At 52.6% G+C, this 136,661-nt stretch overlaps 2 protein-coding genes and 1 long non-coding RNA gene across 7 annotated transcripts; 2 read left to right on the top strand and 1 right to left on the bottom strand.

Moving 5' to 3' along the window:
• Nucleotides 1-30,964: 30,964 nt before the first annotated feature.
• IDH2 (isocitrate dehydrogenase (NADP(+)) 2) lies at nt 30,965-45,341 on the top strand. Its single transcript, XM_004468896.5, has 11 exons — nt 30,965-31,137; nt 38,627-38,718; nt 39,545-39,710; nt 41,237-41,397; nt 41,479-41,622; nt 42,367-42,503; nt 42,657-42,808; nt 44,099-44,211; nt 44,317-44,414; nt 44,496-44,588; nt 44,969-45,341. The coding sequence occupies exons 1-11, from the start codon at nt 31,023-31,025 to the stop codon at nt 45,054-45,056; spliced, it is 1,359 nt and encodes a 452-aa protein (XP_004468953.1). The 5' UTR covers nt 30,965-31,022; the 3' UTR covers nt 45,057-45,341.
• A 1,111-nt stretch (nt 45,342-46,452) lies between these two features.
• On the bottom strand, nt 46,453-112,796 carry ZNF710 (zinc finger protein 710). 4 transcript variants are annotated; one of them, XM_023591848.3, is made up of 6 exons: nt 59,735-60,820; nt 57,989-58,089; nt 55,923-57,414; nt 53,301-53,492; nt 52,739-52,913; nt 46,453-49,010 (listed from the first exon to the last, which is right to left on the bottom strand). In XM_023591848.3, exons 3-6 carry the CDS (start codon nt 57,384-57,386, stop codon nt 48,841-48,843), a joined length of 2,001 nt encoding a protein of 666 aa, XP_023447616.1. In that variant the 5' UTR covers nt 57,387-57,414; nt 57,989-58,089; nt 59,735-60,820; the 3' UTR covers nt 46,453-48,840. The 4 variants fall into 4 exon arrangements, with proteins under 4 accessions (XP_023447616.1, XP_071070472.1, XP_023447618.1 ...); XM_071214371.1 differs by having other exon boundaries at nt 57,989-59,857; nt 60,512-60,820; XM_023591850.2 differs by lacking the exons at nt 57,989-58,089; nt 59,735-60,820 and adding an exon at nt 111,651-112,796.
• LOC105747140 (uncharacterized) lies at nt 61,356-68,994 on the top strand. Of its 2 annotated transcripts, none has more exons than XR_009185218.1 (3): nt 61,356-61,966; nt 67,135-67,238; nt 68,517-68,994. It is a non-coding gene; the product is annotated as an uncharacterized lncRNA (long non-coding RNA). The 2 variants fall into 2 exon arrangements; XR_009185219.1 differs by lacking the exon at nt 61,356-61,966 and adding an exon at nt 66,077-67,048.
• Nucleotides 112,797-136,661: the final 23,865 nt, after the last annotated feature.

Here is a 136,661-nt window from a genome sequence, read left to right as displayed (position 1 = left end):
ACTCCAGGAAGATACCATTTTTCAAAAAATGCCCTCTTCGCTTTCCATCAAAATCAACCAAGACACACAAATAGAAAGACCAGTCTGAGAACCATTCACCGCTGGAGACAAAAAGCCAGTATTACTCACACTGCAGGAGGAGGAGGATTTTCTCAGAAGAGATGGGTCAAGTCAAAACATGGCCACGCTTGTTCTCTCCAGTTCTACACCTTAGGCGACACGAGGGACCCCGGTGCCAGCAGCAGGGAGGTGGATAAGAGTCTGTCCGTATAAAACCTCGGGCCTGCCTCCTTGGCACAGCAGGTGGCACGTCCGTCACATAGCCCGAAGGTCCTGGCTTCGGAGCTCAGAGAGGGTCATTTGCCTCTCTCCTTTGTAGCATAAATCTACCTGCAACAACGGGCCCTTGGGCCTGATGTATGTGGTCGGAGAGAGAAAGTCTAGGGAAGAGCCACCAGGAATTTCAGCCAGAAAAAAAATGCCGTTTTCTATAAGCCAGCTGATATTTAAGTTCTTATCAGCAAAGCCTCAACGGGCCTGTATGTTCCCTGTCCCCACTAACAGGGCGTCACCACGGCGACATAAACACCACCCCGGTTAGAGAGAGGATACGCGGGGGCTGGCGCTCACCACTTTTTCCCAGTGGCTGTGCCTGTTCCTGTCATCCACCTTCGGGGAATGTTTTCGTTTGCTAAAGGCTGCCTGAGAAATATACCAGAAATGGGGTGACTTTTATCACGGGAATTTATTAGGTGAAAAGCTTAGAGGGCTGAGGCTGTGAAAATGTCCAAGTCAAGGCATCGTCAGAGACGCTGTCTCCCCAAAAGCCGGCTGCGGGATCCCGGACTCCTGCCACGCGGCAGGGCGCAATGGCGGGCGGTCTCTGCCTTCTCCTCCAGGCTCACTTTCTCCCTGAGCCCAGCTGTGGGCGATCAGGCACATGGTTCATCTCTCTCTTGTCCTCTGGGCCTCATTGCTTCAGCCTTGGGCTAAAATGGCTTCTTCTGTTCTGTCGAGCCCAGCTTCTGGGGTCCTCTCTGTCTCTGCCTCTTCTTTGGGTCTGCTGCTCCTGGGTTTATAAAGGACTCCAGTAAGAGGATTACAACTCACCCTGGGTCCTGCGATCTAATCAAAGGCCATTAACCAAAACGATCTAATCAAAAGGTCCCTTAACTGAATCTAACCAAAAGGGCCCACATACAATAGACTTACATGAACAGGAATGGGTTAGCTTATGAAAAGAATTTTCTGGGGTCCACAAAAGACTCAAACCAGCACAGGGGATCCACGGTTCCTTCTCTAGCTCAACTCTGCCATTCAAGTAGGGGTTGCCATTCATCCTATATCACCTCCTGTGGCCACAGGGATTGCTCCAAGGAGAGAGAAGGTGACTCAGAAGAGCCAGGCTCCTCAGAGCTCTAACTAGGGTTTTAAGATTGGAGCTGGAGGGGAAAATCCTATTCATGGATTGCTGAGCGGGAAGGATATGAATCTGGAGTAGCTGATGGCCATTTTCTCCCACTGGGTGGGAAAAGCCTGTTTGCAATAGCTGGGAGTGAAGACATCAAAGGGAGAAGCCCAGATGGGTGTCCGAGTGTACCAACAGCATTATAATCCCAGATGCCTGTTGACTTTATGGCAACTCAACCCTTCCTGCCCTTCCTGCAGCGTGGCAAAATGAGCCCGTAAATTCCTGTCTGACCCTTGCAACTCAAGAGTCCTGCCTAATCCTGAGTAACCAGCTAACACTGAGTAGTACCAAACACAACCGTTCCGCAGGTGCCATGTCATAGGTGGACTCTGAGTCACCAAGTGAAAGTTTTAGACAGTTGGGGCTGTGCAGCCGAGGCCCACAAGAGCGCCTCCTTGGTTCAGTCAACAAATCTTCCCTGAGTTCCTCTCCATGCCAGTCACAGTAGGTGGCAGGGAGAGTTTTCCATGAAGGGACGATCATGAATGAAGATATGGAGGTGTCAGACTGCAGTGTCCAGGGAGGCCCAGAGAATGCCTTGTGCTTCCAGCATCTACTAGAAGGTACTCAATAGGAATTCACTGCGTGCATGAAGACGTGGATGGATGGATGGATGGGTGGGTGGATGGATGGATGGATAGATGGATGGATGGATGGATAGATGGATGGATTCAGAAAAGCCCAAGTCCCTTTGGGCATGCGGGTCACTCAGCTGAGATGGAGAAGAGCTACTTTTCCAGAAGGTCATGCTGAGAAAGGGAGATTAGAGCCAGACCACAGTGCACTTCAATGAGAAGGATGGACTTTGCGGGGCCACACCACACGATCCCCATCCCAGCAGGGCTGGCAGTGGCTGGCAGGGCACAGTGGATCCCACAGGCCCTGCGTGGATGCTCCTGTGTTGTGGTTGCCACGCCCATGTGCTCTGGGCCTTGCCAACCAAGCTCCACCCCACACCCCGGCCAGCACCACAGCCACCAGGGTCATGCCCCAGACTCCACCCAGCCCTCGTGGCTCAGGGGCCAAGCTGCCAGCGCAGCACTCCTGCCCAGCCTGTAATTTCCACATGGTCTCCTCCCCAGCCTGCCCGCTGCTGCCCTTCTGCACCCGACATACAGCCGCTGCGGTTGCCAGAACCAGAGACGAGGTCTGGAGTTGACTGGAACACTGGACCTGGGAGGCAGGGAGGAGGGCGAAGTCTCTGCTGGGCCCAGGCTGAGCCGCACGTAGGCTCCTTAGCCCGGGACTGGGGAGACCCCGCCCCCTCGTGGCCAGCCGCCACCTAGCACCTAGGCCTTCTAGGAGCCCAAGGACTTGCACCTTTACGTTAATTTTTTAAAGATTTTTTTTCTCTCTCTCCTTCCCTCCCCCTCTCCCCCCCAGTGTCTGCTCTCTGTGTCCATTCACTGTCTGCTCTTCTGTGACTGCTTCTGTCCTCATCAGCGGCACCAGGAATCTGTGTCTCTTTTTTTTGTTGTGTCATCTTGCTGTGTCAGCTCTCCGTGTGTGCGGTGCCACTCCTGGGCAGGCTGCACTTTCTTTCATGCTGGGCAGCTCTCCTTACTGGGCGCACTCCTTGCGCGTGGGGCTCCCCTACGCAGGGGACACCCTTGCGTGGCAGGGCCCTCCTTGCGCGCATCAGCGCTGCGCATGGGCCAGCTCCACACGGGTCAGGAGGCCCGGGGTTTGAACCCTGGACCTCCCATGTGGTAGGCGGACGCCCTATCCATTGAGCCAAATCCACTTCCCTTAAATGTTTTATAAGGAAAATACGTTTCTGAAAAGCTGAGAACGCAAACAATCATCTACATTATGCAAGGGGAGGTCTATATCGCAAGGAATCTCGTGGTAAGACTTTTGAAAAAACCTTATATTTTCTAAAGCCGAAGCAATATTTTTCTGACTCTAGGTCGGGAGGACGTGACATCTGAGAAGTGTGGTATTAGGTATTTGCTAGCTCTCTGAAGAGAATTCCTAGTTAAATAGGTACCCTGCTCTTTTGTGATTCTAACAGCCCTTTCAGGACAAACATATCTGAAGTCCCTTCCATGGAACAAGTCAGGGGCGCCTCTCACAGAAGCAGCTCAGATCTTCACCTCTGCGGGGTTTGTTTACGTGGTGGCACCTCGAGGCGTCTGTGATGGTCACTCAGGAACAAGCAATTTTGTCTGTGAAGTAACGCCCTGTTTTCCCTGGTAGTTTGGATGTGGAGGAGGACAGCAGTGATTCCAAACACTGGAAGGCAGATCCTGGGCTCCGACAGCTCCCCCAGGCCTTTTAACCACCTGTGGCCACACCTTAGACACAACAGACACTGATGACACAACCTGCAGACAAGGACAAAACAACAGCAGAGAACAACGTAGACACACGTGCGCTGCCAGGGTCATGAGAGCGCGAGCGAGGCTGGCCGCAGACACCTTGGGGGCAGTCTTGTCCGAGTGGAGGCGAAGAGTGCCAGGTCCACAGAGGGAGGCCCTCTGGAGCTGGACCGATGTCAAGGAGGAGGCCAGCAGCTAAACGTCTTCGGAGATACAGCCGTTTACGTCCACCCCTGCGGCCGCCGCCCCCCAGACACCATGGCCTGCCCGGCCCCTCCTCTCTGTCCTCTTCACCGTCCTGCTGGTGGGCGGCCAAAGGGCAGCACACGTGATCAGACGTGGGCGACGTGGCCCACCTGTCCATCTCCTCCTGCCCTAGCAGGCCTCGGGCTGCCGTCAGAGGGCCCTTGAGCAGCATGGCCTCAGTGAGGTCCTACGGGTTACGGCATCTTAGAAGGGACCTAGCCCAGTCCTCTGGATCCCAGAGCCCAGGGGTTCCCAGTCTCCCTGGGGCAGGGTTGGGGCAGGCCCTACTTGGACAGGCTCCAGCTCACGGCCAGCGGCAGCTGTCCACCCTGACGCGGCTGGCCCGGAAGTCCGGCCCGGGCATTGGGTTCAGAGGTACAGAGGACGGGGATCACACAACGGGAAATAGGAAGCAGTGTTGCTTGAGGGCAGGAGTCACCTGGTTTTCTTTTACCACATCTCAGACCAAGAAGGTCCTGAGGGAGAAATGTTGGGTGTGGGCACTGAGGGACTTCCCTGGGCTAGTACTTTGGTCACTAAGAATTTTTTATTTATTTATTTTATTTTATTTTAGGAGGTACCTGGGCTTGAACCCGGGACCTCATACATGGGAAACAGGTGCTCAACCACTGAGCCACACCCGCTCCCCCAGCAATGTTTCAAAAGACAAATAGAATGCCAAGTTACTAATTTACAATGGGGCAGACGGTTGCCACAGGGTTTGGGAGTTCTCAGGAGCTAGAACTTTGCTTAAGAATAAGAAGCTTGACAAACAAATCCACCAGATAGCAAAGACAGCAGGTCAAGAAAGCCTGAGACAGCTGCCCTTCACCCTGAATTCCAATTCTTTAGAATCATCTTTACGTTCAGATTCCACCAGGACTCTTAACCACTCAAGAGGCATCCTCCTCCCATGACCCCAAGGGTCAGTCTAAGCCCAGGCAGATGCCCATTCTCTGCTTTGGGAGCGATTCCCGGCCCACGTTCCAGGAGGGCCTCAGCCGTCAACAATGACCTCACCTCTTTGGACCTGACCTGTTTGGACTTGGCCAGTCGCTGGACGGCCCACTTCGACTGGGTGACGTAGCTTCTGCACAGCACAGAGGGGAAGGGGGCAGGAGCTCCGCTGGGGTTTCTGCGGTTCTAAATTACAGAAATTTTACTTACACTGGCTCAGTCAGTGAGGACATCTATTGCATTGTTTAATGGGAAATCCTGTGGGAGGAGAGAATCCAGTCCATACCCAGTCGCTAGCTCTCACAAGGAGGATACAAAAACCCCATTTCATTGTTCACATGTTCATGCTTGGTCCTCCAGAGGAGGTTATGTCACTTGGCTGTTCAGGTACTGAGGTACCTGTTTCCCCACAGCCTTACCAACAGAATGTATTGCCAAAAATTTGGAATTTTGTGTGAAAAGAGACATTGCAGTATTGTTTCTATTTTAATTTCTCTTATTATGAGTGGGAAAGAGCATCTTGTCCTATGCTTGAGTGCTACCTGTTTTTCCTGTTTTGGGAACTTGGTCTTTCATATACTCTGCCCACTTTTCATTTTGGTGGCTTGTCCTTGGTGCAGGCTCTTTCTACTCGCTGGTCTTCTCAGTGCTTGCTTCATCCAAGGGCTGGAACCATGGTGGTGGGAGCAGACGTTCAAGCCACTGAGACGTCCAGAATTAGGAGGGTCTCTTCCTGTGTGTAGCTCACCTGGCCGTAGTTTCATCCCTTTTCTCCCTTTCCTGCCTCTTTTATAGGTAAGAACTCATTTTCCCAGCCTCCCTTGCAGCTAGGGGTAGCCATGTGACACAGCCCCGGCCAATGAGATGTAAGTGGAAGAGTGCTAGGGGATTTCTAGGAAAGCTTTGGTTAGAAAAGGGACAGGTGTTACTGGCACGCCCCCTTTCTTCCAGCCTTAATGTGGACAAAATGACTGGAGCGGCAGCCCCTTGGTATCATGAATGAAAGACTAGGAGAATCACAGAGATACTGATCTTAATATGGATTTTTCCCTGTGTTTCCATCTAGAAGGTTTTTTTAAGAAATGCATTTTCCCCTCCCCCACCCTGCCCTGCTGTTTTTTGCTATCGGTGTCCATTTGCTGTGTGACTTTCTGTATCCATTTCTCTTTTTGTCTTCTCTTCTCATCTTTCTCCTCTGGGATTCACAGGGATTCGATCCTGCAGACCTCTGATGCGGAGAGAGTTTCCCTGTCATTTGTGCCACCTTAGTTCCTGGTCTCTGCTGTGCCTCACCTTGACTCTCTCCTTTGTCTCTCTTTCGTTGCATCATCATCTTGCTGCCTGACTCACTTGCGCGGGCACTGGCTCCCTATACGGGCACTTGGGCGGGCACTTGGCTCACCGTATGAGCTCTGGCATCTAGAAGTTTTGTACTTTTAGATTTTACACTTACGTCTATGATCCATTTGGAGTTGATTTTTTAAAGTTTTTTTTGTAATTTGATACTGTGTTAACTTTAAAAAAAATTTTATTGTGGTACCGTATATACGTAACGTATTTCCTATTTTATTATTATTTTTTAAAGATTTATTTTATTTGTTTCTCCCCCCATTGTCTGCTCTCTGTGTCTATTCGCTGTGTTCTTCTGTGTCTGCTTCTATTCTCATTAGGCGGCTCTGGGAACTGATCCTGGGACTTCTGGAGTGGAAGAGAGGAGATTACTCTCTTGCGCCTCCTCAGCTCCCCTGTTCTGCTACTTCTTATTTTCTCTCCTCTGTGTCTCTTGTTGTGTCATCTTGCTGCACTAGCTCTCTGTATCGGCCAGCACTCCTGCTCTGGGCAGCTTTCCCGCATGAGGCAACATTCCCACGCAGGGGGCACTCCTGCGCAGGGCTGCGTTCCCGAGTGGGTGGCACTCTGCGTGGGCCAACTCGCCGCATGGTCCGGCTTGCCCTCACCAGGAGGCCCTGGGCATCGAACCCTGGACTTTCTGAGTAGTAGACGGGAGCGCAATTGGCTGAGCCACATCTGTTTCCCCCATATTTCCCATTTTACCCACTTTCAAGTACACAGTCCAGTGGTGGTAATGACATTCACAAGGCTGTGCTACCATCACTGGAGGCCACTGTTCCCTGCACTCTGGTATTTCAGTCTGCTACCATGTGACCTGTATTTCTTCATATCTTGACTACAGGAATTTAGCAGGCCTGTTAGGTGACCTGCTGTAGGCAGGGTGTCCGCCCCTAGGGTCACGTCCTTCTTGGGATCAGTGATCCCCCTGGAAGGAGCCAAGCTTGGTCTGGAGTGGTGGCTGGTGCACTCACTCTGGCTCCCAGGAATCGTCTTCCTCCTCTGGAGAGGGGGGTCTCTAATCTCCCCTTTACTCTTACTCAGCTCCCTGGCCTGATGTGTGAAATCTCCAGCTTCTTCCCTTTCAACACAGAATGGCCTTTTTTTCTTTTTTTTCTAAGATTTAAAAATTTATGACACCCCCTGTCCCCCCGTTGTCTGCTCTCTGTGTCCATTCGCTGTGTGTTCTTCTGTGTCCGCTCATATTCTCATCAGGCAGTGCTGGGGATCTGTGTCTCTTTGTTGCATGATCTTGCTGCGTCGGCTCTCCACGTGTGTGGCACCACTCCTGGGCGGGCTGCGGTTTCGCGCGGGGCGGCTCTCCTTGCGCAGGGGGCACCCTTACGGGGGGGCATCCCTGCGTGGGCCGGCGCTCCCTGTGCACAGCAGCACTCTGTGTGGGTCAGCTCGCCACACGAGCCAGCAGGCCCTGGGTATTGAACCCTGGACCTCCTATATGGTATCAGTGGAGCCACATCCACTTCCTCAGAATGGCCTTTTGCGCCTCTCCAACCTCCCAACTCCACTGTCATCTTCCATTGTCATTTTTCCCAGCCTGCTGGCAGGACTCAGGATCCTATTACTCAGTAGGATATACCTGATATACCTAATCCCGGCCAAACCTACGCTGGTTTCAGGCAGCCAGGCACTGGTTTACAAACTCTCCAACCCACCTTGGACTAGCTAGGAGCAGTGCCCACCCAGGCAACTCTCTCCCAGGTCCGAGGGCAGAGGTCCCACAGCCTGTGGGCCTCCCCCCGCCCGCTTCTCTCCTGGCCTCCAACAGCATTCCTTCCGCGGCTCCTAGCAGCAGGCCTGTTGTTCCTTTCATCTTCTTGCTCTGAACAGAACTAAAAGTTCCTTTTAATTGTCCTCCCCGGCAGTATTTTATTACAGTTGTTTATTTCCCCCTTTACAAAAGGCATTATAAGCTCATTTTTAAAATGTAGACAGTCCAGCTAAGTAGGAAGACGGAATAAGGAAAAACAATTTATTGCCCTGTTACCTAAACGTTAAGCCCAGTTAGTATTTCGGTGTTTGACGGAGGCAGTTCTAACAGGCTCTGCTTCACTTTGTGTGCATTCTCACTGGAATTTTTTAAAGAACCCAAGCCCTGATCATTACTATTTTTGTATACCCTTTCACAAAACAGTTCCACTTCTATGGAATAATTGTGAATGTCCAAAAAGAGTCAATTCACCAGCAAGCTCACCACTGGACGAGTTTCTTCTCCAGCGACACTGGCATGGAGGGGTGTGGATAAAGACATTTCTGGAAGCAGCTTTTACAAGCACAGAAAAGCGCTGAAAGGACACGCCCCTCCGTTTCACAAGGCGTTCTCTTGGAGGAGGGAGTAGCACATGAGACAAGACGCTTCAGAAATCGAGAAAAAGAATTACTTCTGCAGAGATTTAGCCATCAGATTTTTCCATTTCTCACGTTCCCAGATTTTTAAAAGGGGGAACCTATGTTACGTTTGTAATCACAAAAATGCAACATATAATTTAAAAAAAGAAGGGGCAAGCAGTCGAGCAGGCCCTTGGCATTCTCAGTTTGAACACTGAAGGCCTTTAAAAAAAAATCAACCTTGTTGATACATATCAATAAAGCTTACAATCCATCTGAAGTGTCCAATCAATGGTATTTGGTGAAAGCTTTTTTTTCCAAATAAAATTTTATTGAAGTTTATCATTCATACATTGTAGCAGTTTGGCATTGTTTATGAATTCTAAAAATAGTGATTGGATTATGTTTGTAAACTGTCAGAAGAATTACTTTTGTTTTTTAAAGATTTATTTTATTTATTCTCCCCAGCCCCCACCCCCCATTGTCTGCTCTCTGTGTCCATTCGCTCTGCATTCTTCTGTGTCTGCTTGTATTCTCCTTAGGCAACTCCGGAAACCGATCCTGGGACCTCCCCACATGGGAGAGAGGCGCTCAATCTCTTGCGCCACCTCAGCTCCCTGGTCTGCTGTGCCTCTTACTGTCTTTCCTCTGTGTCTCTTTTTGTTACATCGTCTTGCTGCGCCAGCTCTCCTGTGCAGGCAGCTCTCTGCACCAGGCAGCACTCCTGAGTGGGGCAGCACTCTGCGTGGGCCAGCTCGCTGCGTGGGCCTGCTTGCCTTCACCAGGAGTATCGAACCCCGGCCCTCTCATATGGTAGACAGGAGCCCAATTGCTTGAACCACATCTGCTTCCTGGGGTATTACTTGTAATTGATTAGATTATGATTAGGGCTTTGCTTGGGCCATGTCAGTAGGGTTTTGAGTCCCTACTCCTTGAGGGGTGGGGACTCACAGAAAAAAGACATGGCAAAGGACTAGAATTGGGAATTTTGAGCTGGAGCCGAGGAAGTGAACACACAGGTGAAGGACACAGAGGAATAGAGATGGCTCCTTAGACACAGTGGAAGCCCCAGGAGATAGGAAGAGCCATTCTCCTGATAGTCGACAGCTGGCCTTGTGGAGTGAGCACAGCAGCTGAGCCTGGAGAAAAACAGAGCCTCCGGAAGGGAGGAGCCCAGGAAGCCTGAACCCTCGCCGACGTCGGCAGCTATCTTGCCCCAACACATGGCAATAGACTTTGGTGAGGGAAGTAAGTTATGCTTTATGGCCTGGTAACTGTAAGCTTCTACCCCAAATAAATACTATTTATGAAAGTCAGCAGATTTCGGGTATTTTGCATCAGCACCCCTTTGGCTGAGTAATACAGAATTTGGTACCAGAGAGTGAGGTCGTGTTTTTGCAATTGCCAAAATGCTAGAATGGTTTTATAAATGGGTAAGGGGGGCCGTGGACTTGGCCCAGTGGTTAGGGCGTCCGTCTACCGCAGTTCAAACCCTGGGCCTCCTTGACCAGTGTGGAGCTGGCCCATGCGCAGTGCTGATGCGTACAAGGAGTGCCCTGCCACGCAGGGGTGTCCCCCGCGTAGGGGAGCCCCACGCACAAGGAGTGCGCCCCGTAAGGAGAGCCGCCCAGTGCAAAAGAAAGTGCAGCCTGCCCAGGAATGGCGCCACAAATACGGAGAACTGACACAACAAGATGATGCAACGAAAAAAAGAAACACAGATTCCCGTGCCGCTGACAACAATGGAAGTGGACAAAGACGATGCAACAAATAGACACAGAGAACAGAGAACCGGGGTGGGGCGGGGGAAGGGGAGAGAAATAAATAAATAAATCTTTAAAAATAAATAAATAAACAAATGGGTAAGGGGGATTTCTTGGAGGAATTGTGAGACACTTGATAGAAAAGACCTATAGTGTTTTGCAGACTGTTGATAACAATATGGATGCTAACGAGACTTTTTAGGATGCCTTAGAAGTAAACAACGAAATTTTTATTGGAAACTGGAGGAAAGGCGATCCGTGTTTTAAAGTTGCAGAGAACTTAGCAAGATTAACTCCTGGTGTTTTATGGAAAACAGAATTTGAAAACAGAGAGGCTGGGCATTTAGCTGAAGAAATTTCCAAAGTAAACTCAGAGTTGCCACCACCCACCACTTAGGCACACCACGGCTCAGAGCACCCCAAGAGCCTGTCTCCTTGAGACTGATGACTGGCCCTGGATGGAAAGCCTACCCCTAACATTGGTGGGTGGAGAAGAGAGAGGGGGCAGTCAGGAAAGCAGTAGTTCTTGGCAGAGAAGCCTTCAGAAGAGCAGAGCACTGGGCCCACCACCCACTCCAGGCGTGGTTCTGGCCATCTGGTGGGGCCCAGACCCCTTGGGAAATGGAATGAAAGTAAGGACACCCCCCTTAGAAAGATGCACACACATTAAGACTTTGCACACTGATTCGGGGGGTTGTGTTTCCCCTGAAACATTCACACACCCTTGCTCTCATTGAAAACATGAAAATACAGTTCATGGAACCGTTTCAAGTCAGGGCTCCCCGCCAAACCGGTGCAGAAACTGCCCACTGAGTAAGAGATAAACTGGACTGCAAGAGTGCTCAGAGGCCACCTGGGAGGGAGCCAAGAGCCTGCACAAATACTTCCACGAAGCAGGAATGGGAAGGCTCCACGTGGCTGCTGAATGCAACCTTCCTGGAGCAGAGGCTGAGTGGAGGCCCCAAAGAAGTAGCTTTCTTGCCCAATGTCCCAACAGGCGAGACGGCCCCGGCTTATCCTGTGGCCTGTGGAAAGGTTTCCTCTTGAGCCAAAGCTCATCAGAGAGAAGACAGAGGCGCTGAATCCAATGTTCTAGATGACAAGGAAGTGCGGTTGTGACTATGTACAAGCCAGCACCAGGGCTTAGGTGGCCAGGTGCAGGGGCTCTGTCATGGCGGGGGACAGGTCAGGGGTGGGGTCACTCTTCCATTCTTTGTACACCAGACAACTAAGTAGTGGAGAATTAAAACATCCTGCCCATCCATTGGATTAAGGGGAAAAAATAACTACAGGAATGTTCATCGCAGGGCTGTTTATATTAGTGAAGATTGCCCCCGAATAGGAGATGGCTTTAAAAAAAAAGATGGCGCATGGTTGGATAGGACATTAGGCTGTCACCTAAAATGACGGGGAAGAAAAGATCCGTCAAACTCTGCATAAAGCCACTGCCCCCCAACCTTCATCTCTCTCCTCTCCCTCAATTTCAAGCCATGGGTCATTTTTTCTTTGAACTTTTCAGAGCCGCCTTCTTTAAGTCTGGGACATGGGTGGCCCAGCCAGCCTCTCCTTCCCTGGCTGTCATAGAACCTATGGATGACTCAGGTGTGATCGCCCAGATTTCCACTCTGCGTAAGTTCAATTACCTGTTGGGGGGGCGATAGAGAGCAAGGCTCTTTAGCCTCTTAGCCTGAGTGCTTCCTCTCTAAAACACAGATGATAATAGCAAGCAGCCTTTAAAAAATTAATGTACACAATGTAACATTTCCTATTTTAAACACTTCCAAGCATAAAATTCAGTGGGATTAATCCCATTTACAATGTTGTGCTACCATCATCACCATTCATTACCAAAACTTTTCCATCTCCCCAAAGAGAAACTCTCTATCCATTAAGCAACAACTCCCCATTCCCCATCTCACCCCCACCCCTGTAATCTGCTTTGTTTTCTGAGGTCCTGGGACCCTCGTATGTGGGAAGCCAGCACTCAACCACTGAGCCACATGTGCTCCCCTGAGTTGGTTTTTTCCTTTGTTTGTTGTTGTTGTTTTTAAATTTATTTTTAAAAGATGCAGAGATCATACAAAATGCTACATTAAAAAATATAGGGGGGAAGCAGACTTGTCTTAACAGATAGAGTGTCCGCCTACCACATGGGAGGTCCGTGGTTCAAACCCTGGTCCTCCCCTTGACCCGTGTGGAGCTGGCCCATGCGCAGTGCTGATGTGTGCAAGGAGTGCTGTGCCACGCAGGGGTCCCGGCGTAGGTGAGCCCCACGCGCAAGGAGTGCGCCCGTAAGGAGAGCCACCCAGCGTGAAAGAAAGTGCAGCCTGCCCAGGAGTGGCACTGCACACACAGAGAGTTGATGCAGCAAGATGACACAACAAAAAGAGACACAGATTCCCGGGCGCTGACAAGAATGGAAGCGGACACAGAAGAACACACAGCCAATGGACTCAGAGAGCAGACAACTGGGGGGCGCGCAGTGAAGGGAAGAGAAATAAATAAAAAAAATATAGGGGTTTCTGTATGCCCCACTCCCTACACCCCCAACTTTTCCCACATCAACAAATTCTTTCATTAGTGTGGTACATTTATTGCATTTGATGGATACATTTTGGAGCACTGCTACACCGCATGGATTATAGTTTACGTTGTAGTTTACACTCTCTCCCAGTGCATTCAGTGGTTATGGCAGGATATATAATGTCCCGCATCTGTCCCTGCAATATCATTCATGACAACTCCAAGCCCCGAAAATGCCCCCACATCACGCCTCTTCTTCCCTCTCCCTGCCCTCAGCAACTACATGGCCACTGTCTCCACATCCATGATACAATTTCTTCCATTGCTAGAATCACAGTAAGTCTGTAGTAGACTACCAGGAAGTCCAGTCTAGTCCATATTTTATTCCCCAATCCTGAGGACTCTAGGATGGTGATGCCCACTCCACCTCTTAATTGAGAGGGGGCTTAGATCCCCAGGGGATGACACATGGGACTCTCCAGCTTCCCGTTGCAGACTCTCTCAGTTCCTTGGTGTGGTGGTTGCTTGTTGGTTTTTGTTTTTTTTTTTAGGAGGAGGCACTGGGAACTGAACCTGGGACCTCCCACGTGGGAGCCACATCTGCTCCCCTGTAATCTACTTTTTGTCTCTATGAATTAGCCTAGTCTAGGTACTTCGTGTAAGTGGAATCAAACAATTACACTCCACATGACGTTTTCAAGGTTTACCTACGTTGCAATATGTTTCAGAATTTCATTCCCTTTTATGGCTTATATCCCATTGTGTATTTATCACATTTTGTTTATCCATTCATCTGTTGAGGGACCCTTGACTTTCTTCCATCTTTTGGCTATTGTGAATAATGCCACTATGAATATTGGTGCCAGGATGCATCTGCCTGAGCCCCTTCTTTCAGTTCTTTGGGGTATATACCTAGAAGTGGGATTGCAGGGTCACATGGTAATTCTATGCTTAACTAAACTGTTTTCCAGTGGCTGCCCATTTTACATTCCCTCCAGCAATGCCTGAGGGTGTCTACTTCCCTGCATGCTGGTCAACACTTGCTATTTTCCATTAAAAAAACAAAACAAAAACAACAGCCATCCTACTGGATGTGGGGGGGGGACTCTGGTTGTGGTCCCCCCCCCAGGGTCTCCCCTCCCTGAGATGGCTCCCTCCTCTGATTGCTCATTGTTATTGCTCGTTGTTCATACTCATTGTCTTCTTGTTTTCTGTTTTGTTTTTTCTTCTGGAGGCCCTGGGAACGAACTCAGGATCTTCCATGTGGGTGGGTGCTCATCCGCTCGAGCCATACCTGCTCCCTAATTGTGGTTTTGATTTGCATTTCCCTAATGAGGCAGCCTTTTTTTTTTAAGCCCTAAGGGAGATGAGATTTGCAATGGTGAGAGCATAGCATGGTTAACAGAGCAGATTTGGTTCAGATTCAGAGAAGCCCTTCCCTTGCTAGGTGACCTTGGTATTTAAGCTGGCCTTGTTTCAGTTTTCTCATCTATAAAGTGGGAATAATGAAAACATACTGCAAGGACTCAGTGAATTCATGTATCTAAAGTGCAGTTGTTGAAAGCTTAAAATGTGGCTCATCTCAACTGAGACACCCACTAAGGGTAAAATCACATTGGATTTTGAAGACTTCATACAAAAAAGAGAGTAAGAGAGGAATGGATGGGGCTCAAGCAGTTGGGCGCCCGCCTCCCACGTGGGAGGTCCTGGTTTCAGTTCCTGGTGCCTCCTAAAGAAGACAGCAGTCGAGTGGACACAACAAGCAGACAGATGAGGGCGCCATCTCAGAGGGGGAATATTATATATATATAAAAAGAAAGTCAACTACTTCTCTCATCTCTTGATTATATGTTGAAATGATAATATTTGGCATCTATTGGGTTAAATAGGATAGAGTAGTGTAATTAATTTCACCTGATTATTGATTCCTGTTTGACTTTTTAAATGTGGCCACCAGAAAATTCAAAATGACTTAGGTGGCTCACACTGTATTTTGATCGGGCAGCGCTGGGTGAGAACACTGCCTGGTGTGGGCGAGTCTGAGGAATCGTTGGCTCTCAGGCAGCGCTGGGTGCGGGCACATGCCAAGGCTTATTAAGCAGCAGCCTGCGTCCTGCCCACCGTGCCCGGGGCCCAAGCCTGGGGGGCACCGTTTGCTCGCCTGGCTTGTCACACCCGGCCACCCTCATCTTTGGTTGGTCTTGCCGTTTATCTTCCGCACCCGAGCCCTCTCCAGGGGCGTCCCCCTTAGCTTCCTTCTCCAGGGCAGTCCTCCACCCCGCACCCCCACCCTGGCTGGGTCCCTTTCACCCCCCAGCATCCTGGGTTCTTCCTCACGCCCTGTGCTTCTGGGGTCCCAACCCCGATGCTCAGGCAGAGGTGACATTGCCAGAAGAGGCCGTGGGCCGGCTGCCAAGAGGGGGGGCAGTGTCCGGTGAGAAATTCCCAGCGGGCTCCCCAACATTCCGCTTTCAATGCTCTGCTCGCCGGGCAGCTGGCGGGGAGGAGGCTCAGCTGCGGGCGTGGATGAATGAATCAGTTTCTCAGGAGACCGGGGCACGCGGCAGATGGGCAGCTCTCGCCGCGGTCACCAGGGTGACAGCAGTTTTTGTTGAGGAAAATATCTTGATCAGCCACTTGGGTCGAGGAGGGGGAGGTGCCAAGGACGTGCCTTGGACGCGGGCACCCAAAGGAGGCGCTACAACAGCTTGGGAGAGCTCCATGAAGCAGGGCTTGCCAGCCGGGGACCCCGATAAGAGAGGAGGCGGCAGGGGAGAGGGGGAGAGAAAGGAAGGGGCAGAGTCTGGGGGGGAATGTGCCTGGTGGGAAATTCCCAGTGGCAGGGGGCCGAAGGACTCTCGAAGACCAGGATCTGCACTAGTCCCTTTTATTTCATTTTATTTTATTTATTTTATTTTATTTTATTTTATTTTTTTGGGGGTGGAAATATTAAACCTTGTTTATTTTTTAAATCAAACTGCAGCCAACAGATGGCTATTACGATCACTGTAAGTAGTAAGTTGGTAGAAAGACAAGGTCCTTGTCAAGATGACAAGGTGCCAGTGCTGGGGAAGGACACTGGCATGTCGTAGAGGCCCCAGGCTGGACGTGGCATGTGGCAGTGGGGGCTGTCCTCCTTTGCCCTAAGGGAGTCACAGCTCACCCAGGCCCCTGAGTCGTTTACTTTTTCTCCCTTGACTTCCCTGTTGCCAGGGGCTTGTCTCTAGAAGCCTCTATGGTTTTTATTTTAGAGGGCTGAGCAGGCAATGCTGGGTTGAGGCTTTCACTCCATTCAGTTCAATGAAAAACCAGGTCTCTCCAAGTCCAGTTATTGACGACTCTTTTAAACAGCTGACAGCTCCTCTTTCACCGTTTATTCCCAGATGCTGGTATATATAACACTATCAAAACACCCTTGCCCTTCAAGGGGACAGGGTCACTGCAAGGTCGTCCTCTTGCTGTCTGGAGACAGTCCCAGGGGCCGCTATTCCACTTTAAGGAGCTCACGGCCCCACTCTGCCCAGCGCCCTGGTGCCCAGGCTGGGGCAGGCCCGGAGCAGGGGCCAGAGCAGCGCAGGGGCGATGGCGAGGGAGGGGCGCAGGACGCTGGCCCGGGGGCCTGGAAACCTTGCGGAGGCCGCCGGGGTGCCCACCCCGCGCGGGGCGGGAGGTGGCGGAGATTCTGTTTGGGTCTCAAAGGCCAGGGTGACCCCCGCAGGCACGTGGGTCCCTGCTGGACAGTTGTCAGGCTTGGGCGCTCTGTCCCTGCATGGCCTGGCCAAAGGGTCTGGCAGGCCTGGCTCCCTGCAGGGCCATCTGCGGCCGCCCTGGCCGAGGGGGGAGAGGCTCATTCCAGGGGCTCCGGGTTCCAGGGGCCCTGCCTGCTGCCCCTCCCCGGCCAGACACTGCCACCTTCTGGTCCCTTGTTGACCAACCGTTCCCTCCCCACCCCCACAGCTCCCCAACGGACTTTCTCCAGACCCACAAACAGCAGAGCTGATGATCTGCTGACAGGCCTGAGCAGCCACCCTGGTCCTGGAGCCTGGGCGACCCCACCCTCCTCAGTCCCTCCACAATCTTCGGGTCTCCTCCCCCTGCTGGGTGACCACGGCTGTCGCCCTTAGAGCTAACCAAAGACGTCTTCAGTGGCTGTCGTTTTCCGTGGGTGGGGGCAGGCCTCACGCGGCTGCCGCCCCCACTCTGGTGTAGCGGTATCCGAAGCCCCAACCCCCGTTCCCAGGACCCCCTGCCTTTTTATCGGGGCGCCTCCCCCGCTCTTGTTCTCCCTCCCATCAGGCTCGCCCAGATCCCTCTCACCAGCTCCCTGGGTTTATCAAGGTGTGTTTCTCCCTCCCCTTCCACAGGTGAACTTGAACTTTCTCCCCCGCCCCCTCTGGTCCCGCTCTCTCTCTCAAGTTACCTGGACTGTGGACAAACGCTTTCCTGTCTGCTCTCCCAGGACTCACTCTGGCCTGGCCAAGGAGCCCTTTGCTTTGGTGTCTCAAACTCGGCCTGAAACCCAGGTCCCCTCCGTCTGCAGGGAGGAAAAAACAGCCCCTCACCTTCCAGGCTCCCGTCCCCAAGTCCCCACTCAGCGGCCACCCTCCTGAGCTCTCCCCGCGTCCTTTCCGGAAAGCGCCTTTCCCCCTTTGCACGGCGCAGCCCCAGCTCCACAGCTCCTCCTTTCTCTGCCCGGCTGGCACTCGGGGCCTCCACCGTTCCCAAGGAGGTCTCGGTGTTTGGGAGGCCACGGCTGCCGCAGCCTGAAGAGAGAGGAATCCTGGTCAGATCCAGCACGGTGCCCAAGAGTCCTTCCCATACGCCCCCAACGCGGGTGCCCACCTCCGGGGTCCTGGGGCGTTGCCAGGGGCAGCTTGGGAGAGTGTCTCTCCCACCAGTCTCAGCCCTGACTTGGAAAGCTGCCTGGAGCCTGCGCTCCAGCAGGACACCTGCAGGGGAGACCTTTGTTGCCAAAACTCTTGTGAGTCAGCAGGAGAATGGACGGAGGTGTATCCGAGGGAGCCCTGGGAAGCAGGCGGCATCGGCCCTCTGGCCTGGAGACTGTGTCCCCTGGTTATCAGACCTGCTAACACAACCCCGCCCTGCACGTGCCACTCTCTTTTTGGAATTGAATGCAATTCATTCTTTGGACACAGCCATGAGGTCCTTTCCACACTTAGCTCATGTCTTGGCCTCTGTGGCTTCCCATGGGCTCTGGAATTGGGCCCAGGGCCTTCCAGGTCCCACATGATCCGGCCCCAGCCTGTTCCTCTGATCTGGAGACCCCCCCTCTCCCCTGGCTCACTGTGCTCTGCGCACACTGGTCCTCTCCTGGTTCTGCCTAGCCCACTTCAGCCTCAGGGCCTTTGCACTTGCTGTTCCTTCTGTGCAGAATGCTCTTCCACAGGTGTCCCACGACCAGCTCTTTCCTGTCGTTGCTTTGCAGCTCAGACGTGGGCCCATGAGGCCTTCTCTGACGCCCAGCCTCGAGCAGCCTCCCCTTTCCTTTATGCTCCATCCCCTCACCCTGTTTTATTTGCCCCTTGCATCTCCCTCCTGAAGCTTAAGCTTCTGGGCTTCTCACTTGCTTGGTCTTTGCAAGGCTCAGTAACTAATTTTGCTTCCCGCCCCCCACTTGAAAGGATCCCCCAACACCAACGGTGGAAGCTTCTGGCCCCGCGGAATCTAAATCCATCTGCACCGAACGCCAGGCCCCGGCTGCGTCTGGGACGTCCTGTGCCTGCCTCTGGCAGGAAGACACGGGCACCGTTCTTCCTGCCAGGCCAGTCTGACAGGCCCTTGGCCTCCCCGTCGCTTCAGTACCCGGTGCCAAGGGGCAGACTCTCGTCCAGGAGTCTGGGTAACTGCCCGGCTCGTGGAGCCTGGATTCGGGATGGGGGTGGGTGGGCGGTATCCAAACTCCATGAGCTGCTGTTTGTGCTTCTCCTTCCTGGATGACCTTGACTCCCCCAAAGAGACACAGACATTTTCAGGCACAGCCACCCCACCTCAAACTACCCAGCAAGAGCTGGAAAACCCTATCAAACTTCTATAGAGGGAAGCAGCTGTGGCTCCATCAGTCAGGCTCCTGTCTACCCTATGGGAGGCCCTGGGTTCACATCCCGGGGCCTCCTTGTGAAGGCAGGCTCGCCCGCACGCTGCAGAGAGCTGCCAGCCCGCAAGTGCCACTAAGAGCCAACTCAGCAAGGTGACGCAACGAGAAGGGAGACAAGTAAAAACACAGAAGAGCACGCAGCGAATGGACACAGAGAGCAGACAGCAAGCAAGCCCGATGGGGGGAGGGACTTCTATAGACTCATTCATCTCGCCCTTTCCAGTCTCTTCTGCAAAGCTAATCCTGAGGTGCACCCCCCAGCCCCCTGCAACCCCCCTGTGCAAATCCCCTTTAGCACCTGGGTCTAACTCCCCTTTGCTCTTGGCAGATGAAACTTACTGAGCACAGCGCTCTTTCCAGGTGGGCTCCCATGAAGCCACTAAGGATAGATCAGGGAGGAAAACGATTGGCCTGCCAATGAGGCCCTGGTCTAAATGAGGCAGAGGCAACAAATTGGGTTCAAGGGGAAGGGCTGGCAATAATTCCCACGCCTAGCCCGAGTATAGAGAGGCCATCCCAAGGATGCATTTTTGATCCGATGAAGTAAGGGGAGGTCTCGGGGGACCGCTGTACATCTTACAGCGCAGTGGAAAGCTCGCTGACCTGGAACTGGATGCCAGCTCTAGACATGCAGTTCCTGTGCATATTCAAAAATCCAGGTAAGAGGGAAGCAGACGTGGCTCAGCTGATAGAGCATCTGCCTACCATATTGAGGGTCCAGGGTTCAATCCCCAGGGCCTCCTGACCTGAGTGGTGAGCTGGCCCACGCGCAGTACTGCAGCACTCAAGGAGTGCGCTGCCATGCAGGGGTGCCCCTGCCTAGGGGAGCCTCACGTGCAAGGAGTGCGCCCCGCAAGGAGAGCCACCCTACATGAAAAAAGTGCAGCCCGCCCAGGAGTGGCGCTGCACACATGAAGAGCTGACACAGCAAGATGACACAATGAAAGGAGACGCAGTTTCCTGGTGCTGCCGGATAATGCAAGCAGGACACAGAAGAACACACAGTGAATGGACAGAGAGAGCAGATAATGGGGGTGGGGAGGACAAATAAATAAAAAATAAATCTTAAAAAAAAAAGCACCATTCACGAGTAAGGAAAGATAGAAATCAGAGGCAACTGCACGTGGTTCTTAGGATAAGCTGCCCTAAGACCTGGAGATGGTGCATGACTCGGGGATGAAGGCGGTAGAAGAGGAGACACGGCAACCCAGCCTGGTGACTGCACCCGGAAGCAGCACCCACTGAGAAATCGGACTCTGGCTGCGGGGCAGTCACACCTGCTGGGAACCGTCTCACTGCAAACGCGGTATTTCCTCCTTCAGCCAGCACCCTGCTTCTCGTGGCAACCCTTCTACTCTTCTCCACAATTGGTTGTCACAAACATCTGCCACTCTCCTCCGTCACCCAAGCTCTTCATCCCCCTCCCTCTCTGCTTTCAATTTATCAGAGGAAATTGAGGCAGGAACCACAGCAGCTCTGTCCCCACCCTTCCCGCCTCCCCAGGAAGAGAGGTGGGTATTCTCGGTGGGAGGCCGGGACCCCTCAGCTTCTGTCACCATCACTATCCAGTCGCTGGCATCTTCAACCTCCCCTCCGCCAGCTCCTCTTCCTTAGCATACAGATGTGCTGAGGCTGGTTCCCACTTAAAACACACACACACAGGGAAGTGGATGTGGCTCAACGGATAGAGTGTCCGCCTACCACATAGGAGGTCCCGGGTTCAAACCCCGGGCCTCCTTGACCCGTGTGGAGCTGGCTCATGCGCAGTGCTGATGTGCGCAAGGAGTGCCATACCACGCAGGGGTGTCCCCCGCGTAGGGGAGCCCCACGCACAAGGAGTGCACCCCATAAGGAGAGCCGCCCCAAGCAAAAAACGTGCAGCCTGCCCAGGAGTGGCGCCACACACGGAGAGCTGATGCAGCAAGATGACGCAACAACAAACAAACAAACGAAAAAGAGACACAGATTTCTGGTGCTGCTGACAAGAATGCAAGCGGACACAGAATAACACACAGCGAATGGACACAGAGAGCAGACAACGGGCTGGGGGGTGGGGAAGGGGAGAGAAATACATTAAAAAATAAACGAGTCTTAAAAAAAAAAAGAAACAAAACACACACACACTCACACACGCACAAATCTAAAACCCAATCCCCCAAAAGCTCTCCTTCCACCCAGCAGCTCCCGCCAGCTTTCCCCTTCTTGGGAGAGACGTCTATACCCGCCGAGTCTACTTCGTGACCTCCCTGCCTTTTCAGCCTTCTCTCCACTGCCTGCTTTTGGGCTTCTGCATTTCCTGCCCTGGCCCCCGCCAAGGTCACGGCGGCCTCTTGCTTGCTGAATCCAGGGGCCACTTTGCGCTGCTCGCTTGCTCGTCCACTGCGTGGCTTTCCCGCCGCGGGCCGTCCCCTGGAAGCCCCTCTCCGGGACTGGCGTGCTCTCTGCAGTAGCTTTCTGTCCCCTCCTCCCCAGGGGCCTTTAGGTGCCCCGCAGGGTCTCGCCAGTGAGCCCTCTTCCCCTCTCTCCTTCTCCCTGCCCACAGCGTATCCTCTGCTGGGACAGTCATTTCTGACCCACGGCTGACTCCGTGCGTGACCGTTTAGGAGTGAGCGGTGTGTTAAAGGATGCAAAACAGGGAAGCGGACTTGGCCCAGTGGTTAGGGCGTCCGTCTACCACATGGGAGGTCCACGGTTCAAACCCCAGGCCTCCTTGACCCGTGTGCAGCTGGCCCATGGGCAGTGCTGATGCGCGCAAGGAGTGCCCTGCCACGCAGGGATGTCCCCTGCGTAGGGGAGCCCCACGCGCAAGGAGTGCGCCCCGTAAGGAGAACCACCCAGCATGAGAGTAAGTGCAGCCTGCCCAGGAATGACGCCGCCCATATGGAGACCTGATGCAGCAAGATGACGCAACAAAAAGAAACACAGATTCCTGATGCCGCTGACAAGAATACAAGTGGACACAGAAGAACACACAGCAAATGGACACAGAGAGCAGACATGGGGGGGGAGAAATAAAAAATAAATCTTAAAAAAAAAAGAAAAAGAACTTACAAGGTTGACCACATATTGGACCACAAAAGATGGATCAGTAAGGGCCAAAGAAGACATATCATACAGATCTAGTGCAATGAAATATAAAATCACTGACAAAAAAAGTCCTCAAACCCTGTGCTAGTACAGTGGTACCTTAGTACTCATCATTAATTGGTTCCTGGGAGGCATGACGAGTACCAAAAATGATGAGTACCAAACAAAGTTTTCCCATAAGGAATAATGTAATAAATTTAATGCGTTTCCAAACCAAAGACAATGCACATTTTTAAGGCAATATGTAAAAAGATAGGGTTGTATATCATTGCATTACATGAGAAATAAACCTGAAACTTAATAAATACTTAGATGAAATAGAGTAAAACTTCATGGCCTAAGGGGTGGTGGGAGGAGAGTGGTGAGGAGGAGAGGTTACGTGGAGCGTGGCTTGGAAGGAGAGTCCCTGCCCATAGAACATCGGGCACTTGCACTTCAGGTGTTCTTTCTCGTTTCTGCCTTTTTTCAACTTGCACCACAGGCTCTGACACACTCTTTGTCACCCTCACTAAAAACTTATCCAATGAGGACTGCTTCTTTCCAGAATTCCTTGGAAGTGTGAAATGGTTTGGTCATTCAATAAATTCATGTTTCTGCTGCTCAGAGTTTTGTCCAGATGGTACTTCTCCACAGTTTTGAGCATCTGCCCATTTTGCACACATCTTTTATCCCTTCTCTCCTCCTCCTGATGAAATCTCTTCAGCCACCTCCTGTTGCTGCTCCTGCTGGAGTTCCTGCAGCTCCTCAGTGCTGAGCTCTTCACAACGTTCCTCCACCAATTCCTCGGCACCAGCAGCATCCACCTCCAGACCCACGGGTTGGCCCAAAGATCCAATATCCCGCACAGCTGCACCCTTTGGGCCTGCAGGCTTGGGGTCAGCTCAAACCCTTCAAAGTCTCACTGAGTCACAGCTTCTGGCCGCAAATTCTTCCATGCCGAATTCATGCCCATCCTCTTTTCAAAATTATCAAACCAGCTGTGACTGGCCTTAAAAACTTCAATGCTCTCCGCATTCGGTTCCAGTGTGTTTCTCAAAAGATCGGCATACAACACTTTTGCTTTTTCACATATCATGGCTTCCGATACACGTTGCCCACCAACTGCTTCTTGTTTACCCAAATTTAGAACAGCTTTTCATAGAAGCTAAGAGTGCAATGGGATGTACACAAGGTAAGAGCTACTGCGCGGCTACTCCATGACCCTCTGTTTCCACCAGAAAGGGTAGCAAATTACGAGGCAACCGACACTGACAAGTTCTAGCTTGTGTGTTGAGTACCGAACAACGACAAAAATTTTTGCATCAAAATGTGTCGAGTACCAAATTCGATGAGTTTCCAAGCAGCTGAGTACCAAGGTATGACTATAATTTAAAACACGCTTCCATGCCACCTTAGGTAAGTGATCAATTTAGTCATAACCAGTAATAAGGTAAACACACCGGGACCTTGCTGACGTGATATGACGGGAAGCACACACCACCTGTGTAATATTCCTGTTAAAAGTGTTTATCCTAGAGAAGCCCTGGGGAGCAGCCAGGAGTCAATGGAAGCTGGAAGAGAAAGGAGAAGACTCCGCTATCTTTATTGCCATGTGATGGAAAAGCCAAGGACCAGAGACCTTCAACCGCCAGCCCCAGAATGCCACAGAAAGCATCGCTTTGCTGAAACCTCACTTCTGCACTTCTCCTAGCCTCAAAATCATAAGCCAACAAATTCCCCGTTTAAGGAAAGAAAAAAAGTTTACCCTGAATCTAATGACAAAGAAGCCACCAGACAAATCCAAATGTTAGGAGAGTCTGCAAAACAGCTGCCCTGACCTGAACTCTTCAAAAATAGCAATGTTATACCCTCTATACCAAAAATAAATAAAAAGAAGCAGGGTTCTGCTTTAGAGGAAAGAAAACCAATGAGACATGAAAACTGAACGCAAGGCATGATGCTTGATTAGGTTCTAGAAAAAAGTCATAAAGGAATAATTGAGACAATTTGGGAAAAATTAATATGGACTATTATTAGATAGTATTATGTACATGCCAATTAAAAAAATTCAAATCAATTTCATCGATCCATATTAATAATGTCTGCCAAATATCCAAGTCTGAACAATCATGGTTCCCTTATCAGTTCTTTCCAGTGTAAAGGATATTCTATGGAAAAAAACAACTGCTTCAGCTCATAAGTTGAATAAGCCAGAGGGTTTTTCTGGGAGACAACCACCTTATTTGTGTCTGAGGCGGAAGTGTTTTACGCACACTTCCCATTTTTATCACACTTAATATGAAAAAAAATGTAACCAAGAGTCGAGATTTCATAAAATCAATCACTTGTACTGCTTTATTAAGGCTATCTCAAGTAAAACAGTTTTTTTTTTTTTAAACTGTGAGTGTTTGGTTGTGAGCAACGTAGCCCAGTTTGGTGCCGTTAGCATGATTCGGGCTAAAGCGCCAGCAGTTTTCCCCAGCATTGCTTATGCACCATCCCTGTAAATGGTAACACTGAAAAAGGTGAGTGGCTTCTTGGTATTATTATGAAAATGGTTTTGGCCTCCTGGCCCACCTCTCCCGGGCCTGTGGGTCCCACAGAACCACCGCTCTAGGCCAGTCCACCTTGTCCTAATCTCCACTGACCCCTTCGTTTTGTCCTCTGTTCTCATCCTCCTGTGGCCCTGGCATCAGCCCTCCGGCCCCCTCTGGAATACCCGGGGGTGGCTTCTGCCAGCACAGCCACAGGAGTGAGGCGTGGCCAGCCCTAGTGGCAGCAGCTGGGGTGCATCTGTCGTGACAGCCACCCGGAGGTGCCCCGCACCCCGCTTTCTTTTACCTCACTTCCTCTTCCCCTCCCCCAGCCACTTTAACTCTTCACTGCCCCGAGGATGGAAAGAATGAAGAAGGAAAAACCTCCAAGTTAAAGGAAGCTGCCAGAGAATTTGCCGGCGTATTATACAGCACTGAAGTCGCTGGGCCAATTCATTCGTTTATTTATTTTGAACAAATCAATTTTATTGCTATGTATTCACACAGCATATAATGCATCCAAATGTACACTCAATAGTATTTGGTATAATCACATGGTGTTTTTAAAATTTAAAAAAACCACATGTGTATCTCTAGAATCCAGGGGCAAGGGTGGGGGTGGGGAATGGGGAGTTAAGGCTCAATTGGTACAGAGTTTCTGTTTGGGGTGATGGAAAGTTTTGGTAAAGGATGGTGGCGATGGTGGTACGATCTTGTGAATGTGATTAACACCACTGAATTGTGTATTTGAATGTGGTTAAAAGGGGGGATTTTACAGTGTATATATGTTACTAGAATAAAAAGAAAAACAACACAGGACTGTACAGCACAGAGTGAACCCTAATGTAAACCACGGCCTATAGTTAATAGTACAATTGTAATAATATTCTCTTGTCCGCCATAACAAATATACCACAATAAGGCATGGTGTTAATAACGGGGAGGGGTATATGGGAACTCTGTATTTTCTGCATGAGTTTTCTGTAATCCTACAACTTCTTTAATAAAAATGTATAGAAAACTTAAATTGAAACAAAAGCAATAGACACTTGTTATAGAACGGTCAAACCCCACTGAATTGTACAAAGTAGAAACCGATGGGAGCTGAGGTGGCTCAGCGGGCTCAGTGCCAGCTGCCCACATGTTAGGCCCCGTGTTCAATGCCCAGCCCCGGTTAAAAAAAAAAAAGAAATGGAGAGGCCCCCATCATCACCCCTCTCATACACACTTTGGCTTCTGTACCTTTGGTTTTTCATTTTTATATATTAAAATTTATATATATTAACTAAAACGGGGTGTTTCTCTGCAATTTGTCATTTTTCAGTTAACACAGGTCATCTTTCTGTATCAGCAAAGTAGGTCTCCCTCATTCTCAATACAACTAGTCATGGCCATTTAGGTCATCCGTTTTCTCTATGACAGATAATGCGGGCGAGCATCCTTGTACTTATGCCTCTGCACATTTTGGCGACTATTTCTAGAGCCTCAGTCCTTAAAAGCAGATTCAAGGATTATATGCGTTTTATAATAGGGTGGAAGCTACCGATTGCCTTTCAAAAAGATTGTACAACCAACACTCGCTCCTGCCGGGGGACAGAGGCCCTCTCAGGAAGGGAATGTGCCCTCTTGTCCATCACAGGGTGTGCCTGGCACGTCCCAGGGGCTCAGCGCATTGGTGTGGAGTGGATGTGAGGGAACAACTACCGTTGGCTGCTCCACCAGGTCTCCTCTCCGTGCCCGGTGCCTAGTCCAGGCATTCTATCTGCATGAGCTTGTTTAACTCTCACCCAGGAGGAGGTGCTGTTACAATCCCCGTTTTGTAGACGAGGGAACTGAAACTCAGAGAGGTTAAGTTACTTGCCCACAGGGAGTGATATTTACCTATTCTTTTAACATTTTTAAACAATCCAATTTCTTTTTGATGCATTTTAATATAGTATAAAATCCATCCAAAGTGTACAATCAGGGGTATCTGGTATAATCATAGTTGTGCATTCATCACTTCAATCGTTATTCGAGCATTCTCATTATTCCAATAATAATAATAATAATAATAATTTTTAAAAAGTTCCACCCCTTAATAATTTCCTCTCGACCTCTCTATACTTTCCCTGCCATACATAGTTGCTATTTTTCTTATGAAAATAAGCAAAAATGATGCTTGCCTTCATTATTTTGAATATCTTGTTTTGCATATCTTTGGTCTATTTTTAAAATTTGTTGTTTGTCTCTCTATCACTAAGTTGTGGGAGTTATTAATTTAACTTGAATTAAGTCCTGTGTCAGGTATATATACTATGGATATTTTCTCTTACTCAGTGGCTTGCTTCTGACTTTATAAAGGCATTGTGTTTGATCAGCAAATTTAAAAAATAATGAATTTCAATTTATCAAGTTTTTTCTTTTATGGTTAGTACTTTTTTTTTGTCCTAAGAAATCGTTCTCTCTCCCAAGACTGCACAGAGTGATCTTTATCCTTCAGGAACAGGCTGTCTACACAGTAATGGTACATCTGGATTTTTTTTTTAAAAGGAGGTACCATGAATTGAACCTGGGACTTTGGGAAGTAGGTGCTCAACCACTGAGCTACCCCTGCTCCCCCATCTGGCTTTTCAATTAATTAGTTTTAATTTTTAAATTTTTTAAGGAAGTACCGGGGATTGAACTCAGGACCTTGTACCTGGGAAGCAGGGGCTCAACCAGCAAACAAACCCGGGACCAACAGCCTGAGCCAGGTCCACTCCCCGCGGTCTTTGGCATCTGCTGGCTTGTGGCATCTGCTTGTCTTCTTTAGGAGGCACCAGGACTGCGACCTCCCAGGTGGTAGGTGGGTGCCCAACTGGTTAAGCCACATCTGCTTCAACCCCTGGTTCTTTTTTTTTTTAAGATTTATTTTATTTATTTCTCTCCCCACTACATTCCCCCTGTTGTCTGCTTTCTGTGTCCATTTGCTGTGTGTTCTTCTGTGTCTGCTTGTATTCTCATTAGGTAGCTCTGGGAACTGATCCTCAGATCTTCCAGAGTGGCAGAGAGGTGATTCCTTTCTTGCACCACCTCAGTTCCCTGTTCTGCTATGTCTTCTTATTTTCTCTCCTCTGTCTCTTGTTGCGTCACCTTGCTGCGCCAGCTCTTCGTGTTGGCCAGCCCTCCTGCGTGGGGCGGCTTTCCCGCACTGGGCAGCATTCCCACGCTGGGGGGCACTCATGCGCGGGGTGGCACTCCCGCGTGGGCCAGCACTCCGTGTGGGCCAGCACTCCGTGTGGGCCAGCTTGCCCTCACCAGGAGGCCCTGGGCATGGAACCCTGGACCTCCCATTTGGTAGACGGGAGCCCAGTTGGTAGAGCCACATCCTTTTCCCGCTCTGGTTCTTTCTAATCCCTTTCAATCATTTCTCCTTTCCCTAGCTCTGGACTTCCACGTTTATTAGGAATTTTGGGGATTAATTTAAGCAACTCGAGAGAAACTAACAAAATAAAACATTTCTTCAGAATCCTCCAAATTTCTTTCTGAGCCCTGTTCCTGTTCACAGATCTATTTTACAAAGTTATAGTCAGAGTAGTCTTTTTTGTGCTCTTTTGGGGTGGAGACTGGGGGGACTGCTTACCTTGCAAGACGACTCAGGCATACAGTGTCCCCCAACTCCCACCCCCAGTGCAGGCTTGAGAAGGTGGGCTTGGACTTGGTCCCCAAGTATGAGTAGGGTCTGGCCACGGGGAGTGGAAAGAACTCACTAGGTGGGCGGTACAAAGGTCCTGAGGCACCGTCTATCCGGGAAATAGCTAAGTTTAGGGTTCTTGGATAAGGGAAACAGTAGATGAGAAGGTGGCAAGCCATGGAAAATTATATTATTTGGGTTTTATTGTATTAGGCAGGCGGGAGCTACAGCAGGCTTTTAAGCTGTGGAGAAACTGACCGGGGTGGTGCTGCAGGAAGGCAGTGCTGGAAGCAGTGGGAAGGGCAGACTGGGTGGGGGGGGGGCAGCGCTGCTGGCGGGGACGTGATTTGAGAGACTACCATAAATAGCTCTGCTACCAGCACCACCCCCACCCCACTGGTCCTCCCTACTTCCAGATTTCTAATAATGGCATCGCCATTCTTCCAGCCCCAGGGATGGAAGTCTGAGTCACCCTGACTCCCCCCACCCCCATGCCCTTGGGTCCGGCCCACCCTGGCTCACCTCCCCGTCTCCCTTCTCCCGGGCTGATTTCCTATTCCCCAACCTCCCCTCCCTGAAGTCAGATGCACCGTCAAACATCACAACGCCTGACCCGGGAGGGTCTCCTGGGTGAAGTTCAAGTTCCTCGCCTTTCCCAGCTGCCGGCGCAGCCTCCTCCCAAGCTTAGATACCCTTGAAAAGCCAGCTTCCCCGGGGCCCTGCCACCAGACTCTACACCATCAGCCTCATCAGAGGGGCTCTCCCTTTGTCGGATGCCTCACACTTATCAAACCCTTCTTGGGACACTTTCCTCTTGTGCCCAGGACTGTAGATGTGTGTCTGGTTCCCAGAGCGGGGGTCTGAGTGATGGGCGTCTCTGCGCCTGACAGTGACCTTGCATATGACTAAGATTCCATATCGAATCAGGCTTTGATTTAAATTTGAAATTGGCAGTTTCCAATTCCACTGACCTCAAACTGTGGGATCTGAGCGCCCTTCCTTTAAACACCGTCTTTCTCTGCAGCAGCTTGAAAGCTGGGCCTGTAATTACCACCGCCAGGACTTTCCAAGCAAGAGCAGTAAAGAGGGTCTCTGGTTTCGCCCACCCCTTTCTTCTTGAAAGAGCACGGGCCTGGGCGCCAGGGTTTAAACTGGAGCTCGAGCATGTCACTGGAGCCGGCACCGACTGCCTCGCCAAGGAGGCGCCGACTGTACGGGGAAGGTTGGCACGGAGCTGCCCTAGTGGAGGGCACCACGCACCCACCCCTCCCTCAGCGGGCAGAGGCAGGCTCTGGAAAACACTGGGGCTCTGAAGGGAACAGGTGAGCCCTCGGGCGTGGGCGCAGCCTGTGTCAGAAGCAGTGTCCTCACCCGCCTTTTAAGAGTATGGGGTCGTTCCCATAAATACCTGAACCTGAAGGCTTGGAACAAAAGGACTCTCACGGGGCCCCTTTTCCCAGGTTACAGGTGGGGGTGTGGAGGTGCCCGGTACTAGCCACTTGGCATGAAAGCCGAATGCCAGAGGCTCTCACAGCTCCTCGAGTTTCTAACTAGAGAATTGGGAAGGGGTGGAAGGGAGGGCGGTCCCAACATCAGGCCTTCACCAGAGCCCTCAGACTTGTGGGGGATCCCAAAGCAGCCACCCACCCCGGGGCCCACTCTCCTGTGGATCCCCGGGCTACAACAACAGTCCTGCCTGGGGTGCTGTGAAGTCAAGTTCAAGGTTGGCTTCCTGGCCCTGGTCCATCCGGCAATGCTGACCTTGAGGCGGTGAAGGGGAGAGCCGGGACACAGGGCAGAGGGAGCCAGCTTGTGTTTGGAGAGAATTCCATGGCTGGGAAGGAGGGGGAGGGCCAGGCTTCTCTAAAGACCCCCCAGCTCCTCAGCTCCTGCCTTATTTCAAGAAACCGGGTGAAGAGAGAAACTTTGGCTGTTTGGGCCAGAACCATCTTTTGAAGGAAAACTGGCAAAAAAAAAAAAGGAAGCTTGCCTCCGTGGATGCAGCGTTTAGGCGGACGGGCTTGCATCCGGGACCCTGGAGTGGAGAACCATGTCGCTGTTGACGCAGCACACAGTGGGGCGCAGCCTTTTACGTCCGTGATTGTACCCAAGTCTCCTGGCAGCCCTGGCGCTGTCCCGGGTCTCCTTCAGCAAGGAGAAAGCGGGCTCCGCGTGTGCAAAGTGCCTTCAAGCACTTGACCTTCTGGACGAAGAGGAACTTGACCTCCGACTGCTTCCAGTCGGGACACCCTCGCTGCAAGGGACCGGCGTGCTGAGGGCGACGTGTGAAGGGCCCGCCCTTGGCTTTCGCGCCTCAGGGGCTTTGCGCAGCCCTGCCTTTGGGTGGGTGCAGGCTGCGTTAGCACCTGACACCCTGGTTTACACCCGCGTCGTGCGGTGAGGGGTTCGGCTTCGCAGGGTCGCCTCAGGGCTGGGATTCCCGCGGCACCCGCCCCCCCCCCCCGACCACGCAGCGCGGGCCCGCCGCGCCGCCCCGCCTCGGCCCGCTCCCGGCGCCCAGAGGGGAGGGCCCCGGCCCCGCCTCCTCCCCGGCGAGGCCCAATGGGAGGCGCCCCCGGCCGCCCCGCCCGCGCCGCCCGGGCTGCGGGAGCGAGGCGGGCGCCGCGGCAGCCGGCGCGGAGCTCTCGGCGCTGGCGCTCGCCCTGCCCGCGCGGATGGCCGCTTACCTGCGCGCCGCGCGCCCGCTCGCCAGAGCCCCCGGCTGCGGGCCGGCCTGGGCGCCCGCCGCCCTGAGCGCCCCGAGCCGGCCGGAGCAGCCGCGCCGCCGCTGTGAGTGCCGCGCGGGGGGCCGGGCGGGACGCGCGGGCGCCGCGACGTGGCGGGCGCGCGGCCGGGGCTTCCCCAGAGGGTCGGGGGCGGCCTGGGCCCGCGCATCCCCGCCGCGCTGCCGGGCCGCGCCAGGCACGCGGGGAGGGGGGGACCTGGAAGGACGGTGGCAACCGGTGGCCCTGCGGCCTGCGCCCCCGGGTGGCCCGGGAGGGGGTGCCGGGGTGGCCCGGAGCCGGGGGTTACCCTGCCCGCCCCGCACCCCTGGGGGCAGGCAGGCAGCTGCGGGGGCCTGGGCCTTCCGTCCGCTCCCCGGCCAGAGGGAAGGTCGCGGCGCGGTCCCTGCTCAGACAAAGGCGGCGAGTGGGGAGGCCCCCACTTCCCCTTCCTTTCCAGCCAGGCACGCGCTGAAGCCTCCTCGCTGTCAGGCCCACGTCAGCTATTTTCGGAGTCTTTTACGCGACAGCTGCATCAGCGACCTTTTGTTTGGCCGCCCCCTTCTCCTTGGTCGCCTCGCCGGAGGCTCCGTCCTGGGGCCTGTCCCCGCGCCTTTTCTGGAGGTCTGGCCCCTGCTCCGCGCGGCCCCGGCCGGTTCACCGGCGGCGAGAACTGGCGGCTCACGCCAAATGTCACCTTGACGAACCGTTCCCGTAGCTTCCGGGTCCCCTTAGCTACCGGGGAGGGAAGACAGTGCTCAGTGGTAATAGGCCAGAGCGTCTATCGGCGACGCAGCCTGCAGGCCTGGCTCCTCAGGCCCGCTCACCACCGAGGTCCCTGGCCCTGCCTGATGCCTGTTTCCAGGAAACCCCTCTCCTGGACCTGGCCAGGAGCGCCGTGGGTGAACCAGGGCAGCCTAAGAGCATGGCCCACGGTTCTGGGCTAGTGGGAGAAGGTAATCTTTAACCCAGTGCGAGGGCAGCCGACCAGAGCTGGGGGGTGGGGAGGGGAGGAGCTGGGCCCAGCCCCTGTGTGCCAAGGAGAAAGGGGCATTCCTGCCTTGTGCTTCTGGGATCTGCCTCTGTCGGGCCAGCCTTGCAGTTCTAGATGCCAAGTAGGTGGATTCCTATATGGTGCCACCTTTAGCATAATGTGGTCGAAGGGAGACACATCCTCTGGTTCCCCCTGGTTTTCTGCACTGATGGTAAACACACACACACAACCACAAACCCAAGGCTCCTTTTGGGACCTGAATTTCAACGCAGATGAGTATAGCAGTCAGTCACAGGTCCTTCCAGAAGTCCCCAAGTGAGTTAATTATTAGCAGGGGAAATGCCTGGTGTTTGGAGGTGGACATTAACCAATCCAGCTGTGACCTCTGCCAGCTTGTTACCTGGCATTGCTGCTGGGGACAGAATACTTGGCATGCCCCTTGATGATGAGGAAATAATTTTTTTTTTCTAAGATAGTCCTATGTCTCTGCCACTGCGGAATTCTCACATGGGTCTCTTTGTGGCTTTGCAACAGACAGGCTGCCAGCAACTGCCGGTGGTGGTTCTGATAAATTAGAGCTTGGAGAAGTGAGGGCAGACTCTGCCCCTCCACGCAATGGGAAAATTTCCTAGCTTTCCTTTACTCCAAAATTAGGAAGTCCTGGAGACTTCTTAGTTTTCTTCCACTGCCCGTTAACTTTTCCCATCTTCCTGGTAGCTTGCCTGCATGCTTAGATCCCGGGGCCAGTTACTTAATGGCCATCCAGCGATGTGCAGACCCACCGTGGAGTTGTCCGGTCTCCACCGAGCCTGGCTTCAGCCACATCAGATCAAGCTGGCTGGGGGTTCGTGTTTGGACTCAGCAGGGTTTCAGGAGAAGCCTCTCTGGAAGCTTGGGGGCCGGCCTCCATCCTCTGTGTGAGCTTGGGGCCTCGGCTCCTGATTGAATTCAGGGCATGGGGCGCTACCAACTGAGCCAGGCTCTGCGGCCCTGAGCTGCGTTTACATTTCCGTGGCCCCGAGTTAAAAAATGCCAGCCGACTGCCAAATAGGCAAACACTCCAGGGAGCCTGTTGCCTGGCAGAGGTGCCACCCCGCTGGTCTGCAGTGAATGGGGCACAATGCGAGGGCCAGAGCCAGCCGGTGGAAGGGGAGGTGGGGTGGGGGTGGGGTGGGACGGAAACAGGAGAGGAGGGCAGGGCAGCCCTTACTAGGGACCGCAGTGCACAATTCCGACACGCCCTCGTGCCCCCGCTGAACGTTGGGTGCCTGCTGGGTGCCAGGCACTGTGCTAGGTGTCGGGGAGAGAACCTGAAATAAGGCTGCCAAAGATTTCTGCCCTACAGGAGCTTAAATTCTAAGGCAGGAGGAGAGGGCAAGTGAAGGGGCTGCCGGGTGGTTAGGCAGTATGACATGTGGTAATGAGCCAAGGTGGAATAGTAAGGCAGGCTGTGTGTAGGTTTTGGATCCGGTGGCCTCCTCTGAATAAAGTGCTGCATTCGGCCCCCGGGGAAGAGCACCCCTGGCCGAGGGAGCTGCGGGAGAAAGGCTGGGTGCAGGAATATGCCTTTGTGTGTTGGGGGGGCTGGCGGCATGTGTGGTGGGGAGAGTGGTGGGAGATGCGGTCAGTGGGGGTGGGGGGACGTGGAGGGCCTGAAGGCCACTTTTTTTCCTTATATATTTTTAAAATTTTTTTAAAAAGATACCTAGGTTATGTAAATGTTACATAAAAAATAATGGGGGACTTGCCCCTCCCCCTCCCCCTTCTTCCCCCTCCCACTTTCCTCCATTAAGAACATCTTTCATTAGTGTGGTACATTTGTTATAATTGATGAACACATTGAAGCATTGCCAGGAAGTGTGGATTATAGTTTACATTGTAGTTTATACTCTCTCCTGCCCAATTTTGTAAGTTATGACTGGATATACAATGGCCTGTATCTGTCATTGCAATGTCACTCAGGAAAATTCTCAAGTCCTGAAAATGCCCCCATATTACATCTGTTCTGTTCTCTCCCTGTCCTCCGAACCTCCAGTGGCCACTGCCTCCACATCAGTGATAGAATTTCTTCCATTGCTAGAATCAAAATAAGTCTAAGGTAGAATACCAGTAAATCTACTCTAGTCCATCATTCATTCCCCAATCCTGAGGATTCCGGGATGGTGATGCCCACTCTACCTCTAATTGAGAGGGGGCTTAGGTCCCACCGAGCAGATGGATGGGTCTGTCTTGCTTGCTGTTGCAGACTCTGTGTTCCTTGGGATGGTCGTTATCCATCATCCTTTCCTTGTTAGTGGTTCTGGGTGAGTCCAGTGAATTGGAGAGTTTACTTGAGTGAAAGGGGAGGCTTTGCAGAGTTTGGAGAGGTGTGCCAGGCACTGATTCACATTTTACCAGGACCCCTGGCCACAGAGTCCTGGTAATACAAGACTGTTAATGTAACACTCTGGCGAGAGATGACAGTGGCTTGGACCGGGGTGGTAGCACCGGGGGTAGTGAAAAGTGGTCGGGTTCTGGATGTGTTTCAAAGGAAGAACCGATCGGATTTTTCCATGGTTTGGATCTGGATGTGAGAAAAAGAGAGGAGTAAAGGGTGATGCTCTTTCACAATCAAGGCCTTGAGAATCTGGGGCATCTGCCAACTTTCTGAGCCTCTGCTGGGACACGCACGGGGCTGAGCAGCCTCCCCGCGGGTGGACAGGAATGCGGGAAACCAGTTAGGCTTGGGGCAGCTGTCTGGGGAAGGATCTCCAGCCTCGATTTGGGAGCAGCAAGCAGATCCAGAAACCAGGGACAGGCTTTGAAATTCTTCCTCAGTACTGGGTGCTGGGAGCTCCAAAGACGGGGAGGAGGATGGTTGTAGGGACCTCTTGCGACAGATGTAATTCCATCCTGCCCTCTTGCTAAGAGGACAGTGTTTGTGTAGCGTGTCATCCGAAGATTCATGGTGGCTGCCACTTGGCATGCTTTCAGGAGGCCCGACTGCCGCTCCTTGGATTTTGGGCTGCTTGTCTATTCTTCTCCCTTGACGGGGGCAGGAATGGGGTGTCTCCACAATAGACAGGGATCTCAAACTCTGTGAATGAGGCCAGCTCAGTGTGGCGGTTCCAGTGCCTTCTTCAAGAGAGGCTGGATACTGAGATCTTCAGGGGAAAATCTGATTTTTGCTTTTAGTTTTTATTTATTTTTTTTAGGAGGTCCTGTGGATTGAACCCAGGATCTCATACATGGGAAGCAGGCACTCAACCACTGAACTGCAGCCGCTCCCCAAAATCTCTGATTTTTAAACCTTCTTCACCAATGAACATTTAAAAAAAACAAACCAAAATACTGCCCGGGCCAAACAAAACAAGTCTCTGCGGGTTTGGCTCACGCTGCGTTTTCCCATGTCCTCTGGGAACTTTGCTTGCAGGGAGGCCGGGACACGTGTGGCCTTTGTAACAGGGCTGTTCACTCTCTCTCTGTTGCCCGTAGGTTCTCCCTTCCCCACTCACAGCTGTGTTCTAGGCATTTCGGTATCTCTTTGGAGGAGGCACTTAGCACCTGTTTGAGTAGTTTGTGGTCTCTGAGGGCTTGACACCTGCACACCAGGGAGGGCTGTCAGCTCTGGTCTTGACCTTGAACTCACCCCTGGAGGAGGGGTGACATCTGCAGCCCACAGGCTGTTGAGCCCGGAGCCCGAAACTGGTGGAACCCAGGCTGAGGCTGAAACTGCTAGTCATCAGTTCAATATTTTAAAAATTAGGGAAGCGGATGTGGTTTAATGGATAGCACATCTGCCTACCACATGGGAGGTCCAGGGTTCAAACCCAGGGCCTCCTGACCCGTGTGGTGAGCTGGCCCACGCTCAGTGCTGATGCACGCAAGGAGCGTCGTGCCACGCAAGGGTGTCCCCCGTGTATGGGAGCTCCACAAGCAAGGAGTGCGCCCTGCACAAAGAAAGTGCAGCCTGCCCAGGAGTGGTGCCACACACACAGAGAACAGACACAGCAAGATGATGCAACCAAAAGAGACACAGATTCCTGGTGCTGCTGACAAGCAGACAGAAGAACACACAGCGAATGGACACAGAGAGCAGACAGTTGGGCATGGGGGAGGGGAGAGAAATAAATTTAAAAAATAAATAAGTCTTTAAAAAAATGGATTATTAGCTGTCATCAAATGAACTCATAAGAGAAGCCAGCTCTACAGCAGTCCTGCAGACTTCCTGCAGGTTCTAACGCCCACTCAAGCTTTAGACCAGAAAAGGAGAAGGGATTTTGTTGCTTCGGTTCAAATCCTCGTTCCTTCTTGGGGAGGGCAGCAGAGCAGTGCCAGCAGTGTCCACCTGTCTTTTCTCTAGGGAATGGGGTTTTTCCAGTCTGTGTTTGCTTTTCCCTTCTCTGTCACAACCACAAGGGCTCCCAGAAGCGGGGCTTGAGCCTGGGGCTTCGATTGGCTCCTGCCTCTGACGCAAGCTAAATGCCCTGGGTCTCGTTTTTCTCCCTAAATGATTCCTGAGAGTCTTCTTAGATTAAAAAAAAAACAAAACCAAACAAACTTCCTGGACTGGCTCTAAAAATGGAGGAGAGAAAATGCCCAAAAACATTATGAAGACATATGAAAAAATGGGAATCTTGACTATAAGCTTTCTGTTTTAAAGCTCTTGAATTTGATAACTGTACTTAAGGTGGTAACATAAGTGAATATTCTCATTCTTAAGAAATGTGCATGAAAACATGGAATGTTCGAGGAGCACAGAATATATAACCTACCGCCAAAGCTTTAGAAAGTAGATAGATAATAGAATGAGAAGGTAAATGTGGCAAAATGATAAAAGATGGCGGCCCCGGGCATCTGCACGGAGAAGAGGTTAAAAAGTTCTCTGGATGGATTTTGTGTTACTTTTACAGCTGACCCGTAAATTTGAAATTATTTCAAAATACAACGCTGAAACAGTTGATTTCCCCGTCTTTGGAAACTGAGCTGTTTTGCAGCGCTTGATTTAACCCTTTCCTCAGCGAGGCGAGGGTGTCGTCCCGCCTGATGGCCGCGTGTGTTACAGGACAGCCACAGGCGCGGGGTCTGTGGGGCGCCGGCCACCCTCGTTTCCAGTGTGCCCAGATGGCCGTGCTTTTTCCGTTTCTGGGCCCACGTTTCCTAAGCTTCGGTCTCCTTCCTCACTGTCGGCCTAGCAGATGCCTGTCCCTTCTTCCGACCGGCAGCGTCTTCAGCTAAACCTCCGCCGCGTTTCCTCTGATCTGCTGTGTCCCACGGTGATGGTGACGCTGGGAGACACGGGGCCCCGTCTGGGAGGGGGGCGTGAGGCCTGGCTGCTGTCGATGGCTCCACGTGGGCGCGTGCGGGCGTCCCTGGGGCAGCCGCCTGGGCTGGCTTCAGAGCCGGGCAGGATTTCCCGAGGGCCGCGGCGTGGATCTTGGCGTTCCCCGCCCGCCCCCCGCAGCCGCCGCGGCTTCTCAGGCTGGTGGGGCACCCTCGGGAGCCCCCGCTCCTGCAGGCCGCGACTCCACAAGCCAGCCCGCACTGGTGAGCCGGAGGGCTCGCTGCCTTGAATTTCCCACGTCCCAGACAGCAGCTTTTCCTTGCAGACCCCCGCTGCTCCCGGCTTATCCCCTCCCCGGTCTCCTGGATCCCACCCTTCGAGCTCTTGGCGGCTTCTCTGGCAGGGCGAGGCCGGGCCTGAGCTGGCTCAGACCAGGGCTGCTGAGCTCCATTTGCAGATGCCAGCGCCCACCCTCACCATCCCGCAAGGGCTGCAGGGACCCTCCCGCTCGGCCGTGGTCGAGCTGTTTAAGCCGGGGCAGTAAGCCAGGAACCTCTCTGAGCCTCACTTTCCCAACATGTGAAAAGGGGATTCAGAAAAGAGAGAGAGAAAGAACAAAAAATAAAAATAAGGGGATAATGATACCTCCCCTAGAGGGTCGTTTTAGGGATTAAATGGAAGCAAGTAAGTAATATTCAGCACATAGCAGGTGCTCAGTGTGTATCAGTACTGTTTCCGTGGTAATTCACTTCAAGTTAAGGCTCTGTGGTTGCAAGCAACAAAGCTAGTGGCTGGCTAACACTGAGGGGGAACTTACTGGAAAGACGTGGAGTCCAGTGGCAGGGAAATTCACATAATTGCAGGGAGGACTAAAGATCTGAGTCTTGGGCAAGCTGGGAGCCCAGACCACCCTGGAGAACCGGGGGGCTGGAGCTCGGGGTGGTGTCTCCCTAACTGCTGCCAGGCAGGCCGGTCCCAGCTGCTTCTCATTCTTGTTGGTCTCCTCTGCCTTCACAACGCAGGGGGGCGCGCGTCTGGATGGCCAGGCTCGGCCCTCTGCCTCCTTGACCAGGGGAGGCAGGACAGCTTTCTGGCTGGTCCTACCTGCCCATACTTAGTGGGGGGACAGGTCCCCCAAGCCGGGGAGCTGCTCCTGAAGAAGGGAGTGGACTCTGTGTAGCCGGGACCGTGGCTGTCCACTGCTCCCTCCCCGGCGAAGGGTGGGTCTGGTCCAGGCCATGGGGGGCGAGGGGCTCCCCCCCAGCCCTCCTCGATGTGACCTGTGTGGTCGGGTTCCAGATGCCAGCAAGAGGATCAAGGTGGCAAAGCCGGTGGTGGAGATGGACGGCGATGAGATGACCCGGATCATCTGGCAGTTCATCAAGGAGAAGGTAGCCCCCTTTCCCAACGTGGGCAGCTCCCCGGGTGGGCTCAGGCCGGGCCCAGAGTTCCAGTCCAGCACCGGTCTTGCTGGGATTCAGCCGTCACCTGGTGAGAAGCAGCAGCCGTGTTTCTCTCCTCCTGCCTGCCCGTCTCTCATGCCCAGACCACGGACAGTTCTTGCTGATGAAGGCAGGGGCTGCTGAGCAGTCTGTGCCGTGTGCAGGTCACGGCGCCAAAGCCTGCATGTTTAAAAGCGTGAGCAGGTTCAAGGCCGACCCTGTGGCCATGCTCTTGTTGACCCCCTACATTCCGTGGGCTTCTGTGAGTGGCAGCGGAAGTGGAGAGGGGCGGGTGTGCAGCCACACAGCCTGCAGCAGGCTGAGCCGCCAGGGCCGTGGCTTGCCTTCTCCAGAGGCCCCGTGGTCTGTGTGGCCCATGCAGAGACCCCTGCATTGTGTGTGCGTCCACGGGAGAGGGGCCAAGAACTGCCACTTCTGCTCATAAAGGCCTCATGGTGTGTGGGGGAGAAGAGGGAACCCACCATAAGAGAGAATTCTAGATGCCCTTGGAGTTGGGGTCGGCTGAGCCTATGAGCCACGGTGGGAGGCAGCCGGGCCCTGCTGGGGCCACGCCCTCCGAGGGGAGCCCCAGCCTCCCGCCAGCCTGGCTCCCCCGAGGAATGGCTGACTCTGGCCGTGCTGCACCCCCACTGGGTCTTCCCTTGTCCCTGTCCTGACCGGTGTTCCCGGCCACAGCCCGCAGACCGTGGGCATTTCCTTGTCCCTGAATCGCAGCCGCCTAGGCTGATGTCTTGCCCTGGCCGTCTGTCCCTAGCTCATCCTGCCCCACGTGGATGTCCAGCTCAAGTACTTTGACCTCGGGCTCCCAAACCGCGACCAGACCGATGACCAGGTCACCGTCGACTCCGCGTTGGCCACCCAGAAGTACAGCGTGGCTGTCAAGTGTGCCACCATCACTCCCGATGAGGCCCGTGTGGAAGGTGCGAGGGCGTGCATGTGGGCGGCCCGGGAGGGACACGCTACCCGGCGGCCTCTCCGGACGTGTATCGCGGCAGCGTCTGGGCCTGTTGCTCATCTTGGGACTGGCGGGGGCGGCAGTGGGCGCCCCTGGAGCTGGGGCAGCGGGCGCTTTCTGAGCGAAGCGTCGCTGGGGCTGGGGTGGGGTGGATGAGCACCGTGACCCCAGCCCCCCGTGCCTCTCTGGGACTGTGGACAGCAGAGCCTTTGTGGTCACCATAGATGAGGTTGGGGGAGGGCGGTGAAGGGCCGGCCTGAGGTTGCGCAGTTGAGCTGTGGCCGAGCTGAGATCAGACCCACGTGTCCTGCTTCCTCTCTGCCCTGCGGCCCTGGCCAGTGCTAGATGTCATCAGCCACAGGAGGAGGACGACGAAGGTAGCGCGGAGGCGGTCACCGTGACGGTGGCTTCTTTGGGCAGCCGAGCCCCTGGCCTCCCGGCCTCCTGCAGGCAGGTTCACAGAGGCTGTGGGCGCCTCTGCCCGGAGGAGAGCCGCGTGTCTGGCCTGGACCTTCAGGGCTCGGAACCCTCCGGGGAACGTTGCCTTGCCCTCTGCATTGTGGGCCTGCCTTCCCCGCTCTGCCCCTGCCCTGGTGGCCGTGGAAGGGCCTTGGGAGGTGCCCCAGCCAGGCTTGGACTGGCCGCTGGCCCCGGGTTCTGCTCTCGAAGTTTCCATGAAATGGTACCAATGTGTGGATAAAGCCCGTTGAAGGGGCCAGGTTGGGATAATTCAAGTTTTGGAGTTTCCAGCATTCTCCCTCCTTATTTATTGGCCCACCAGCTGCAGTAGGAGGGAGCTCAGAGGGAGTTTTCAAGGCATGTCATCTCCAAATTCTCCAGGCTTCCCCCGCCCTTCTCGGTTACACCTGACCTTGGAGTTCTGGAATCATCTTCGTGCTGAGCCCTCTTCACAGTTCCTTTCACTCACCCTGAGCCTGGGGTTTACGTATCCCCAGTCTGCAGGCAAGGAGGTTGAAGGTCACAGTCCAAGTACCGTGGACTGGACCCAGCGGGTTCGTGGCAGCACTGAGCACCTGGTGGCAGGCCTGCGTCCCCTGCTGTCATAGCTCCTGCTTTGCCCCGAGCATCATTCAGGTTTCATCAGATGGGCCCCGTTCTCTTGGGCCGAGCTACCCCCAAGTATGATCAGGGAGGAGAAGAGCAGCCTGTGGAGCACTTCCCATGTGCCGGGCTCAGTTCTGAGCACTTTACATGTTAGCTCATTTAAGCCTCACCAAAACCCAATAGACTAGCTGTTTCATCAATATTTTCCTTTTCCAGTTGAGGTTAAGCCCCTCGTGTAAGGCTCCCAGTGAGAAGGGGCGGAGGTGGGACTTGAACCCAGGACATGCGATTCCTAAGCCCATGCATTTCCGCTTTAGACTCTGCTGCCGCCCCCAGGCTCATTGTTAGCCCCTCTGGCTGGCTGGTTCACGCCTGGCTGGAAGCTTTCGGGCCACCGGCACGCGCCCTTCGTCTCTGTCCCCACAGAGTTCAAGCTGAAGAAGATGTGGAAGAGTCCCAACGGGACCATCCGGAACATTCTCGGGGGCACCGTCTTCCGGGAGCCCATCATCTGCAAGAACATCCCCCGCCTCGTGCCCGGCTGGACCAAGCCCATCACCATCGGCAGGCACGCCCACGGCGACCAGGTAGGCCGCGGCGAGCGAGGGGCCCCCCGGCCCGGGGCCCGCGTCCGTGGCTGGGCCTGAGCCGCCCTCTCGCCTCTGCAGTACAAGGCCACGGACTTCGTGGTCGACCGGGCGGGCACGTTCAAGATGGTCTTCACCCCGAAGGACGGCAGCGGCGCCAAGGAGTGGCAGGTGTACAACTTCCCTGCCGGCGGCGTGGGCATGGGCATGTACAACACCGACGAGGTCAGGGTCGGGGGCCTCGGGGTGGGGGCTGACCTTTCCTCCCCCGGGAGCCTGGGGAAGGCGTGAGGCCTGAGAGCAAAGGCGTTCTGCGTGCGACCGAGGGGCCTGGGGCGGGCCTGGCGCCGGTGCTTGGCCGGGTGCTCCCCGGGCCCTCGGTTTTGTTCTCGGATGCACCTCAGGGCCTTGGCACGTGCTGCTCGGGGCTCTTGGCTTAAGCAGACTGGTTAAGCATTTCTCCCCCGACTCGGCTTCCCCTTTCTCTCTGCTGGCCTCCTCCTTGGGCCGTGCAGTGGCAGACATGGCCACCAGTGGCTTCAGGCTTCTGCCAACTGGCTACCCCATCGGGAAGGAGCGTCTCTTGGCTTCTTGGCTCATAGTTCCAGCAAAAGGCCCCGGGCTCAGGTCACATGACCATCAGGCAGGGGGAGAAAGGGCTCTGATTGGCAGGGGGGTCCCACTGTCAACCCATAGGTTAGCAGGTGGGGCTGGGGGGGCGTTAGTTCCATCCCAAGCTTGTGGCCGAAGAATAGGGAGGGGGGCGTAGCTTTCCAGAGCAAAGCTGGGGGGCTGCTTCCTCCCGGAAGTGGGGGGAGAGATGCTGGACCGGCAGAAAGACGGCGGCACCTGGCGCGGGTGGCCGACGCGGAGCCCCGAGCGGGCGCTGCGGGGGGCAGGAGGCGGTCCCCGGGGGCCTGGGCGTCCCCCAGCGGGGCGACCATGCGAGGGACCTCTCTCTCCCTGCAGTCCATCTCGGGGTTCGCGCACAGCTGCTTCCAGTACGCCATCCAGAAGAAGTGGCCGCTGTACATGAGCACCAAAAACACCATCCTCAAGGCCTACGACGGGCGCTTCAAGGACATCTTCCAGGAGATTTTCGACAAGTAACAGCCCCCCCTTGCTGCTTCCCGGGGAGCCCACCGCCCTTCTCCCCCGACCTCCCCCCGCGCCCCCTCCTACGGGAGGGCTGAGGCTCCGGGAGGGCTCCCCCGCCCGCCGCCTGCCCCCTCCCCACCCAGGCCCCTTTTGCCCCCCAGGCACTATAAGACTGAGTTTGACAAGCATAAGATCTGGTACGAGCACCGGCTCATCGACGACATGGTGGCCCAGGTCCTCAAGTCTTCGGGCGGCTTTGTGTGGGCCTGCAAGAACTACGACGGGGACGTGCAGTCGGACATCCTGGCCCAGGGTAGGCCGGGCGCACTTGCCCCCCTCCCGGGGTGGGACTGGCTGGGGGTGTTCAGCCCCTTGTGGTAGAAGACTCCTCTGGTGCCGCGGCAGGGTCCCCTGTGGAGAGCGGGGCCAGGAGCTCCCTGGCAGATGAGTGAGGTTTGGATGGGTGCATCACTAAGGCTGCTGTTACAGAGAAAGGACACAGGAATTCTAGCCCTCAAGGGTTAGGCGTGTCAGTCCCGAGGCTCCTGCCTCTGTAGGGGCCACAAGCCAGCGCTTTGGGCTCTAGGGCTGGTGGAAAGGACCTGTAGGACAATGGGATCCAGCAGGACCGAGTGCGCCTTAAACTACAGAGGAATTCTCTTCACATAGTAAACCTCGTGGACGCATGAGACTATCAGGGAAGATGGTAACCCTAAACCCTAGGGTGTCCCCAGAGATACATTGGATTACAGCAGAAAACGTGGGTGGGGGCGTATGAGGAGAGCAGGGAAGGGAGAAAGGTGACGAGAGGCATCAAGAATGAAAGAGAAACCAAGTTCCAGGAGGTGGCACGAGGCAAAGGTCCTGGTGAGAAGGGAGTGGAGCGGGTGGCGGCTGGTGACCTGCTGCTCTGTGAGAGAGCCTCGGGCTCTGCTGTGAAGTGCTCGGTGGTGGGCGTCCCACAGAGCATTGCCCTCTAGCTTGGAAGGATGGAAAGCGTGAAGGCCCCGGGGTGAATGGAGCCAGGCAGGCCCTTCCCCCAGCGAAGATTCTTAGGCAAATGGAACTTGCTCACTTTGTCCTCTCTTGGGCCTTCTCCGTCCTTGCTTTGGCACCGTAGGGTTCTTTCGTAGCCAGGAAGCCTTGAGTTGTCTCCCCACCCCCACACCAGCTGTTTTTTTTTAAGGGAAAAAAAATGACACCTGAATTTGGGACATTTTGGCACTAAATCACAAAGCCCATTACTATACAGTGGCCCGAAAGAGCAGTGGAGAACGTGACCGCTGGGAGGTAGCTGGCGGCAGTGGTGGGGCAGGGTGCTGGGCAGCCCCGGAGGCTGGGGAGCACGGGGTGCTGGGCCCTGGGAGGCGTCTGCTGTAGGACGCGCCGCTGACAGCCGCCCTCCGGCGCTCCTGGGCCTGTGCCGGGCTTGGGGTCCCCCAGGAAGCGAAGACAAGCCCGCAGCAGTCGTGTCCTCCAGGTTATGTCGGGGGGCGGGGGGGGGGGGGGGGCGTGGAAACAGGTCAGGTGGCTGCAGCGCGAGGTGGGGGGGGCAGGCCTGACCCCCGAGGCCTGAGCAGGGGAGGGGCCTTCTGCCCCACAGGCTTCGGCTCCCTCGGCCTGATGACCTCCGTGCTGGTCTGCCCGGACGGCAAGACCATTGAGGCGGAGGCTGCCCACGGGACGGTCACCCGCCACTACCGGGAACACCAGAAGGTGAGTGGGGAGGGAGGTGCCCGCCTGCTCTCTGCGGGGTGTGCAGCCCTGTCCCGGGGCCCCGTTGCCGGCTCTTGAGCCCCCGTGGCCCCTGCCCTCCCCCAGGGCCGGCCCACCAGCACCAACCCCATCGCCAGCATCTTCGCCTGGACGCGGGGCCTGGAGCACCGCGGGAAGCTGGACGGGAACCAGGACCTCATGCGGTGAGCGCAGGGCCGGGGCGGGGTGCGCGGCTTCCGGGACCTGGCACCGCTGGCCTCACGCTGCGCCGTCCCCACCCCCAGGTTTGCCCAGGCCCTGGAGAAGGTGTGCGTCGAGACGGTGGAGAGCGGAGCCATGACCAAGGACCTGGCGGGCTGCATCCACGGCCTCAGCAAGTGCGTGGCGCGGCGTCGAGGGCGGGGCTGGGTGGGGAGAAGCCCGAGACCCCCCTCCTGGAGGCCCGTCCTGAGGCGACTGACCCGCGGGGCCTGGGGCAGGTCCAAAGCCACAGCGCGGCCAGGCCTCCCCAGACCAGGCCCGGGGGCTTTGTCCCGTCCCCGAGGCCGGCCGCTTGGGGTCTTTGCCATCCCCTTCCCCGCCTTCTCCCAGGAGAGCGTGTGCCCGGCTTCCCAGTCACCTGGGGAGGAAACGACAGGACCAGGTCCTGCGGAACGCGCTGAGGCCCTCTGGCTGTGGGTTGGAGGGGTCTTTGGCCGGTGGCCTGGGGGGACCCGATCCTCGCCGCCGCGTGACGGGCCTGGGGTTCTCTCGGCAGCGTGAAGCTGAACGAGCACTTCCTGAACACCACGGACTTCCTGGACACCATCAAGAGCAACCTGGACAAAGCTCTGGGCAAGCAGTAGGCGGGGTGGGGACAGCCGGCCGCGGCGGGGGACAGCCGGGGCCCGGCGGGCAGCGGGGGGTGAGCCTCACGGCCCCGCGGCCGCAGCCTGCCTGGGAGACCTTTCTAGGGGACGTTTTTTATAAGCAAGATGTTTTTAAGAGTCTGTCTGTTTCCCCTCATGTGACGTGAGGCAGGAACAGCGTGTTTTACCTCAGCCAGTCAGTATGTTTTGCATACTGTAATTTATATTTTGCCCTTGGAACACATGGTGCCATATTTAGCTACTAAAAAGCTCTTCACAAGACTGTCTGCGGTGTTTGTCCCTGAGGGGAGGCGGCGAGGGCCAGGAGGCAGGCCCTCCTCGAGCTGGGGCGGGGGGCGAGCGCCGCCACCTCAGCCTCCTCCCAGGCCCGGCCGAGGGGCCCCGCGGGCGGAGGGGCCCCGCGTGGCTGCATTCTGCGGGCAGCGGCCTGAGGGGCCCGTGGGGCTCCTGGCGCAGGCCTGTGGCGGCCCTGGGATTTTCTAGCATGAGCCAGTGCTGTCAGCGGCATTTCCATTTGGAGAGGTCACTCCCCAGTAGAGGTTTTTTCCTTTGTTGGTTTTAACCCTCAGCGTCTCCAGTCTTTACCTGCTTGTCCCTCTGCCCTGGAGCACTTCCCACCCAGCACCTCCTCGCAGCGCTCGTCCCGGCGGCTCCTGCGGCCTCGCGCCCTCAGTGTGGCGGGGTCTGCGTGGAGCCTGGACCAGCGGTTCCCAAACTTGGGTTCATTTCCACCATTCCAAGGCAAGATTTAGAGGCTGAGGTTGAAATTAGCTTGAAAGCTAAATATAGCCCATTTAGCATATTATCTTTCATGTGGGGATTATATTTTTGGCATTAAAATGTCCCGGGGAGGCATTGTTTAAGTTTACTCGATAAAACAGATACTTGGTAACCATAAGTCCATTTCCCAAATTGGGGAGGGGCACCCAGTAGTTGGGAGCCATCACCGCTGGCCCGTCTCGTCGCTCTGGGACGGGCTGCGCCACCTTCCTGCTTCAGGGCCGGCTCCCCGGGCTTCAGGGAGAAAAGCTGGCTGCGGCCGGCCTGCTCCCGGGAGAAAGCCCCTGGCCGCCTGCCCCTTCCTGCCGTCGGCGGCGGAGGCTTGGCGGCTGCCCAGCGCCCGGCCTGGCACCGTGAGGCGGCTTCTGTCCGCGCCGTGCGGGCGGCGAGGAGGGCCGCAGCTCTTCTCGGCACCGTGGGACTCGGGGGCCTTGGCCGGCAGCCCGCTCTGGGGCTCAGCTCGCCGGCTCCGGGGCCTGAGCCTGCAGGTGGCCATTCCACACCCAGGAGGGGCTCGGTGCTGCCCCTGGTGGGGGGCTCCTCTCAGGGCAGGCCCCCGCGGGCAGCGGAAAGACGCTCTTGCAGTCACCTCACTAAAGAATATTCATTTATTTATAATTATTGCTAAGTAAACTTCTCTTTTAAACAGGAACATAAAAACACAGTAGGGCTCTGCACACGTGGAATTTCTAAACAGTTGGTCTGTATACACGTCAAAATAAGTTAGAATGGAATTTGTCCAGGAGTTTCCCAAGTCACCCGAGAGGCCGGTAGGGAGGGGTGGTGAGGACAGGGGCCTTGCCGAGACCACCCCCCACCTCCAGTCGTGAGCTGTGCTGTTTCTTTCTCTTAGCTTTGCCCAGGTCCAAGGCACAGGGCAGGGGGGCGTTCAAGTATAGAACCTCGCAGAGGGCCGGCGCTGACGGCGGGCTGGGGGGGAGAGGGCAGCCCCACCCTGGAGGCCAGACCCTCTCCCTTCGGTGGCCAAGGCCAAGGCCACCGCGCTGGCAGGAAAGAGGAGGAGGTACAGGGTGCTTTTTGGTACCAGGGGATAAAGACGACATGGGAAGAGGTAGTTTGCAGGGGTGACGCCTTCTGCTCAGCAGGAGAAAATGTCTTCTACAGTGACGAGGGGTCACTGCCACCTGAGGATCATCATGGCGGGCACCTGGGGGCCGCGGGTCTGGGGCCCCACACTGGGGAGGTGCTCCTCCGAGCCCCTGGCCCCGTCACGTGCCCACTCTTGCTTCACGTGAGCTCTGGGAAAGAAGGAAGGGGCGCCCGGCTGCCTGCCCCCGAGGCCACCTTGTCCGCTTGGTCCTGACACAGCCACCCCAAGGCCGGGCTTGGGCCTCCTGAAACAGCCCTGGGCTGGCTGCCTGGCCCGGTTCCCCTGCCTGTGTCCCCTCCTGGGTTTTGGGCCGAACCTGGTGGCTTCACTGCCTCCGGTGCCTTGGGGGTCGCCCCTCCCCATGGAAGCCTCGCGATGCGAGTGGGCGAGGCCCAGGTGCCCCGGCTTCCTGAAGGTGCTGCCTCACTGCCCTGGGCCTGCGGTCCTCAGGGGCACGGGCAGGGGTTGGGGTGGGGACGGGATGAGCGGCCGACGAGGGCGCGAGCTGCTGGCTGAGCGGCGTCCAGCAGCCCTGGCCACGGCCGCCCTGGGCACACAGAGGCCGGGCAGGGGGTGGAGGCCCGCCCAGCTCCCTGCCTCCTCCTGCCTCTTCCCCCGGCCTCCTGGAAGCAGCGACACCCCCGGGGCCAGGGCAAGCCCCCGCCGAGGCCCAGTCCTGCTGGCCAGGAGGCCAGAAGCACGCACACGCGAGAAAGCTTACGTTTGGGAAAAAGAAAATGCGTCTCCATCAAAAAAGATAATAGGAAATAACAGAGTGCAAAAGAAGAAAAAATAAATTACCTTCAAAATACCCCCATGTGCTCAAAAGAAAAACTTCTTTCCCCCTCTATGGTCATTTTCCTTTTTAAACATGTTGCTCTTCCCCGGGAGCCTGCTGCCTCTCGGCCGCCCCCTCCTCCAAATGGCGAGCAAGTAGGTAGTGTCCCGGCCCCCCGGGGCGGCCCCTCTTGCTTCCCGGGAACCTGCACCCTGCCTGCCTGTCACTCAAGGGGCCTCCACCTGTCCTGGCCAGTGTGCGCCTGCGGCAAGGCATGTCGGCTGTGTTCACGTTGGGGACCCTGGCGTGGCGTCCCAGCTCAGGACTGGGAAATGGATGGCATTCGTTGAAATCCACTTTAGGGGCACCTGCTTGAAAAGACTCTTTCCAAACAGGGCCGTGGGGGTGTGGGCCTTCTGGGGGGGGGTTGGCTGGAGAGGGCGTTCTCGGGGGACTGGGCTACACCCCGCTCTCCTGCAGGCCAGGGCTGGGGCCGCATGCATGCCTGGCTCAAGGAGAGCGTGGGAGGCACCGGGAGGTAGAAGGCCGTGGCCCTGCCTGGCTGGCCACCCACGGGGTAGGGGAGGGGGCCCTCGGGCCGGGGCTGGGGAGGGTGGGGGCGGCAGGGCTGGCCAGCACCGGAGGCAGGAGTCGGTCAAGAAGAGAAACGAGGCGTGGCTCAAGTCGTCTCTTCCCCCAGCATCTGGGGGGCCTAGGACCCCCGAAGAACTGTCAGGAGTGGCATGGCTGCCCCAGCTCGGCCGGGCCTGAAGCGGCCTGAAAGGAGAGACCCCAGGAGTCTTTGCCCTTGTGACCTGTTGCACCCCAGCCCCCGTCGGCATTTCTCCCGCCCCCAGCGCAGGTCGAGGAGCCGCGCCTGGGCCTCCACGCTCTGAATGCCCGGGCCGTGCCCGTCTCACAGTTGGGGCCAGCCGCGGTCTCCATTTGGTCTAGAAGCCCCTAGTGGTGCAAATGCTGGGGAGGGGAGAGCGCGGGGTAGTGGGGCAGTAGCTTGACGCTCACGGCAGGCGACATGGCCTGCGGTCCCCGGCGCCCACCCCTGTGCCCGCCTCCGGGGCCGCGGGCCCGCGCTATAGTACGTTGTAGTAGGCCATCTCCTTCATGGCCTGCTCAGTGAGGACGCTGGCCTCGGCGCTGCTGTCCACGCCGGCGTAGGCGTAGGCGTTCTCCTCGAAGTCCTCCATCTCCTGCTGGCTGTCCAGCTCGGACGGGTCGGTGCCCGTCAGCTCCATCATGGGGTCTGTAAGAGATGAGCAGAGTTAGGCCTGGGGCTGCCTCGTGGGAGGAGCCGGTCGCCCCAGTAGGAAGCTGATGACCTTTCTAAAGAAGGGCCTCCCGGTCATTGCTTCCAGACGGTTCTCAGAAGCCTTCCCAATGCGAGCGGCCCCAGCCTCCTCCTTGGATGGACAAGTGGACCCCAACCCTAAAGCTGAGTGCAGGGAGCTGCAGGCCTGGGCTTGGAGTGCTCTCTGGGCCACACCTCTGCCGGCCCTCCTAAGTCCCGAAGCCCTGCTTGTTCATTCTCTGCAGTGGCTCTCACGACCTCTGTGCCACCTGCAAGCCTGCTGCACCGTGCTGTCTCTGCAAGGCCACTCGCTTAGCACCCACTGCATGCCAGGCATTTTACATACACCTCTCGTGGATTTAGCACATCGGAGGGCTGAGCTCGGGCAGTCAGCTCGCCAAAGGCCACCCAGGAAAGGCATCTGGACTCAAGTCTGTTGCTTTCTCTTTTTTCCCTTCAGGAGGTATCGGGGACTGAACCCAGGACCTCGTACATGGGAAGCAGGCGCTCAACCGCTGAGCTACACCCGCTCCCCAGGGCTCTTGCTTTTAACCACAATGCTCCTCTGCCTCAAATCTTTTCTTCTTGACCTCCCACCCAGGTTGGTGCTTTAAACCACTTCTGCTCGGTGGTATTCCTGGGCCTCACCCTCCTCAAAGAAAAACCCAAGAGAGGTTAGCAAAGGTACAGGAGGGAAAACTTGTAAATATGTCAAACAGAAATCTTAGGAAGCTCTTACCATTGTACCAAAAGCCCATAAACGGAGGAGCTCCCCAGGGTTTAAGGAGGGCCTGGCCCCGGGGGGCATTCTGCCCCTGCCCACTGAGATGTCATGTGTTCTGGGTGGAAAGAGATCCCGGCCCTGGGGGCACTGAGAGTCGAAGGTAGTTGCTCAGCCTCGCACTCGTGACGTTTGGGGCCAGATGACCTCTGTCGGGAACTACCCTGTGTGCTGCAGGATGTTCAGCAGCACCCCTGGCTCCTACCCACTAGATGCCAGTGCAGCCCCCCACTTCAGACAACCCAAAATGTCTTCAGACAGGGCCAACCGTCCCTGGGGGGCAAAAGTGTCCCCCATTGAGGACCACTTGTCTAAGGGTAATCCCAGCCTTGCTAGCCACTGGTTCGGGCACAGGCATGTGACTCAATTCTGGCCAATGACCCATGAGGAAAGGCCTGCTGGACCGTTCTTAGGGAGTCCTCATCAGAGAGCAAAGGGGAGCACTCCCGCTGGATGTGCATAAGGAAGCACATTGCCCGGATGGCTGCTGGCAGCCATCTTGTGACCATAAAGAAAAGTACAGCTAATGCTGTGGACACACAGAGGGAGCCTAGCTCCGATGGCATCGTTGACGGACTGAATCAGCCACCGCTGAAGATGGCCTGGACTTCAAGTCATTTATGAAACTATTTCATTATTGTTTAAGACAATCAGAATGGGGTGTCTGCTCCTTGTACCCACTGAGTCTTCGTGGCTTTATAAAACTATCCCAAACCTTATAGACCCTAGGTGGTTTCTTCCTTACACCCTCATGATACAGCCCATTATAAAAATAAGCAAAATAAAAATGTCCACCTCTGGATCTGCCTCCCCACCCCCCACTCATTTATCTTTCTTTCCTCTATTGGCCCTGCCCTGTTGGCTCCAGGGAAGAGTGTGTACTTTTTTTCCTCAAGGACACCGATTCAACTCCCCAAATTAGAAACCCAAGGTTACTAGGTGGTTCCATCTAGAACGTCTGTGGCCTTCATCCCGGACAAGCATGAAGCCTGAGCTTCTCAGCCCACCGCGATGGTGAGAGGTGGGTGGCCTTGAGCACAGCATGCCAGTGCAGTCCCTGCTCACTCTCCTTGAGGTCGTGTGGCCTCCTGGTTGTCAGCCTCAGAAGGAAAGAGTCTGTGCCTGAACCACCCCCTAGGAGGAAGGTGTGCAGGGCCACTCTTCTGATGGCTCCAGTTATTTCCAAAGGACAAGTTCTGCTCCTGTCCGTCCTGGTGGACTAGCTACATGGCAGGCTCCCTAGAGTAGTGGCTCAAACTGTACTGCACACTGGAACCATCTAGCATGCTTACAGAACAGTCCAGACCCATGGCTACGCCTCCAGATTAATGACAGGAGAATCTCTGCAAACTCAGCATCTGCATGTTTGAAACTCCCAGATGATTCCAGCGTGTAGCCAAGGTACAGCCCCCTGGAGTCAAATGCAGTGGTTCTCCCAGTCAGGCCCCTGACCCAGCAGCATCCGCCTCCCTGGGAACTTGCTGGAACATCTCTGCCCCTCCTCATACTTCCTGATCAGAAACCCCGGGATGGGGCCCAGCACTCTCTTTAACAAGCCCTCCAGGTGGCTCCCATGCCTGCTCAAATTTGCCAATCACTGGTCTAGTTCAACGCTTCTTAAACTTCCCTGGGCACACAAATCCCCTGGGGATCTTTTTGAAATGCAAATCTGGATTCAGAGGGTCTAGGGTAGGGCTGAGAGTCTGCATTTCTAAAGCTGCCTCGGGAGACTAAAGGTGCTGGTTTTGGTATTTATTTTGAGTAGTAAAGGGGCTACAGAGAGCATCCATATGCAGCCAACAGGGTTTCACTCTCCCAGACCAGAGCAGCCTGAATAGACAGCTGGGGGGAAGACAACTGAGGACTCCCCTTTCTGTCAGAAACCCCAGGCTCTTCACTGGCCAGCTGGCCCAAAACCGAAGCCGGGTTATCGCTGACGTCCCCAGCTTCTGACAGGCTGCCAACGGATAACCCTTAGGGCACGTCAGCTCCCTGGGTGACTGCGAGGCACGTTCCCAGGAGCTGGTTGCAGAAGGGCGCCAGGAAGCCAGACTGCAAGGAGGCTCCTGTTCTGAAGCGCAGTAGGCTGTCTCCACCCCCCCCCCCGCCCCCACAGAGGCCAGCAGAGAACTCTGGCTGTGGCCGGAGAGACGTGCTTTCACTACTGACCAGAACCAGGGCGAGAGGCTGTCAGTAACTCTGAGGATGTTATAACGAACAGCCCCATGAAACTTCTACCAACTGCTGGAAATTTCTCCCAGATCTTATTGGCAGGACCACCTGCCCTCTCCCGAGTACGGGGGTTACATTCTTTTTTGACAGGCCCTAAGAAGAGTGACCAACTGTGTGGCTCTCTTTGCCTTGGCTGCCGGGAAGCTCAGAGCTCACCTCTGCACATCCAGGGGACCTCCCACAGTGTACTTTGAGTTGTGACCTTGCCTGGCTTTCCCTTTTACTTTCTCTCCCATGCACTTTTTTTAAGTGTTATCTCACACTGATGAGATACAATGTTTATCACTTCCCGTGTGTGTGATCTGACACGCGTTACCTAACTTCTCTGTCCTGCAGTTCCTGTATCTGTAAAACGGGGGTGACAACAGAACCAGCCTCATCTCGAGGACCACATGAGTTATTAAATGCCTGGCACACAGCACTCAATAAAAATGTTAGTTAATTTTATTATTACTGTTTATGGGAGCCCACGTAAGTCCTTTGAGGAATACATAAAGATCCCATGGTTAGCAGTGTGACGGTCCTCCAGGGTGCCCCCCTCTCCAGATCTGAGCCCACCCCAACGAGGCCCCCGCCTTGGAAAGCCTCCCCACTCCCGTCCCAGGACGGGAGGCTCCTGACGGCACCATGTCACCGCTTCGGCCACGTCGGCCGTGTGTGGCCCACCCACCTTGGCTGTCCAGGCCAATGTCCATGACACCGTGCTTGACCTTCATGTGCCGGCTCAGGTTGCCCTTGAGGTTAAACTTGCTGGAGCAGTAGGGGCACTTGAAGGGCTTGCTGCCCGCGTGCAGGTGCATGTGGCCCAGCAGGTTGTACATGCGGTTGAAGGACTTCCCACACACCTGCAACACACCAGGCTCTTCACTGGTCAGCTGGTCTGCCCTGCCCAGGCCCCGGCCCACTCCCCCACTTGCTTTGGACAGCGCTCACTTTGAACTTCCCTCTGGGACCCCAGAGGCCCGAGGGACGGAGAAACAAGCCATCCCCCACTGGTCACTGCTCCTGTGCCCCCCACCTGCCCACCTTGAGCTGGAGTTACCAGAGCCCGAGGCCAGGGCGCTGGCTCTGTGGCTACACCGTGGCTTTCACCTCCTCCCCAGCTTTCAAGAAGCACAAGCTTCAGCCGTGTCCAGGAACTGAACCCCAGCTTTGCCCACACACCCCAGGCCCGCTCCCGGGGGGCGTCGGCTGCTGCGTGCCTCTGACCCTGGGGCCTGCCCGCCTGCTACCTTGCATTTGAATGGCTTGACGGGCGAGTGCACGATCATGTGGGTCTTGAGGGTCTGCTTCTGCACGAAGGTCTTGAAGCAGATGTGGCACTGGTAGGGCCGGACGCTGGTGTGGATCAGCATGTGCCGCTTCATGTTGGCCTGCAGCGTGAACTCCCGGCCGCACACCTCGCACTTGAACTCCTTCACACCCTGGGGGCGAGGGGGGTGGTGAGAGCTCACGGTGGGCAGGGCCTCAGAGGCGACCCTTCCTGGGTCACGGGGCACTCTGAACAGGGAGCAAGTATTTAAAGCCACTGGGACAATGTCAGGGCAGGGCTCAGTTCTCCAAGGAGCCTTCTAGTAATAGACAGGCCGGGCCTTACGGTTCCTGCACACACACGGGTGGGTCTGGACCAGCCTGCCAGGCAAATGTTTGTGTGTGTGTGTTCATTTATTCATTCATCCATCCAACAAGCCATCCATCCACTCATCCATCCATCCATCTACTCATCCACCCATCCACCCATCTGTCCACTTGTCCATCCATCTATCCATCCATCCACTCTGCCACCCATCCATGTGCCCATTCATTCATTCACTTATTCATTCATCCATCTATTCACTCATTCATTCATCCATTCATTCACTCATCCATCCATCCATTCATTCACTCATCCATCTATCCATCCACTCATCCATCTGTCCATCCATCCACTCATTCATTCACTCATCCATCATTCCATCCATCCATCCATTCGTTCATTCAATTATTCATTCATCCATCTATTCACTCATTCACCCATTCATTCACTATTTCATCAGATCAAGGACATGTGCATATGTTTTTCTCCTCAGAGCTGTCTCCTGGGGGTCTTTTGGTTCACAGACCCCTTTGAGAGTATGATTAAAGCTGTGGACACCCCAGGAAAATGCTCTGGTCTACAAAGCATTTCAAGAGTTCTCAAACCCCCTGAGAGAGTGTTTCCCACGCTTCCCTGGTGTTAAGAATCATCTGTAGTTCCATCTGAGTAACAGCCTCTTAGGTTCCTCCTGGGAGATTCTAATTCAGTGGGGCATGGATGGGGCCCAGGGATTTTTATTCTTGAACAGATCACCCAGGTGATTTTTATCACCGATGCAGTTTGGGAAACTCAGCCCCAGAACGCACAGACTCCAGGTGAAAACCCTCTAGTCTGGCCCATCAGCATGCTTTTCTGGGGTCTGAAGATGACCCCCAGAGCAACAGGATGCTGGGCACACTGTGGGAGCAAATTATTGTCTGAGGATGAAAGTGTAAAAGTTGGGAGCTGTTCTCTCTTTGTCAAGTAGGCAATTAAGCAGAAACCCACAGCTGCTGTCCCCATCTCTTGTTGGTACAAAGTTTTATACAGTAATTTAATGGTTTCCTTGTTTGCCCACTTCTCTTATTAGACAGGGTCTCCTCTGTGCCAGGAGCCGGCTCCCTTGTCTTGGGGCCCAGCTTAACACACTGTAGACAAGTCTGACCACCAGGGGGCCTTACCCTCTGGAAGTTTGTAAGTGCACAGTGTGCATACTGCAAATTTAAGCTGATGATAGGGATGTTTTCAATTTTATTAGCTTTTAATTTCTGCTTTCAGCTTTTCTTGACAGTATAATTTATCTTTTAACACTCTGGATTTGTGGGGATTTTTAAGTCACTCAGTGGAGAAGAAAGATGGCAAACATGTAGCACACACCTTCTTACACTCCACTCTGACCCCCTGCAGACATTAATAATCGATCATAAAGTTCTACTTCAGTTTCAGAATCCTGAACATTACACTCTAGGTAGCTACTACCAATTGACTGGAGGAGACACCTGCTGTGAAACGTATAACTCATCTCTACTCTAACAGAAAACATTCCCAGGGCTGGGGAAAGCAGGGTGCTTGGCCTGGTGGGCTGTTTCCTCCCCAGTCACTGTAGTGTCTATTATGAGACACAAGGTCACAAGTTTGACCTGGAGCATCACTAAGGCGTCATTATAGAGGGAAAAGGTCTACACGATTCAGCTTCAAAGGATTACAGTGGTTGGATTCGGGGTGGAAAGCGAGTGCCAGGCTGATGGGACGACTTGCTCACGGGCAAGGGTCTCAGAGGGGTGATGTTGGCTGAAAGGCAGCAGCTAGGGGGCTTGTACCATAACAAATGTTGTCCCTTATATCGAATCCCTTCCAAAAATTAAATACATTTAGCTTTTCCCTAAAGGGTAAATATTTGTGAAGCCACCGTTTTTTGTTTGTTTTTTGAAATCACTGGTTTTGATATACTTTTGGAATTACGAGAAGCAAAAGGCACCTTCTATAGTTCCAGCCATCATGGCCGTCTCTCTGCACCATCCCCGCCTCTCTGGGCTGGGTTCAACTGTCCACAAAACAGGGAGGGTGGGCTCTCCAGTGATTCTCACCATGTTCTTTGGGTCTTTCAGGGGCTTCTTCAAACATCTGACTCAAACTTTTCTCTTTTTTTCACAAACAAGCTATTACTATTTTAAAACCTCATTTCAATTATACTTTTAAATACTCATCCAAATAAACATACAATGAGAAAGAAGCGCTCAGATGAGCACCACCTAAACTGTCCCCGGCCAGCCCTGGCGGGGGCGGCGAACACCCGTACCTTGTGGGTGAGCGAGTGCTGCTTGAGGTGGTGGATCTGGCTGAACTCCATGCCGCACTCGGTGCACACGAAGGGCCGCACGTTCTGGTGCTTGAGCATGTGGTTCTGCAGCTGGCTGCGGTAGTGGAAGGACTTGTCGCACTCGAGGCACTGGTAGAGGGTGGGGCCCTGGTGGGAGGCCAGGTGGCGCTTGAGCTGGGTCAGGGTGGAGAAGTCCAGGCCGCACTCGACGCAGACGTGGCAGCGGCCGCTCTCGTGCTTCACCTCGTGGGCCTTGAGCTCGCTGGGGTAGGCGAAGCCGCGGCCGCAGAAGTGGCAGCTGTAGGGCTTGACCTCCGAGTGCAGCAGCATGTGGCGCTTGAGGTGGCTGGTCTGCGTGAAGGCCTTGTGGCACACCTGGCACTTGTGGGGCCGCGTGCCCTGGTGCGTCAGCAGGTGCGTCTGCAGGTGGCTGGGCTGCTTGAAGAGCTTGCTGCAGTGCGGGCACGAGTGCGGCTTGATGCCGTTGTGGCCCAGGATGTGCGTCACCAGGTTGTACTTGGACGTGTAGGACTTCTCGCACATGCGGCACTGCCAGCGCTTCTGGCGGTCGCCCGCCTCCACCAGGTAGGAGTCGTCGATCTGCACGTTGATGTCCAGGCGGTCCAGCTGGGCCTTCTTGTGGCGCTCCACCGTCGAGCCCGCCGCGTCCGCCTCGAACTCGGCCGCCTCCTGCCACACGAAGCCCTGCTCCGGCTTCACGGGCTCCGGGGACTCCAGGCTGGGGGCCTCAGGGTCGCTCAGCGGGGCCAGGTGGGGGGGCGCCTCGAAACCGCACTCGGGGGGCATGGCCTCCACGCCGGGCAGCGCCACGCCGGGCTCAGGGTAGCCAATCTGGGCCGCATCGGGGAAGTGGGGGTCGTAGGGGGCCACGTCGAGCTCTGGCCGCGGGGGTCGGGGCAGGGCCCGGAGCGTCCGGGGCTTGCGGCTGAAGGCGCTGAGGTCGATCATCTTGACAGCGCTGCTCTGTACCAGGGCCTCGCAGCTGCCGCCCGCCTCGTCGCCGGGGGCCTCGGCCGGGCCCGCCTCCTTGTCGTCGCTGGGCACCGACACCTCGTACACCTCCTGCTCCTCTTCCTCCTCCGCCTTCTCATACTTGACCTTGGGCACCAGGCGCACGGGGGGCCGCGTCTTCCTCCGGGTGTGCTTTTCGAAGGCCGCCTCCACCTCCAGCACCTCCTCCTCCGCCGGCTCCTCCGGGGCCCGCCCGTTGCAGGCCAGTGGGTAGCCGTCGGGGCCTGGTGGCCCGGGCTCGCCCGTGGCTGCCCCGGACAGCTCGGGCCCCAGGTCCGGGTAGAAGGCCTCGGCGCTTATGGTGGCCCCGAAGAGCTCATTCTCGGAGACCAGGCCCAGCACGGCGGCCTGTGCCAAGGACAGCACCACCACGGCGTCGGTCTGTGTCCCTGAGTCCATGAAGCCCTCCATCCCGCGGCGGCTGGCTAGGAGGGCATCGCTGCGGGGGGAGAAGGGCGCGTTAATGCTGCCGGCTGCAGGCTGCCTGGCCAGACAGCCAGACACGCAGGTAGCACGACCCAGCCAGCACGGCACGGGTCTGCCCCCGCCGCCTCTCCCCTCCGCCTTGGGGACAGCAAGCGCTTGTAATGATGAGGCGCGACAATGACGCCCCCTGTGTACCTGACCGCTCCCTGTGGGATCACGGGGAGCCCTGCCCCTCCCGCGGGCCTCAGTCCCCCCGTCTGTCAAATGGGGAGACTGGATTTCATCAACGGTTCTCAAACTGTGCTCCTCAGGTCCTTCAGGGGTTCCTCAGATATTCAACTAAAAATGCAACGAATTGAGACTCCACGATCGTAAAAACTGACCTTTAAAAACCCACCCGCTCAGAGGCAACACATACCACCTTCCAACCAACGGATGGCCCTGCCTTTGCCGCGAAGGTCATTAATTGTGCACAGGCCTCGAGACTCTTCTCTGTGGTGTTAAATGACTGTCGTCGCGATTTGTAACAGCTTGGTGGTATGAATGAGGATTTTTTTAACTTAACGGACAAAAACAGGGCAACGTACCAAAATAAGGTGTTGACGCTGCTCTCAGACAGAAGCCACCGCCCATCAGCGCTGAGGCTGGACGCCTCTGTCTATCACATCGCGTTACTGTTCTTGATTAGCTAAGTGTAACACATTTAAATATCTAAAATTATACTGATAAAAATACAGCTTTTATCTGATTTCGACGCTTTAGTTCTACGCAAGACCAGATTTGAAAGAAGGGTTTTGGGCCTGCTAGCGTGTCTGAGACCAGGATGGGAAGCGACTGCCAACGGCGACCCTGACGTCCTCTCTCCCTGTCTCTGACCTAGCAGGTTCTTCTAAAAAGCACCTGTGCCCACCGGCTGGTCTAAACCTGGGGCACAGCCATCTTCCCTTCCCAGGGGCTCGGCGGCGCCTGTGCACACCCAGCTCCTCTGAGCACTTGGGGCTCCCAGCCTTTGCTCCCACGGGCTCTCCTTCCTCAACCCTGGGGGCTCCCCTCCTCCCAGCTCCCCCGGTGTCCCTACAGCACAGGGCGCCGTCTGGGCCTCGGGTGCTCACGGCTGTACTTTCCCCACCTCTCCACACCCCCGCCTGGCATGTCAGAGGCTCCAGAAAGAGGGGGAAGCACCCCTGGGTGACACCCACCTGCAGGGGCTTCTCCCGGGGCAGGGGCAGGGCCCTGGGAGCGCGGCTGCGGGCCAGGGTGGCCCTTCCTCAGGAACCCCCTCCTGCCCTGGCCCCCTTTCCCCCACAGCCCAGGGGACTGTCCCCTTCCTGAGGCCGGCTAAAAATACCCAGACAGGAATGCAGCCTCCTTGGAGTGGACACTAAAGATTACACTACTAAGCGTCAAGTGGGGGCTCTCGTGGAAGGGACCAGACGGAGTAAAACCTCGGCCACCCCCTCGGGCCCCCTTGACACACCTCAAACAGGAGCCAGGGGGTGGGGGTGGGGCTTCAAGTCCCAGCTCTGCCATTTACAAGTGACTAAGCAAAGTCACTTCAAAGTCATTTCTGAATTTGGAAGAGGCCCAATTCATGAATTGTAAACTGCTCAAATAAACTCCCCTAACTCTTAAAAAAAAAAAAAGTCATTTCCGGGCTTCGGTTTCCCCATCTATAAAATGGGATAAGAATACTGACCCACGAAGGGTTGTGAGGGCCCAGAGGTGACCGGGTTTAGGAAACACAGCCCTAACCAAAGAGAGACAATCGCTGTCGTCTGCCTGCTGAGGTCTCTGGAGGAAGCGTTGTCTGACGAAAGCCACAGAGCTGAGGATTGCTCCACTCTGGGACCCCAAATTCAGCAAAAGCTTCAGTGGTTCTGAGGACCACCACGAGGGCTAGGAACTCATCCATTCCTTCAAGCAACCAGTCTTTGCTAAATCTCTGCAACGGGTGGGGCCCTGGGCCTGGAGGTAGCAAGGTGGGTGGGGCAGGGGCCTAGCATTGACTGGCCCCGCTGAGAGCCCCGCTGTGCCCACCACAGCCACTCCCGGGTGCCTCCCAAGCCAGCCCAGACAACCCCCCAGCCGGAAGCGTCACTCCAGTGCCAGCGCCCGGCTCTGTCGCAGCATCAGCAGGGGTGGCGTGTCTGTTGTGGATCTGAACAAACATTTTCTAGACTTCCCCAAGGGCAGGACGGGGGAAGAGGAACTGATTCTCCACGGTGGAGCCTGTGCAGAGCTTGGCCCTGGGCAGCTCTGAGTTTGAATCCTGACGCTGCCATCTATTAGCTGTCCTTGGGCAAGTCCTGACACAGAGGGGAGCAGTGCCTTACTGCAGGTGATGGACGAGGTGGGATGAGGCTGTCAGAGCCCGGCACAGCATCGATGGCGCGTGAGTTGTAGTTCCCGTCCCAGCAATTCCAGGAGCCTGGGACAGTTCAACAGCTAAACTTGCTCTAGAGGGAGAGGAAATGGCAAAAAGCCTCAGACGAAATGCCCGTGGGGTTTCCTACAGGAAGGGCAGCCCTGTAACCCTGTTGTTCAGGGTTGTTCTGGGACCTTCTTAGAGTAAAAGCGGCCACTTGTCATTATCACACCAGGATGCCTGATGCAAGCCAAGCCCATCCCAGGCGAGCCATATAGGTCACCTTCTACATACAGGGACTGACGGAGACTGGGAACGCGCTCAAGCCTGCCCGTCCACGGGGGCACCCAGGCCTGCTGGCCCCAGAGCTGGCCCCACCGGCTCCCCGATCTCCTCTCTGCTCCTTTGGGCTGTGCAGGCTGGGAGGGCACGCTCTGAGCCGGGCCTCCTCTGCTTCCAGGGCTTGCCCGGCTGCCTGGGGTAGCGAGGAACCAGAGGATCACCGGCGGGCAGCAGTGGAGTGCTCCGGGAAGCCCTGGGCAAACCCGACGAGAAGCCTCAGGCCCGCTCCTGCCTGGCCAGTCCAGCACTGCAGCCAGAGTCTGCGAAGCCCAGGGACCTGAGCACCCCCTGGGGTCTCCACTCAGCCAGCACCCGGGGGGGCCGCCTGGCCGGCAGACCCTGTTGTTTATTTTTTTCACTAGAGGACACCCGCCCCTACCACCTGTCATCCCTATAAATTTACCTTTTATGGGGCATATGGGGGCTGGGCTGTGCCCTGTCCTGCTGCCCTGTTTGTTGCAGAAAGTCTTCCAAGGCAGCCAGGTGGGCTGTGCGCGTGCACGTGTGTGTGTGCGTGCAAAGACGGGGTTCTGTTTGTTGAAAGAGAAGCAGTGAGAAAGAAGACAGGGCGAATCTAATTTACCTGCATTTCATCTGCGTGTTTATCATACAGAAGCCAACAGTAGGGGGCTGGGGTCTGCAGCCCTGGTCAATTGTCCCTGTCCTCCTGGGCCGTCCTTTTGGTCTGCTCCTTCCCCCACCCCCCACGCTACCAACCTTTCCCCTTTCCCCTTACGTCCTGGCACGGGGCTGCCTGGAGAGCCTGCCAGGTGCACGCCACCTGCGCACCGGCCACCACCGCCCCCGCCCGCCCATGCACCTTGAGGCCCGGCCCCAGGCCCCCTGCGGCGCCTCCCTTCCCAGGGCAGGGCCTCCTCCCGCCCGCTGGTGCCCAGGGCCCAGAACAAAAGCTCTCCACGACGCCCAGGAGGAAGGGCGGCCCAGGTCCCCGCGTCCGGGGCTCTCCCACCGCCTCTACAGCGAGATGAGGCTGGGAGTGTCGCTTGGCCCCTGCCCGGGGGGCCCCCCGGTCCCCAGGGTGGAGAGAAAGTCATTGTTAAAGGCAGGGAAATCCTGGAAACCAGAGTAGCTGATTGTAGTTTAGAGATTTGTGCTGGGAGTGGGGGGAAGGGAGGCCAGAGAGAGAGAGAGAGAGAGAGAGAGAGAGAGAGAAGGAATGAAGAGACAAGGAAGGAGGGGGAGGGGGGGAGAGAGAGAAAGGCTGTGGAGGCCAAGAAACAAAGGCAGAGGCGGGGGAGGGGCCTGCATCAAGTGACAGGAAAACCCAGGATGTCCCCTCGGCTTCTCCCCCTTCTGCACACGGGCCGAGGGCCAGGCCAGCCCCTGCCGGCGCCTCTAGCTCTCCATTTATAGTCGCACGGCTTTCCCCACTGCTGAGGTTCAGGTCAGCACTGACAGGAGCTTGTGACAGGAATGACTGACTTCCTGCAGGGCCCTGGGCAAGTTGCCTGACCCCTCAGGGCCTCGGCTTCCTCATCTGTAAAGCCGACACAAACCCCTCTTTGGGACCTGAGGGTGGGCGGCTCCTCTTCCAGGCCCCCCTACCCCCACTGCTCCCACAGCTCCTTGCCTCTCACTGAGACCCCTTCACCACCCTGCCCTGGGACCGTGGGGAGGGGGCGGAGGGGGCAGCTGGAGGGCTCAGGGTGGCCAGCGGGCCCGGCCTGGCCTGGTGCTGGCAGGACGAGGCCTCCTGAAGGAAGACGCGGCGGGACCCGTGGCCACGGGGATATGCCACCTCCCAACACCAGGGGCGCCTTCTCGAAAACCAGCTGAAGACAGAGGTGCCGGCTGAACCGGCTCAGCCTGGGCAGGTGGCCAAGCACCTGCCACCCAGGTAATCTGGTGATGCTTTCTTGAGGGCCTACTAGGTGCGGGCGACGCCCAGCCTATGCTGCTATGCTGGGAGGACAGGTCTATGCCATGCCCTCCGTCCTGGCCTTGCCCCGCCAGGTGGCTCAGAAGCCGGGGTCTCCCGCCCTGTGACACAGTCATTCAGCGCACAGCCCCCGGCCCCTCGGGGCGCTGGCGACTGCTCCTGGGGACTCCGCAGTAAACAAAGTGAGTTCACGCCCTCAGGAGCTGGTCCGAGGGGGCTCAGGAGACAGAACCTCTGGGAGGCAGGAGGTGTGGAGGTGTGGCCTTGGGGGATGGGGGCAGCCCGGAGCACGCCAGGCAAGACTGGAGGGCCTCCCTCCTCGGTCTGCATTCAGGCCCCCCAGGACCCAGCTCGTTTCCCTTTCGAACCGCTTTCACTGGCTGTCCTTTGCGGGGGGCTGGTGGCTCTGGACTGGATCTGGGGGCTGGAGAGGCTGAACCTGGGGTGGGACCAGGCAGGGAACGGGCCTCGGGAGGGAAAGGCAGCCCCAGGCGCCGACGGGCTGTAAAGCACACTCCTGGGAGTCAGCTCGGGCCGCACCACCCTCTTTGCTTCCTCCTCCGTCCTGGTAGACTTAAAAGCAAACTCCGCGCCCATCCCCAGAGAGGAAGAGGAAGCGAAAGCTGGGAGGCTTGTGCAAACCTCCGGGCTCCTTGCCACAGTCTCGCTTCTGCCCACAAGGCCCAGCGGCTGCCGGGGCTGGTTCCTGGCGGGTGGGGGGTGGCCAAGGGGGAAGTGCGCGGGTCTCTTCCTTACAGGATTCTCTCTCTGCCTCAGCTTCCCCTTTTCTCTGTGGGCAGGTTCACTGAGCCCGTCTCCAGGAGTCACAGTGGCTGGGCCACCAGCCCACAAACCACACGAGGGGCCCCAGTGCTCACCGTGCCAGAAAAGGAAACCAAGGTGCAGAGAGGGGAAGGGGTCGACAAGGTCACACAGCAAGATGACGGTGAAGCAAGGGCCAGAATGCAGGTCTCAGGCTCAGGACCGCCCTCAGCCCCGCAGCCTGTAGGATGAAGTGCACCAGCCCCTCCCGACCCCCGTCACCCCTTCCTGCGCCTCCTGCCCCTCTCCGCTTAGCTCTCTGCACACATGGCTGGTTTCCACCTCAGGGCCTTTGCAGAGGCTGACTCCTCTGCCACAACCGCCCTTCCCTTATTGGGTGGACTTCTTGAGGATTCAGTGTAGGCAATGCCTCTCCGGGAAGTCTTTCTCGGCGTCTGGGGCAGAGGGAAGGGCCCTCTTCCACAGCCGGGGCCTTCACGGCGATTCATAAATGTATCTGTTTATGGGGCATCTCCCCCCGCCCCCCACTCTGCCCCTTGAGGACAGTGGCTGCAGGGCAATAGCAGGCCCAGAAGGGGAGAGAAAGACGGGGCCTCGGGGTCCTGGGAGCTCGAGCCCTGCTGGAAAATGGGGAAGGCAGGGAGCCGACACTCACCCCCTCGCCCCAGGGCAGGAGCCTAGAATGAATGACCGAATGAGGACTAGGGGGAAAGCCTGGCCTCAGAGTTACAAATGCTTTGCTTTTCCCTGCCCCGCGGGGGCTCAGGCTAGGAGCTGTGAACTTCCCACCCCGGGGACAGCGGGGGACAGCGGCGGACCCCTCACAGGCCTGTGACAGCAAAGCCTGCCCCGGAAGCCTTGCCCTGCTCTGGGCAGCTCCTGATTGCCCAAGCCTGGGGCACCCAGACTGCGGGAGCTGCTCCGCTTCAACACTCCAGGGAGGTCACAGTGACCCCCGAACCCCAGGAAATGAGGCTGGAGCCCACAATCTCAGGCTCACTCTTCTGGTCTTTGCACCCTCTCTCAGGCTCAGACCCTTCCGAGGGCGAAACCTGGCTGCGCGAGTCCCACACCTGGCATCGGTCAATTACGGTGATGCCAAGGCTGGGCCAATTAAATCCGAATCTCTGGGGATGGGGCCCGGATGTGGGTATTTTCTAAAAGCTCTGCGAGGGATTCTAACTCGGCAAATTAATTAGCAGGCGCTGACGGTAAAGCAACTTGGCCTTCTGTGGGAAGAGGACCTCCCCAAGGCTGACAACCGCCCAGCTGTGCTCCTTTGTGCCCACCCCTCAAGGCAACTGCCCACTCCCCCACTGCAGGTGTCCGCGGGGCATCCGGGAGCCGAGCCCAGGCCTTTGCCGCCTCCTCCCCATCCCCAAAACGGGTTAGGCTGAACAGGCTCCTCATTTGGAAAGCTGGCCACGCGTCAAGCCTCACGCCAACCACCGCAGGAGCAGGTGCCCAGAGAGCACACAAAGGCATGCCAGGAGGCGCGGGGGCCACACCCGATCTGGGGCGCTGGCCCCCGGGGAGGGGGCTCGCACTGCGGACAAGCGCAGCCCAACGGGGACAGAGAAGCAGACCTCAGGGGGACCCCGAAGCGGTGCCAGTCCCTGGATGGCTACCTGGCCCCCAGCCTGGGAACGCTGGCAGACAATCAGCCCCGAGGGGCGTGGGTGGTCTTGAACCCTTGCAGGAACGAGCCTGCCTTCCCCCACAGGGAGTCTGCGGCCCAAGACCCCGTGGGCAAAAGCCGTGCCCGGCACAGCCACACCTAGGGTGCCTCATCGAGCATGCTGGGGGGTCTCTGAACTGAAGTCCCCTGGCCCCCCCACAACGGCTCCCCCCCACTGAGCACATACACAGCTTTCTTTGGTGAGGGGGAGGAGAGCGGGGCTGTTCTGCGGCAGGGTGACAGGCTCGCCCTTCCCCTCGGCCACCCTGACCGTGTCCCCTCACGGGTGGTCTCACAGTCTTACATCAACTGTGCTGGGGACCCTCGTTTTACAGATGTGGAAACTGAGGCCCCCCACCCCACAATGGGGGACTAACCTCTCGAATGCCAGTGCAGTTTCCTTCCACCACGGCAAACACAGTGGCCTCCCCCACCCCACCCCACCCCACCCCACCCCCAGCCAGGGTCTGGGGGCTTTGGGGGTGGGCGTGGCAGTGAGCCGTGGGGAGCAAAGTACTGCCTCCATTCAACGCACCTGCGGCAAGTATTCTGAGACCTCAGAAGTTCTGCCGGGTAGGTGCTCCTTGCCCTAAAAGGGAGATGGACAGGACACAAGCCTGCGCTCACACCAGGCACCCACGACCTCCCGCCCTGCTCCAAGCGCCACGGCCGCTGCCCGCTGCTCTTGCAATCAAGTCCAAGCAGCTCACCAAGGCCGCCTAGGGCTTGGTTGTTTGGTCCCTGTCCATCTCTGCAAGTGCGCGACGCGCGGCTCCTTCCTGCACCCAGCCCCGCCAGCCCTGCAGCTGCCTTGCATTTTCTCAAATCTGCCTTGCCTGCTGCGTGCCTTGTCACAAGCTCGTCCTGGGCTCGGAATGCTCGTTCCTCACCCATCGGCTTTCGACCCTCTCCCTACCAGCCAGGTCCGGGCCCCCAGGTTCTCAGCTGTTTCAAGTTTAATACTTTTCCTTCCTGGACCATCTCAGAGCTGGTGATATATTTATTTGTACAACTGATTGCTGAATGCCTGGCATCCTGGTGCCATCATAAACAGCACGGGCAGAGACCTTGTCTTTTGCTCACCGTTGTACCCCTAACAGGTGCACAGACAGAGGGGGCCTTTGTAAGACTACACCAAGAAGGGCAAGAGGCCCCCTGCTGAGCCCGGCCTTTGCACACCCTGAGTCTGGACCCCCTTCCCCGGCTTCGGTCCACTTCCTCCCCTCAGGGCCTGGAGAGAGCAGGCTCCAGGCTTCCAGAATGCTGCACGTCCTCCCTCCCGTTCCCGCAGAACACACACGGCTCCCCGCTCAGGTGCGCCATGCTGGACCCCAAGACAACCAGCTTCACAGAACAGGGGAACACAAACAAAACTGCCTCACAAGTTCAGGGGCCAAGATACGAATCCTGAACGAGAGCGCACAGGAGCATCTGTCGAGCTCAGACTTTGAGAGCCCCGTGATGAGCACCCACTACCTCCAGTCAGAGCCGCCGAGGGGAGCGCCAGCTCCATTCCACAGGTGTAGAAACTGAGGCGTGAGCGACCCGGGGGTGGGGAGTGGGAAGGGGCTGCCTTGCCAGCCCCTGGCGGGGAGGGGCTTTCTGAGCCGGGTTTTCCTGCCCTGCCTGCCTCAGTTTCCCCACGCCGGGGCCTGACTCAGCCTGGGAGCCCCTCTGGCCTCCCTTCCTCCTCATGCAGCCCGCGGCCCAGTCCCTCCCTCGCTGAGCCCTCCGCCTTCTCCATCCTGTCTTCCTCTCCTCCATTCCTCCTCTCACTGTTTCCCTGGCAACCCCTTCCTCGGCTCTGCCGCGCGGTCCAGCGCTCCCATCTCATCTCTCTCTCTCCTCTTTCATCTCTCCCTCATCGCAGGGTATAGTTCAAATCCCCCTGTCCTTTGCCTTTGGTCTCTCGCTCCCTTTTACTTTCTTTTCATCTCCTTCAGCGTCCTCTTGTCATCTCAGGGCGACCTTTATTTATCTTTTGCTTTAAAAAAAAAAAGAAAGAAAGAAAGAAAGGAGGGGAAAAAGAAGCCCCATTTCATCAGCCCTGGCTTCTCCAGTCCTCTCCCGGCCTTGTTCCTCTCAGGTCGCGTTTAAGGGCCAGACTCCCCACATTTGAGCCGCCAGGAGGAAGGGGGCAAATCCCAGAACGGAACCCCCCAGGCCATAAAGAAGGTTCTCCACGCACACCTCATCTGTGAAGGGAAGAAAGAAAGAGCACGTGGGAAGCGTCCGGGGAGTGAGGGCTTCCTGGGAACAAGTGTCCTTGGGCGCTTGGCCCTGCTGCCGGAGGCAGGGCCTTGGGGAGAAGTTGGGGGACCCGCAGGCTGGGGTCAGGGCAGGGACCCAGACCGTGGGATAAGCCAGGCCCAGAAATCCCCACAGTGCCGTTCAAGGTGGGAACACCCCGCCATCCGGGTAGACGCCGGCCGGCCTCCCGTGAAGGAGACGCGGCCTGGCCCCGGCCGAGCCGTGCAGCAGGTGCTCAGTGTTCGCGGCTCCCCTAGTTCCAAACCGGATGGCAAGGCTCCTCAGTGCTCCAAAACTCACGCTCCACCTCAACCCTGCGTTGCCTCTAGGTAAAGGCCCACACAGCTCTCACTCCTGCTGCCTCTGCCGGCCAGAGTGGAGCTGAGTGCCACAGCCATTGTCAATTCCTTTTCAGGTGAGCTCACAGGACAGACCCGATGCAGGCTGTCCCCAGGAGATGGGCATCCTTACCTTCATTTTAGGGATGAGGAAACTGACGCTCGGAGGGGCCAGTAAGAGGTAGGGTTGAACTGGTTATGGTCCTGTTCTTCTCCCACGTACCCCCTTTCTTCCTGGGTCACGCCAACCCTGGCCCAGCCCCGCCCCACCCTCACCTGGTCTCTACCTTTCTGTGTTTAATCTGGAGTGATCAGAAACGACAGACAAAACAAAGGGCTGGGAACAGTTACCTCAGAAAATAAAGCAAGCTGGTATGGCTGTGACAGAGAACAGACAAGCTGGTGGAAAATGGTACCAAGTCCCCTGGGAAGGGGAAGTCACATGGAAAAGAAGGGGCCCTGGGTCTTCGGGACCCTCAAGGCCTACGTGAGTCCAAGGGGGCCACGGGCAGGGGCAAGGCCGCCAGATGGCTCTTACTCCCCTCCTGCCAGAGAGGGAGGCGCAGCTGGGCCTGGGGCCCCAGAGGCTGCTTGTCCCGGGCTGGGGAAGGGACAGAAAGTGTGGGCAAGGAGCTGGCCCCCGTCTGCAGAAGCAGAGGGTGGTCTTCTCTGCTTAGCCCTCTTGGGACCAGGGGTCCCCCGAGTGCCCTGGCCAGTGTGGATCTGCGCTGGGGTGCAGGTGGACCTTGGTCCCTTTGAAAAGAGGTGGCCCCAGAACGGTCCAGGCAACTTCTACTTTTGTCAGCCGCGATTCCGCTGCTTCCGCACAGCCCATCCACTTTCCACCAACCCTCTCCCGCAGCCCAGAGTACACATAGGATGAACGCTGCTCTTTAGAGAATACCCATGTCCAAGTGCAAAGGAGAAAAGCAGCCCCTTGCCAGGGCCGTGAGCTCAGCAGCTCCCCCAAGCAGCCTGATCCTCGAGCATCTCCCCGCATCTGGCTGTGAAACGGTGCCGGGCTAGGGGGAGGCCATGGTATCAGTGGCCCCCTAAGTCCAGGCGCCCAAAGGTGCCACCGGCAGTGCTGTGGGTACAGGGCATGTCAAGGACACGGCAGCCCCACTTCCCTCCTACAGGGTGAGCCCAGCATCTCAGGAACCCCAGGGGCAGGGCCCAAGGATGAAGAGATGGAAGGCTGCAGAAAGAAAGTGGGGTGGGGTGGGGTGGGTGGATTGGGAAGGACAGAGGGGAGAGCGACTCAGGCTCCTGTCTGCAGGCCGCCCTCCACTCCCAAGCTGTGCTGCCCTGGGTCAGCTTGTCACCTTCCCGGGGACTCGGTGTCCTAGCCTGTGAGATGGATCTATCACGTTTGGAGCCCTTCCTTTACACCAGACATTGTACTTGCCTAGGTCGTGAATATAAAGAGCATAATCTTAATGATACGCTCATTCCACAGATGAGGAAATCAAGACACAGGGCAGGGACTTGCCCAAGGTCATTAGACACACTGAAAAAGAGGAGTTTGGTGGGAACAGATGTGGCTCAAGCAATTGGGCTCCCATTCTACCATCCAGAAGGTCCAGGGTTTGATACCCAGGGCCTCCTGGTGAAGGCAAGCTGGCCCGTGTGGTGAGCTGGCCCACGTGGAGTGCTGCCCTGCGCAGGAATATTGGCCCATGCAGAGCTGAGACGGCAAGATGACACAACAAAAAGAGACACAGAGGAGAGACAATAAGAGACACAGCAGGCCAGGGAGCTGAGGTGGCACAAGAGAATGATCACCCCCTCCCACTCCGGAAGGTCCCAGGATCGGTTCCCGGAGCTGCGTAATGAGAACACAAGCAGATGCAGAAGAACACACAGCGAATGGACAGAGAGAGCAGACAATGGAGGGAGGGGGAGAAATAAACATATAATCTATAAAAAATTTTAAAAAAAGGAGTTTGGGTTTCATTCTGGGCTTTTTGGTCTAACTTAAATTCCTGGGAGTCTGAGGTAAAGGAGCTAAGAGGAGTGGTGCATGGCAGCAAGGCTGGCACCTAGGAAGGTCTCCGTAATGGGGGCAACTGCTCTTAGCACTACTCTCATCTCTGCAGGCTGAGCCGGCGCTGGATGCTGGGGGCACCCAAAGACCCTCCAGGCTCAGAGATCTCAGGACTTGGTTGGACAGACCAGGTCAAGAACCATGGAACAGTCTTGCAAAATATCAGACAGGAAACAAGCACTCAGTGTATGGGTAACACTGGACATCATAACTTTTTTTTTTACCTTGAGTGTTTAGGACCTTCTTCACGCAGACTGGTGCTCGAGGCCAAGGCTCGGCTCGCCAGTTGTTAGGAGGCTTAGCTGAGATGATTAGCTCTGTGAGGACCACCGTGGTGGCAGGACACAGAGGCTGTGCAGGGGGGCCGGGGAAGCCGCGAGACGGGAGAAGCTAGTCGGGAAGCCCCCCAACCGACCTGGGCGGGAGCAGGAGGGCCTGCCCCGGGCTGGAGGCCCAGAGGGAAAAGAGCAGGGAGAGGGGAAGGAGAGAGAAGCGGGGTGGAGGGGACATGGCGGCGGCAGACCCTCCCTGCCCTCATGGCGGCCGGTGTGGCTCACCCCGCAGCCCTGGCAGCACTGCTTGCCGAGGCCATAAGCAGCATTTATTTTGCAGTCACCCACACACCCGACTCGAGTACAGATCTGTGCCAGAGAGGAGTGGAGAAGGCTTCTCTCATTCACGTGATGCCTCTGGAGAGCTCCAGGGAGGGACAGCTGGGGAGCGCCGCGGCCGGGAGTGCACCACACGTGGCCAGAAGGCACACACACGTCCACGCAGGTCATGGGCAGCAGCGCGTGGAGGCGGCGAGCAAATCCATCCTCTCCTTGGTCACCAAAAGGATGGGCACGTTCACAGAGTCGGCTGAGGGGTGGGGCCCACACGCAGCGTGGGAACTGGGTGGCACGCTCAAGGGTCCTGCGGGCTAGCTGGGGTCTGCGCACTGCCAGGAGCTAAGAGGAGCGGACAGGGGCCTTTCCTGCAGCCAGGGGGGTGGCAGGGACGAGGACGGGGTGGCAGAGGCAGAGGCAGGCAAGGAAGGATAGGCAGGGCCAAGGGCCAACTGACCAACAAGGAGGCTCCCAGGCCCAAAGGGCTGGAAAAACAGTGGGCAAGGCAGAGACCCGGGAGCTGGGAGGCGGCCAGTTTAGCGGGGAGAAGATGAGGCGCTGCGGCTGCACCCCTGGGAGGGGGAGCCAGGAGGGTCAGAGAGGCGGCTGAGAGCCAGGGGAGGGGACAAGGGCAGGTCCCTGGGCCGGGGGGAAGGTGCCTGAGATGCCGTTGGCTCCCCCTGCCAGGGTCTGACTCGGCACCTGTAGCAGGCATGCCTGTGTAGGCGGGGGTGCCAGGATCCCCATTCTAGAGATGGCAAAACCGTGGCAGTGGCTGACGGGCTGCACGTACTGAGAGTTACAGCGTCCTCGGCCTGTGCCGGCCCTAAGTGTATTATCTAATTGAATCCTGTGTGCAACCTGGGTGGTTGGTGCTAGCACCAGTCCTCCCATTTTACAAATAAGGAAACTGAGGCACGGGAGGGTTAAGGACGACTTTAGGGCTGTGCTCCACAAAGTTTGGTACTCAGGCTCTTTGGGCGGCTTCCACAGAGATGCAAACCGAGAAGCGCATCCAGAAGCTTTTATGACAGTGCCACGCCATCCAAGCAGGGCTGATAATGTATTGGTCCACGGGAGTTCAAAATAATCTTTAAAAAAACTATTTGAGAAGCACTGGTTTAGAGCCCAGACTCTGGAGTCTAAAGACCAGAGTTCAAATCCCACCTCTGCTACTTCCCAACTATGTGGCTGCTCTTCTTTTGTTCAAGCGGGGGTGGTATTTATGGGAGGATCCAGCCAGTTAAAACACCTGACGTGCTCAGGGCAGCACCTGGCACGCCTGTCAGCGTTTGCTACTCAATTATCAGTCTCCAGTAACTCCCTGGGGCTACACGGCTAGTTCCTGGCAGAGCCAGTGTTCAGCATGGGACCAACTGGGGCCAATTTCTGAACAGGGAACTGACCACCAGGCCCCTGGAAGCTAGGACCCAGGAAACGCGTCTGCCCCTAAAGCTTGCTCACAAACGCAGACCCCTGGCCCCCTCCATGAGCCCAGTCCCCCTCACAGGTGAGGGTCCCGAGGCCGGGGAGCTCGGGAGTCAGGAGGAGGCTCGGCCAGCTGCTCCCCTTTCATCTACAGGCCAGGCTGGCTAGGGTGCCTTAAGGGGCATAAGGAGAGGTTCTTGCCCAAACTGGAAAAACCTGAAGGCCAGCTAGGCAGCCGAGAAGCAGGTGGCGCCAGCAAGAGCAGGGCCCCTCCGTAGCCGGCCAATGGCCTGAGCCCACTCATGCCCTTCTCTCAGGGGGACGGCAGCAGGGGGTGCTGCCAGCTTCCCAGGCCTCTCCACCGGCAGCGGCGGGCTCCCGAGGCTGAAGTCCACACCCCCCGGCCCGGTGCTTCCCGTGCCGAGCCTGGCACAGACCTGCCATCCCCTGCTCCCACTCAGCCCGCCTCCCTGCCCCGGGGGGCAACTCTGCACCCCTCTTCCGGTCCAGGCAAACCCCTTTGCCCAGGATGTCTTACTGCTCCCCTGGCCTGGCCAAATCCCATCCCTGGAGCACCATCCTGAACGTTCTCAGGAAGTCCTCCCGGCCACCTGTCACCCAGACCCAGAGGGTGGACACGCCCGCTGCTGCCAACGCTTTGGGGTGCCCGGCCCTCGTCTGAAGCGTGTCACCCACCCAAACCAGCACACACTGGCTGCTCAACGTGTGCCCACGGGTTGACACCCGTCGGGGGACCCAGAACGACGTCCCTTGCTCCCGCTGCAGACTGGCATTGTCCCTTGCCTCCCAGCCCCGCGGCGGCACGGTCAGCTGGCCTCTGGCCCCTCCAGGTGACAGCTGCCAGTGTCCCTCGCTCCTGTTTGTTGCCCACAGCCCAGGCCCCTGCTCCCCGTTGCCCGCTGCCTCAGGCTTCCCAGCCCCTGACTCAATGCTCCCCTGCCTCTGCAGCCCTGGGACCCTGCCCTAGTTCCCTTCGAGAGGAGAACCCCATGCCCCAGGCCCTCACGGCTGTCTGGGACTCACAGTTTACACGGCATTTCCCCGTGCTGTACCCCTTCAAGTCTATCAACAAGTTCAGCCCACAGGGAAGGAGCAGGACGGCGTGCCCATGTGGCCAGGGACAGTGCGTGTGTGGCAGAGGAGACGCAGGCCTGCACACCCCGCCCTGGGCTCCCTCCTGAGGCAACTCCTCGGCAGGGGACCCCAGGGACCCTGGCCCGCCCTGAGCCCTGGGCTGGACTGAGGGCCCCTCAGGCTTTCTCCCCTGCCGCCTGGGACATGGTGGCTGCTGGGAAAAGCCCCAGAGCTGGCCCTGAAATGGCCGACCAGGTCCTTTCTCCCATGCCCTCGGGTGCAAAGGGTCTTCCAGAGCTGCAGCCTGAGACCCTCTGCAGGGAGGAAATGTGTCCCCAGACCGGGGAACAGGCTCCTTCTCCTCAGACCCGCTCCCCTCCTCCCTCTCGGGCCTCCCTGCCCCCGGGTGGTGGCCAGCCCCCAGCCCCAGCCCACGCCCTCAACCCCTGCTCTCTGATATCTGTCCCCTCTGAATTGTCCTCTCAAGGCCACAGATGAGCCCTTCGCCAAACGCAAAAGACTTTTTTTTTGGCATCATCCCTGACCTGGCAGCAGCCCTGCCAGTCCCCCGGCTCCCAGCCTCTCCCTGGTGGCCCCCTGCCCCTGCTGGTCCTTTGCCTTCCTCACCCCAGTGGTCCCAGCACTCAGGCCTTGGCCTCTGCTTTCTTGTCCTAGATGGAGGCCATCAGGAAACCCCTTCTGGCTTTGCCTCTCACCTCCGTGCTGAAGTCAACAAACCTCCGGCTCTACCGCGGGCCCCTGAAGGGCTCCAGGCGGCGACTCTTCTACACTCCAAATCGCACGCACCCTTGAAGCTGCCCACCACTCCCAGCCTCCTCTGCTCTGCCAGATTCCCAGGCTCCCGCCTCTGGAGGTCCCTTTGGCGTGACCGAGGCTCCACAGGGCTTTTCTGTTCAGCAAGGTGGCCAGCACGTCCACTCTCCCAGGAACTCGGAGGGAATGAGGACGACACCGTGCCTGCCCGCAAGAAGCCGCAGTCTAAGTGAATGCACAGTTACACAGTGAGCTATGTGGTCTCGGCCGCAGAAACGAGACAACAAAGGGCACGTCACCGTTAGGAAAGCGTCGCAATAAGACGCGCGCCTTTGTGCCGCTGTGGTGGCTCTAAGGCCTACCACCTTTGGAAGTCGACCTGTGGCAAATGCGGCTACCCTGCCAGCGCAAGAGAAAGTATAACCGGAGTGCCAAGGCTAAAAGATGAAACACCACCGGTACAGGTCGAACAAGACACCTAAAAATTCTATACCGCAGATTCAGGCATGGATTCCGTGAAGAACGACACCTAAACCCAAGAGGGCAGCTGTTGCAGCATCCAGTTCATCTTAAGGATTTCACTGATTACTTGTGCAATAAATGTTCTGGTTTAAAAAAAAAATTACCATAGTGAGTTGGTAGCTACAACATAGAAGCTTCAGGTCTATTAAAGGGAGGCATGGGGAAGTGGTTGTGGCTCAACCAATAGGGCTTCCGCCTACCACAGGGAGGGTCCAGGGTTCAAACCCAGGGCCTCCTGACCCGGGTGGTGAGCTGGCCCATGTGCAGTGCTGCCGCATGCAAAGAGTGCCGTGCCATGCAGGGCTGTCCTCTGTGTAGGGGTACCCCACGTGCGAGGAAAGCCACCCTACATGAGAAAAGCACAGCACCACCCAGGAGTGGTGCCGCCCACATGGAGAGCTGAGGCAGCAAGATGACACAACAAAGTACAGTGACACAGTTTCCTGGTGCCGATGACAAGAATATAAGCAGACGAAGAACACACAGCGAATGGAAGAGAGAGCAGACAACGGGGGAAAAGGAGAGAGAAATAAATAAAATAAATCTTTTTTTTTTTAAAAAGGGAGACATGATTAACTCTGCGTGGGGGAGCCAAAAGAAGAGGTGACACTTCAGAAGGGTTTTGTAGGCTGTATAGGAGTTCGGTGGGTAGAATAATGAGAGAAGGCCACTCCAGGGGGAGGGAGTAGTGATTGCATAGGGGTAGGGGCATGAGGTAGCACAGGCACAGGGTTTGAACCCCAGCCTACACAAGCATAAATACATTTTGAGAAGAGTCAGGGCCATGTGTATCTCTCACACAACTGCAGGAAGTGGTGCCCCTGGAGTGGTGTGGAGAGATGTGCTGACTGTGGTCCGTGCACTGAGCCGGGCACTCAGGAAAGGAGCCTCTGCTTGACAGACGGTGACTGTAAGAACCAGGCCCAAGCTGGACGGACCGGCTGGGGCCGTTCTGATGGGGGACAGCAAGTTCATTTCCACAAGCTTAAAGGAAAATGGAGAGGTCTACAGAGGAGGACCTTGATAACCGAGGGAAACCCAGATCAATGCTCTGTCACTCCGAGGTGACATTTAGAAACCTGACCAACGTGTGGCATTTCCACCCCTGCAACAGAGGAGGGGGCCCCAGAGCCCACGGTCCGGAGGCAGCGGGGCCTGCACCTGGTGAGGGAGAGCGGCTGCCCGCACCGGCGCAAAAACAGCCTCCTTCCCAGGACCGCAGGCCCAGCAATGAGGCCTGAGCCCCCGTGGCAGGACACGCCGGGCAGGGCCACGCCCTGCTGCCCGGGGCGGCCCTGTCCTCATGCTACCCTGGGTCGTGTTCTCGTGGCCTCCACTGAGCCCTCCCAGGGCCAGGACGACCCCACCAGTGCGAGGTTTGGGGACCGGATCCGCCCCTGACCTTCACCCCCAAATCAGCCCCGCCATTGGGCAGGGTGGAGGCGGACGGGCCATCGACAGCCCCTGAGGGGACTCGGGACTTCTAGGCAAAAACCTCCACACCCTTGTCGCCTGGTGTAGACCCCTTCCCAGCACTCTTAGACCCTTTCCCAGCACCCTTCCCTCTCAAAGCTGGAGCCCAAAAGAAGCTGGTCTCCTGCACGGGGATTTTTTACACATTTAGAGCAAGGGAGAAAGAGGCAAACACACATTTTCCCTTCCTCAAAGGATCCAACTTCTCTACCCATCCTTTCCCTTGAAAACAGAAGCGCTATTCAAAACGAAAAAGAGAAAAGAAATTAAAAAAAAAAAGAGAGAGCAAGGCAAAAAGAGAAAAAAAAGTACTGAATAGAAGAGGAAGAAGAAAAGGGGAAAAAAAGAGAGCAAGAAGAGAGCGATCCCCGAGGGAGACGGTGAGAGCTCAGAATGAAAGGCAGAAGTGGAGCGAAGGAAGGCAAGAGATACAAAGGGGAAGGGGGAGAGAAAGACAGGAGCTTTGAAAGGAAGAATGTTCCAGCGTGAATACAGCGGGCAGGGGAGAAAGCGCTTGAAAAGGAGCAGCCCGATGCAGTGACCCCTCATTCACCAACGGTGCCAATCACGGTAACAAAGCCAACCCTTTCTTCTTTTCTCCTTCTCTCCTTTCCGGGGAGAGAGGGAGGGAGAGGCAGAAGTGGAAGTTCATTCCTAAAAGTTCGAGAAATAAATTTGGTTCCACTGCAGGAACATCAAAGGGCGGCTGTGAGGGTTCCCCCTCCAGCGCCCGCACCCAGGAGAGGAGTGCCCCCTCTGCGGAGGGGCGGCCGGCCCTGTGGCCATCAGCTTTATTTCAGGGTCAGGCACCCCCGCCCTGCCCGACTCTGCCCCCGCGGCCCTGGGTGAGGAAAAGTGAAGACAGCCCAGGGCGCTGGGGGGAGGTGTCTCTGCCCTCTGAGAGCGGGCAGGTGCCTTCCCAGGGGGAGGGCGCAGGAGGCGGGGCCCTCGGCCACTCACCTGGCCCGGGCGTGGCACACGCAGGCTCCATGGGGAGGAAGGAACGGCATTCTGAGTGGGCCCCGGCTGCGGGGAAGACCCCGCAGGGCCAGCGAGAGCAGGGGGCCTTGGGGCCTCTCTCCACACACAGGCCAGTGTCCTGGCTCTCCTGAGCTGGCCAAGTCCCAAAGGCCACTGCCTACCTTCCTGTCCCCCCCGCAGGTGGCTGCCGGCTGCACGCAGGCACGCACACAGGGTGCACAGGACAGACGACGGCCCCTGCCCACACACACACCCAGCCTAGTGACCGCCAGAGGTGGGCCTCGGCCCCCTGCCCTCCTCTGGCTCTCCCTGTCTTCCAGCACCCATGAGTCAGGAGGAAACCTGAAACGGGGTCACCTTTACACAAAGGTGTCTTTTTCCTTCTCACCATCCAAACGCTGGGTGATGAGACGTGCTCTGGCACGGAGGGGCCGTGGAGGAAGACTGATTGGTTTATTGATGGGCTGACTGAGCCGGTCTCAATCTCACTCATGTATTGAGCTGTGCCGGTCTCAGTGGTGGGGGCTGGGATCGGAACAGTGACCTGGACCAGTCCAAGGTGCCGGGATGCTGGGGGAGGGGACACAATGGATTGGGGAAAGAAAACGCCTTTGCTATCTTCACCTCAAACTGGCCCTGAAGGGCCTCCCAAGCCAACAAGGAAGCTAGAGAGAAGGGGTCTGTGGCAAATACCGAAGAGCACAGGGTCAGAAATCGACCTGAACGACAGGGGCACAGAACCACTATTGCATTTGCATTCAACAAATTCAAATTTCAACAGATATCTATTGAGCATTTACTATGTGCCAGCTTCTGTGTATTGCTAGGGTACAGTAGGAGTGAATAAGACCCAATTCTGCATTCAAGGGGAAAAAACCCAAAAAACTTTAGGTGTCCTGGGAGCAGCAGGCAAGAAAACTGGCAATTACGACTGAGTGTCCTCGGGGGCTGGGTGAGAACTAGAACCTGCCACCGTGGGAGCGCAGAGGAGGGGCGGGGGATGGGTGGTTCTCAGCAGAAGCAGCAGGAAGTTATTCTAATGCATTACAATGAATTGAATTTTCATTAGTTTTAAAAATCTTTGGAGAAATTCACTGGCAAAGATACCGTACTGTCTAGGAAAAAAACCATGGAGTTGATCAATGAACTGATAGATAAAATGTCCGATAGATACTTTCCATCTGCTGGTGCATTGGGAAAAATCAGGGATAGGAACAGAGGAAACTAACCTGGTGAGAAAAAAAAAAAAGCAGTAATTAACTGTTTGCTTAAGAAGTAATCACAGTTCAGCTCAATGCTCAGCAGTGAACAATATTTAAAATGTGGGTTTAACCCTAAAATGTGATCTAAGGATATTAGCTGGAGAGGGAAAGAGGCAGGGTGGGGAGAGATCAATCCTTACCTACCAGAATAAGGAGTGGGACATTCACAAGTGGATGTGGCTCAACTGATAGCACATCTGCCTACCATATGGGAGGTCCGTGGTTCAAACCCCGGGCCTCCTTGACCCGTGTTGAGCTGGCCCATGCGCAGTGCCGATGCGCTCAAGGAGTGCCCTGTCACGCAGGGGTGTCCCCCGCGTAGGGAAGCCCCATGCGCAAGGAGTGTGCCCCCTAAGGAGAGCAGCCCCGCACACAAAAAAATGCACCCTGCCCAGGATGGTGCTGCACACACGGAGAGCTGATGCAGCAAGATGACACAACAAAAAAGAGACGCAGTTTCCCAGTGCCACCTGACAAGAACGCAAACAGGCACAGAAGAACACACAGTGAAAGGACACAGAGAGCAGACAAGGAAGGGGGGGTAAGGGAGATAAATAAATAAATAAATAAGAATAAGGAGGCAAGAGAGAAGGTCCAAAATCAAGAAGTAACAGAATAATCAGTAACAGAATAAACAGTGTTTGAAAACATGGAGTGCAGTGGACCGCACCGGAGGGCTGGGGGGGGAGGCGGCAGGGCCTGCTGCCCTATCACCATAAGGCTTTCGGTACCACTAGATGGAAAGCACCAGGCGCATGCATTACTCTGATTAAAAGGAAAAAAAACAAAACTAAAAGCAAGTGAAGAAGGGTTGGTAAAGGAGTCGTTGTCAAGTCAAATTGGGATCGCTCTGAACTCCCGGGAGGAGTCAGCTGAGAAAGAGAAAGAGGAAGAGGCAGGAAGCTTCTAAGAATGGAGGGAAAGTACCTTGGGGGAAAACCCTGAAGACTGTTGGCTCCTGGCTGTAACAGGAGCCCAAGCGCCTGGAATGGTAACCCAGAGACCACGCCTGGCACCCAGATCCCCCCCACGGTGCTGAGCAGTGCTGATTCTTACACCGACCCCAGCGGGGAGGGTGGCGCTGGGTGCGCCAGGGAGGGTGGTGCTGGGTGTGCCGGGGTGTGGGTCTCCTCCCCAGCATGGAGCTTGCAGGCCGCGTGGCGTCCCATGGTCTGGCCTCGTACACCTGATTCCTTTCTCACCAGCCGCTCCTGTGCTAAGTTCTGGCCTTTGAAGCTCTGAAATCTCCTCGGGACCTATGATGCCCAAAGACGGGCCTTTGGGGTCCCAGGCACTTGCCCCTGTGCAGGAGAGGCCCACTGAAACCTCCTAACAAGCATGGTTATCTGGCTCCCCAGACCACACAGATGCAAACTGCAAATGAGGAGGGGCAGGGGATGGAAGGCCGCGGCTGCTGGGGGCTGCGATAGCTGGCAGCGAGGGTGCAGGCTGAGATACTGCAAAACGGCAGGCTGGGGTCCCCCAGCGTGAGGCAGGCACCTTCGACACCTCAGTCTCCCAGCTCAATCACTAAAGCTCATAGCCATGGCTTGGAGTCATCAAGGCAGGTCAGTCTATAGCCTAGGGCTCAGGAGGACGGGTCCAGGGTTGCGGCAGGTAAGAGGGGCTTGTCATTTACGCAGGCATGGGGCAAGAGCAGGCGAAGGCGTTGATCTGCCCAGCTTCCCGGACGCCCCTGCAGCGGATCACGGGAAATCATCTTTCAAATGAAGCACTTTATAATTAGAGCACAATGCTACTAAAGCCACCTCTCTTTCTGGGTGGCTGGACAAGGCACCCCATGATCACAGAGGGGTAGAGGACAAAGGAGATATCCCCAACTGCATCCTCTGCCTGAGGAATTCTTAGGACATAATGAATGAAGCAGTTATTAGGCCAGTTTCAAAACTAACGCAAACTTAACTTGAATGTGCTCAATCAGATGAATCCAGGAATTCTACAAGGCAGCTGGCCTGCCTGGACTCTCCAAAGTCAACATCTCTCACACACACACAAGAGCACACACCATGCGCGCGCGCGCGCACACACACACACACACAAAACAGGGAGACTGTTCTAGACTAAAAGAAGCTAAAGAAACATAACCCCATGCAATGCATGAACATTGTCTGGATCAGAAGAGAAGCTATAAAAGACAATTTGGGGAAAAGGATGTGGCTCAACCAATTGGGCTCCCATCTACCATATAGGAGGTCCCGGGTTCGATGCCCAGGGCCTCCTGGTGAGGGCAAGCTCGCCCACGTGGAGAGCTGGCCCACGCGGCGTGCCAGCCCATGCAGGAATGCAGCCCTGTGCAGGACAGCTGCCCTGCGTGGGAATGCCGCCTTGCACAGAAAAAAACTAAAAAAAAAAAAGACAAAAAAACTAATGCTCCAGAAGTTAATTTGGGGGCTAAATTAAATTTTTAAAAAAGGCAATCTGAATAAGGACTGTACTAAGATGATATTGAATAATGGTCTTTTTTTTTTTTTTTTCAGGTACAAAGACGAATTGTGATTGCCAAGGAGAAAGTCCTGCTCCTGATATACCTACTGATACCCTGAATGGTGAAGGGTGAATGTCTGCAACTCACTTTCAAATGATTCATCAAATCCATTTGAAAAAGAGTGCAATAAAGCAAACACAGCAAAATGTTTAACTACTGGTGAATCTAGATGAAGGTTCTTAACTTTTCTGCAGGTTTGAAATTTTCAAAATAAAAAGTTATGGGACAAACAACTCAAAAAAAAAAGGGGGGGGGCAAAGAACTTGAACAGACATTTCTCCAACAAAGGGATACACATGGCCAATAAGCACATGAAACGATGCTCAACATCACTAGCCACTAGGGAAATGCAAATTAAAAACCCCAATGAGATACCACTTCACAGCCAGTAGGATGGTTATTAATTGAAAAAAAAACAAAAACTAGAAAATAAATGTTGGCTAAGATGTGGAGAAACAGGAACACTCATGTTCGTGGGAATTTAAATGGTGCAGCTACCACGGAAAACAGTTTGGCGGTTCCTCAGAAAGTGAAGTCTAAAAATTTCCATATGACCCAGCAACCCTTCCTCTAGGTATACATCCAAAAGAATTGAAAGCAGGGACTTGAACAGATAGATACTTGCACACTGATAGTCACAGCAGCATTATTCACAATAGCCAAATGGTGCGAGCAGCCTAAGGGTCTACCAACAGGTGAATGGTTAAACAAAAGGTGGTGTAACCATACAATGGATTATTTAATAATAAATAATAAAAAGCCATGAAAAGGAATGAAGTTCTGATGCACGCTATAACATGGATGAAACTTGAAGACCTAAGGTTGAGTGAAATAAGGACAAATATTGTAGGATCTTACTTATATGAAATAAGTAGAATATGCACATTCATAGTTGGAAACTAGAATACAGGCTACCAGGGACAGGGGTGTGGGTAGGGAATGGGGAGTTAGTGCTTAATTGGTACAGGGGTTTTGTTTAGAGTGATGGAAGGTTTGGTGATAGATAGTGGTGATGGCAGCCAACACTGTCACTATAATTAATGACACTGAATTGTATACTTGGAAGTGGTTAAAATGGGAAATTTTAAGTTGTATATATTCACAACAGAAATTTAAAAAAAAACCACCAACATAGAAGTATACAACAAAGAATAAACCCTAATATAAATTCTGATCTTTAACTAATAATACTATTATAATAAATTATAATACTGGTTTGTCAATTGTAACAAAATACACCACATTAATGCAAATGTTAATAATAGGGAAAACTGTGGAGGGGAGGGTATAGGTGAACTCTGTACTGTCTGCATTTTTCTGCAAACCTAACAACTGTTCTAAAAAAAAACCACCAAAACACACACACCAGGTTGTGGGAAACAAACCAGGCACATGAATTGTGACTTGCGGTTTGCATCTGCTGGGCCAACCTTCGGCTTGTTCCCCAACCTGCCCAGCGCTGAGAGTGGCATGCTTATGACGCATACACGGGCCTGCTGCAATCTTGATGGCACGCGTAGAAATAAGATTTTATTGCACGCTGCGGTAAACAGGTCTGGCTGTTCAAAACCAGCCATGGGCACCAGCTGTCCCAGACTCTGCCCAGCTGCCTGCGGCCGAGGGGGAATCAGGAGCTGGGCATCTCGATGGCCAGAGCTCAGCACGCCAGCTGGAGAGCCAGGCCTGAAGGGGTCAGGGGGGCAGACACCAAAAAACCCCAGTCGCTCACTTGCCTCTTCCCTTCCTCATCAAGCCCTCCCCTGGGGAGCTCCCCTCTTCTTCCTCCTAACTGTCCCTTACAGCTCTGCAGCCACAGCACCCCCGATCTAACACTTTCTGCTTCGGCTGTCACCGCACTAGATCGTGGAGGGCAGACACCTTGACTCCCTCATTTCAAGCGCAGACCCTGGCCCACCGCAGGGGCTTTGCAGCTGCTAGTCATTAGCGGCCCGCATCCGAAGGGCAGCAGCGAAGGGTGCGGGAGATGGAGACTCTACGCACTGAAGATGCTCTCACGGCTGGAACCACAGTCCGTCTTGACTGTAACGTCTTAGCTTGGCCCTCGTGCCATCCGAGCCAGAGGGGCAGGAGGCCAGGAAGCCCAGGCCTGAGCCCCGGCTGCGGTCCCGCTGGCCGTCAGCCTCAGTCTGCTCCTCCGCACAAGGTCCTTTCCAGCTACTCTCGAGGGCCGCGTCGGTTTTGTGCTCATTTAGTTTAGTGCTCATTTAGTTCATCCGGCCCAGGGAGATAAAAGTCCCCGAGTGTTCTGGCTGCTGCGTCCTGCCACCGTTAAAGTGCTCTTAGGGGATTCCTGGCCCTCGAGGCCCAGGAGCCCTGGTTTGGTCCTGCAGCCCATGAGCCACTGGATGAATAAATGTAAGTGCTGGGCTAGTCCAGGGACTTCCCCGGCTCCAAGGCTTCTAACCCAGTCCCACCTCCCCCTGGCATCTGGCTGTCCCCGAGGTGCAGCCTGACTTCCCACTTGGGCCATCCCTTTCCTGGAATGCCATGCCCTTCTCCATCCTCCTCACCATCTTCCCAAATCTCTTGCATTCTTCCTAGTGTGGCTCAGTGTCTCTTCAGCAAGCAGGGGCGACCTCTCCAGAAGGGCAGAATTCCCTGGCGTGTGGAATTGGGGACAGTGGCTGGAGACCGGGGTCTCCCATGCAGGCTGGGCCTTGAAGGCCACAAGGAGGGCCTGGATGTCCCTCTCAGGCATGGGAAGACAGAGGGTTTCAGGCCAGGAGTAACACGATCCGCTTTACGTGTTGAGGAGTCTTCTGGTTGCTGTGGGGAGGATGTGCCAGGCTGGAGCCACTGGGCTTTTAACCCTTTTAACCCTTTCCACACCCTGCCTCCAGCCCGGCAGCCTCTGTCCTGGGCAAAGAGCCAGGTGTATCCAGCAGGCGTTCTTCCACTGTGGCCAGGAGGGCTGACAGCTGAACGTGGGGCATGAGGGGTGCTAACAGGGAGGATTCATGCCTTCTGAAACCCAAGGACCACTCACCCACCATCATGCAAAGGAAAATCTAGCAGCACCAAATGAACGGGTGGGAGATGTTACACAGCAAACATGCAAATGGCTTCCTCCCAGAGATAAAAGGAAAGTGGAAGAGAGAAATAGAAGTGGAGGGAGGGTGGGGTAGAGAAGCAAGGGTGGAGGGAGAGAGAGAGAGGAAAAGGGAGGGAGGGAGAGAAGTAGGGAGGGAGGAAGGGAGGAAGAAAAGGAAAAGAGAAGAGAGGAGAGGAGAGAGAAGAATGGGAGGGAGAGTCTCAAAGCTTTCTGAATTTGAAAAGAAAAGGGGAAACAGGGTAGAGGAGAACAAAAAGGAGAAGTTCAAGTTTTTTTTAGTTCAAAGTGGAAATCACTCCAACCCATGAGAAAAGCTGCTGTGGGACATGGTGGAAAATCCTGTTCTACCAAAGAGAAGTTCCATTTTGCCACCCTGAGAGGCATCAGAACCTCCCAAGACTGGCAAACGCCGACTTGAGGCCAGCCGTGCAGGTGTGGGCCGGGCCCGTGCCCCGCGCTTGGTTTCATGCATGGCTGTCGCCATCTTGGAAATCTTAATAATTTCTGAACAAGGGGCCTGCATTTTCATATTTCACCGAGTCCCGCGAATCCTATAGCTGGTCTGGCTGACCTTTCAAGAGGAGTTTTTGCTGGAAAGGCAGAGGCAGGAAGGCAATGGACCAGCTCCGGCTGCCGCTCAATGTTTGCTCGCCAAACACACGGTCTGTGTTGTTGACTCAGCCCCCAGGTATTAGCCGGCGCAGGGCTTCGCCGCCCACAGGGCCGGGCCTGCTTGGATGAAATAGGCCATGCCCTGGACTCACTCACTGGGCTCTGCCGTACACTGGGCACAAAACGGTCGCAACCCTGTCGCTGCACTCGGGGGCCGGCCTGAGGCTCTAGCTCCCCAGAGGCCCACCTTCCAGGCCAGGCAGGAGCAGCGGCCCTGGGAGCCTGTCCACGGCCTCGGGCTGCTGGGCTCGCCTGGGCAGTCAGTGGAGAGGTCAGTTCAGGGCCCCAGGCTGGGTCAGGGCCGGGAGCCCCAGCTCATCACTGGCACCTCGCGGTCGGCTCCCACGTCACTCTCCCCGGCAGGATCTCTCGTCTGGAGGCCGAGGGCAGAGGCCTTCCAGGCTCCCCTTCCAGAAGAGAAGCCCTGGGCTGCCTCCCGGCCTGGACTCCTGAACCGGCAGAGGGCTTGCAAGTCAAAAGATCCACGCCTCTTAGGCCCTGCCTGGGGAAGCAACTCAGAAGACCTGTGGGGCCCTGGCGGTGCCAGGTGCAGGGAGGACACGCACCTGCGGGCAGCGCTCGAGGCGGCTGGCACCTGGGCAGCCGGCCCGGGCTGTGGAGGTGTGTTGGGCCTGGGGCAGCAGGAGGGCAGGTGGGCTTCTTAGAAGGGGTAAGGGGAGAGGCCCACCCGGTTGACAGGCCGCCAGCCTCTCTCAATGCCAGGGAGGGCCCACCGGGTGCTGAGTTAATCAGCAGGAAACCTATGGCCGTTTCCTGGCAGCACCCTCCCCCGCCGTGGACAGAACACCCGTGCACACACGCAGGAACTCGGAAACAGGGGGGGCAGCCAGCAACTTCCTGGGGACCCGCAATGCCATCCACTTTTCCAAATAACGTAAACAAAACGACACAAAGAAGCCTTCCTCTCCCGAGCATGTGCTGAGCGCCGGCAGCATATGCCATCTCATTTACCTCTCGCACAAGAGTGATGCGAAGAGGGACCCTCATCCCGTTTTCCAGATGGGACTCTGAGGCACAGAAAAGCAAAATCCGTGGGCCCAGGTCCCACGGCTGGTGTGTGCCCAAGTTTCCAAACCTGGGCCCGGCGGGATCCCGAGGCCATCTCCTAAACCACGTCCCTCCGGGCTCTGTGACCTGGGTTCAAGGGATTTCCCTGGGATAAGGTGGAAGGCCCGAAGGCTGCTGGCCGTGGCAGCATCAATGCCTCCCGCAGGTTCTGGCCTGCTGGGATTGCAGGCCTGGCCCTTCGGAGGGTGGGATGGGGTGGGGATGAGAAGCCATCCAACTCTCCCCCACTCTGTGCTCCCCCTGCACACTTCCATCACATTTAACACATCCAGTGCGCCTCAAACTCTCGGCGAAGGAACCCTCGTGTCCTCCCTCGCACACCTAACCACCAGGCAGCTCCCGGCTCCTGGACCTGCCGTGCACCGCCAGGTTTCCTACACTGGACATGCCCTGTTCGAGAAGCCACCCACCGACTTGACACTGGCACGTCTCCGGGCTCCTGACTTCCTCAAGGGAGACAGAATGGACAAGAGCATCGCCTCTCAAATGCGCCAAGGATCTTGCTAAAATGCAGATTCTGGTTCAGCGGGTCCAGGGTGCCTAGAGAGACGCCGCATTTTTAACAACTGCCAGGTGACGCTGCAGCCTTGATCCCGCCCCCAGTGTGTTTCAGTCCCCAGTGTCTGGGATTAGTCGCTATGCCCACATGGTTTATGTGTTCTTTTCCGTTCAGTTCAATCCATGTGTTGGATTGAATTCATGATGGTCACTCTAATTTATGCACAAAACTACTACCGGCGGAGGCCGGGTCCACAACCGCAGGAGATGAGCCTAAGGCACCAACTCAAATGCTATTTAAAAAAAGAAAAGGCCATTCTACTTTGGTTGATAACCATTTGTTACCAACAACCAATTAGTCCATGTTTAAAAATCAGACGTCATTCCTTTCATAGCACTTTGTGATCGTGACAATACGCCTTTGCCCTGCTGGGTATGTGTGCCCTAAGCCAGCAGGCAGGCCCTTTATTTGGGAAGGTGGCCTCGTGTTCTCCGCTCAGCTGGGCCTGCTTGGCATCCCTACTCCTTTGCTGGTTAATTCTGGACAAGATACTAACTCTGGGGGGATGTGTTTTGAGCGCAAGGTCAGAGCCTGGAACATAGTAAGCACTCAGCTAATGCCAGCTTCTGTTCACAGACAAGAAAACTAAAGCCCAGAAGGCATGCGATCTGCTGAAAGCCAAGCTCTTGGCAAAACCAAGACTTACCCTAGAACCAAGGCCTCTTTCCTCTGTGCCTCAGTTTCCTTGTCTATAAAATGGGAACAGTAATAGTTGCTACTTCTTATGGTGGATGTCAAAATTAAATGAGGGAAACGGATGTGGCTCAAGTGATTGGGCTCCCGTCTACCATATGGGAGGTCCAGGGTTCGATTCCCCAGGCCTCCTGGTGAAGGCAAGCTGGCCTGTGCAGTGAGCTGGCCCGCACTGCAAGCTGGCCCAAGCAGGAATGCTGGCCCATGCAGCAAGCTGGCCCAAGCAGTAAGCTGGCACAGCAAGATGACACAACCAAAAGAGACACAGAGGAGAGACAACAAGAGATGCAGCAGACCAGGGAGCTGAGGTGGCACAAGAGATTGGGCACCTTTCTCCCACTCCAGAAGGTCTCAGGATCAGTTCCTGGTGCCGCCTAATGAGAATACAAGCAGACACAGAAGAATGCACAGCAAATGGACACAGAGAGCAGACTACGGGGAGGTGGGGGTAGGGGATAAATAATAAATAAATCTTAAAAAAACACAAAAAACTAAATGAGAGAATGTCCATACAAGCACTTAGCCTGGCCGCTAATAAGCACTCAATAAATACAAACTGCTAACGTGATCATCGTTACCAAGCCTGAGAGTCTGAGAACACACCATCCATTCACATCTAAGTTGGAGTTTGTCAATCCCATGGTTCAAACAGGCTCTTCATTGCCCTGGTGATGCAGAACGGCCAGAGGGGCCCCTTCCTGCAGTCTGTCTTTCTGGTTGCACCAGGAGGACCCAGCACCCTGCCAATGCCAACCCTCCCCACCCCCACCCCCCCAGGACACACACCTGACCTGTGTTTGCTCTCGGGGACACCAGTTGACAGAAGCTTTCTGCAAATATGTTCACAGGCCAAGCCCCTCTGAGAGGTTTCCAGGTGGGCACTCGTCCAGTGCACATCTATTATGCCCATAATGTGCCAGGCACGCAGCCATGCATTGGAAAATAAATTAACAGCAACAAACAGAGCGGAGCCTTCCCCCGCCACAGGATAAAACTGTAAAGTGGGTACAAAGTGCATTTTTAAAAATTTAAACTTTTTCACTATAAAAGTAATAAAGCCACACTTTATATAGAGTTTGGAAAAGATGGAAGGGAAAAAAATTAAGTAATGTTTTCATCCTAATCCAACCATTTCTTGTGTATTTTTCCTTGTCTTCTTCACACACATACATGGTTTGCACATGGTTGCTCATGTGTGCACAATCTGGTGTGTCCTGCTTCTTTTCCCTTAACTGGATACCACAATCAATTTTCCATGTTGTATGTTCATAATTAATAGTCTATGTTCATAATCACAGAAGCTTCACATAAGCACCCAGATCACCATTTGCCAGCCCATTCTTGCCCTAGAGGACGTCAGATTGCTTCCTCTTTGTCCACACTGCCCCACAGAGCACCGTCATGCATTCACGCACAGAGATGCTAAAGAGAAGAGGCAAATGTCATGAACTTCAATAGTGTCAGAGGGCCCAGGTTGGATAATGACACTGTGTGAACTTGGGCAAGTCACTTAATCGCTCTGAAACTCAATTTCACATAAAATGGGCTTACCTCTTTCCTCAGAGAGTTGAGAAGACTAAATGTGAGCACTGGTAAAACACCAAGTGCGGGGCCTGATATACAATAAATCCCCTCCCTCTTACATATAAGAAGTCTATGACTGACTCTTAAATTCCTTTTCAAGGACTAGGACAATTTGCAGAGACAACTTTGGAGCAAGGTACAGCAGTTCCCATACATTCCACATAAACTGTTAAATTCTGGGTGATTTAGTATTTTCATGTTTTAAGTATTCCAGGGGAGAAGTAATCTATGTTCTGCAATTTCAAATTGGTTCAGGAAAAAAAAACATACATATACAAATGAAGCCAATATGGCAAACATTATGATCTGTTATAGTTAGGTCATGAGTGTACAGGTATTTACTGTTCTAGTCTTTCAACTTTTCTGTATATTTGAAAGTTTTCATAATATAATCATGGAAAAAAACTTGCTAAGTTGAAAGTGAAAATTGCTATCATACTTTAAAAATCTGCATTACATTAATTCATTTACTTGGCAAATATCAATTCAATACAGTGCCTGTTATGCAATGAATTGACCTGGCCCCTGACTGCATGCGGCTTATCATTAGGCATTTCCTTGGGTCAGACGTTTCTTTGCTATTATATTATCTGTTTACATTGTCTTCAAGTTTAGATCTTTTTTTTTTTTCTTACACCAAATAGGATCTTTGTAGAATTAAAATATAAACTCCTTACAATGTTCATAGAAGCATTATTCGCAATAGCCAAAATGTGGAAAGGAACCAAGCATCTATCAGCAATTGAATGGATAAACAAAATGCGGCCTCAGCCACGTGGGATTGAAGCCCCTTCTCGATTTAGAGGTGGGCGGACATCACCATCCCAGAGTCCTCAGAATTGGGGAATAAAATACGGACTAGAGTGGATTTATACTGGCTTTTTACCATAGAATTATTGTGATTCTAGCAATGGAAGAAATTATATCATTCACGTGGAGACAGTGGTCACTGGAATTGCTGAGGTAGGGAGAGGGAAAAAGAGGTGTAATATGGGGGCACTTTCAGGACTTGGGAGTTGTCCTGAATGTAGAGACAGATGCAGGACATTATACATCCTGCCATAACCTACTGAATGGACTGGGGGAGAGTGTAAACTACAATGTAAACTATAATCCATGCTGGTAGCGGTGCTCCAAAATGTATTCATCAGTTGCAATCAATGTGCCACACTAATGAGAGAAGTTCATGTGGGAAAAGTAGGGGGTGTGGGGAGTGGGGCATATGGGAATCCCCTATATTTTTTTAATGTAACATTTTGTGTGATCTATGTATCTCTTAAAAATAAATTTAAAAATACTATACATACAATGGAAAATTATTTGGCCATAAAAAGAAGTGACGTTTTGATACATGCCACAACATGGATGGACCTTGAAGATGTCATGTTGCATGAAATAAGCCATATACAAAAAGACATTGAAGTGACAGAAAAGGTATGGGCAATGGACAGCAGTGACAGTAGCACAAAACTGTGAATATATGTAATACCGAATTGTACACTAGAATGTGGTTAAAAAGGGAAATTTTGAGTTATAGATTTGCTACTACAAACTATAATAAAAAGTTTAAATTAACTTTTTAATGTCTTTTTTAGATTTATTTCTCCCCACCCGTTCGTTCGCTGTTTGTTGTGTGCTGGTCTTCTTTTTAGAAGGTACTGGGAACTGAACCTAGGACCTTCCATGTGGGAGCGGGGTGCCTAATTGCTTGAACCACCTCCACTCCCTGCTTTGTTGAGGGTCCTTCATTATGCTTTTCACCTCCTTATGTCTCATTGCATCAGCTCACTACACCAGCCCATCATGTCAGCTTGCTGTCCTGCTTGTCTTCTTTAGGAGACACTGGGAACTGAACCTGGGACCTCTCATGTGGTAGGTGGGAGCTCAACCATTTGAGGCACATCTGCTTCCCTTACATGTCTTATTTATACTAAAACCTATCCCCCAAGGTTCTCAATTACTTTATAGAAAACATATAGAAGTTAGAATTTTTAAAGTGTAGTCAAATCTGTTGACTTTTCTGAATGACTTTTTCTACTATTAGTTCTAAACTTAGGAAATCAATCTCTAGCCCAAGATCTGATACAGATTAAATTTTATTTATTTTTAGCATATATCTATGTGCATATTTGTTTTTAATCCATTTGGAATTTATTGTGTTATACAATGTGTACTGGAACTCTCCCCCATTCTCAAATTGCTAACCCTGTATTGAATAATCCTTTCCTTTCCTTGTTAAATTATAACATTTCCTTTATCATAAATTAATCTTATAGGTTAAGGGCTATTATTTCCAAGCCATCTCTTCAGTGGTTCTGGTTTCTCTCTCTCTAGTTTTGCACCAGCACCACATAATTTTAATTACTGAAGCTTTCCAATGTTTTCTCTTCCAAGGAACTAATTAGTACCCCTTCCTTTTCAGATTTTTCTTGAACATCCTTTCTTATTTGTTCTTCAGATGAGTTTTACAATGATTTTTGTCAAATTAAGATAAAAAAACTAGAATTTTGAATGGAAAAGCATTAAACCTACAAATTGACTTGGAAGAAATAAAATCTTTACAATAATTAATCTTTCCATTTCAGAAAGGGATTATTCAAGTCCTTGTAAATCTCTGGAATTGTCCAGTTTTCTTCATTTAGGTTACAAACATAGCTAAAATTACTGGTGAATCAATAACATCTTTTCCCAGTATTTTTCTATATGGTTATTGCTGATACATAGAGATATTACTCATTTTTCTCTTTTATATATGGTCTCTTTTCTCAACACTTACTAATTTTATTCACTTATCAGTCCATTCTTTAGGATTTTCTATGTATGAAATGCTGTATGCAAATAATGATCAAGTCTTCTTTGCAACATTTAAATATTTTTTGTTGACTGGAATTTTAAAAGCAATGTTAAATATTGATGGTGATAGCAGGCCTTCTTATTTTGTTACAGTTTCAAAAGGAATGCCTCTAGTGTTTCACGGTTAATTATATAACATTGGCAACTGGTTTGAAATAGATATTTTTAATCATGCTAAGAATGCATCCTTGTATTCCTTTTCTTGGTGTATTGATTAGATAGAAATGGTTATTCGATTTGATCAATTTTCCCTTGCATATATTGGAATCAATTTGGTTTTATTTCTTTAACCCATTAGCATGACGTAGTTACTATATTAAAAAAGCTTTCCTAATATTGACTATTCTTACCCCTTATCCCACAGGGTTAGGGCAAATGGCTTGTTTAATACATTATTGAATTCTATTTCCTACCTAGCATTTTCATTCTTTATTATGGTCTCTGCCGTGTTTAATATCAGGCTTATTTTGCTTTTAGAATGAATTGGAGAGCTCTCTTGTCATTTGCTAAGCCATGAAATAGCTTAACTTTATCAGTATTATCAAATTTGAAATAATTAACTGGCAAAAACACTTGGGACCAGTGTCTTCTTTGGCTAGAGGGGGCAGTGCTTTGATAATAATCTCATCTTTTTCTAGATTAGCAACATATACATTTTCAGAAAAGCATCCATTTAATTGAGATTTTCAAATTTAAGCCTATTGTTATGCATAAATGTTCTATTATTTTAAAAATCTCCTCTGTATCTATGGCAATGTCCCTTTCCCTTTCCCATTATTTTTTTCTCTTTTCTCCCTTTCATTTCTCAAACAGATTTGCCAGGGGTTAGCCTACTTTATATTGTTTGTTTAAAAACAGAATCAGCTCTTGGTTACATTTGCTAATTTCACCATTTCTGTTTTCTAATTAATTTAATTCTGTCTTTATCTTTCTCATTTTTTCCCCTCCTGTTTTCTTTAGGGGCTATTATTTTTTATTTTCTCCTAAGATCTCAGGCTGAATGCTTCTCTCCCTTTTCAATAATAAAAGCATTTAAGGCTACGAGAATAGGGCCAGCTGCCTCCCATAGGTTTTAATTACACGACATTCTGTTTTCAAAGCTTTCTAAATACTGGTCACTATCTGCTTTAGTTCTTTCTTGACCCAAGAGCGATTTAGGAGTGCGTTTGAAATCTCTTAACTGGCTAGGTTTTAGATTTATTTTGTTTAAATTTATACTACGACTGGCTAGGTTTACTGCACCGTGATCAAGGGACACGCCAACTGGCACAACTTCTGTTTTGGGTAGAACGTGAGTTCTTGCAGTTGGGTACTGGTGGTTGACAGAAATGTTTGCAAAGCATATGCTCCTTCAAAAGCTCAAGTGCTTCTTAAAAGTTTTTGCTTGCCATAACGTTATGTCAAAAAAAAAAAAGATATAAAGTCCAATGTGCTTGCAGCCATGTTTAAAATACAGTATATTTACTTATGTGCAAAGAAAAAGACTTGTGAGGTAATATATAACAGTACTAAAGAGTGGTAATGTCTAGGTGATTAGATTATGGCAATTTTTTTTTAACTTTCATCATACTTTTCTGACTTTATCAAATTTTCTATGCAAGATGTACTACCTTCATAATAAAATTTCTTTGAATGGTTTTTGCCCAAGTTTTGGGAAAGTTTGCCAAGTTTGTTGCTGTTGAAACAAGTGTTTTTGCAAAGCAACCCCTAGGCCAGACAGTTAAGGAAGCCACCAAAAAGGCTTGAGAAACCACTGGATTTGGACGCAAAACAGTGTCTTCACCTGAAGACTAAGCAATGAGCCAACTTCATGCAGCGGCCCTGGGAGGGACCCACTTTTACTCTTGGGCTCCGGAGGTTCCCTCTGTAGGAGGAAAGCGGTTCCCTGAGGGGCACCCAGGAGAACCATGCTCCCCACCCTCAAACAAGTATTTCCCCACGCCCCTCAAAGGGGAGCACGAAGGCCTACGCAAAGCAGTGAAATCCAACGACTGCAACCGACCCAGTGCAGGCTTTAATTTTCTTTCTTCCTCTATCTGAAAACACCATTGCTAGGGCTCACTCACAGACCTCCATTTCCAACCCAAGGTCAGCTGTCAGAAACCACCTGAATTCAGAGGAACTCAGGCAAACCTCCCCCCGTTCAGGCTCTTGGAAACAGCAAATGTAGCTGATATTTGCCTTGGATGTTCTATCAGCTCCTGCCGCCTACCCCAGTCCCAGAAGCTCTGGAGAAGGGGTACCATGTTTCCAGATCCAGAAGACTGCTTGGTAACTACTTCCCCTGAAGAGAGGGATAGAAGCTGGGGGACAGAAGGATGAGACGGGGGAGGTGTGTGTGGCAGGAAGCACATTAGGGGGTCGTCTGGTGGCTCCTGGGAGACCCATCGTTTCACAAGCATGCAACCAGTGAGCGCAGAGCACCCTGCGGAGGCGCTGAGGCCATGCTCACTTCACCAGTGACGTTCATTACCGTTTCCAAGGAGCCCTTGTGCACTGGGGTCCCATCCTCTGTTCCTCTGGCCTGTGCCCTCACTGACCTTTATCCTCTGCACTAGAAGAAGCAGTAGAGAGGAGGGAGAGAAGCGCGCCAAGAGGCGGCGGCGCAGGTGGGCCACCAGAGGTCTCAACGGGCTGCCACTGAGCTCCAGCCTAGTACGGGGATGCGGGCCCTGGTTGACCTGGGTCAGAGGGAGGGAATACCAACTGAGGGGCCCTTTTCCACAGTGAATGCATTAGGATGGCCAAGCAATTATGGCAAAGGCCAAAAAGAAATGCAATGCTCAGCAAAGAGATTCTGGGTGTGCCCAGCTCCCCAGGGACAGTCTTGTCTCGGGGGATACTCACAGACTGGCTAGGGTGAGGGGCACAGGGGAGGTGCTCATGATGCCACCGGGGAACAGAGCGCCAAACATCCTTTTTCTAGAAACCCTGCTGCTCCCAGCCCCCACTCTAGCCAACCCATAGCTTCTGGTGTCCAGGCAGGGCTCTGCCCACTGCCCCAGTGTGCTGCACAGTGACCTCCAAGTATGTTTATGTTCCAACCTACAGGCACCAACTTCCTGATCTCTGCTCCATGCAGTGTCTCCACAGTGGGTGGATCCACCCAGATCAGAACGCAGCCGGGGGCTTGCAGCCACCAGCCCCATTCTTTGGAAGTGTGCTCCCACTGAAGGGGTGCTTTGAACCCACCAGTCCATAGAGGAATAAGCTCCTTCCTTGTGAGGGAGAATAGGAATGAGAAAGGCTTTGAGCTCTGCTTGCTGGGACTGGAGGAACCCAGACTGAAGACGTCATGCACTCATGTAACATCTCAAAACAGCTTCTCCCATTTGCAAATTAATTTGGTCGTTATAAATATGTATTAAGAACACACCCTGATGGAAAAATTTTACTTGGAGTTATTTCTTGGTGAGTTTTATGAAACACAATCAAGCATAGAAAACATACTTTCATAAACCATCTGTAAACAGCTGGTGCAAAGCAGAAATTTAGGCGAAATGAGAAGGAATTCAAGCAAAAGTGCTCTACTTTTTCCTCTAAGGGGTTTCTCAAGTCTCAGGTCAACATCTCCGAGGGGATTTCCCCATATGGATATGACAACACAAGCCCCACATCCTGAAGTTTACACCAGAGTGATCTGATTGTTGATTCTTTACTCAAACCCCCAGACCTCAGGAAGTTCCCGCTTTCTGACACAGTCCCAGACTGGACACCCTACCCACACCTGCAGCACCATTGTCTACTGTTCCACCGACACAGTGCACTCCCTCCCCTGGCCCCACCCGTACCAAACCACCTCTGACACTCAAATAGATCCTGTTCTCTCTGTCTCTGTGCCTCTGCACTTTCTAGTCCCCTGATGGAATAACCCTTTCCCCCTTTCTGCTAAGACTCACTGAAACACCACCTCCACCAGGCAGTCCTGCCTGCGCATCACTTCCCTCCACATGCCCACCGCACGCTAACTTCCTGTGCTCCTATTTACATATCCCATAACCTCCCTGGATTGGGGGCTCCCAGGTCAGGGACCATGCCACTCACCTTTATATCAAAGAATTGGGCACATTGCTCTGTAAGTGTATAAGGACTGAATGAATAGATGACACATGTCTATTTTTAAGAGCATCAAGGGAAACACAGGCCTCTCCCCAGCCCTGCGGCACACAGGTTAGGATAACTGTGGGTGGCAGCACAGAGCACAACTATGAGGAGGAGTAGGCTCAGAACCACATTTCACTGGCTCAGGGTAACTGTGGCTCACTACTGGGCTAGGATATGGCCTCTGGGGAAGAGAGCAGCTCTGTATGTAATGTCGTTTCAGCCTTAATCCCCAAGGCCGAGAAGGTGCCAGGTCAGAAGTTGGAACCAGAACACTCAAAGCCAAGACATCTATCCTGGGAACCGGCATCCCCCGCACTGGGGCAGCGATGCCACAGCCCTTTTCATGGGACCCCAAAGTTACCCACTCCTTGTGCCCTTGGTGGGTCCAACATCGTTAAAAGTGGACCCACGTTTTCCCCAAGTCTTACTTGGCCAAGCAGCAAAGTGGCAAGCTTCATGGGAATCTAAGCTTGCGGAGCGGAAGGCAGGCGCGAAGGCGGGTCACAGATGGGTGGGGGCGGGGAGGCTGGGGTGGGGAGGGGCCATTCCGGGAAGAGAGGGAGGACTGCGCAGACAAGAGATCTCCTCCACCGGGCAGAGAACGGGGCTAAAATGACAAAGGAGCCAGAAGCCTGGAGCTGGGAGAGAAAGGAAGAGCATATTAAATTTTAAACAAAGCCCACCCCAGGGGAAACAGCCAGCCTCCCTCTCCCAACCCGAGCCTCGCATTTCCAGCACGCGAGATCACGGAAAGGGGGCCCGTCCCTCACCTCCGGGGCCGGGGGTTTTGTGTTTTGTTTTCTGTAACCCACTCGGGCGGCAGCTGGCAGGCCGTGTCCCCTGGGGCCTTCCCGCCGGGCCTGAGGAGGAGGGCGGCTCGGCCGGGCCTCAGCTGGGCCGGCGCTGCGGGGACCCAGGGCAGCGCGAGGCGAGGCGGGCGGGCTGAAGAGGAAGCCCGAAGGGGCGAGGGTGCGGGCCCGTGGAGGCGGGCGGCCCCTGGGCCGAAGAGGGAAGAGAGACTCCAGGGAAGAGAGACTCCGGAGGCACCGACGCCTCTGGGCCGCCCGGCTCTGGGGAAGCTAATGGAGGCGGCGCTGGAGGAGGAAGCGCGGAAAAGGAGGAAGCGGGAGCACGGCGCAGGAAGGACAGGAAGGCCCAATTTAGCCTACGCAAATGTTACTTCCTCCGAAATTCCTTCAGACCTCCCCCGGCCTCCCCACCAGAGGACTGAGGAGCCGGCGGGCAGGGCTGGGGCCTGCTAAGGACGACCGCCGCCCTCCCCTCACCCACACCACACGGACCGGCCCCGGCGCCATGGCGCTGGCGCGCGGGGGTCTCTGGGATTAAGGCAGGATGTTGGTTTGTGAGGATCTTCTTGGCAGGTCCCTGGTAGACTGGAATCCTCTGCCCAGGCAGCCCAAGAACGGGCACTTTGAGACGGTTTCCCACACACTTACCCGCTGGCCTGGGGTCTGAGCAGAGGAGCCTTCCTGCCCTGGGAACTGAGGGGCAAGGACGCCGAGCTCCTCAGCCTTTCCCCGCGCTGGTTACTCTTATTAAAGACGTGTGAAACATTTGGAAAGCGATGTCTTCAAGGCTCACAACAATGTTTCAAAAGAATAAGACTTAGTTTTCAGCTAAAAGGATTAAAAAATACCATACTGCATTTCTGGAGGGCAATTTAAGCCTCTAAACCAGGAACTTTTAGAAGATGTCTTTGGCCCAGTGAGTCTCCTCTAGAAATGTATCCCAAGGAAACAGTCAAGGCTGTTTGCAAAAATACCCAAGATGTTCACCACAGGACTCTTTATAAGTGAGAAAAAGAGGAAACAACGTGAGTGGAGGAGACTGCTTAAATAAATTATGGCCTATGTTCAAAAGAACACTATGCAGCTCTTTAAAATGACTTGGAGAATATATAACCTAATGGAAATTGTAATAACAAATAGTGACACAAACAAAAAAGGAACAAGACTGTATGTACAATATGATCTCATTTTAAAAACTTAAGCAAGGTATGCTGCAAGAGAATACAGGTGTTTTTTATTTCCTTCTTTTTGCCTGTTTATTTCCCTAAATTTTCTGCAATAATCGTGAATCACTTTGTAACAAGAAAATCAATAAAAGCTATTTTCCAAAACAACAACAAAAACAAAACAAATATAGTTAAGATCAATAGATTGTTCATTCCTTGGACATTCAAATCTGGAGTTTTTTTAAAAAACTGGACAGGAATATTTTCAAGGACTGAGATATGGTTTCCAGTTAAAAAAAATTAAAATTCTCCAGAAGTCCCTAGCGAGTATGGGAAGAGTGGGAGCCAAATCCACCAGAAATTTCCATTGACAACTCAGGACCCAACTTTTCTATACAGGCCTTTTGACCAACTGTTGCTGGAGGAGGGGGGTAAGAAGGAAGCAGAGAGACCGAGATGCTTATTAAAGGCAAAGCAAATGCCAAACTACCTTTGTCTCTGTTTAAGGAGAGGACAGTGGCCATCTTTAGACAGTAAATTCAAAGGGGAGAGGAGAAATGAAAAGGCTTCCTAAACTGAGGTGTGTTCATCTAGATGGTCATTGGGAATGAGTTTTTACAACCAACACATAAAAACCCCAAAAGAGGGGTATGGAAGAGGAATTCTGAAAAGCTCTTTAATTGAAGCAAAGAACTCAGGTACCCTATGGTCGAAGGAAGGAAAAATTCCACAAGCCATGTACTTAATTATTCAAGAATCAGGAAAACCTGACTATGATCAAAAGCCAAAAATTTGAAAACCTATCTCATCTATCAAAATTCGTCCACTTGGGAAATGCCTATTGGATGCCTCCTATCCATTCATGCATTCAGCAAATAGCTAGGCGCTGATGGGCACAAACTTTGCACAGGCAGAAAGAGCACTAGGATGTTAAAGGCATTTCCACGTCCACCCTCTAAGCAGTGGGAGAAAAAAAGGGCAGCCTGGGCCAGTAGGACGCTTCCCTTCTGAGGATGCCAAGTAGCGGGGTGTGGATGTGCCTGAAAACGTCCGGAATTCCCCCTCACCATTCCTCAGCCCCAAAGGACCCTGCCTCTTTCTTAAGAAAGGATGACCCCAACTTGGAAAATAAATATGACACCGCACACGAGGACAGGTGGAGCTGGATGATTTTGTATCTCTTAAAGACATAGAATTCTTCCCCTGGAGGAAGCTGTATCCTATAGATTGCAGCTTCATATTACGGATGGCCAGCACCTTTAGCTTTGTCCTCCATACAGCATTGATCTTCAGCAAAGAGGAAGCAGTCAATACCCTACTCTGAAAAACAGTACTGAGGTTTTTGTGAAACGAATTACAAATGTATCCCTGCCTTTAGTTAAAGAGATGCTGCCCACTTGCACCTCTGGATAGAAAAATAAGAAGGAAAAAAAGTTATTTTTCCAGAATCTTCCGAGTACAAAGTGACTTCAGCCCTAAACATTTCCCCACCATAAAACAAAGTGAAGACATCAGCTTGGGGCACCAGGAAGTGCTCCCTTGGCACCTAGTAGCAGCTGGTACCTACCTGGGGCCAGTTCGCAGACTGTAATAAAAGCTCCCTCGAAAGAATGTTGAGGTTCAGACGCTCTGATAAAAGCTGGGAACTTCAAAGGGAGGCCTGAAAAGCCCATCTCTAAGGCCCCTCATTGTGGCTGCTGGGTTCTGGGCTTGTCTCCACCACGTACTGCCTGAGCGTTGCCCCAGGGGCACACCTGAGCCAGCAAGCCAGCTGGAGGAGGCAGGAGTGGAACTTAGCTTACTCTCTTGGGAAGGGTGGACCTGGGCCATCGGGTGTGGCAGTGACTACCTGGCAGGCAAAACTGCCCTGGACCAATGGAGATGTCAGTGAAAAAAAAGGAGGAAAAAAAAAAAATGAAACCAATGGCTCTGGATTAGGTGCTGGGTTCAAAACCACCAGGTTCCAAGGCAAATTTTCTCCATGATCTCAAGCAAGTCCTTCAACGCTTCCGAGCCTCAGTTTCTTGGTCTCTAAAAATGGAAACCACAACGTTGCTGGGGGGAGTAGCATATGTGAAAATGCATAGCAGAGATGAGCAGATGCTTCTTCCCTTCCTTCCACCCCAGCCTCCTTTTGACCTTCTTTAAAAATATTTTTTATTAGGTTGTATATGCACAAGTTACAAAATCCAAAACGTAGACACATGTACACACTAAGAAGTCAGCCTCCGCTGTGGGAAGCTGCTGTTAACTGCAGTTTCCTACTGCACAGCTAGCCATTCTGTCCTTTACTTTCTCAACTAAGAAATATCTTAACTGTTCCAAATGGGTACATAGAGAGCTTCCACATTCTTTTTTATAACTGCACGGTATTGCATTGTGTGGCTGTAGGGTAATTTATTTCCAGTTCTCTATGGATGGGCATTTAGGTTATTTCCATGCTTTTTTTCTTCTTCTCTTTTACAAGCAATGATATAATAATCTTTTAAAAAAAATAGATCATTTCAGATATATAAACATTTCAATAGGATAAATTCCCAGAAGTGGAATTGCTTGTACACTTAATTTTAATAACTATTGTCAAAATTCTATGGAAGTTATACCAATTTACACTACTGTCAACAATAACGTGTGTACCTGTTCCCACCACCAACCAAGAGTTAGCTTGCATTTCCCTTACAGTGGGCTGAACATTTTGTTTGTGGTTAAGAACCATTTGTATTTCCTTTTCTATGAACTGTCCATGTCCTTAGCCCATTTCAAAAACTGGGTTGATCGTCTTCAGCTATTAAGGAAATTAGCTCTATCCATGACATATGTTCCAAAAATGTTTTCTCACTTTCGACAAATGGGAAACAAACCTTTCGACTTTGTTTATGATGATTTGCCATTTGGAAATTTTTTACTTTAGTAGGGTCAAATCTATTAATCTTTTCTTTTATGGCTTCTGGGTTTTGAGACATATTTATAAAAGTACTTCCCCAAGTTCCTTTTCTGTTTTGACCATCTTTAATCCATCTGAAATTTATTTTAAGATGTTCGTTTTTTTAGATAGCCACCTAGTTGTCTCAGAGTCAAATTTTCAAATGCCATCTTTGTTTAATATTAATTTATCTTTGAGTTATCGCTTCCCTATCTGCCAACTCACTCTATTTCCTCAGAATCACCTTCTTTCTCTCTATGCCCCTCCCAGCCCTTGGCCAAGAGCTGACCCATGGTATCTTGGCCGACAGCCATCCAAGACACAGGAAATCTCAGTATCTTAAAGCAAGTGGAGCCCTCAGAAGTACCCCTTCATCGTACAGCTAAGACACTGAGGTGAACTGGACTTGTCCAAGATCACAGAGTCAGTTAGTGCTTGTCACTTTTTTTATTACTATTCAAGAAGAAAAGAAGTATTGATTATGCCATAAATTCTGTTCAATCAATAAATTTCTATTAACCAACTTCTCTGCCCAACAGTGAGTTGGGCACTGGGGCTTCAGAAATAAATGACACAGCTCTGAGCTTTCAGAAAGCTCAGTGTCCAGTGTAGGGTCTGAACCCACCCACCCAGAGACCAATAGGTAAGATCACAGTGGCCTATGAATACGGAGGAACCAGTTAATTCTGGAAGAAATAGCTTGGAGAAGGCTAAGACGCACTGTTTTTACTTGGGCCTGACACCACTAAGGCTTCTTCCAAGAATGGAGACAAGTCATTTGGCAATAAAGGAACAATGGGACAAAGCAGGGTGCCTGATGGTGTACAATCAGGAAGAAAGTAAACTGGCTTAGTGTTGGCACTGGTTAAGTTAAAAAACAAAAGTTCCTCTAAGAATCTGTGGTCACTAGCAGGGCCTCATGTGGGTTGGGGTCCTGCCCCCACCAAACCGCAATATAACATTATAAAGTAAATGACCCATCTGTAGAGCTGCCAGGTGTTTGGCAGAAGGAAAGACATATCCTCCCTGGAAGAATGTGCCCTCGCCCTAGTCCTCAAAGCATTTCCACAGATAAAAGTTCTAACAAACATAAGCTCACAATTAAAAAATTCACAAAACACATAAGTACACAAGCCCTCATGAATGGGATTCTGTAGGAGCATCAAACAACAGAACCATACCTGCTAATACTTTAAAAAAATTGGATTTATCATATACAGAACACAAATAAGTATGCTTAATATGACTAAGGAAATAAAAGAGGAAAATTAAAAACACAAGTAAGGGTATTTGGAAAACATATATCTGATAAGGGTTTAATATCCAGAATATATAAAGAATTCCTACATCTCAACAACAAAAAGTGTCAAATAACCTAATTAAAAAATAGGCAGAGGACTTGAATAGAAATTTCTCCAAAAAAGATAAATAAATGGCCAAAAACACATGAAAAGATGCTCAACATCATTAGCCACTGGGGAAAATACAAGTCAGAATGACAATGAGATACTACCTTACACCCACCAGAATGGCTATTGTTTTTAAAAAAAGGAAAATAAGTGTTGATGAGGATGCAGAGAAACAAAAACCCTTGTACATCATTGGTGGGAATGTAATATGGTAAAGCCACTGTGGGAAACAGTTTCCTGGTTCTTCAGAATGGTAAGTACAGAATTATATACCAAATCCCAATTCTAGGTATATATCTGAAAGAATTGAAAGCAGGGACTCAGACAGACATTTGTACACCCATGTTTATAGCAGCATTATTCACAACAGCCAAAAAGGGGAAGGAACCCAAGTATCCGTCAATAGATGAAAGGATAAATAAAATGAGGCATAATCACACAATAGAATATTATTAGTCATAAAAAGGAATAAAGTTCTCACATGCTACAAAATGGATGCACTTAGAAGACATCAAATTGAGTGAAGTAAGCCCGCCACAAAAGGACAAATCTTGTATGATCTTATTTACATGAAATAACTAGAATATGCAAATTCATAGAGAAAGAAGGTTACGGGATACCAGGGGTGGAGGTGAGGGCAGGACTGGGAAGTTAGTGCTTAATGGGTAGAGTTTCTGTTTGGGATGACTGAAAAGTTTTGGTAATGGATGATGGTGATGGTAGCACAATATTGTGAATGTGACTAACACCACTGAACTGTATACTTGGAAGTGGTTAAAATGGGAAATGCTATGCTATGTATGTTACTACAATAAAAATTTTTTTTAAAAATTAAGGAGTAAGATATTATTAAAAAAAAGATCATGCATATTTGAAAAGGAACAAGAAACAAGAGAATAGAAATAAAAAAATAAATATAGTCAATCAAAATTAAAATTCAGTGGGTAATAAAATATCTGAAATAGGCAGTCACTGAGACAGAGTGTATTCTAAAGGTTACTGAGAAGCAGATTTAGCTCAACTAACAGCGCATCCGCCTACCACATGGGAGGTCCAGGGTTCAAACCCAGGGCCTCCTGACCCATGTGGTGAGCTGGCCCAGATGCAGTGCTGATGCGCACAAGGAGTGCTGTGCCATGCAGGGGTATCCCCCGCATAGGGAAACCCCACACGCAAGGAGTGTGCCCCGCAAGGAGAGCCACCCCATGCGAAAAAAGTGCAGCCTGCCCAGGAGTGGCGCTGCATACACGGAGAGCTGATGTGTCAAGATGACACAACAAAGACAGACAGATTCCTGGTGCCGCTGACAAGAATGCAAGCCGACACAGAACACACAGGGAACAGACACAGAGAACAGACAATGGGAAAGGGGGAGAAATAAATAAATAAATAATAAATCTTTAAAAAATAAATAAAATAATAAATTTTAACAAAGGTTGCAGGAAGAGGGGAACAGGGAGTTACTGCTTAATGGTACAGAGTTTCTGTTTGGGGAAATGAAAAAAATTCTGGAAATAGACAGTGGTAATGGTTACACAACACTGAATGTACTTAATGCCAGTGAATTATATGCTTAAAAATGGTTAAAATGGTAAATTATATGACATGTATATTTTACCACAATAAAAAAATTTAAAACTCAAAGACTAAAAACTGCAATAGCTTAAAACATATCAAATACATTAAAATCTCAGCATAATAATGATACTAGAAATACTTCAATGGAAGGGTTAACCTGAAGATTAGAAATAACTAAAGAGAGAATAAGTAAAGCAGACAAGAAATTACCCACAAAACAGCACAAAGAAACAAATGGCATGAAAATATGAAAAAGAAGTTATGAGACACAGAGAATGAGATAAGATCTAAAACAAATATAACTGGAGTTCCAAAAGGAAAGACAAAAGAGAAATGATGGAGAGGAAAGAATCAGAGATCATGGCTGGAATTTTTATAGAACTGATGAAAATTCTTGATTTCAGGAAACCCAATGAATAGCACTTAATAGTGAATTACAAAACAAAACACATACACAGAACCAGAGATCACCTAAAAGGAGTAATAACCAGGCTACCAGTTTTTCAATAGTAACAACAGAAGCCATAAGACTGTTGAAGACTCTCTTTAAATATTAAGAGAAAATAACCATCCAGCTAATGTTTTATACCCAGTAAAACTATTTTTTAAGAATAAGATGAAATACAATTTCAGCCAAATAGAAACTGAAAGTTTATCACTATAAGGCCTTCACTATACATTCTGATTCCAGAATGAAGGCCTAAGATACCAGGAGAAATGTGAGTAAACAAAATGGTACATATGTGCGTAAATCGAAGCAAAGACAGACTGTATAGAACATTAAAAATAAAGCTCAACTATGGGGTTAAAAAGAGAAACAGAAAGCAACTAAAACATTGTATAGCAACTGAATATAAGCAGGGACAGCAATAATTTTATATAAAACATTCCAAGGTCCTTGTATTGTTTGAAAAAAGATACAGTCACCAGCTAACTTTAAACTTTGTCATCTGCTACATTGAAAGACTAGAAATAGAGTAAATATGTTCCAAATAGTAAAGGAAAAAATGCTGTGAGGGGGAAAAATTTTTTTTTCAGTCAATTCAAGAGAAAGAACAGAGGAAAAAATCAGAAAAAGCACAAACAGAAAGCATAAAATAAGATGGTAGAAACCATATATCCAAAACCATAACAAATGTAAATGGCCTTAACTCTCCAGCAAAACAGCATAGATGTCAGACTAGATTAAAAACAAAAGGAAACTCAGTTCTAGGATGTTTATAGGAGACACGAGGACATGGATATAGGCCAAGAGTCTTTGCTGTGCAGACAGAAATCATGGGCATGGTAGGGAAGAAAGGGCAGACAACTGTGGCAAAAGCATGAAGTGTAGCTAGCAGAGGAGGATGGGGTAGAAAAAATGGGATCAGAGAGGTAAGAGGAGGACCCAGACAGAGTGATAAGCCAGAAGCTAAAGGGTGTGTGTGTAAGACTTCCCAGAAAGAGGGACTATCTCCATGACAGTAAATGCTATGGTGAAGTTGGGTTAAGTGGAGGTCACAGAACAGGACCCTGGGTGGATGAGGAGGTGGCAAAGGAACTCTGGGAGAGCTGGTGAAATCCTCCAGCTGCCTGCAGAGCTGGAGAGGGGGAGACAGAGAGAAGAAATAAAAAAGGTGGACACGTCTTTGCCAAGTCCTGGGGTACACAGACGTGCTGCAGGAGGGGACTGGGGAGGGGGGGAGCAGGTCAGAGGGAAAGGAGAGAGGTATGTTTGCAGCGATGGGTGGGGATTTGGGGCATGGAAGAGTGCAGGGTGCCCAGTCATCGGGAGGCAGGCAGGGCAGGACATAGAGGACAAGTGGTAGGGTTGATGGGGGCAGGTGGAGAGTGGCCCAGGTAGGTAGGTGTAGGTGTCCCAGAGCAGAGCAGAGGTGGGCAGGGCTGCTTTCAGGAGGACCAGGACGCAGGACAGCTTTTCCACCGCTCCTGGGTAACGGCAAGTCCACAGTGTGGCCTCGTGGCCTGTGGCTAGTGAAGGGACCTGAGGGGAGGACTCATGAGGCCAGAGGCCCTTAGGGATCAGGTATTGGAGCCCAGTTAACCACGGCAATGGCAGCCTTCAAAGGAGACGTGCCACTTCTGATAAGGCTGGCCTGGAGCAGTCCTTGAGGACAGTCTCATGTGGCACATAAAATAACCACTGAACTTTTGCTATTGTTTTTTCAACAAAAATATGCAGTCTTCCCCATTCGGAAGCCTTCTCCATCGCTGTCCCATGGGGGAAAGGGATGGTATCCTGGATGCACACAGGCACCTCCCAGAAGACATACCACGCGTCACCAAGAGTCCGCCCCAAAGCTGTAGCTTCCCATCTAAATACTGCTGTCTGCAGGAATCACTCTAACTTTATTTTGATTCTGTATATATTACACCCTTGGGGATAGAGGAAAAAGAAAGGGAAGATATTCCAGTCACAATGTGATCCCTAGTCTCAGCTTCTCATTTCCAACAGTTCCCTCAGTACTCCCAGAAATATACACAATAGATCACACACATTTACCATCAGAAACTCCTTTATGATACTGTGGAGAACAGAACCAATACCCCTTTGAGGCCAACCAACTTCTAACAGTCCTTAAACTTCATTTACAAATATGTATCTATAAAAGACAATGTATACTGCTAAAAATTCAAATAGGGAAGCAGATGTAGCTCAAGTGATGGGGTTTCCACCTACCCTACGGGAGCATCCAGGTTCGATCTCTGGGGCCTCTGTTAAAAAGAAGAGAAAGCATGCCTGCATGGTGAGCCAGTGCCTACGTGACCAGCTGAGCACTTGCGCAACGAGCTGAGTGCCCATGTGGTAAGCCAGTGTCCGCGCAAGTGATTCATGCAGCAAGATGTTGATGCAACAAAAGAGGGACGAAGGGGAAAGTCAAGGTGAAGTGCAGCAGAGAGGAGGAACTGAAGTGGTGCAGCTAAGAGAACCTCTCTCCACATCAGAGGTCCCCAGGATCAAATCCCGGTGAAGCCTAGAGGAGAAAAAATGAGAAGACCAAAACAGAAATAGATACAGAAAAGATCAGATAGCAAATGGACACAGAGAGCAAAAACAGCATGGCAGGGGAAGGGGGGCGGGGGGAGAAAGAAAGAAATATATCTTTTTTTTTTTTAATTAAGAATTCAAATAGCATAGAAATGAATAAAACAGAAGACTAAAGACCTCTATATTTGGGGGAGGGAACTAGGGACAGAGGAAGAATCTGGCCTGTTATACACATTAATTAGCAGGTAATAAAAATCAGTTATTTAACCTTTTGAAGCTGATTTGACATATACGTGGCCCTGCTTTTGGCCTCTAACATTCTCTAATCCCTCGTGTTAGAGTCTACCCCAATTTCCTGCTACCACCTTCCCCCTTATTCAAAAGGGTGCAATTCTTCAAGCACCATCTTACCAGTTATAACATTTTTGATTTAGTTGTTAGTGCTGCAGCATTCTTACTTTCTAATTATTTTCTTTGCAAACGAGCAGGAGTTGGGCCCAATTATAACACAGGCTTTCATGGGCTAGCCTGGCAACCTCACTGCTATTCGTAACGTTTAGGAAAACGCTGTTTTACAAATGCATAACTGGGAGATACTCACTTGTAAAGTGCGGGCCTTTCCAATCTCAACCTCTGTGCTAATGAAAAGGGCTCGTCCCCTGTCCTGCCTGCCCTGTTACTGAGGTAGGCTTTGGGAGCCTACTGTCTGGGGCCTCACTGCCTGGGTTCAAATCCTGGTTCTGTCACTGGCTAGGTGTGTGGCTTCAGCAGTTATTCCATCTAAACAAGCTCATCTATGTGACGTGCTTAGAGAAATGCCAGGACAAGGTAAGCGCTGTCTAATCAAAGAGCTGGGTGAGCTTAGTCAAGAAAAACATCCAGCTTCAGTTCTTGGGAGCCACAGGCCCCACTGAGGCCGGTGAAAGCTGTGGGTCCTCTCCAAGGAAAAGCTCAACAGGTTCAGGGGCAGTGACCCCCTAAAGCCCCTCCATAGATCGTAAGAACCAGGATGCGGGGGCCTCAGGAACAAAACCGCGAAGCATTTCTTAAAGTGTCAAATTCACACGCAGGGAACTACTGGGCATGTTCCTCCTTCCCCTCGTTTTAGTTTCCCCTTTTGGCAGAAATGTTACACCTTTCTCCCCAAAGCTTTTTTGACCCTTGCCAATTTTTCCCTTGTTCCAGGCCAAACCCTCTCCAGGTCACTGTAAAGCCATCTCTCTGGGTACACTTTTTGGGAACTGTTCTGCCCTCTCTCAAAAGCCCTGAGGGTCAGGGCATCTTCAGAGCTTCCCGAAGTTGGAGCAGAGTATGAGCCTGGTGGGGTGGGGGGTGCAGTGCTGCTCACCCTGCACAGTGCAAACCAGATAAAGCCAAAGCTCAGAGAAGTCGGAAGGAACCAGTTCCCCAGAGAAGCTCAGTGACTTGGCCACGGTCACCCACTTCTCCCAAGACACAGCTGGGAACTACTTTTCCAGCCCGGCACTTTGATTCCCTTGGTGTTTCTCGCATTTGACTGTGCACGTGAAACTTGTTAAATTGCCCATCCAAGCAGGTCTGCTGAGGTGCCCGAGATTCTGCATTTCTAAAAGTGCGGATGCTGTTAGTGCAGGGACCACACAGGATATGCCAAGTGCACCTCAAGGTTAACCAGCAGGGAAGCAGATTTGGCTCAATGGATAGAGCGTCCACCTACCAAGTGGGAGGTCCAGGGTTCAAACCCAGGGCCTCCTGACCATGTGGTGAGCTGGCCCATGCGCAGTGCTGATGCGCCCAAGGAGTGCTGTGCCACACAGGGGTGTCCCACGTGCAAGGAGTGCACCCCGTAAGGAGAGCTGCCCCATGCAAAAAAAGCGCAGCCTGCCCAGGAGTGGTGCTGCACACACGAAGAGCTGACACAGCAAAATGATGCAACAAAAAGAGACAGTGATCCCAGGTGCGGCTGACAAAAAATACAAGCAGACACAGAAGAATACACAAGCGAATGGACACAGAGAGCAGACAACTGGGGTGGGGGCGGGATAAGGGGAATAATCTTTAAAAACGGTTAACTAGCAATGGGGCCCTAGTTAAGGCCTCTTCACCCTCCCTGGCTGTTTAGATGACCCGTCTTCAGGAAAGTCTTCCTTCTCCCCTCCTTGACCTGATTATCCACTCTTTCAGCCCCGACTTCTTCCTCTGAAGCATTCATAACAACTATAATTAAAGAGTATTTGTGTAATTATTATTTTAATGTCCGTCTCTCAGGAAGACGGCGAGTCCTGGGAGGAGGGGACCCGCCCCGTGTCTAGGACACCACAGACCTGGGACAACCTGCACCAGGGTGCTGGAGTAGGAAGGTAAGGTTTGCACACACAGGAAACACCCTCTGGGAGCTCCAAGGCCAATGATGACATTTTTAGCTTTAAAATTCCAGCCTGTTCCAATACATGCCAACGGGAATTTTCGCTGAAGAACAAGCCTTCCCAAAAAAGGTCTCCTAAATCTTTATCAACTGCCAAAGAGCCTTGACCTCGTCCCAGCCGCACCACGTGGGAAGAGTTGGGGTCCTGAACCGTAAGCATTCCCTTATATCCCTCAGTGCGTGGACCGGCTCTGGGCACTGCTGGGGCCCTTGAAAAGCAGCACTGGGCCTGCTCCCTAACCAGCCTCATTTGCTGCAGACCAACAATTTATTTTCCACTTCTTCTGCTGCCATCCTTTCAAAGGACCCTGAAGCTCCCCATACCCAGCACTTGGCGCAGACGGGGGCAGTCGGCCGCATCATCGTTCTAGGGAGGCAAATTCTGAAGTCCGTTTGCCTGGGTTCGGATGCCAGCCAGCTTGGTCACTTACTAGCTCTGTGACCTCAGATAAGTTACTTAACTCCTCTGCGTTTCAGTTTCCCAATCTGTCCGATGGGAATAACGATGCAGCAGCTGGCATCTGCGCGGACGCGCAGAGATGATACAGAGCATTCAGTTCAACGCTGGCCCTCACTACATAATTATGATTCTTCTTCCCATATCTGAGTCTACTTCAAATTCTATTGTTTTGCTCAAGTCTCCACCCAATGGTTCCACCCCATTGGGGATCTACTCTTCCCAGCCCCCTCCTGCCTTACCTTCCTGGAGCTCGTCTGAAGCAATGACTCATGACACAACTCTGTCGTGTGAACGTTACTTCCCTGTCTGTGCTTCTGTACATCATCCATGGGTTCCTTCTGGGAGGGAAACCCTTTTCCTCACCTCCGGTACCTGCATTCAACACATATTTACCAAGGACCTACTCCGCTGGGCCCTGCTCAAGGCCCTGGGGGCTCAAGCCTCAAACTGACATTTTAACCAGCTAATCCACAGCAATCTAATCCACCAGTGGAGATCAGTTCAGGCCTCTGTCTCTTTCTTATGTCCCTTTTCTTCTCCTCTGACCAACCCTAAATAACTTACACACAAGGACACAATATGAAGAAAACATTCCAGATCAAAAAAACGGTAGCAACCTGATGACGAAACCAGTGCCCTGCCGGCCTGCTGGATTTTGAAGACGTCAGCGTTCAAAGAGCCAGAAGCACGTGGATGCTACCCCGTAGTCACAATGGTCCGTCCAATCCCCCCAAACGGTGTGTAACACACCTGGAAAATACGGGTGTAAGTTTCATGTTCTCCTAGGTACGTTTTTGGAACTAGGCTTGACTCAGGCTCCCTGGCAACAGCAGGGGCAGCAGCCCTGTGGAAAGAGCGCTGGAGACGAGTCTGAAAGCTCAGTGTGAGCACCGCTTTTGCCACTTACTGGGCGATCCCAGACAAGGAGCTTTTCTTGTGCATCAGGTTTCTTTTAGACTACCTGTAAGGTCTCTGTCCAGCTCTGAAGCCCAAGAGCTGAGATCAGCCACCATTAACATTAGACCCAGTAGATTCATAGATTTGTCACTTCAATAAAACGAGCATGTCCTCTGGGCCAGGCCACAACTAGGCATGAGAGATCCAGCAGTGAGTAAGAATGAGCCAGGTGAGGAGTGCATGCTGGGCGCCCAGGAGCCTTCCACCAGCCCCTCGACGCCTCCACTTATTCATTTACTCCATTCAAACTCCATTCAAAACTGGGCTTTCCAAGCACAACGCTGCGAGGACTATCTCTGGGCAAACCTAAAATAGAGGTTGTCCAAAATCTCTGGTGGTCCCATTAGTGCCCTTTCTTCCCTAGTTGGAAACCATTCCAGACCTTGTTTGTTTCCCTGTCTCCAGACACAGAGCCTAAAATAAAACTTTGAAATGGAAGCGGCCCAAACACAGAAGGAATGGCCTGTGGGCCACACACCATGGGGACTTGCCTAGAGAAATCAGTCTGAGAAGAGCAAAAGGCTCTAGAATAGAGTGAGCCTCTGGCTTCACTTGAGCTCACACTGGAGCTCCCTCCACAGGCATACAGGCAACCAGGTGAGTCTGCAGGAAAGGACATGTGGCTCAAATGTCCAACTCCCCCTACCCAAGAGAAAGCACTGTACCCTCGCTGCCCCTATCAGGAAAGCTGGGTCCTCATGGTTCCTGGAGCACCAATGAGGTTGGAGCAGTAGGTGACCAATTAGAGGTCCCCGATGGGGACTGGCAGGTGCCTGGGACAGGTGACAAGTGGCCCAAGGGTCAGCTGGTAAAACCAACAGGTAACCCTAGAAAATATCACTGTCTCTAAAACAAATGAGAAAGGGACGGCTGTTCAGGGTCTCAAAACCCTAAACCAGACAGGCCCAACGACTCTGACCACAAACGCTAGAAATATATATTCTAATGTCTAATGACAACTAGGGCATGTCTTCTTTTCCCCCACCTGGACCAGCAGGCCCTTTCCTGGGTGGCCAGGCCTCAACCAGGATGAAGGCCCTGGCAGACTGAACTTTGTTTTTACTTACACATGTACAAAGATAGGATGTGAGAGCTGCTTCAAAGCTGGCTGGGTGACCCCATAGGACGCAAAGTGCTTCTCAGCACACCTGCGGGGGAATTCTGTGGTCCCATGTGCCCACGGGGACTGCTCAGGTCCCCTCCAGCTCGCCCTCACCTGGAACGGTCCATTTGACACAGAAATAAAGGTGATGGGCCAAATAAAGGCGATGGGCCAAAAAAAGGTGATGGGCCACTGCTCCAGGGTGGGCCACGAGGACAGCCCCTCGGAGGTTCCCGGCAGACTGACCCTGCTCAGACCGGTAAGTACCGGCACCTCACAGTCTCCGTGAAAAGGAACCCCCGCAACACGAGACCCTGCCCGAACCACTGCGCCTAGAAATACATTAATAACCGTTTGGGGTTTGTTAGAACCCGCACAAGCGCCTCCCGGGCCTCTAAAATCTTCCCAAACTACAGCACAGACTGGAGGGAAGCAGTTGCAGCGACCATAAAAGTCATCTTAAAAGGCAACTTGGAAAAACCCGACACGCACTAGTTAGCAAGTCAGCGGTTAGGGGGGCGGTGGCCCCAGGGCCGGATCTGGGGCATCCGCACGCCGGGAGCGGAGAGGCAAGGGGCTGCCCCCGTCGGTCCCCGAGCTCCGCGCCCACTTGGCAGCCCAGGGGACCCCGATAGGACGCCGGCGCTCACACCCCACCGCTCCGTCCAATTGGGAAAATGACCGCGAGGAGACGGAGAGAGAGCGGGCGACGAGGCGGCGGCGACAGAGACCCGGGAGGCGAAGGCCAGACCGCGGGGTGGGGGGGTGGGGGGAGGCGCCCGCCGCGCCCGGAGCCGGCCAGCGCCGCCAGCAGGCCCCGGGGCCTGGGGGCACCCTCGACCCGGGCGGGGCGCCCGCGGCGCACCTCGGGGCGCCCCCGGCGGCGCCCTCGGCCCTCCCCCACCCCCGGACGGCGGGGACGCGCCGCCACCCCACCCGCTCGGCGAGTAAAGTTTGTGGGCAGCCGCCGGGGCGGGGCGGCGAGGGGGTGAAACTTTGAGTCCCGGGCCGGGGGCGGGAGAGGGGGGGCGCACGCCGGGCCTCCCACGTGCGGGGACCCCCCCTCCCCCGGCCGCCGCCGCCCGCCGGGCCTCGGGCTCCGGCGCCGGCCCCGCGGCGCTTTCCCGTCGGCTTCCCTCTCGCGCTCCCCTTGGCGCGCTCCCCGCTCTCGCCCTCTTTCGCTCGCTCCCTCCTTCCCTGCCCCTCCCCCCCTCCCCTCAGACGCCATCTCCCCGGCTCTCCCCGGCTCGCCCTCGCTCCCTTCAGCGCTCCGGCAGGAGGGAATGTGGAAGTGAAAGGAAGAGACGACATGTTTGCAGCGCGGCGCGGGCCTGCGCGCCGCCGTCCCCGGGGAGAGGCGGGGGGCGGGTCGGCCGCGGCCGCAGCGACCCACCCCCGCGCTCCCCGCGCCCCCCGCCGGCGCGCCGCCCCGGGCTGCGGGGCCGGGGCCCGGGGGCCGCGCGGGACACTCACCCTGGGTCCGGGCGCGGCTCCTGCGCTGGGGCCCTCGGCGGGCCGGGGCCGGGGGCTCCTGGCTGCCCACAGCCCGGGCTGCTGCTGCGCGCCCGCCACCCGCCTCCACGCGCGCCCGCCGCCTGCTCCCGCCGCCCTCCCTCCGGCTCCTCTCTTTCTCTCTCTCTCTCTCCTCTCCCTCTCCTCTCTCGCTCGCTCTCCCTCCCTGGAAGAAGGGAATGAGGCAGGGCTGACGTGAAGGGATGCAAAACAGCTCCTCCTAAGCCAGCTCGCAGAGGAAGAGAGAGACAGAAGAGCAGCCCTTTTATCTCTCTTTTGTTTTCTCACTTCCTTCCAACCCCCCCCAGCACCCCCCTCTTGTCAGCCCAAGTTTTCTTTTTCTCTTTCTACCGCAGCGAGGATTTTTCTTCCTTTCTTTCTCTTTCTTTCGCTTCAACTCTCCCACTCGAATTGAAAGCCTGCAGGGGTTTCTCCTTTTTTTTTTTTCTTCCCTCTTTTCTTCCTTCTTCCTCCTTTCTTATTTCTCTAAAAGGGTTTTGTTTGCTGTGGGAGTTTCGTTTGAAAATCAAGTCACGCCTTTTTTCCTTCTTTTCTTTCTTTCTCTCTTTTTTTTTTTTTTTTCTCCTCTCAGCAGAAAAGGGGAACAAAGATAAACTGAAGCGGGGGAGAGGGAGAGCGTCTGAACCTCGCATGGAAACGGGGGGCCCGGGCCTACCGGCACAAAGGGGGCCCGGGGGCCCCCCCCACGGGAAGCCTGGGGCGGCCTCCCGTAAGGAGAGTCGGCGGGGGTGGGGGGTGCGGGTGCGGCTCCCGGGTGCCCGCCCTGTCGGGAGTGCGGCGGGGGCCGCCCTCCCCAGCCTGAGGTGGGAGGCTGGGTGTGTTCCTGACTTCCCGATGTTTTAAAGTGGGCAGATGGGCTGGGAGCAGGCCACCCCGCCGAGCCCGGGGCCGCGAGGGAGCCCTTTGGAAAGGGGCTCGCGGAGCCCTGGACGGCCATGCTCGAGGGAGCGGCGCGGGCGGCGAGCGCCAGGGCCCGGGAGGGGCAGGGGCGCAGGGCCGCGGGGGTCCCCGCGCCCCGCTTCCCAGCCCCGGTGCCCGGGCGCGCCGACGCGTGGCGGTTCTCAGCGCGGGCGTCAGGCCCCGCGCGGCCGGCCCCCCGCAGCGCCGAGGGGCGCCGGGGCAGGCGGGACCCCCGACCTTCCGCCTCGCCAGCCCTCGCCCCTTGACGACTCCCACGCTGTCGTCGGTCGGGAGCTGCCACGGAGGGTCAAGTATTCACGCGGCGCCTGGGCGGGCTCCGCAGACCCGGGGTGCCCTCCGGCTTCTCCGAAGGAGTGGGGGAAAGTTCCCAAAGCAAAGTTGGCCACATTTCTGCTTTTCCCAAGTAGGTAGTGAGCACCTGCTGAGTGCCCGGCCCGTGGGCTGGGGCTGCTGCCTGCGGCTGGGGAGAAACATGAAGGCTCAGTGGGTCCCGAGAGCTTCCGCAGGAAACAACGCCAGGGGAGGTGGCTGCTCAGGACCAGGTCACCGAGAGGAAGGAAAGCCTGGCTCCTCTCCCCTCCCTCTTCTCTTCCTTCCCTTCCCTTCCTTCCTCTCGGCTGCATCTCCTTGGCTCCACCCCTTCTCCTCATCAATTCCTCCCACACTTCCCTGCTCTCCCTGGCTTTTCACTGGAGGGTCCCTTTTCCCAGCGAGGAGCAGATGCTGAGCCCCATTGTCTTTACCCCAGTGACTGCAGCTGCGGGGGGATAGGAGCTGCCACGCTCTCCTCCCCCCAAGCCCAGCGGCCTGGGCCTTTGGAGGCTGGAGCCCCAAGGCCACCGCCCCTGGCCCTGCAGTGCTGTGAGCGATGACTCCAGTCACTCAGAACATGATTTGTTTTTCTGATTGGAAGTGAGAAAACCAGAGCCCAAGAGTTTGGGTCAGCCATGAGGACAGCATGGTTTTAACATTAGCACCCGGGGACCCCAATGACCCCGGGGCATTCTCCCAGTGTGCCCTCTGCATAGGGCAAGCGGGAAATCACATTTCTGTCATTACCTACCCCCTCCTGCTTAGTGCATCCAAGCAAAGCATGGTTACTCATTCATTACACCGAATGCTTACTGAGTGCTCTGCCAGTTCCCGTGCCGGGGTAACGGAGGACCGGAGGACCCAACCATCAACAAGACAAAGCACTCGCTTCGCTTCGCAGACTGACAGGCTGGCTGGGGAGAGAGGCAAGAAGACAGACAACCACAGTGCCATGCTCTAACTGCAAGGACGGGCTGAGGACACACCTAAGAGGGTGCTTAGACTGGGGCAGGCAGGGTTGACTTCCTGGAGGAGGTGTCATCTAGACGAGCAGGCCCTTGCCAGCCACATGCATGGGCAGGAACAGCCTGTCCAGAGGCCCCCGGGCAGGAGAGCATATTCTCACAGATTCTTAGTACTGCCAGAGTATTTGAAAAAAAGAGGGGAAAAGTGTCAGGGTGATTTCAAATTTTAGCTTCACCCACTTGTTAACTGTGTGAGCTTGGGTGAATAACTTAGCCTCAGTTTCCTCACCTGTAAAACGGAAGTAAGGGGACTTGTAGGCTGTGGAGACATTTGTGTTCAAAGGTCCAGCATTATTTGCCTCAGCTCCCTGGACAAGTTGACCTCTTTACGTTTTCTCATCCGGAAAACGGGAATAAAAATCCTCACCTCACAGGGTTGTTGGGAGGCTTAGGTGAGCCCAGGCCTACCTCGGCACCTTGTACATAAGCACTAATAGATGGGAGGTTCGCTCATTATTGTACAGAGACCATGGGGAGTGACAGGGAGGTGCCCTTGACAACCTGGAAATCAGATTATGTTCTGGGTTGAAACCAGTGACTCATCACGCCAGAAGGGCAGGGAGCCGGCTGTGGGGGAAGCATTCCTTCAACCATGCCCTGTGTCACGGTGGGGCCTTGGGTGGGGGTCACCCCAGTCGGATCAAGATGGCCAGGGTTTCGTCTCGGGGAACATGACGAGAATGGGATGGCCGTGGTCCCCAAGCCCCAGCTGGTGGGCGGCGCTGTGGCTGCCTGAAGAACAAATAGGGATCTGAAAGGGCAAGCCTGGTGAACAGGGAGCAGTAGCGCCTGAGGGGCAGGGCGGGTGGTGTTTGCTCAGGGGACAGAAGTTCACACGGGGGTAAAGGAGCCAGAGATGATCGACTCCTCCAGAACCGGAGTGGATCTCTTGGAACCACTGACGTAGTGCTTTGCTTGGGTTCCCCATTCTCCAGGGAATCTGCAGATGAACTTGGCACCCGGGATCCGGGCGGACGTCAGCATTCTGGTCCCTGTAAAGCTGTAACCATTTTACATTTCTGATTTTGTTGTAACACAAGTTTACTGCGAAAGAATTTGAAAATCAACTAAGCAAAAATGAAAGGGAACCCCATCTAGAGACATTATTTTAAGTGTATATCCTTGCGTATTTTATATCCACTTATTTACCCATAAATGCACATAAAACTATACAAAGTATTGTTAAGTGAGTGACTACATCTTCATTTTTTTCTTACAAAATTAACAGAAATGGCACATTATGCCTACTACTTTGAAACCGCTTTCCCCCAGTAACCCATGTAATACCAAGATCTTTCTCCGTCTATAAACATCCACATTAATGAATGAATAATTTCATGGCATACTTGTATCTTAATTCATTTGACCAAATTGTTGGCCTCGTGGGACATTTCCGATTTTTCACTTTTATGAGCCTGTTGTATTAAACATACTTGTACATTTACCTTTGTGCCAGGCTCTGCTATGCACCTTTACATGAGGTAGGTATTTTTTTAATATCCTCATTTGCAGACGAGGAGACTGAGGCACAGAGAAGTTAAAAATAAATAAAACGTGCCCAGGTCACAGCTATCAAGTAGCTGAGCCAGATTTTGCTCCCTGGTTTCCAGTTGTAAGTTCCTGTCAACATCTCCTTTTCACCCCTTTTCTTTAGAATGACTATCGATTATCCACTAACCCCTCCAAGTTCCTTCCCACTGTCTTTTCTCTTCTTACAAGTTACCTGCCTGAGAAAACCTGCCTGGTCAGGTGACCCACTGTCTTTTCTGACACCAGCCTCCTGCGGTTGTTGGGAGGAATGCAAGCAGATAATGTATGACGTGTTACATGATGATGCATTTTGTAAATTGTAAAGCCTGTTGGAAGGTTCCACAAGGCCTAAGCTTCCACCATTTGACCAAATGCCCTGACCTGCCCTAACCCACGAGGGAATCCTCTAGATTCACTACTAAAGAGTGAGAAACCAACTGTTTTGATACAGGAGCAGTACACAGAGGTCTATCCTGGGCATTTCATAAACTCCTCAGTTGCCCCCTTCCAGAGCTGAGATGGGAAAGTAGGTTTGTTTTAAGAGTTCATCATCCTCACCATTTTCCTAAGGAAGGGTACCTTCGTACTGCAAACCTTCCAGAATATTCATTTCCATCTCCAAAATCTGAGGCATCTTGTAAGCTGAAGAAAGGGATGAAATACCGCTCTTCAACATTTCATTTGATGTGTTCACCAGAATAACTCTTCTGGGAGATTAGCAGGTGATTATTAAAATCTATTCCTTTAGTTGGCAGAGCCAAACAAATTTTAAAATATATGGATCAGTGACTGTGCAATAGCTAGTATTCAATTTTTAGTATCATGCCACCTAAGTGGAATCCAGGGGCTGCAGAAGGCGTGGGTGGACTTGGGCCTCCTGGAAGGATGGGCTCATGAGCTGGGAGGAGGGACACAGGAACTGATGGACAGCCGCTGAGAACTAAGTGAATGACCAAAGAACCACGGAAGATGTGTTGGGCTGCAATTCAAAATCCTCAGAAGGATAGCAACAATTTAGGAAAACTCGAGGTTTGCCAGGGCAGGGGAGATTCTGGAGAAAGTAAAAGTCTTCCGTTTACAAGTTATTTTTTCAAGAGTAGTGCCAGTGTGTCACAAGTCATCCACCCCTTTTGACCTCCTTGTCACCAAGGATGCATATTTGCATAACTTTATTCTATTCAAGGCCTGAGACAATACACTCACTGGCCTTATCTGCCTAAATATAAGACTAATAAATATACCAAAAGAAAAATGGGCCATCAACCATAAACAGGCAACTTCCCAGTTTCACCAGACAGTTAAAAACAAGTAAGAGCCACAGCAATGAAACTTCTTGCCAGTGAAGATGTGGTGAGATAGACCCTTGTAGTCACGGGTGTGGGAGGGAAATTGGTACAAAGCCTGGGAAAAGAATTTGATAATATAGCTCAAACGAAGTTTAAAAGTTTATAACCTTTGACTCCATAGCTTTAGTTCTAGAAATCAATTTGAGAGAAATAATCAGCAATGTGAGCAAAGATGTACGTTAAGGGTATTTATCGAAGTAGTATTTATATTGGCAAAAATTTAAAAAAAAAAAAGGAAGGAAGGTAACCACCTAAATATCTAACAATAGGAGATGCTTAAAGTATGGCATGCATGTTTGATGTAATACTCGGCAGCTATTAAAAATCATGTTTCTGGAGAATTTTTAATAACAGGAAATGTTTGTTATACACTGAGCAAGGTAGTAAATTATATGCATCAGAATTATATTTTTGTAAAATTTCGTATAGACTTATACATTTATCCAGAAAAAAAATTGGATATGAAATATCTGGACAGAAATGCAACAAGTTAAAAAAAGTGGTTTCTGTTTGTTGGGATTATAAGTGACTTCTCTTTTTTTCTTCACCACTTATTGAATTTGCCAAGTTTCTATAATGAGTATACTATTTTTAAACAGTAACGTAGGTTTAGAGAAAAGGTCTAGGTTTCACATTCATTCCACCGTCAATGGTAAAAAGACCCAGGCCAGGCCTTCAAGGAGCTTGCAGTCAAGGGAGAAACAGCCCAGCACACGGGAAGTTAGGTAGCACCATGCAAGTGTTTTCTCCTCACCCTGGAAATGCTTGCAGGCCTGGGAGGAAGGAGGAACCAGCATTTGGTTGCTGATGGTATGGACTCCAGGTTGAATAGACAGTCTATTGTGCAAGTGTATTGTGCAAAAAGAGAATAGGGCTTTCTGTGAAGGGGGATAAAGAGGGTGTGGGGGCAGGGAGGCTGGGGGAGGAGGAGCAGGGCCCAGGCAGGTGCTGGCGCAGGTCCTCAGGAGATGTCCTGGAAGCCAGCCGGCCGGATGGGTGGACCGCAGCCAGGGCTGCCCCGAAGGTCCCTCCATGCTGTCCTCCCGTCGTGGCGTCCAGGGCCCGGGCGAGTCCTTGGCACTGTGCTCCTGCCAGGGGCCGGGTAAATGGTATTGTCCTTAAGTGTAGGTGAATGAATGAACCCCTCACATCAGGGATCACGCTCATGAATTCCCTGGAAAGCATTAATTAAACAGTCTGGAAAAGAGAGACGCCATTGTGAAGCTGCAACGGTGAACAGGACTGGAGGGGCAGGGCGGGGGGCATTTATAGTCTTTTCCAAGGCAGCAAGGGGTGGGGGGAAGGGAGGCAAGGGCATCTGCTTTAGCACCAGGAGGGACCTAGGTTCAAGTTCTAGGATAGCACTGGGGTCTGAGGAGCTGTGACTCCTTGCCAGCTGTGTGACCCTGGCCAGACTTGGTCTTTGAATGTTTCATTGCCTGTAAAACGGGCTTGGGGCAACCTATGGTTGTTGAGAAGTCAGAGGAGATAATGCTGTGTAGACGCTCAAGCATTCTGCGAATGGAGTGAGCTGTTAGATGACTTACTGTTAGCCGCACAGCCCCCCAGGTGTCACCTGCTTGCGGGGGGGACGTGCCATAGGGTAGGCGTTGAGTTCTCAGATTATGAGCCCTCTTTCTGGCCCCCTCCCTTTGCCACCCTTTATCCCTTATTCAATCAACAGACATTTACGGAGCACCAAGACGGGCCAGCCACCCTTAAGGGTCTCCCAGGCAACCAGGGGGACGGATGTAGTAGGCAAGAAGCGATACCTCAACAAGAGCAGAGGGAGACCTTCTGAGTGAGGGGACGTTTAAACTGAGTCTTGGAAGAAAAGTGGGAAGGGGCTCAGCAAAGGAAGGGCGTTTGGGGGTGCAGGGGTTTTCTGTGAGACAAGTTCCTTAACCCTGAACCTCCCTCACCACTAAGACAATAAATGCCATGTGCCTAGCACAGTGCCTGGCCCACGGGAGGTACAGAAAAAAGCTAGCTCACAAAAGCTTAAAATCTAATGCAACATCTTCGTTCTTTATTGAAGAGTCTAGGTATGTGACTTAGTTTGTAAAAATATACAAGCCCATTCATGATTAAGTCACAAAAGTGTACTCTGTGAGATGCTGCTTCTGGCAAAATAGGAGAGCAAATATTCTAGCAAGTACAATGATAGAGGTACCTGGTTCTTCTGAAGCAGTTAGGGTGGCATGTTGGCATCCTGTCTCACCCTCCCTATCCCAGTCATTGGTGTGGAGCAAAGGGTTCTGACAACAGTCATGTTTCTGATAAATCAACACCATCTTGTGATTGGGCAGTGCTCTGGCTCCATTGTTCCTATTGGGACAGCTTGGAAATCTGGTGTTCTGACTCAGTGAGCTATCTTGTAAGTTAAATAAATCAAATTTCCTTCAAAATAACTAGATTTGACTGCATTGATGACACCTAAAATCAAGCACATACATAAAATATACAAATATTACTGGTAAGTGGAGTCTGGATCATGACATTTGGCATCATTTTCACTTGTTTGACCCGATTATTATTATTATTATTATGTACATTTGCAGCAGAGAAGTTTTGAAATATAAAGTAGAAAATATTAACTTTTCCAAGAGATTTTCTTCAATATGGCCACAATTTAATAACAAATATGACCAAAAGGACAATTATCTCTGTATCCACCAAGCAAATAAACAAACAAGCAAGGAAATACATATCTGTTGCCTCCTCTTCCCATGGACGCAGCTAAACTGTAGTTCTGACTCCCTTGTAATTAATTGGATTTGGACATGTAACTGTTTTAATTAATGGACTGTAGAGAGAAGTGGTGCATACCACTTTCAGGATTGATCCATATAAACATCCTATGAGAAATTTTCCATGCTAGGTTTCCTTTTCTGACTGTAGGAAATGCCCAGATGGTCTTGGAATTACCTGTTGAACATGACAGAGAAGTCAATATGAATGTTACTCTAGTTCTGTGAGAAAGATCCAGTTGTCAACTTGAATAACAACTCAGGAATATTACATGAGAAAGAAATAAACTGCTTTTAATGGCAAAAAAGAAAAAGAAAAAAGCTAGCTCTTTGTCCCTTCGGTATCAAAATCAGTTCCTCTTTGAAGCTCATTTCCAGTTCACTTTTTGCTCTTTTTTCCCCATTTCCTGTAGACCTCTCTGCTGTTGACGTGGGTCCCAAAGTGACTTTGCCCATTTTCAAGGATCCACAGAATAGTTTAAACAACAGGTTGTTTTCAACCACAAGGAAAAATCACTAAAAAAGTTGAAAATGCAGATGTCATATGGGCCACATTTTCTGTTCACAATGTATTAAAACTAGAAAATAATGCTAGAAATCAAATATCTAAAATTTTTCAAAATAGCTTCTGGATAAAGGAGGATATCAAGACTGAAGTGTCAATTTAGAAAAGAACACTAAACCAGTGGTATACAAGCAAAGCTTTACTGAAAAATGTATTTAGATTTTAACATGATTTTACTATTAAACCTAGGAAAAGTTAAATAAACAAAAATCATTTGCTGAATATTTTAGAAATGTTAACAAATGAACCCCCAATTAAAGATGAGGGAAGAAGAAATGAAGAAAAAAACAGGAAAGATTAAATTAGAAAATAGAAAAACAGCTGAGCTGGCTCTTTTGGTAAAAAAAAGGTCTACATAATACAATGGACAAACCAGAAAGAAAAAAAAAACAAAACAGAAACAAACAGAATTTAAGGTGAAATGGGGATTGACAACTGAAATAGACTTTAGAACTAGAAAAGGATATTATGTGAAATTGTTAACAAATTTGAAAACATCAGTGAAAAAGATAATTTTTTTTGGAAAAAAATAATAGAGCAGTTTCTATATTTGACACAATTGAAGTAAAAAATCTGAACCACCTCCTTTGTTTCTTCTCAATGCTCCCTGGACAGAGAGACCCCATTGCCCAGCTTTCTAAAGCAGCTGTCCTCTACCACGTTCCTTTTTCTTTTTTCTTTTTATTGTGGTAACATATTTACAACACAACATTTCCCATTTTACAAATTTCAGGTAAACCATTCAGTGGTGTCAACTACATTCACAATGTGCTACCACCTCCAACCATCCCTTACCAAAACTTTTTATCACCCTAAATAGAAACTCTGGACCCATTAATCGTCCACTCCCCCCTGTTTCATTTTTCTCTACAGCCTTCTCACCATCTGATGTGACCCACATCTAATTGTTTACTTGTTTCCCTTCTCTCCCCACTAGAATATGAGACTAGAATCTGAGACTAGAGAGTTTTGATTTGTTTTTTTTTTAAATTAAACCTATTTTGAGATAATTGCAAGAGAAATTTGTTTTGTTTACTGCTGAATCCCTACTGCACAGAACTGAGCCTGGCATATAGTTGGTACTTAAAATAAATACTAGTTTAATGAATACATGAACTGAAGAAGAATTTAAGAAAGTTATAAAGAACATTGTCCCCCAAAGCTCGGAGTCCAGATGGTTTTACATGGGTGGGTACAGGAATCTTTTAAAGGTTTGAGGATTGGGTAACCCTATGCTATATAAATTAATCCGGAATATAGTATTTTCTATATGAAGAAAACTACAAAATTTTTCTGAAGGATATAAGGGAAAAACTGAATGTGGAAAGACATAACCTGTGCCTGAAAGCAGAGGCTAAAGAATGTAAAGCTGGAAAGATCAAATTAGTTTACAGACTTTGTACAAATTCAAATATCACATCTTTTCAAACTCTCACAAAAAGATTATAAAAATTTATTTTACAGTACAAACAGGTAGAAATTCAAAGAAAAAGTTTATAAAATTAAGAGTAACAGGGAAACGGACTTTGGCCCAGTGGTTAGGGCGTCCGTCTACCACATGGGAGGCCCGCGGTTCAAGCCCCGGGCCTCCTTGACCCGTGTGGAGCTGGCCCCATGCGCAGTGCTGATGCGCGCAAGGAGTGCCGTGCCACACAGGGGTGTCCCCTGCATAGGGGAGCCCCACGCGCAAGGAGTGCACCCATAAGGAGAGCCGCCCAGCGCGAAAGAAAGTGCAGCCTGCCGAGGAATGGCGCCGCCCACACTTTCCGTGCCGCTGACGACAACAGAAGCAGACAAAGAAACAAGACGCAGCAAAAAGACACAGAAAACAGACAACCGGGGGAGGGGAGGGGAATTAAATAAATAAAAAAATAAATCTTTAAAAAAAAAAATTAAGAGTAACAAAGGAGGGAATAGACCTTCTAAATAAAAGTTTTAATATTTTAAATATGGCATTAGGGCAAATGCCATAGTTTTATTAATAGATTGAAAGAGGTAGCTTAAGGGAGTGGATGTGACTCAAGCAGTTGAGTGCCCCTCTCCCACATGGGAAGTCCTAGGTTCAGTTTTCGGTTCCCGGTGCCTCCTAAAGAAAAAAAGAAGACAATGAGGAGAAAAAAAAAGTAGTAGCTCAAAGTTTGACAGTCAAATACATTTAATCACCAGTTTAATAAGTAATACAGGTATCTCATAAGACGGGATGGAAAGGGCTACTTTAAAATTACTTTGAGCTGAGTGTTAGAAAGAAAGCTGCACCTGTAAGAGAACAAAAGCTCACCCAATTGTAGAGGAGAAAAGAATTTTATTAACAATCTTGCAAGAATGGGTGTGCAACCTGGATAAAATGGCCGGTGTGCCAAATAGCGAGAAAATGTGGCGTTTATAACCTAAACCTGGCATGCAGGTCCCTCCCCTGTTCCCCACTGGTTGGGTACTGTAGGGGTTACAGCCTATCCGCGAGGTCTAACTCGGTTAGACCGAGTTAGTTGCACGATTCCTGCTCTGAGTCGCTGCTCCCCTGCTCCCTACATTCTGGCGGGCGGGCGGCTGGGCACTGCTTTCACTATTGGTCCCACCCTCATTTTGGCCCCACCCTCGCTTTGGTCCCACCCTCGCTGTGACGCCACTTTTCAAATTCTTGGCACCAGAGCCACTAGAACTCCTTTCCCTCCCTCCTCCAACTGCAGAGCTGCCCCTCCTCTGTCCAGGGGACATTTTCACCTTCATGTGAAAATTAAACTTAACCCTTTCTTTATGTAAGTGGCTGGTAAATTAGGGGAAAATATTCTACTCTTACCTTACATAATAAAACAAATAAATCCTGGCTGGATTTATAATCATTTTTTAAAATCAAGCCATAAAAAGCGTGTAAGTAAAAGACAATAAATACTTTTCAAACATCTGGAGGATGGAATGGCATTCTAAGCTTAGTACCAACAAAAAAAATCGTGAAGGGAAAAGAGAACATTTTCGTTACATAAGTGTAAGTCAAACTTTACCACGCTAAGAAAGCAAAATTTAATTCTAAGATAGATGAAGCGAAGAAAACAGGTTGCAGTGAGGATACTGTTCATGGAAGGAAGAAAAATGTACACAAAACCAAACGGTATTTTGGGGTGAATATATTCTGCATGTTGTAAGGAAAGGGTTAAGTTTAGCTTTCACATGAAGATGAAGCTAAAACCAGCTCTGCAGTTGAAGCAGGGAGGGAAAGGGGCTCTAGTGGCTTTGGCGCCAAAGTTTGAAAGTGGCACCAAGGGAAGGGTGGCACCAAATTCAAAAGTGGCACCAACTCTGAAATGAAGGGGTTTAGGAGTTGTAATCGGGGGAGAGGGGCAGGAGCTCTAACATAAGCGGGGAAACTAGCGCCAAGTTTGAAACTGGCGCCAACTACCAACCTGCCAGAATGTAGGGAATGAGAGCGGCAACAAAGAGCGGGAACCCACATATATTAATTAGACCTCTCGGATAGTCTGAAACCCCTGAAGTACCCAATCAGGGGGGAGCAGGGGAGGGACCTGTGTGTTAGGCTTAGGGTATAAATGTTGTTTCTTATTGTTTGGTGTCCCGGCCATTTTATCCAGGTTGCGCGCCCGTTCTTGCAAGATCATTAATAAAATTCTTTTCTCCTCCACAATCGGGTGAGCTCTTGTTCTCTTACAGGTACAGCTTTCTTTCTAACACAGTGAATGCCTAGAAAGTCATAAGGGGTACCCACAAACTGCGAACAACAGTTGGTGTGGGGGTGGATTGGAGACGAGGGCAGGCAAAGGGGAGGTTTGCTTTATTCTCAGTGGGTGCGTTTTTATTTTTTACAACAAGCATATACTCATGTATCACGTAATTTTAAAAGAAAAAATGACTACAAAATAAAACAGGCAGACTGCTTTAAATATTTCAAAAGCCATTTCTTTATTACATAAAGAGTTTGTATAAATGATTTTTAAAAATAGTGTGTATCCTGATACACACATGGTCAGAGGGTACTGCAAGTCAGGTCATTCAAGAGAAAATACGAGAAAACAAACCTACAAGGACATGTGTGCATTTAAATAGATCCAAAGTGAAGTCCGCCTGGAGCACTAAGGAACGACTGCCCTTGCTTTGCTTTCTTCTCTCCTTCCACCTTCCCTTCTGGGCTCCAGGACAGGACTTAGTCGTGCAAAATTGGCAACTCGGGGACACCCAGAGCAGAAGGGAGGAGAGGAGGGACCGTGGCAGAAGGGACCCCTAAGGGCCCTTGCCCAAACCCTCCTAAGTGGAGATTTCGTCTGGGTTGACTGCCCAGCCTCTCCTCTTGGGGGACGATGGCCCTGCCTTGTGCCCATCTCCCACCTGCCTCGGGCCTTTCTGAAACAGAAGTGCAGTGTGGGAGGCAAAGACCTGCAGAGGCTGGCGGGGACGCAGGCTTGGGGTAGCTCGGCCTGGCCTGCAGACGAAATCAGGAGTATTTTGTCTAATGACCCCCCATCGGGGGCCCTTTCCTGAGACCCGTGGACCAGCGCCCAGAGAAGGGTAGACTTCAGGGCTTCCTTGAGCCCAGAGGAAACCAGGAGCAGAGGTAGGCAGGGCTGATGACGACGAAGGGGTCTTAAAAAGCTGGCAGTACAGTGGACTCCCTCGGGGGCAGGGCCCTCGCCCTTTGCTGTCTAGTCCCCAGCGTTCGTTGGCGCCAGGCCTGGCTGTGTCTGCCGATGGCTGAGCTCTCAGTTTCTAGGTTCAGGCAGCCCTGGGTTTAAACCCCAGCTCCGCCTACTACCTGCTCGTCACCAGGAAAGCACGTCAACCTCTCCCAACTCCGTTTTCACATTTCTAAGTCGAGGACACTGACAGCACTCCCCTCCAAGGGCTGCGGGGAGGGTTAAATGCAGAGGGCAGAGCTCAGGGGCAGCAGGGGTAGGGGGCTCGCTGGCAAATGGTCACGTCATTCTCCGGTGCCTGGCCACCCGCCAGCACCCACCAGTCCTTGGGATCCGGACCTGTGAGACCCGCTGCTGCTGGCCGTCTCCATCCGTGTGTCCCCAGGCCCGATGGAAACCAGCTCCTCATCCCCTTCCCAGCGGCTGGGCGAAACCTGTCCCCACCCAGGGCTCTGGTCAGTGGCTCCCCTGGCCACGCAGGGCCAACTGGAGACCAGGCTCTCCCTGTCCTGCACCCCCACACCCATCCATCCCCAAGGCTTGTTGATTCTCCCCGGATATGTTTCTCAGGAACTCATCACCCTCTCCACCCCCACGAGCCCCCTCCCCGAGTCTCCTAACTACCCCCTCTACCTCCCCACTGGACCCCCTGGAGCCATTCATTTAAAAATATCCTCTTAGTGGCTTAAAACCTTGTGATGGCTTCTTATTGCTCTTAGGGTAAATAAAACAAACAGCAAAACTTATTGAGGGGAGCGGATGTAGCCCAGTGGTTGAGCACCTGCTTCCCTTGTACGAGGTCCTGGGTTCAATCCGCGGTACCTCTAAAAAAGATAAATAAATAAGTTATTGAGCAACTAGCTTGGGCCAGGCGCCATGTTAAGTGCTTTATACACCTCACGTCATTCCTTCCTCACAACCTTACTATGTCGATATTATCGGTTCTGGCCTGCCGCATCACCTTCGACAGGTTAATTTAGCGACTCAGTTTCACCATCTGCTAAGTTGGGACGCTAAGCTTATCTAGCTCATGGCGTTGTTGCGAGGATTAAATTATTCGTATCATGAAAAACGATTAGAAAAATTCTTGGCATGTAGTTACGTGCTTATTCAATTTAGCTAGGAGTTGGAGAACACAGGTTTTGTTTGTTTGCTTGTTTATTTTGGGTAGGGAAAGGGAAACAGAGAGGTCAAGAAACACTCCAGTTCCTGCAGCGGGCAAATGGCCGAGGCAGGATTCACATCCGAGCCTGCTGCCTCCAGTCTCTGAGCTAAGTCTTCAAGGAGACTCCTGGGCCTGCCTGTCACTTCCCAGCCCCTTCCACAGCCACCCCCACCTGCAACTAGCCTCACAGCCCCTAAAACAAACTTGCACCTTCCCACTTCCAAGCATCGCAAGGCTGTCTGTCTGTCTGGGCAGACTCTGTCCTGTCTCCACCAGGAAACCCTCCCTGAACCCCCAGACCGTAAGTCCCTGGTAAGCCCCACCCATAGTCCTCCACGGCCGCACTTGGTGCTCTAACAACTATTTAAATGTTCAGAACACTGTTTCCTGGCTCTCTCTCCATGCCCTGTGGCTCTGTGAGGACAGGGACCAGGTGTGCCCTAAAACCTGAGTCCCAATACCCTGCAGGATACCTGGGAGGGCCCCTGGGCATGTTAGTACCAATAAGTATTTGTAGAATGCATGAATCTGGAGGCTTCGATCACTCCTGTCAAATAGAGGCTGCAAAGCTGTTTCTAAAAGAGAAGGAGCTGATGAGGGGGGCTTTGAGGGAGACCCTCCTCTCCCCACGGTGGGAAAGGTGCCCTGTGGGGAAGGGGCTCCAGAGCTGGAAGGCAGATACCAAAGCGCAGGAGGCCACATGGTGGTTTTTTGTGTTTTGCTACAGCCGCCAGGCCATCATGCCCAGCTCATCATTAAGTGCTCAGCAAATACTGGTCACCAATGTTAATAACATAGAAATAACATGAATGGAGCTCCTTGGAAAGGCCATAGTCCTAGCTGGAAAAGGGAAGGGAGGAAAAAGAAAAGAAAGTGCGCTTGCGAGTGGTCAGTACGGCAGGCACTCGGAGCACCTGTGGAGGAATTCCAGGCTGGAACGGCAGCGTCTTGGGCGCCGTGTCAAGAGGCCGGGCTTTGTCTTGTAGCCCAGCTGTTCCTCAAGTGTCCATTTAAGGCGCCGCGTAAAACGGGCTCCTAGGTCAAAGGTCGGTAGGAACTGATGGAGTCAACAAAGTGAAGCAGGTTCTTTGTCACAGGACTTCTTGGAGCCCTTCAGTTATCTCATTGTGTTGGGATTCTCCAAGAACAGGGATTTCCTGGGTGGGAGAGGATTTCTTAAATGTATTTGACCTAAGAATGAGAGTTCTGAGGAATATCCTTGGAGAAATGCCCTGGCGAGGTCTGGAAGGTTTTGGGGATGTATGTGTGCAGAGCGATATGATAAGATTTATGTTTTGGGCAAAGAAAGTGTGGCCCCATTGCGGGGGGAGGCCCAAGGGAAAAGGAGGGGGTGGTGCAGATAATACAACCTGCTTGCTTGGGGGAAGAGGAGCTGCCCCCGGGGGTCAGCCTCCACTTAGCCTAGGTGCTGCCCCGAGACTTCTAGATGGTCTGAGAGATGAAATGCTGAGGGTTAGAGAGACGTGGGTTTGAATGCTGCTTCTCACGGCGGTGAAAACCAGGCAGGGAGCCGTGCAGCTGGCTCTCGGCCCGCTGCAGCCTCGGATCTCGGTCACCAGGCCCAGCCTCTCACCATCACCTAGTGCAGATTTCCTTGCTCCCACGCCCTCTCCTGCCACCCCCCGTACCACCTCGCGCCCAGGTGCTGTGGGACAAAACCTTCTGCTTTCCTGTCCCTCCCTTGGATTTCACTCGTGAACCCAAAATGACCCAAACCATCGTGGGGCTGCAAAGGCGCCAGTCTTCTTTGTATACACCTATCTCAAGAAAAAGGAGAAGCATAACATGTGAAGGAAATGAAACAGAACAGAGAGCCCTGCTGTCAACTCCCTGCGTCCTTGGAAATGCTCAGAAGCCCCTTCAGCGCCTCGGCTGAGCCTCCATCTGCCAGCTCAGGCTCATTAATTAAACTTGCTTTTTCTCAAGCACCAGCGTTTATAATAAATAAAGACAAGGTTTCAGATCCAAAGTTTTCTTTCTGTTTTTTTTTTTCTGTCTTCTTTATCATCCTTGGTTGCAGGTTTTGCCTTCTATTTTTCATTGCAAATATCCAGCTTTTCCACTCTATCATGGGTTAAATATATATGTATGTATGTATGTACTTTTTAGGCTATTCTGGGAGTTTTACAATTTAAAACTTCTCCTCTCCCTACATAGGTAAAAATGTGCTCTGAGTGCTACACTGACTTACGAATGACTTTTGGAGCAAAGCCTGCCTGTAAGCTCTTCAATATACCTCTGTGTGTAGCCACGTGAATGTGTTCCTGTACATGAACCTGTTTACCCCCAGTAGACTTGGGGATTTTACTCTGTTTTTTGTTTGCTGCCCAACATCCACCCATCGTGCTTCTTATCCCAGCATCCCAGTACTGCTCCTACCCCTCCCTCACTCGAGTTCCTGCAGCTGGGAAGTGGGTTGACCCCACTCTCAAGAGTGGCATGTGCTCAGTCCAGCAGTCAAAGTACTACATTTCTCTGGGTCCGTGTAGAGTCAGTGGAACTCAATATTGGGTTTTGTTGTTCGCTTTATTGGACTCACCTTTCCCCTCTTCCTGAGACGGTGTAAAGTTTGACGCTGGGGCTGCCATCTTGCAATGGCAGGAGAGTGAAGCCAACACGGGGGACTGTGGAGCTGAGAAGTGGGACTTGGAGTCACCCTCTGATCCCCTGATCAAGCTGCCCCTGAAGCTTGACCTACCACTGGGCATTTCAGATGTATGAGCCAATAAATTCACTTTTTGCCTAAAGTGGTTCGGGTTGTTTTCACCACTTGCAACCAAAAGAGCCCTTCCCGGTTCTCTCCCTTTCCATCTAACATACACCTGCTCTGCATTCAGGAGCGCACGGCAGGCTCACGGCTTCCCTGCTGTTGCTCTAAATACCCCACTCTTCTCTTCCTCTTTGGAGGAGGAGCACCGCACGCATGTCCTGCTGATAGAGAAGGAACTGTTTTGAAACAGTCTGAGCTCCAGTCTCCTCTGTGCCTCCAAATAGGCGAGTTACATATGTTCCCGGGGTTCCAGCGGGCACTCTAGCGGTTGTCTGGCTCCCGCCTGGAAACCCAGAGCAGTCCTCCTGCGGGAAGAGACAGCCAGCCTCAGCAGAACCACGGCGACCCCGGCACCCAGGGTGTTCCGAGTCTCCCAAGCTGTTGGCCACACTGACCAGAGCCACCCCTGATGGCGCGTTGCTGGAGCCAGAATTCATGCCATGTTTGAAAGGACAGCAAACCTAGCAGGCAAGGAGAGTGGTGAGGCGGTGAAAGACGAGGGCTCCGGCGGCAGCCAGACCTGGTTCCAAATCCTTAGCTCACCTCTCCAGGCTGTGTGTGAGTTCCCAAGTCCCCTGAGCCTTCGTTGTCTCATCTGTAACTTGGGGGGGAGCAGTATCTACCTTCCGGAGCATTTGTGGGTCTGAGTGGCATGAAGTGGGTGAAGCATAGTGATTGGAGTAAGCACCCAACACATGGGAGAATTAATAATATTAATTGTCGTTATCAGTAGCATCATTAGATATCTCCTATCTGCAAGCAGGCTAAAGCAGGAGGCAATCCTGTTAATTGGAAGGGTTCTAAGGTGGGAGAGGGCAAAAACTGAACAGCAATCATGGGGCGAAGGGCATGGGCTTTTGCTTTGGATAGACTTAGCCTCACATCTGGCTCTGTCACTTAGGAGCTGAGTGACCTTGAACGAGCTGTGAGTGACCTTTCTGAGCCTCCACTGTAAAACTCGCCAAACGAAATCTAGCTCAGAGACTTTTTTGGAGGCTGCACCCTGCCTTGGCACATTGTGAGAGCTCAGTAAAGGGTAGGGACATCTAGGGCATGCCCAGGGGCTGGTTATGCCAGTGACAGTTCATAATTATGCAAGCCCAGCCATGAGGCTGCTGTTCTCTTTATCTAAGTGGAGTTGATTTATTCCTTAGACAAGGGATATAATTTATGGTGGGAGGAAGAGGAAGAAAAAGGAAGAGGAAGAACAAAGGGGAAGAATAATGAGAAAACAGCACGTGCTGTGCAGGAAGAGCTGGGCAGAGCCACGTTGTCTGGAGAACTTGACGCGCAGACTGTTGCGGCTCTCTGGGAGCTGCGGGATGTGAGAGCAGGAGCTCTGGTCGAGACGCCAAGCACGTAGGTTCTAGCCATCCGGTAACTCACGTCCCTTGAATTCTTTCCTTAACTACGTGATCTTGAGCGGGTCACAGCCTCACTGAGCCTTGCATCCAATCTGTAAAATGGGGTTATTAAAATTTGTCTTTTTCACAAGATGGACGTGGGAATGAAATGAGACCTGAATATACTTTTAAAAATTGTCCAGAATCCTCCTGCAACCTCATATGGCCATTTTCCAATGTATACCAAATATTTTTAACGTGCTTTCCCCCTCTGTTTCATGCCCTGGAGGATGGGTGGGGTGGGGAGGGAAATAGCACAAGAATTTGGTGTGGGCTGGGCCTCCTGATGGAGGGGAGGGTTGGCATGTAGCTATTAAGACGGGTTGGGACTGCAATGGCAGGCAAGTTTGTCCACTTGGGTGTCAAACCTGAACTTGAATTCTGGCCTCCAGCTGTGGGACCTTTGGGATGAGTGTTATTGTGAGCATTAAAAGAGAAACACGTTGAAGCCGTAGTGTGGTCCCTGTCACCTTTCGAGTATTTTATTATCAAAAGAGAAGAAAGGGAAGCAGATTTGGCCCAACAGATAGGGCATCCGCCTACCACATGGGAGGTCCAAAGTTCAAACCCCGGGCCTCCTTGACCCGTGTGGAGCTGGCCCGTGCGCAGTGCTGATGCGCGCAAGGAGTGCCCTGCCATGCAGGGGTGTCCCCCTCGTAGGGGAGCCCCACGTGCAAGGAGTGCGCCCCATAAGGAGAGCCGCCCAGCGCGAAAGAAAGTGCAGCCTGCCCAGGAATGGCGCCGCACAGACGGAGAGCTGACGCAAGATGATGCAACAAAAAAAGACACAGATTCTGGGTGTCGCTGACAAGAATACAGGCAGACACAGAAGAACACACAGTGAATGGACAGAGAGAGCAGACAACTGGGGGGAGGGGGGGGAAGGGGAGAGAAATAAATAAAAATAAATCTTTAAAAAAAAAGAGACAAGAGGGAGTGGATGTGGCTCAAGCAGTTGAGCACCCGCCTCCCCCATGGAAGGTCCCGGGTTTGGTTCCCGGTGCCTCCTAAAGAAAAAATAAACAGACAACGAGCACAAGCAACAAACAAAAACAATGAGCAAACAGATGAGGGAGCCATCTGGGGGAGACAAAAATTAAAAAGGTAAAAGTTAAAAAAAAAAGTTTACTAAAAAAAAGAGAGAGAGAAGAGAAACTAATCAGACACTCAGGAATTCCTAAGTTCAGCCTGGGGATTCAAAAATGAACACCCGGCCCTTCAAGGGATTGTCTGGTTTTCGAATGAATTTGTCTTCCTGCGTTTAATATTATTTGACAGGCTTATAAGGTGGGAGGGCGGATTTGCGCTGCTGGGAGCCACGTCAGGCTCGCTGCCTCTGAGCCACCCAGGCCTAAGGACAGGGCGGCGGCCGCTCGGAGTTTGAACCCCCCGCTGCTCGCGGGCGAATCCATTCCGCCGATCCTCGAGAGACCCAGGCCCTGTGAACAGTCCCTAACCGGAGGCACTCCGGATTTGCTCCAAGTGAGCCGCCCAGCGAGGTCCCGCCTTTCCTGGAGCGGGAATCCGCTGCCCTGCGTGGCCACCTGTGTCTAGATCTCCTTCTGGATCCTCCAGCAGAGCCAGCGAGGGGCTCCAGGGCTCTGCCCGATCCCGGCGGCCGAGGCTCGGCGTGCGGGGGCGGAACGCGCCGCCGAGGAGGCTGGAGCCTGGAGGCCTTGCGAGATCAGGCCTGGGCGGGGGTGACGGGGGCCAGAGGCCTCGGGGACAGCGCGCTTTGTCCCTCCGTGGCACCTCGGGTTGTTATACAACAGGCTGTAATTAATATCATGGAGGCTCTGAAAGACATCCCATCCTCCTAATCAAAAATGAAAGCCGGCTGGGCCCGGTGCCCGGAGCCCGCAGGCGCCGCTCGGGCCGCGCGCTCCCAGCAGAGGGCGCTCCCGGCCGAGGGCGGCGCCGGGGTGCCAGCCCCCTACCCCGAGATCGCCGCCCTGCCCGGCGCGCTCTGCTCCGGGGACCTCCCGCCCTGGGGGAGAGGGACTCAGTGTTGGGAGGCAGGTGGAGACTGGGCCACTGCCTCAGGGGCTGATGTCTTCTTTTTTAAATGTTATGGTGGTGAAATAGATGTAACGTGTTTGCTATTTTAACCATATTTAAGTGTACAATTCAATGGCATTAAGTACATTCACTTCGTGGTGCTATCATCACTGCCAGCCATTTCCAAAAAATTTTCATTACCCCAAGTAGAAACTCTGTAGCCACTGAGCAAGCACTCCCCATTCCTCTCTTCCCCGCTGCCTCTGGTAACCTGTAATATGCTTTCTGTCTCTACGAATTTGCTAATTCCAGACATTTCATATGAATGAAATCATTCCATAGTTATCCCTTCACGACTGGTTTATTTCATTCAGCATGACGTCTTCTCGGTTCATCCATGGAGTCGCATATGTCAGAACTCCGTGCCTTTTTACAGCTGAATGATATTCCATTGTAGGAATATACCACGTTTTGCTAATCTCTTCATCCATTGATGGGCATTTGGGTTGTTGCCACCTTTTAGCTATAGTGAATAATGCCACTATGAATATTGGTGTACAAATACTGGTTTGAGTTCCTGTTTTCACTTCTTTGGAGTATATAACTAAAAGTGGAATTGCTGAGTTATATGGTAATTCTATGTTTAACTTTTCAAAGAACTGCCAAAGTGTTTTCCATAGTGGTGATACCATTTGCACTCCCTCCAGCAACACAGGAGGGTTCCAATTTCTCCACATCTGGCCAACATTTGCTATTTTCCTTTTTTTTTTTTTTTTTTAAAGCCATCCCAGTGGGTGTAAAGTGGTATCTCATAGTGGCTTTGATTTGAATTTGGAGGTTGGTATCCTTGGCCCCCCACATCTATTTGTCACCTATTTTGCACAGCTCAAGCTTCCACTCTAGAGCAGGGCACAACAGCTCAACCAGGATACTCCCGCACACAGCTGCCAGATTCACCTGCTGAAAATGCCACCCACGTCATTTCCCCAGAACCCGTAGGGCCTCCCGTGTTCATGGCGCCACATGATCTGCCACATGGCGCCACATGGCGTCCGATGATCTGCCCGCTCCCTTCCCATTTTCATTATCAATACATGCACTGTTTGCTTCACATAGTCTGGGCCCCTCACTGGCTCCCCCTAATGGCCACCCCTGTTCTCTTCTGTAAAACGTGCTGGTAGTGTCCACCCATAGGGGGCTGCTGTGAGGATTAAAGGAGAGAGCATGTGTGAGTCTCACGCCTGGCCCACATAGCCACTTAAAATGACGAAGGCAATGATGATGATGTTGATTGGATTCCTTCCTGTGTAATGTCCCCCTGCTTTCCCAACCAAAACATTCCCAGCCTTCACAGCCCAGCTCAAAGCTACTCTGCCTCCCAGAAGCCTGCCAGGATTACTTTGGGTCAGTGGTTCCCAAACCTGGGGCACTCACTTCAAAATCACCTGAGGAGGTGTTTTTATTGCTTTCCTTTATAAAATGATACAGTGTATTAAAAGACAATATTTTTGCATGGTTCAGAATTTTTTTTTTTAAGATTTATTTATTCAAGGTCCACAGGAAGGAGGAATACAGTAAGGATTAGAGTGGACTTAATGATATTCTATTCATGGACTATTGTGGTTAATAATCGAGAAAATGTGGCATTGGTGTGGAAAAAGTGGCCATCGTGGTTGCTGGGTGTGGGGACTGGGAGGAAGAGATGAGATGTGGAGGCAGTTTTGGGACTTGGAGTTGTCCTGGGTGGTGCTGCAGGGACAATTGCTGGACATTGTATGCCCTCCCATGGCCCACTGGATGGAACGTGGGAGAGTGTGGGCTATGGTGTGGACCACAGGCCATGGGGTGCTGCGATGCCCAGAGATGTACTCACCAGATGCAATGGATGTGTCATGATGATGGGGGAGAGTGTTACTGTGGGGGGAGTGGTGGGGTGGGGGCGGTGGGGGTGAATGGGGACCTCATATTTTTTGAATGTAATATTTTTTAAAAAATGAATAAATAAAATAAAATTTTAAAAAAACAAGGAAAATAAAAACTCATAATTTTCCAAGAAAAAAAAAAGATTTATTTATTTATTGAGTTAGTTCCCCCTACCCTGCTGTTTTTGCTGTCTGTGTCCATTCACTGTGTGATCTTCTGTATCTATTTCTCTTTTTGGTCTTCTTATTTTTTCTCCTCTAGGATTCACCGGGATTCGATCCTGGGGACCTCCATTGTGGAGAGAGGCTCCCTGTTAGCTGTGCCACCTCAGTTCCTGGTTTCTGCTGTGCTTCACCTCTACGCTCTCCTTTGTCTTTCTATTTTTTTTTTAAATACTTATTTTTATTTATTTCTCTCCCCTCTCCCACCCCCCCCCCCCAGCCCCAGTTGCCTGTTCTCTGTGTCCATTCGCTGTGTGTGTTCTTCTGTGTCCGCTTCTATTCTTGTCAGCAGCACCGGGCATCTGCCTCTTCTTGTTGCGTCATCTTGCTGCGTCAGTTCTCCGTGTGTGCGGCGCCACTCCTGGGCAGGCTGAACTTTCTTCCACGCTGGACTGCTCTCTCTATGGAGTGCACTCCGTGCATGTGGGGCTCCCCTACGCGGGGGACACCCCTGCGGGGCACGGCACTCCTTGCGTGCATCAGCACTGCGCATGGGCCAGCTCGTCACAGGGGTCAGGAGCCCTGGGTTTGAACCCTGGACCTCCCATGTGGTAGGCGGACGCTCTATCCTTTGAGCCAAGTCCGCTTCCCCCCTTTGTCTTTCTTGGGTCATCATCTTGCTGCATGACTCACTTGTGTGGGCACTGGCTCACCACACAGGCACGCTTTCTCTTCTTCTTTTTCACCAGGAGGCCGCAGGGACTGAATCCGGGTCCTCCCATGTGGTTAAGGTGGAAGCCCTATCACTCGAGCCACATCCACTTTCCTGGTTCAGAATTTTTAAAAGTACAAAAGGGCTGACAGTGAAAAGTTTCCCTTCCATTTTTGTCCACAGTCTCCATTTCCCCTCCCTGGAGACACCGAGTGTTACCAGTTTCTTGGCCCTTTGGGGAGAGGTTTAAACAAGATCATTAATATATCAGGGCCTCTCCCAGAGTTTTTGGTATAGCAGATCTTGAAAAGACCCAGAAAAATTGTGTTTTAAATAAATCTCCTCTCTGATGTTCTGGATTTGGGGATTACTGCTTTGATCATCTCTCAAGGAAACAAATATGGCTCAGCCATTTTATCAAAAAGGACTAAGGCATCAAGTGGGTTGGGGTACTCCGGACAGATAACAGGGCAAAAAAAAAAACTTTCAAAGAATAGCAGGCCACAAATTCAGGCTGGGATTAGGAAGTCTGGCCTCTCATCCCAGGATGGACACCCGACACTGTGGGGCCTGGCGCCGATTGCTGCCCTACTCCGGCCTTGGTTTCCTGTTCGCGAAGTGAAGAGAATGAACTAGATAGTCTCACTGACACTGCTTTCCTCCAGCCCTGACATTCGAGATTCCAAGACTCCGTTTACCCAAGACACTTGCAAGCCCTGCCGAGTGGGATTTAAATGTCTTCATCCACATACACCGTCCACTCACTCGCTTATTAGGCATATACTGAGCTTGGAGAAAAGGTTGTGTTTCACGGATGGAGAATCTGGAGAGGGATTCAGGCAGAACTAGCGAGTGCCTGAACGTGTAGAGGTAAAACACAGTGAGGCTTCATTTTTTCGCTGTTGTTGTTGGCAGGGGCAGGTGGAGACTGCCAGTCACTTGGGCACGAAGGGTCTTGTGGGGTAAGCTAAGGAGGTAGGCCTTTGTTCTGGGGGTAATGGGGAGCCATAGAAGGTAAGTGGGAGAGTGATTCCCTCAAGTTTAATTTTAGAAAGATTACTCAAGCAGCGATCTGGAAGGTGAGTTGGAGGAATAAAGCGTATGAGAAGGAACACCAGGCAGAAGGCTGTGGCAGGAATCTGGGCAAGAAATCCTGGCAGCCTGAATTGAAACAGGGAAGGGGACATGGATTCAAGGGCTATTAAAGAGAAAGAATTGATGGGACTTGGTAACCAAGTAAATGAGAAGGTGAAAGAGAGAGGCATCTTAATGACGTTCCAACTCTGAGCCTGTAAGCTAATGAAATAAACCTAACTTACAAAAAAAGACTTTATGCAAAAAAGGTATTGTTCCAATGTTATTTCTGGCAGAAAAGACTGAAGCATCCTGAACTCTTTTTGAGATGTGTCTCCCTGCTGGGTAGAGTTTGGAGACCTGCGAAATTGGGTTAGGGGGTCGACGACTCAGGGTGGACACGACTGCTGACTTCTAACGTGGGGAGAGAGGAAGCCGTGCAGGGCCATTTAAAACCCCGAGATCCAGAGGCACACTTGCTTTTGGAGATGCCACCCCGGCTTACGCAAGGCACATCAAAACGCATCCGCACCCACAGTTCAATATAATTTCTGTCTGACTAGGTGAGAGTTGCATTGCAGTAGCCTAGTTGTGAAACATTACACTTTGCAGATGTTTATTAATGATGATTGTAC

This window comes from Dasypus novemcinctus, chromosome 3 (genome assembly GCF_030445035.2).
Source record: "Dasypus novemcinctus isolate mDasNov1 chromosome 3, mDasNov1.1.hap2, whole genome shotgun sequence".
In the NCBI taxonomy this organism is placed as follows: domain Eukaryota; kingdom Metazoa; phylum Chordata; class Mammalia; order Cingulata; family Dasypodidae; genus Dasypus; species Dasypus novemcinctus.
The sequence above is the reverse complement of the archived record's forward strand: the minus strand, read 5'-3'. Positions and strand labels throughout refer to the sequence as shown.

Excerpts from the sequence above, each read along its gene's own strand:
- IDH2 (XM_004468896.5), top strand. The coding sequence starts at position 31,023 with ATGGCCGCTTACCTGCGCGCCGCGCGCCCGCTCGCCAGAGCCCCCGGC. Across the intron at positions 42,809-44,098 it reads GTCGGACATCCTGGCCCAGG|GCTTCGGCTCCCTCGGCCTG; the intron begins GTAGGCCGGGCG and ends TCTGCCCCACAG. Across the intron at positions 44,589-44,968 it reads TGCATCCACGGCCTCAGCAA|CGTGAAGCTGAACGAGCACT; the intron begins GTGCGTGGCGCG and ends TTCTCTCGGCAG.
- ZNF710 (XM_023591850.2), bottom strand. The coding sequence starts at position 57,386 with ATGGAGGGCTTCATGGACTCAGGGACACAGACCGACGCCGTGGTGGTG. Across the intron at positions 53,493-55,922 it reads AGCACTCGCTCACCCACAAG|GGTGTGAAGGAGTTCAAGTG; the intron begins GTACGGGTGTTC and ends CCTCGCCCCCAG. Across the intron at positions 52,914-53,300 it reads TCAAGCCATTCAAATGCAAG|GTGTGTGGGAAGTCCTTCAA; the intron begins GTAGCAGGCGGG and ends GGTGTGTTGCAG.